We start from the raw sequence: 144,179 nt of genomic DNA, 5'->3' as shown, positions 1-144,179 counted from the left end.
TTTGTTACAAAGCTATTGTATGGGTTGGAAAGCAAAAGAGAGAATAATGAGGGTGCTCCCCAGAAATCAGTTCCTGAACAGAAGCTATTACTGGTCCTCCATCTGCAGAAGTAAAAGGGGGAAGTGGAGGCTGTACCCCTGCAGACATTGGTGGAAATGATGTCAGTGAGCTCCTACAGTCCAAGAGTCCACACTCTCACAGGTGACCAAAGCCTGAAATGGCTGCAGTTTTCTTCCAGCCTTCTTATGGCCCATGGGTGTGCCTTCCAACTGCAGAGCCAGACTGAAACCCAGCTGGCATAGGAGCCTGAAAAAGGTAGTTCTCAGTTTTCCAGCCCTAGTGCTGCACAGAAGAATAGGGAAGAGCAGGAGTGAGGCTGAAGAGCAATGACAACAGGATGGAAAGAGCAATGCTTGGGAATTCATAGCTTTGGTTTCAAATCCTGGCTCTGCATTAATGAATCCTTGGGTGGATTACTTAACTCCCTTTGACTTAGTTATCTCATCTATAAAGTAGGAATAATAATAATACTTTCCCATAGCATTGTTTTTGAGGCTTATAAGATTATACATACAAAGCACTTAACAGAATTCCTGTTCATAGTAAGTACTCTCCATAAATGTTGGCTGTTGCTGGCATTGTATATTTCAGGTCAATTCCCTTCCATATACACACAGTCCAATGTTTCTTGAACTGCTTATCGCTAACCATTACAAATCAGTGCCCAGGTTCACCACTCATGGGGGCTTTTAAAAACTTCAGAAGATATTGTACATTTGCAGAGATCTTTTCTTCTACATCACATCAAAGTGGGATCCTACCCAAAATGCTGCTTTTCCTTACTCTCTTGACCTCACTGTTCCTGGTGATGCCAAGAAAATGATCAGGAGTTGAGGAGGAGTAGAAAGTGTTCATGATGTGCCCATATCTGTGATCTCCTTGACTCCCTCTGACAACCATTAAGGTATGAATCATTGGCTCCATTTCATACAGGAGGAGACTGAGCTCCAGAGGTATTATACATTCAGGTGACCCATCTTTTGCTTGCTACCTACTCCTGTCTCCAACACATCATGGTATAAGTTGGAGGGCTGCAGTGCTTGGGTGGTGCTCAGCTCTTTCAGCAAGTGTTTCCTGGGCACCCACGGGTGGTGGGCACTCAGCCAGGCAGCCACTGCCAAGCCCATCCAATCTGGAGTCAACTCACGAGACTCACTCGGCTCAGAGGGGGTAGGCAGCAGGAAGAGGACGGTGTGAGAAAAGAACATCTGATGCTCCCCTTGCCCACGCATGAGCCTCTCCTGGAGAAGTTGGATCCAGCCACTTTATTCTGCTTTCTGGCTCCTAAAATGCAATGTTACTCTGGTTCCAAGTTGATCTCATTTTCTGTGGGTTTATTGGGCACCACTCAGATGGGTCAGGCCCGGAGTCTGCCCTGGAGAAGCTCAGAGGCTGGAGAGACAGATACATGCGACAACACTGTGTAGCCAGTGCTATGTCAGGCAGGCACAGGACTTGTGGGAAAAGGGCTCCCGGTTCTACCTGAGGAGTCAGGGATGGCCTCTTGGAAAGAGTGGCCACTGAGCTGGGACTTGAAGGAGGCAGAGGAGTTGGTTTGATGAAACAGGGGATGGTGGCCCAAGCAGAGGGATCAGAATATGCACGTCATTTGGGGGGCTGAGAAAGGCTCATGTGGCTGACACATGGAGGGCAAAGGCAACTGAGGCCAATGCTGAGGCTGTGAGAGGTAGGAAAGGGTGGAATCATGAAGGGCATCGTGACTTATGTCTGTGAGCTTGGACTTTGTTCTGGGGACAACGGAAGCCACTGATAGCTGAAAGTGATATGGCCAGATACCTGGTTCTGAAAGAGCATTCTGAAGCCAGAGAGGCATAAGGGGTAACCCAATAGAAAACAGGGAGGCCGCTGAGGAAAAGGCTGTTACTGTGTCTGGGGAGAAATCATAGTGGTTGGGACTTGGGCGGTGGCACAAGGAATGGAGAGAGAGGCAGGTTTTTTCAGGAGATACTTAGGAAGTAGAAACAACCAATACAATAATAGTAACTATCACAGTGAACACATAACTCATGCCATATGCCAAGCACCAGTCTAACTGCTTGATGTACAACCCATTTGGTTATCACAATAGTCCAAATAAATAGGCTCAAAGGAGTGTATTTCATATTCAAGGTTGTATGCCTAATAAATGGTGAAGACAGGATTTGAACTTGGGTAGTCTGGCTCCAGAGTTCATGCTCCCAACCCCATACTGCACTGCCTTTGAGCTCACAATGCTTGGTGGTGGAAGAAGTTGAAGGACAGGGAGGAGTCCGTTGTGACTCCCAGTTTCCAGGGAAGCTCATACTATCCTGTGCCTTTAGTTGGAACAAGGGCAAAGCTGAAGGATGATGGAGAAGAAAGCAGAGCTGGACTCCTCTGTGGCTCACGGCCACCTAGGTTCAGATCCTATTTTCTTTCTGGACCTAGCTCTTTGTCCTTACTTTTTGCTACAGACTGAATGCTTGTCTCCCCCCACCCCCACCAAATTCATATTTTGAAAACTATGCCCCAGTGTGATGATATTTGGATGTGGGGCCTTGGGGAGGTGATTAAGTCAAGAGGGCGGAGCCCTCATGGGTGGGATTAGTGCCCTTATAAAAGAGAACTCAGAGAGCTCCCTTGTCCTTCGTCCTTGTGATGAAACGGAGAGAAGACGGCTGTCTACGAACCAGGAAATGGCTCTTCTAAGGCATAGAATCCGCTGGTGCCCTGATCTTGGACTTCCAGTCTCTAGGCCTGTGAAAAGTAATTTTTTTGTTTTGTTTTGTTCAAGTCACCCAGTCTATGGTATTTTATTATAGCAACCCTAAAAGACTATGGGAGTCTGGACATTGTTCAGGACCAGCAGCTTTTGATGAACCATGGGAGTTCCAAAACTTTCCTCCCCGAGGGGTTATTAGGACACAGATGCTTCCGACCTAGCCCCTGTCACTTGTAGTCTTGCTGGGGGCATCCCTGCATCTTACCTCTCTGCTCCTCAACACGTCTCATGCATTAGCATGTTCTCTGAACTATTGTGGTAAAAGACCTTTTATTTTTCCATTTCCAATATGTTCTGGACCAATGCTTTTGTAAAATACAATAAAAAAATCCTAGCAATGTCAAATTGCTGTAAAGATCTTTAAGTCCTGGTTTCTCACCTTTCCCTTTTTGTACGTCTCTTGTTTTAGATTGGTTAGAATTCACGCATCAGCCCTCATTCGCAGACCACACTGTGTTGAGCACTGCTTAAATCTCTGTCTCTGATTTCACTGCCACCACTTCAGACTAAGTCACTCTCATCACTTGCCTAGACTTTCACAGTAGACTTCTAAATGCTCCATCATCATCCATTCTGGCCCCCTCCAACCCATCGCGGCGCCTAGTAGCTAGAGGAATAACCCAAACCCATAAATCTGACCAGGTTGTGCCCTTGCTTAAACCTGTAGACTCCCCATTGTCTTCAGGGTTTTCGTGATAGGCCCATTCCTACTCCCTGCTTCCTGCTTAAATTCTCAGTTTTCATCTTGTTCACTCATACTAGGCTTCAAGTCATACAACAGTGTGGCAGTTTTAAAAAATGAATGCACTTGCTCATGCCTCAGGGCTTTTGCACATGCTGTTCTTACCATGTGGACTGTCTTTTACTAAAAAATCATTCATTTTTTCACCACCGTTGATGGGGCACCCACTGTAAGCTAAACATTGTACTATGCTCTGGGACCGCAAAGGTGACAAAAATACAGCTCCTGAACTCATGACCTTGTGAGAAGAGAGACAAGTAGATTGACAATGACTCCACAGTGGGGTGGGGAAGTGACAAAAGAAATCACGGGCAGTGGGGGTTGGGAAGAGGGTCTTGTAGCCCAGCCTGGAGCCAGGAGAGGCTACCTGGGGTAGATACCATTTGGACAAGTCATCAAGGAATCATTCAGAGTTAGCTCAGCAACAGCAGAGGTGGAGGTGAAGAAGGAGATCGAGACTGAAGAACAGGCTATGCAAAGTCTCAGAGGTGCCAGGTGGGGTTTTCTCATTGCCCAGCTGTTCTTTGTCAAGCTCTATGCCAGGTCCTCATGATAGGACCTCACACCTAAATGCACACCTACAGACTCAAATTCATATAGATGTAAAAACCCATACAGAGAATCTCCAAAATATTATGCTCAGTGAAAGGAGCCAGACACAAAGTCACACATTGTATGAATCCATTTACAGGAAATATTCAGAACAGGTAAATCTGTAGAGACAGAAGGCAGACTAGTGGCTTCCACGGTGGAGGTGGAATGTGGAGGGACTGCTTAATGGGCACAAGGCTTTTCTTTGGGGGGATGAACTAGATGGGGGTGATGAATTAGATAGAGGTGATGGCTGCACAACAATGTGAATGCACTGAGTGCCACTGAACTGTACACTTAAAAATGGTTAATTTAGTGTTTTGCAAATTTTACCTCAATTTAAAAAATATATGGAAACCCATAGACATACTCACTTAGCAAATATTTACCACATGCTTCTTGCATGCTGGGCGCTGTACGGAGCATGAGAGGTTCAGGGAGAGTTCTTGCCCTGGTGGTTCCACACGTGAGCAGAGAAACCATGGATCTGGACCCACACAGAAGAAAACCACGTGCCTCATGAAGAAATGCAGATACTTTCACTTAACACTCATTTCACAAATATTTACTGGGTGCCTTCCAGGTGTCAGGCACGGGGTTGAATGCTGGACCTACAGTGGGGAACACATAGACACAATCACTGTCTTCAAGGCTTAAGGACACAAACACACGCTTACAGAGGCACATGCAGACTGAAGCACATGAACACACACATACCTAAACAAGGACATAGCCACAGCCCCCCAGCCGAATGCGTGTGGGCAAAAGAAATGAGCAGTGACTCACGGACAAGCAAGCAGAACCCCCATGCCCCTGACCGCTCACATCTCTCATGCAGTTGGTGGGAGTTCCATTAAAAGTCAGATTAAAACTGGCTAGGGATTCAGAGCCTTTCAGGGAGAGGGAAATAAACAGGCCTCAGTAGCAGGTCCTGGAGCACTGAGAAAAAAAAATCTCCAAGTCTCACTTAAGTGATTTTTGGCAGGAATCAAATTAACGACAAGACTACGGACTGCTGACAAGGTGCTCCATCATGCTCTGCTGTGTGAACATGTTTCTTATACATGTTGTTTTCATTAGCACTTCAATTTGATAATGATAAATGACATTTTCATTTGAAAGGAAAATATTAAAAAGTTCTGATTTGCAAGAGCAAGTTAGAATAAATGATATTATTATGTCCTGTCACTTGTCCGGCTCAGAGAAAAATAATAATAATGATAATAAAAAGCCCCAACAGCTTTCCCTGCTGAAGAAACACAAGCATTTTATTTCTCCAGTGGGCCATTTGCTTGCCATCAAATCTGTCCTTGGCACAGAACCTGCAGAAAGGCAATCATTTAGGAGGGTGGAGGAGAAACACTAGAGACATCCAAGGCTGTCAGGAAAGGGTGACTGCAGTAGTCCTGGGCCCCTTGCAGGCAGCAGGGAGAGGGCTTACTCACCAGCTGAGGATCTGGGGGGCCTGGAATGTACATTCTTGTCTTTGGGTCAGATTTCAGCATCCACAAGTTTATAGAAGCCTGGTCTCTTCTGAACTTACTTCAAGGGCCCCAGGGTCATTATCGTGGTTGACCAAGTCACCACCTAGCTTACAGCCCAGGAAGGGCTGCCCATCACCTGCAGGATAAAGTCCTGACTCCTTAGCCTGGCATCCAAGGCTTGGCCATCTTGAACCTGCCCCCACCTTCAATACCTGCATTCCCCCACACTCACCTTATGCTCCAGGTATGCTGAACTCCATACCATTCCCTACCTATGCCCTTTTTCCTACCCACATGACACGTGCAGCCCCTGGACAGCTCCTTGGGGGAACTACTAGCCAAACAAGAGCCAACTCAGGCATCTCCTTATGAAACCTTGTCTGAATTCTCTACCATGAAGGGGCTTCGCTCGTTGGTTCCCAAGTCTTATTTTTACATACCTTTTCATGAATGTGCAGGCATGAAATGGCCTGGTGCACAAGAAAGGCTGCTGTATCATTGGCACGGTGCTGCAGATGGTGTAGCAGATGTGGTGAAAGGGAGCTGTGGACTGGATCTGGGCCCAGACTGGAGAGGGCCTGATATCTTCAAAATCTCTATAGTTTTGCCCATCTCAAGTGCTCCCTTCTCTCACTCCCACAGCATTCTGGGCTTCCCCATCTATGACCCATTACTCTTTAATGTCTACAGGTGTCTGGGTCCATGGTTCTGCCCCTTTCTTACCCCTAGGTTGGCAGTTTCTTTAGCACAGGTGCTGCTCTGTATTCTCCTGGTGTTCCCAGGGCCCAGTTCAGAGTCTGCTTAAAGTGACCATTTGTTAGATAATCAAGTGAGTGGATGAGGCACGATGGCCTAAGAGAGAATGTCATCTGAACTTAAACATAAGCTGGAAAAGTTGAAGCCTGAGGAGAGTTGTTGTTTGGATGACTTCATTCCTATTTCTTCATATCAATAATATAACCTTTCTTTTTGCCAGAGGTGAATAAGAGTCAAATAAGCTTGCTTGAAAACCCAGCACATTTCAGTAAGAGTCGATGGCATTAGCATGCGTTGGGAGAGTTACAATGTCTGGCATCAGCCCAGGCGATTGATGAATCTTCCTCCTGTCTCCTCTACAGCAGAGGGAGCTTGGTATGATGGAATAGGGCCAACAGTCTGCCTCCTCCGTGTGGAGTGAGAGCTGCCCAAGGTCAGTGACCATGGCAATAATGCAGGACCTTGAGTCTGTCTTTGGTCTTTCTTCCTGATCACTTGACCATCTACCACCTCATTCGATGCCCTCCAAGAGCCCAATTTAACTAACATGAGATGAGTTCCCACAAAGTACCAAACACCTTGTTGGGTACTATTGGTAGGAAAAGTATGACTATTCCCATTTTATAGAGGAAGGGACTGAGATTCAGAGAGGGGAAGTGTCCTGCCCAAGGTCACAGAGCTGGATAACAAATGAATCTAAGTCTGTCTAGGGTAAGGGGTCTTCCCTCTCCCAAAGCATCCATAGGTATTTAGTCCCAGAATAGGTGCATAAAAGAAAGGGCTGAGTGAGTGATAGAAATGGGACAGAGAAAAGAGTTTGTACATTGGATGACACTGAAGGTCTCCATCATCAGGCCTACTTCTGTTTTCAGCCTTCTTCCTGCTCATTCCACATCTCAGCCTCCATCCAGTCATAGCTAAGCATTCATTCTCCAAGCAGACCCTGCCACTTTTCTCATTCCATGTCTTTGTGGAAGACACCTCTTCTGCCTGGCAGGCCCTTTTATTATCTTCACCTGTTAAAATTCCTAGACTCCCTTAGGATCCAGCTCATATCCCGCTTCTTCCAAGAGACCTGACAGCTACATATGCTTTGCTATCTATGAGCCCTGTGGGGAAGTAGATTTGTCTAATTCACTCTTGAATTACACCTGACACATAATATGTACTCAGTAAATGTATTTGTAATGACAACCACCATTGCATGTTTATCATTACCAGCATTGTAATATTTGTAATATTTGTCTCAAATGGTGCTTCCCAACCAACTTTGGGTAACCTTCTCCTTTGAGAATCTGTTTCTGGGGGTCCCTCCTTCCACAAATTCACAAAGAGAGGGGTTGCACCTTATGCCAGTGTTGGCTTCTAAAGACAATCTGTGAGGCAAAAATCACAAGGAATCAGAATTACCATTGAAAACCCTCTGGATGGCCCCTGAAGTCCAGAGTACACAGTCTACACAGTAGTTTGTTGGTGACACTTGGGAGCCATGTTGTATGAAAAAGCCTTTTTTTGTGTGTAATAGAATTACCATCCACACAGGAAGATGTTTACCTATAAAAGAGGGATGAAGAAAGTCAGATTTGTGTGTGTGTGTGTGTGGGGTCAGCAGATCTATGCCTGTACATACAAATTTTAGCATCATCTTCAAAGCATTTCTAGACCTCAAAGCTCAAGCGTGGTCCCCAGGTGAAGAATTTTGGTGTAGAGCTTTAAAATGTATTGCACAAACTCTTTATCATGCAGTAGCCTAGTTAAACCATTTTTTTGAAATGGATGTTATTCTTACTTTTTATGTGAGGGCATTGAGACTCAGAGAAGCAAAATGATTTCTGGTCCAAAGATCCGGCCTCTTGTCCAATGACTTTGGCCAAAGACTCCTCCATTCCACACAATCTTGATGGCCACTTTGAGGGGTTCCCATTTGTTGATGGAGCAAGAGAATGTCTGACCTTAGACTAGTTACCTAACTTCTCTGAAACTAAGAAACTCTGTTTGCGGAATAAAGATAATATCCACTGCATAGTGTCCTTGTAGGATTAAATGAGCCATTAGAAGTGAAATTGCCTGGCAGGGTACCTAAGATATGGCGAGGGCTCCCTAAGAGTTACCTTTTCTCCCCCATCTCTGCTGACAGTCCTGGGAAGTCAAACAGAGAAAAGCCTTCCTCTGCACAGTCTCATGTGCCCTCCTGACCTCCAAGGGTCTTTCAACAGTTGGAGTCTTGGACAAAAATGCTTAAGAATATGCAAATACCTTTTCTTGTCTTTGAAATGTTTGGATCCTTAATGCCATTTATTGAACACCGAGTGGAAAGCAGAGGGGCAGGCACAAGGAGTCTGTGCCATCACAATTTTTGTGTGATTTTTTATTCAAGAAATGCTTACGGAAACACAAAGTCCTTGTCTAGGCTTCCAAAGCCCTTCACAAACCTGTGTGTGAATGCACCAATGGCTGCCCTTTTCCCTTAGAGCTTAAGTCTTACAGTGGCCAATGGAGCTCATATCCATCAGGGCCCAAATGGGAAAACACAACACACACCAGTGATCATTTAACAAGGGAGTTAGTTACGAAAGTGTTAGAAGGGTTGAAAGAGCAACCAAAGGGAGGTGAGGCAACTCTGAGATCAGCAAATGCAGGGGGCTGTCTCTTCCCCCAGGGATGCAGGAATAAAGGCAGGAGGCTATGTTACTAGAACCCAAGGGCTGGAGCTGCCTCACCAGAGTTAGAATCATGGTTGGCCTGTCTGGTGGGAGCTGAAGCCATGGGGACCTATTGCCCCTGCTAGATATACCGCTTGAAAAAGAGAGTGTGGGAGCTATATCTGACTTTCATTCCTTCCCTCTCTCTAATCTCTTGTCAGAGCCTCCCATTGGCCAAACCTAGCCAGAAGCCAAGGACTAGGGAGCAGTGCAGAGGAGAATAAATATGAGAAGAAACTAGCCATTGATGGTACTGAGCCTTCAGGGTTGGTGGATCCCTCCCCAGCCCCATATTATCTTTCTGGACTCATGTCTAAAATCCTGCTCTTCATTCATTGTGCTCCAGCCACATGGGCCTCCTCGATGTTCTTTGTATGCACCAGGACTTTATATATTTGCTATTCTTGCTTTTTGGATTTTGTCCACTGGAAGGCATGGACCCCTCCCTTGCTTCTATCACTTTCTAAGTGAAACCTTCCCTGACCATCCTGCATAAGTTTCCAACCCCCTTCCCCACTGTGCCTCCTTATCTCTTCCCTGCTTTATTCCTCTAACTTTTATGACCATTTAACAGTCTAAGCAATTTATGTATATATTTTTAGAGTCCACCTCCTCTCTCTAGATAGGATGTAAGTTCCACAAGAGCAGAGATTTCTGTCTGCTTTGTTTACTGGTGTAACCCCAGTACCTAGAATGGCACCTGGAAAATAGTGAATGCTCAAAGAATATTTGTAGAGTAAATGAATGGATAAACCAAGATCCAAATACCCCCTTCAGCTTTATTCATTTGTTTATTCAATAAACACAAATGTGGAGGATGGATTGGAATGGGGAGTATAAGGAGGCAGCCTGAATAATTAGGATACACTTGTGATTTCTGAGCCTCTGTTTCCCCATCCATAAGGCAAAAGGGCTCAACAGAGGACCTCAAAGAACCGTTCCAGCTGCACCATTCTACAAACCTAAGAGTATTTCTCTGGCAGAAATACTGGGAAGATAAAATTAATCCTCTTCTTAATCAGCAGTTCCCATCTCTGCACGTGACTTGTCAGGGGAACTTTTCTCTGATGCTCACACGATGTGAGAACTTGTCACATCTTCTATCTCTGGGAACATCCTCACCTGCAATTGAAAGGTAAATATTTCAGTTTTGAGTCTCTCTGTCATGACTCAAATAATTTTAAAATTGCCTAGATGTCTTTGCCTAACAATGTTCAGATTGTTCTAATGCAGGAGAAAATGGTAGTTTTAGACACAGTAATACTGATAGCAGCTAGTAATTTCCATGTATTTCTCATGATTATTGGCGCTGTGAGGATTACCAAGGAGAACTTTTTACTTATTAAAAAGATGATTTATGTCAAGGGGCTAGCACGGTGCGTGGCAATAGAAGGAGCTTACTAGAGAATGACTTTTGTAGTAATTATTTTCACGGAGTTGGGTTGGAGAATAGCCATGCTAATTTCCAGGATGTCATAATGTCATCAGGGATCTCAGCTCAAAGGGATTTTATCTCCAGTAGATCCTTTTTAGAAACCAGGATGGGCCTGCAGCAAAGAGTAGCAGAAACTTTGTGGGGCAGAACATCATTGAAGGGTTGAAAAGCATTGAGAAGGATTTAAGACTCAGGGTCAGGGGACAAAAAGCCCAGAATTGGCACAGTCTCTTCCTCATTCATTCAGCAGATAGCCTCTCATTGCCATCATGAGAATCAACTCTGTCCCTGCCCTCAAGAAGCTCCCTATTGGAGGACAATATAAAGTGCTGTAAGTATCAGTTAATGGGTCTCAGTGCAATGGTAGGGAAGGTACAGGGTTTTCCTTGAGTCTTTAGAACATCAAGGAAAGATATTTCAAAAACTATACAAATTTTATTTTGTGACTTTCATTCACCAGTCCTAGGATAAAGGGAAAAGGAACTAAATATAGTAAGGAATTATCACCGTTTAAATGATTATAGTGTTTATTTACGTGGTACTTTAAAAATATTTTTATTTTTATTTTTTAGTTTTATTTTTATTGTTTTTTAAAAAAGATTTTATTTATTTATTTTTAGAGAGGGGAAGGGAGGGAGAAAGAGAGAAATATCAGTGTGTGGCTGCCTCTCACACACCCCTTACTGAGTTCCTGGCCCGAAACCTAGGCATGTGCCCTGACTGGGAATCAAACTGGTGACCCTTTGATTCACAGGCTGACATTCAATCCACTGAGTCACACCAGCCAGGGCTATTTTTATTGTTTATGCTGTTAAAGTTTTTCCTGTTTTTTTCCCCTTTCCCCACCTCCACCCAGACCCACCCTCTCCCCATCCCAGGCCAGTCCCTCTATTGTTGTCTCTGTCCATGGGTTGTTTATAATATAAATGTTATTTGGTTAATCCTTTCACCATCTTTATCCCAGCCCCCCACTGCTGTCAGTCTGTTTTATGTATAAATTTATTTATTTTATTGAAGTTACTGGAGGTGACATTGGTTGACAAAATTATATAGGTTTCAGGTATACAATTCTGCAATATATCATGTGTATATTATTATATTGTGTGTTTATCACCAAAGTCAAATCTCCTTCCATCACCATTATTGTCTGTTTCCTCCTTGAAGCCACAGAATTTTATCTGTTTTGTTAACTGCTTTATCCTCAGCATCTAGAGTCATTTTGGTTTCATAAGATGTCCCCAATAAATACTTGTTTGGCTGATGGACTGGGGTGTCAAACCCATTTTCACCTGGGGCCACATCAGCCTCATGGTTGCCTTCAAATGGCTGAATGTAATTTTAGGACTGTATAGATAATAACTACTCCTTAACTAAGGGCAAGGAGCTCGGCACTGCTGCTGGGTAGAAACAAGGTGCTGGGCCAGATAAAATAAGGTAGAGGGCTGGATTCAGCCTGTGGGTCTTGTGTGTGCCACCTGTGGACTAGAACTGCCCAGTCTAGGCCACCACATAGGAGAAGAAAAAAAACTGAGCTCTAGTCAAGAGAGAAGCTGGAAAAGCCCTGAGGTACCTAAAGTCAATGGGGTGCATAGCAGTGGGGCGACAAAGGGGGGGGCAGGGTTGCAGAGACTGGAGGTGTGACCAGGTCCCGGAAGGCTTGAATGCCAGGCCAAGCAGCTTGGCTTGTGTCCTGAGGTCTGGAGAGGCAATGAAGAATTTCTAGCCGAAGTGAGGCCTTCTCGGACTCCTGCTTTTCCTTTCCAAAGAGGTTTCTAAGTTTCTTTTGTGTCTCTTGCTTTATTTGACGAGGGGGCTCTCTCCCCAGCAAAAAGTCTTCCATGAAAGAAAGGGACCCAGTTATCTGCTCTTCCCAAATCCAACTCACCCCAGCTCAAACCCACACTCTTCCTGTAATTAAACCCGAACTCCAGCTACAGTAGGCAAACAGTTGAAAACGGCTGCTCAGGAAGGTTGTAACTGCGTGAGGCAGATGTCTGATCTTTGTCACCTCCTCACAGGCTGAAGGACAGCTGAGAGGAAGTCACTTTGAGGGATTTTAATAATGTGTCTGATTCTTGGTGTGTATAAAAATAGTGACACTAGATGCCATTTGCAGAGAAGATGGGTCAAGCTTTTCAAGTTTCAGGATCTTTTAAAAGAAATATATCAACAAAACTCTATATGAGTGATTTTCAACCCTTTTCATCTCATAGTGCACATGAACTAATTACTAAAATCCTGTGGCATGCCAGAAAGTATATTTTCTGCACATCTGACAAGAAAAAACCCCTCACATTTTGCCATGTATAACTCGCACCCATGGCCAAAAATCTGTGTGAAAAAGTGCACATTATACATGGCAGAATACGGGTAGGTGCAATTTTGATTCATTCACATTGAACAGCTATTGTGTTGGCTATTGTCACTCTAAGAGAATGGATGTCAGTGTCCCTGACTAAATAGTCAGGTGTTGCATGTTTTAAAAATTCTTGTGGTATATCATTGGAAAATCATTGCTCTATATTCATTGATAACTATTTCTTTTTCAAAAAAATTTTATTATATTCTTTCCCGTTACCACTTAGTCCCTTTATAGCCCCTTCCTTCGCCCCCCAGCAAATATTTGTTCAGCATCTGCTAGGTCCCCGGACTCTGCCCTAGATGTTGGGTGGGGGAGCCAGTGTTCACAAAAAGCCTTATCCTTTTAGGACCAGGAATCTCAGCAACAGAGCTACTGACCTTACAGTCTAGTGGGAAGACTTGACACAGGGCCTTAATAAGATCACCACAACAAAAACAGCTTTCTTTATCAATTATGTATGATTTACATACAACTCATTAAGGTTGATACTTTCTATCCCAGCCTCTCTTGTGGTTAGTGTGACCCCATAGAAACCTCCAATGTATAATTCTTTCAGACTAATGCAGAGGGGCCCAGGGCCTTAGGGGATGCTGAGCCACAGGAGGAAGGGGCTTGGGTATACAAATTTCCACTTGGAGGAGGCTTCCTAACCTCCAGGAACACCCATTAGGACTTTGAGTGAATGAGAAATATACTTCCTTGTGTTAAGCCACTGGGCAGGGGAGGTTATCTGTTACAGTAGCTAGTAGATAGCTTTCTTCAGTGCTCCTCAAACTTCAGCATGCACCAAAATCACTAACAGAGTTTGTTAAAACACAGATTAAAAAAAATAATTTATTGAGGTGACATTGGTTAATAAACTTATATATGTACCTTAAAATATATTATCTGTGTATGGCATTGTGTGTAAAACACAGATTTTGGGGGCCCCACCCCCAATTTCCAACTGAGTAGGTCTTAAGATAAGGCCTTCAAACCTGTGTTTTCCACAAGTTACCAGGTGACTGATGCTGATGCTGCTTGTCCAGGGACCACACTCTGAGAGTCACTGTCTTAACTGAAGGGTTTCACCCCAGTGGGAGAGGAATAACCTTGGGTTTCCTGAGAGTAGAGACATAGCTGCACACGGAGGGACCTTGATGAGATGATGATGATAGCAATGATGGTGATGACTTGGACCAGACATTTCCTAGTCATTCACTGTGTGCCAGCTTGTGTTCCAAGTCCTGAAAGCCTCCCAAGAATATGATAAAGTAAGTATTCTTAAATTTCCACCTATGAGGGGCAAAGGCTGTTGCAGCAGAGGTCCCTTAGATGTCCCTCCTCCCTCAGGCTCTGTCAGAGGAGGGAGGAGGCAAGTGTCCCTGGCAGAGGTAGTGACACTTAGGAGAAAGAGTATGCACATTTTGGAGTCAGACGACTGGGCTTGAATCCCAACTTCCCCACAAACAAGTCACAGGACTCCTCTACATCTCAAATTCCTCACCTGGAAAGTGGGGAAAAAACCATGTACTACAAAGGGGTGTGAGGAGAATTTCAGAGAATGTATGGGAGCCCCCAGTTCCTGGTCTGTATTCCTGCAAAAGTTCTCCACTATTATTATTCTACTCTGAGCTTCCAGCCCTCACTCCTGGGCAGAAGGTGGGGTGAAGTTTACTGGCCAAGGCCAGGCTGGCAGTAGGCAAGCAAGCCCCAGAACTGTGGTTAATGGGTCAGGATTCCAGGCTCCAGCTACTTTCTGTCAGTAGGTTACTTCTCAACCTGCCTTCTGAATGCCAGGAACTTAACCAGAATCTTGGCTGCAACCCCTCAGGCACTGGTAGGAAATGTCTTTTAACTTGCCACCTTAGCAAAACAACCCTTGCCGATTTTAACCATATTTAATCCTTTAAATGCAACCATTTCTAGCTTTCCCTATTGCTTGATCCATGTCCTTTAACAATCTGGTGAAATGTCCTTCAAACTCTGGCCATGACACCTCTAAAGATCCCTGGCTAATCTTGCTTGAGCCTGAAGATGGTGGTACAAGGTAAGCAGGTCAGAGATGGTTGTCCCTAGATTATAGATGTAGAGTCCGGAGAAGGGGAGATGCATGCTAGAGGTCACGGATCACTAAGCCTGACAAAACAAGGATCCAAATCCTCAGGCCTTAGCATCACTCCACACTCTTTACTTGGAAAATTGATAAAACGAATGAAGTCAGTGACCTTAGAATAAAATCCACATTCCCTACCAGTGTCTGTAAAAGCCTACAGGTTCTGGCCAGCTCTCCCATGTCTAATGGTGACTCTGTCCCTTCTCTCACTGTTCTGTCTCCCCTCTGGCCACCTGGTGTTTCCTAGAACCCATTAAGCTCTTACCCATCTCCGGGCTTTTGCAGTGAAGTTCTTCGCCTGGCTATTCCACCACGACTCATCTCCACCTTCAGGTCTTATTTCAAAGTTATTTCTCAGGGAGAAGATCACTACTCTGTCTATGTAGAACCCCTCTGTTATTTTTCTCCCATAGCTCCTTCCTTCCCAGCCCTTAGCATAATCTGTAATTACAGTTCCAATGCAGGGACACTCCATGCCATTGAAAAGCCACTTAAACTTTCGTCTCCTCCCAGAAGTTAACTACATTCCTCAGTTTCCATGGGGGAATGGTTCCAAGATCCCTACAGATACCAAAATGTAAAGATGCTCAAAGCTGCCCTCATATAAAATGGCATAGAACAGTGCAGACCGCTGGCCCTCTGCATCCATGGTTCCCAACCGTGAATCAAAAACAGTGTTCTTATTCTCGGTCTGCAGTTGGTTGAATCCATGGACACGAAGCCCAGGGATAGGGGAGTCTGAATATATATATCTGCATACTAGTGGGCCCACATAATTCAAACCTGTGTGTAAGGGTGAACTCTCTTCTATTTATTGAAATGAACAGAAATTGACTTAATTATTCATTTATTTAATAAATATTTACTGAACACCTACCTACTAAGGGCCATTATTTCAGGAGCTGAGGTTATGACAGTGAACAAAACAAATACAAATCTCTGAATGATGGGGAACTGTTCTGGGGGTGGAAGAAAAACAAACGAGTTAAGTGTCAAGGGTTGGGCTTGGGAGGCTGGAAGGGTGGGGCTGCCATTTGCAGATATGGGGAAGAGAGCCGGTTGGGTGGATGAGAGGGCAAAGGGAACAGTGTTTTTGTATTAAGTTTGAGATGTTCTTGAGACAGTCAAGTGGAGACATCAACTCAGCAGCAGTATGCATGTCTCCAGAGTTCAGGGCAGAGATCTGGGCAGATTTGGGAGTCATCAAAGCACTAATTATATTAAAAGACACAACCAGAGATGAGTGATCATACTTAGAGCAAAGGTCCCAGAACACCACTCTCCAACATTTAGAGGTCAAAGAGTCAAGGAAGAAACTGAGAAATGGCAAAGAAAGTAGGAACAGGAATCAGTGCCTTCCTTGAGAATGAAGATGAGGAGGAGTCATTGGACATTTAAAGAAGAACGCCGGAAAATGGCATCTAGGAGAGTGAAGGAACTAGACAAATGCAGTGCGACCGGCAGGCAGTTTGGGGGCTGGTGGTCACTAATCGAAAGGGAACCTGGTTTAGCGTTACAATATATTTTTCTTTTGCATGTTCAGCTATGACGGTGCTGGTGCACAGTAGACGGAGAACTTCGGTGGAGTCAAAAGAGGTGGAGTACAACAAAATAAGGGAAGAACAAGGAAAATGAGAATGCATGCAGGGGCAGGATTAGATGTGTCAGCATGGAGTTCAAGCTGGATAGAAAGGGAAGAAAGGGCATGTAGGGGTTCGGGGGAGGGAGGGACAGTAAAAAGTGAGTTAAGGTCCCAGAGGGTTTGAAGGGTTATTCTGAGTCTGGTACTAAAGGACTGAGTGGGATAGGCAGCAGGACTTGGCAAAGGGAGGTTTGAAATTGAAATTAAGGTATTAATGTCTACGGTGTGAGCAGGGAGGGAGGTGGAAGGAGAGGAACTGAGAAGCCGGGATACTGGAAGAATCATCTGTGTGCATACTGAAATCATTAAGAATTATGGCAGATTAGTTTTGGAGAGAATCTTAGTAAGGGCTGGGGGAGTAAATAAGATAAGGTATGTGCCTGGCACACATGTGGGTTCCCAAGCAATGCGTTTTAGTTATTTATTTGCTTGATACTTGTTCAGGGCTCTGGTTTTCTCCATCAGTTGCTTCCAAAGCAGAGCCTCGAGGAGATTTGCGTCACTGTGCTTAGGGTGGGGGTGGGGGTTGGGAGACACACTGGGGTTTGAGGCTGGCCCCAAGGCTGCCCCATAGTCTAGGGTCCAGGTCCTTCTGCTGGCTTCAGGCTGAACTCCCACCAGAGCCTCATGCCTTCGGCTTAGTAGCAGCAGCGGCAGATGGTGAGAAGTGGGTGGGTTGGGGGTATCTGCAACTGATCCCACAGTTGCCAGATTAATGAGGCCTCGTGCCCGCCTTCTTTCTGCTGTGTGCCAGCCGACAGTAGCTTCCTTTGCTGGGGTGGGTTTGTTTGTGGGAAACTTTTTGGCAGTGAAAGCTCAGCACCTGATTGGAAAACTTCCTCTGCCCCTCATATCTCCCCCTCCCCTGGCTCCTAGACTGGTTCTAATGTATTCTGGGTCCTCACACTTGTCTCTGAGGTTCCTTCCATTGTCAGACTGATGAAGCTAAGATCAGGTAGTCCTGTGCCTGCATTTACAAATGGGGAAAGTGAGGTCTAGAGAATTTTATCATTCATTCTGTGACAGGAGGCTCAGGACTCTACATGCACTCCTTGCCTTCCTGGTGTGTAGCTTATATCCCCAGGTAGAGACCCTACAAGTAAGAATGAGGGTTGTTCATATTTGAAATCCAGACATATATAAGCGACATAAATAAGCAGGTCAAATGGGCATTGGGGTCACGGGGGTAGGGAGCATTGGAAGCCAGATTACCATGAAGACAAGCGGGTCCTGAAAGAAAGCATCACTGTAAGTGAGGAGGGAGTCTGGCATGGAGGACTGGGCTAGCAAACAGGCTCTGAGATAAGGAGCACTAGTTGTAAGCATTGTGCAAAGCTCTTCTTAGCCACTCTGACCAGGTGCCCCTGGCAAATTAAAAAAAATTATTTCACTTTGTCACTAGGGGTCCAAGCAACTCTATGGTAGGATGGTTCCTTCCCCCAGAAAAGTGGGATAAGAAATAGGGAGGGGTGCAGTCCTAAAGATGAGTGAGAGAGAGAAAGAGCAAGCAAGAGAGAGATGAGCCCTGTAGGTGAGCAAAGATGTTGAGGTCTTCTAGTCAGTGGCGTGGCAGGATTGAGGCTCCAAGGAGCATCCGAGGTCAAGATAGGTCCGTGCCTCTGGATGGGTAGCCCAAGAGGAGCCTTCGATGCCTGGGAGGCTGGGAAGCCATACAACAATGACAGTCTGGAGGCGGGTGGGGATGGGGCCCCTATCAGAGGGGGCAGCAGGCACTTGGCGGGGCACTGGACATCTTGGTTGTGTCTGAAGACCATATGGGCCTCATCAACAGGGTCAAACTGGAGCTCCATTGCACTGTCATTGGGCAAATGGGACAAAGTTTAGAATCATACTTAAACCAGTGAGACAAAGTTGTTTAACTTTTTTCACATAGTAGCATACATACAAAAATATTCATTTGTCCAACAGTGTAAAGGAAAAGGCTCTTTGGGGCCAGATATGAATGGCTGGGAGGATCTACAGCCCAGGCCCCACCTGGGGGCTCAGGGGGTTGAAGAAGTAGAATGAGCATGTCAGTAATAATGTGTTCACTGGCTGAGAGCTCTCCAGTAAGGAGTACATTTTTTCTTAAGTAATAAGTCCAGATACACAATCCAGGGCTGCTGTAGCAGCTTAGAGGTGCCACTGAGAACCTAGGAGGCTCATGCATTTCCAATCTGCCATTCATGATTTTTGGCTGCTGCCTTCATGGTTGCAATATGGCACCTGCAGTCCCAGACATCACATCAACATTGCAAGTGGGAAAGAAAAAGAAGGGGAAAAGGGCAATAAGAAAAGGAAAACTGTCAGCTGTGTTTGCTCTCTTAAATTGCTTTCCTGGAAGCTTCATTGTTGCATCTCATTGGCCAGAGCTGTGTGATGTAGCCACCACTAACTATAAGGAAAACTGAAAAATGTGTTGTAGGTAGGCATTTTGATGCCCTAGTAAAACCAGGGTTCTGTTAGGAAGGAAGAAGAGGAGTAATATGTTTAGACCTGTGTTGTACTCAGGGCACAGTTAGTAGTTTTGTGTAGGTTGACCATGAGTTGTGAGACAGGAAGAGAAGAGGGATTAAGCTAGTGAAGCAGTGAAGCAGTGAAGCAGTCTGAGCCTACGTGGTGCAGGGCCTTGGAAGTCACGTTCCGGTGTCTGGATCATCTTGCCTGGGTGATGGGACTCCACCAATGGTATCTGGGCAGCAGAGTGATTTGGTCAGATTAGTGTTTTAGGCAGATTATTCCAATTGAGAGGGTGGGGGAGATCTTCTATGAGGTGAGTGCCAGAGTCTATGTACACAACAGAAGCATCCAGCCTTGGCTGGTGTGGTTCAGTGATGAGTGCCAGCCTGTGAACAAAATGTTACCAGTTCAATTCCCAGTCAGGGCACATGCCAGGGTTGTGGGCCAGGTTCCCAGTAGGGGGCACACCAGGGCAAACACACATTGGTGTTTTTCTCCCTCCCTTCCTCTCTCTCTAAGATAAACAAAATCTTTAAAAAACAAAGGAAGTATTCAGTTAATAGTCAGTGAGATGATAAGACAAACTAGGATAACAGCTATGAGGAAGAGGTAGGAGGGGGTAAATTTGAAAATTTTTTCAGGAGGTAAAATTGACAGGGGTTTGGTAATTGATTGGTTGAGGAAGGGTTTTGGAGTTTAGGAATATTCCTTTCCCATCATAAGCTGGCACATGGACCAAAAGAAAAGGAGCAAGTCTAAAGTATATCATTTGTCAAAAATCACACAAAAAAATTGGTGGCAGAGCTGGAACTTGAACCCAGGTCTGCTGGGCCAATGTTTTCTCCTTCCCACGATACTCCAACATCTATCCTCTGGAGCACAGAAAAGCCCTCTAATGATGTCTTTGGGCCTCTGATCCTTCTTCCCCTTCTCTACCTACAAGTCATGAGATCCCAGGATGACATGAATATGGTGGAGACATCATGTGCCTGGAGGGCCTAGTTTGGTGAGAGTATGCTAAGGTGGTGGTCAGAGGGGTTACCATCAACACCCCCCTTGCTCTAACTGATGCTAAGGAGTCAGGGATGACCTGGCCTGGGCATTAGCTTCTTCTCACAAGCATTCTTTCTAACCCTTGCTTCATGTTTGGTTGAATACATTAATTTCTGTTGCTGCTGTAGCAAATTACCACATATTTAGTGGCTTAAAACAACACAGATTTATTCTCTTATCGTTCTAGGGCAGAAGTCTAAAATCAAGGTGTTGGCAGGGCTATATTCTTTCTGGAGGCTTCAGGGGAGAATTCATTTCCTCACCTGTAGCTTCTAGGAGCTGCTTGCATTCCTTGGTTTGCAGGCCCTTCCTCATTTCACCCAACCTTTCGCTTCCATCTACCACTAACTGATCCTTTTGCCTTCCTCTTATAAGGACCCTGTGATCACATTGGGCCCATCTGGATAGTTCAAGATAATCTCCCCATCTCAAGATCCTTAACTGAATCACATTTGCAAAGTTCCTTTTACCATGTAAAGTAACATATTCTCAAGGTCCAGGAACTAGGATGTGGACATCTTTGGAGGCACCATCAGTCAGCTTACCATAGCTGAGCACTTTCTCTGACATTCTGTTTGTGTTCAGTCGTGCTGATGAATAGGGCACAGTCCTTGCCCTTGCTGAGCTCACGGTTCAGGGGTGAAGTCTGAGAAGTAGCAGCAGATTGCTTTGCAGGGTGAGTAAGGGAAATGCAGGGACTTGGGCCCAGAGGAGTGGTGCATAATCTACCTGGTCTTGGGGGTCAGGAAGGAGCTCTGGAAGCAATGGTATGCAAGCTGAATTTGAAGAATGTGTAAGAATTAGCTAGATGAACAATAATGATGTTACGAATAGCAAACGTTTATATTATTCTTGCTCTCTGTCAGATTGTGTTGTAAGCACTTAACACATATTAATGCCTTTGGTATTCTCAGTACCATATAAAGTGGGTACTGCATCATACCCATTGTAGAGATGAATAAACTGAGGCTGAGAGAATAAGATCCATTGGCTGGAATGTAGGTCCTTTCCACTACTCTTGAGGCAAAGATCAAAGTCCTTTCTGTGGCTTACAAGGCCATTGGTGATTGGGTCCCTGCCACCACTCCCACCTCAGTCCCATTCCCACCTCCACTGCAGAGTCACTGGCTCCTTTCAGCTGAGGCTCACTCCTCTGCACCTCTGGCTCTTTGCACGTACTACTTCCCTCTGCTCAGGATGGGGCACGCCTGCCTTTTCCTTCAGATCTCAATTCAAATGCCATCGTGTTAGGGCATTCCTTGCCTTCAGCTGGGCAGTGTCCTTCTTACTGTTAGAGAAGCCTGCACTTGACCTTGACAGCACTCACCCCAACCCCCACCAGCTACATACAAACATCTCTTTTGTCCCTTCATTGTATCCTCATTGTGCTCCGTGATGGTGGTAGGTGAATAAATATTTGCCGACTCAATGAAAAGTATAGCAGAAGATGAGAATCTAAAAGTAAGCAGGAGCAAGGCCATCAGAGACTATCTAGTCTAACACCTTCCTTTAACTTGGGGAAACTGAGGCCCAGTGAGGTGTATAGACTTGTCCAAAGTTACACAGTAAGTCAGGGAAAGAGCTGAGCGTTCTGACTCCTGGTCCTGGGTCACTTTCTACATTCCTAGTGTGATGCTCCTGACCTTGCCCTACTGCCTGCCTGTCCAAGTCTGAGTCATCTTTCAAGATACAGCTGATTCCTAAACATCTCTAGGATGTCCTTCTCGTTACACTCCAACTTCACCTCACCTCGCCAAAGTTAGAATCGACTGCTCTTTTCTGTGTTCCTCAAACAACCTCAAGTCTTGATATTTCCTTTCAATGTTCTGCTTACCTTTGAGCTCTTGCAAGACAGATACCTTTTGGGTCCCTGCTTTCCTAAAGAAGTCCCCTGCCTCGATCACAGTGTCCAACGCTGCTTCTGTTATTCCTCTGCTGTCCTCCCACTGCTGCCTGCCTAACCTCCTTAACATCTGCCCCCACCCCTACACAAACCCCAGGAAGGCTGCCTCAACTCTTCCTTCCCTAGCCACTCACCACCGTACTCCACAGGCTGCTCCAGCTGCCTGCCCTGCCCTGAGCCCCTCCTCAGGGCAACTCCCCCAAGCCATGCTTTACTAGTGGGCTCTGTTTACAGTATGTGACTCAGGCCTTGGCTTCAGTATTTGAGGCAGGTTGGTCAGTGTGAAGGAGAATTAATGGTGCTAGCAGCTTGTAAAAGCTGACCAGCCAGGGCCAATGTGGTCTTTCTCTCCAGAATTTGAACTATTTTTCAGAGAGAGTTGGACTGCTGATACAGGGAGCATCACCAAACAGTCAGAGAGAGTAGGGGGTGTGGCTTGAGTCACTGAGCACCAGAGGAGGGACTAATAGGGTCTCTGATTGCTTTGGGGCAATCAGAGGTTCTGCTGGTGTGTGGCTACAGCTGCTGTTGTGTTCTAAAAGCAGTTCAAGTTTCACAAAGCTGAGTGAGATTTCCAAGAGCTTATTCTCACTCGTATCCTGACTATTTCTTCCCTCCTTACTTGAGGGATGTTTTTCAACCCTGAGAGACCCACCAAATCCGCTCCCCCCTGTCAGAGGGCCCCACCCAAGCCCTTTACCTCTGGCAAGTCTTTCTGGCTACAGTTTAATTCATACTACTCTTCACCCAGTGCTAGGAACTTGACACATTTGTATCTCTAATCCTTCCTTCTCTGGTCCGGAATCTCAGAGACACTGAAGAATTTGCCCAGGGCTCATCCCGTTTTCCACCAGGCCACTCTCTTTCCTTTCTGGGCCCCAGACACCCCTTCCACTCCCCACAGAAACTGTAATTCTCGCACAATTTCCTGTAATTCTCCCTGTGGCACAGAAACTACCTGGCATGGCTAAATAATTGTTTCATAAGTCTTGTCTTTATAACAAAACTCTACCTTTCCATTCCTGTTTCTGTGTTTGTTTGTTTGTTTGTTTGTTTCCTGTCAAAACCGACTGCACAGTGCTACACAGAAAATAGGTGGAAAGGAAAAAAAAGGCTGAATATGTCCATTCATCATTGTGGTTCCTAGTGCAGTGCCTGGCATATGGTAGATGTTCAGAGAAAGGATTTGTGGGTAGGGGGCTGAGGCTGGTTCCCCCACTCACCCTGCCCTACCTCACAGGTAGGTAGGTGTCCAACAAATGGTGGTCTGGCATTGAAAGGCCACTGGTGTGGTGCAGTGGAAGACATTGGATTGGAGCCAGAGGACGAGGGAGTAAATTCCATTTTCTGCTCCATACTGTGCAACCCTGGGCAAGACACCTAACTTCTCTGAGCCTGTTCTTGTCAGATATAAAATGGGGTTGTTCTGAGGACCCGGGGCAACATAGTGAACGGAGCTCTGCCAGGGCAGTCCTGGTTCACACAAGGAGGACCCACAGGGCCAGCTCCAAGGGCAGCCAAGCTGGCTTTTTAAATCTTCTTGTCATCAAGTCCTATCCTCAACTCCTTCCACCTTGTTGACTTTGGAAGTTTAAATAAATCTCTCAAATAATTTTATTTGATAACACTGATGAGCAACAATATTTAAAACTATCACTTTTAGTTTTTCTTTGTCAATTTGCCTATAAATGTGTGTCATGGATCTGTTTTTTCATTAAAGATTTGGAGAGGGGTTCACTCCAGACACTGCACATTAATGTTAATTTTCCCTTGTTCCTTACATAACAGGACTCATCTCCACTTTTAATTGAGGTGAGGACTGCTTGGTAATTGTTTTAGCTCTAAGTATGACAGAATTGGCTCATAGCCAGGGTGGTATAATGGAGTGGGGGGCGGGGTTAGATAGACCTGTGTTTGAATTCAGTTTTCACCACCTATTCACTTGTTCAAGATACCAAATCTGAGTCTTTTTGCTCCATGTAAAAGAAGGATGATACTCCTCACTGAGTTGGCAGAAGGATTAAACGCGGGTAAAGTGCCTACCATAATTTGAGATACTCAATAACACTAGTGCTCTTTCTAGAAGCAATTTCTTAACCTCATGAACTTTGCTGGGAGATGTTTAAAATAATTACATGGCATCCTGGAAGGTGTGTGAGTCCACTTTGCATTTGAGCCATGAGTAGATTAAGCTAGACTTGCATAGGGAGGGAAAGCCTTCTGGTAATTAACCTGGGGTTGGGTGATTTTAAGCCAGTTTCCATTCTGCCGCAGAAACAAAAAGATGAGACTGGGAGAAATGCTATTCCTTTAATTGAAGGAACACTTTTATGTTCTCAGGTCTATTTAATCTTAAGTGCCGATTATGCCTCATTCTCTCCTGTTAACAGGCACTTCTGTAAGTGATCTGCAAAGAGAGAAATATGATTCTTACATAAATACTCTACCATGAGAAATTATCTTATACTTAATATGCCAAAAACTAATAAGATAAAGGAACGGTATGTGTCATTTTTGGACAATATTAAAACTTGATTTTAGCTCATAGAAACAAAATGTAATTTCCTTTTATTATTCTCTTTTCCAGGTAGAACAAAGGCGGTGAAGGGTGTAAGGATATTATACGGCCGTGTTCTTTGAGATCTTGTTAAGGCTGTGGAATGGATCCAGCAGGATGGCCTCAAATTAAGATTTTAATGACTTTCTGTTTAGAAAACACACTCTTGCTGTTAATACTGTCAAGTATGATTTTCAAATTTGCAGGTGAAAGGAAAAAAACTCATTTTCTACTTAATTGTACAAATGCTTGCCTCTGTGTGTCTGCCCATTATGTTTATTAAGGAAGACACTTGGAGTATCTACAGAAAGTGAGGGCAATCGATGACAGGAACCGGAAGTTTCCTGAATCTCCTATGGCAAAAGGTGACTAAGGGCCAAATTTGACATGTGTAGGGTAGCCAGAGCCACATACTGACCGAATAGGGGCTTCATAAGACTTTGTGAGTTTCAAATGTGCCTTTAACACTCACGATGTATTTTTAAATCACGAATGTTCTTCGGTGTTTACATGCTTTATTTACAAATGAACAAATGTTTAATTGATGTTAGTGAAAGGAATTTAAGCAGGACCCGAGGTGGTAAAAGTTTCCGGCTGCACCCATCGCTCGGCCAGTGTGGGGTCTTGGGTGACAGACACCAGCGGTGCTGATGCGGGTGACGGTGATGTGGGAGGGTCCCGGACTCAAGCACATGTTGTTCTGCCCTCTTCGCTTCCTATCACTTTGGACAGAAATCACACTAAGTAAATGCCTCCAGCCTTCTCTGGCATGCAGTTCTTCATCCAAGCACAAGAAAACGTACTGAGGACCCTAAAAGAAATTTAATAATTCCTACGTTTTTGCGATTTGTTAGGCCTTCCCAACAAACACCTGCCGAAACTATATGATCTTTGCCTGGAGATTTGCGGTAACAGGCTTAGGCGCGCAGCAAGATGACTGTTTATTAGACGTCAGGCGGCCCCTGTTGTGTTGGCATTGGGAAGTGTCGCCAACAGAGTAGTAAGTAGAATGTCCTTCTATGGGTATTTTAAAGATCTATTTACATACGTACAGCTTTCTGTAAACTTTCAGGAGAGATCTGTTGGGAGGCTGGGAATGATTTGTACTGAACTGGTAAGATTCCACCAGCTTCCAATACTCTGAAATAGTGTGTCCATTCACTTAAGTGCACTAAAAGGGCAGCTCTAAGGAGCACAGGTGGTGAAGATAGTTTTGGTAAAAATACTACCGCAGGTTTGGGGGCAGTAATTTTTAGACCCCTGTACATGTGTGTGAAGTTCCATTATCCCTGAGGCCACTGTTAGTTCGAATGCCCAGTTTTCTTTAGGAGAGACACATAGGGCTTGTATTTAAGATAAGACCAAAATAACCTCTAAGTTCAACTACGTAAAGTTCAGGCTGCCAGAGTTTTAATATTAAGTTTGGTTAATTAAATATCATTCTTTGCCCTGAATCTAATTAGCCCAACCATTGAGGTAATTTAATATAATAATAATAAAAAGAGGCTCATGAAAAGTGGAAGAGAGTCTGACTATTCCTTTCCTCTGCCTCATCGGGACATTTCTGTTTCAAGTGCCCCTTTATGGATGGTGACGTTTTATGGGGGATTATGAATTTCAATTAGTGAGCAAATGAAAGTGAAAGACAGACAGTAGATCATCAATGAGTGATTGCATCAGGAAATCACTGAAAAGCTCATTTGTAAAGTTCAGGTCACATTCCCAATATGACTGCATGGTACCTTAGGCAGCTCTTCTCCCCTAGGTTGAGTTTAAATCATGCTCTTTATTCACTGTATGAATAAGTCCTCAGTTAGGGTTTACTATTCAAGGTAAGAAAGTCAAATGTATGCTGCTTCTAAGCAAAAATGAGTGCTAGAATAAAAGGTGACCTTTCTTGTTTAGCTAGTCACTTCCAGCACAATGGTCTGTTTCCCCTAACATTGCTCAAGCTCTGCATCTCACGCTGAGGTGCCGTGCAGGAGAAGCAGCCTCAGACTCAAATCCCAGCTGGAAATTTGCTGGCTATTTCAAGGTAACTGAATCTCATTGAGCCTCAGTATTGTCATCTGTGAAATGAGGATAGTGCTATCTACTTCTCCCAGGTTGCTGGAGGAGGAAGGGAGAGACTGTAGAGGCCGAGACACAGCCGTCTGTCTGACAGGTAATCGATGCTCTGCAAATGGTGACTCCCTCATTCTGAACATGTCACAAGTATGCTTATAAATGAGTAACGGGCACTAATGTACCATCATAATGCCAAACGTGCCAGCTTGTTATCAAGTAGGGCAGTGTTCCTCACACTTAAAAGTACCAGTGATTCACCTGGGATTCTGGTTAAATATAGATTGGCATTTGGCCTGAGAGCCTGCATTTTAACAACTCCCAGACGACGTGGACACTGCCAGTCGGAGATGACACTTTCAGTGGCGTGGAAACTAGGGCAATGGCTTTTGAATACTGAGTTGACTTTTGCAACTTAGCAAAACAGAATTTTACTTTACCTTTTTTGTTTGTTTGTTCAATGATAAAAATATTAGGGAAATCTGAAGATGCTACAGAAAAAAGTGTTGAATAAACACATTTAAAATCTGGGAAGCTCAATCCATTCTACACACCTTTCATTTATTGTCTGGACAGATAAGTACAAATAATTCAAACACAACAAGATTATGGAAAAAAAACAGTTACAATACTTTCCCTCAGAAATCATCTAAACTAGCAAGGTTAACATGAAGTCATTCATTATAACTAAAGTATACACTGCCTGGTCCTAATATTTTTTTTCCTTTTTTTTTCCCCAAGTGTGAACACATTATAGAGAAGAGATTTTGGGCATGCCTTTCCCACTAATGCTTACTAGCAAATGCAATCAAAACTTTGCCAGCAAACTGCGTTCATTCACAGCAGATGACTAAAAAGTTTCCCTGAATGTTGAACGAGTGTTCTCTGAACTGAAATCTGTTTTTTTTTTTCAAAATCAAAAAGAGGAAAAAAAACAGAAAAAAAATTTACAGGAGGAGTCTATGATGCAGCCTTGGTTTTCGTTACCTGTCTACACTACGACTACCACTACGAAGTTTGCCTCTTCAGTGTGAAAACAACAGTCTGTCTACATGCACTTAGTGGGTTCAGCATGGAAAAAAACGCACAAATAAGCACAAGTTATAAATAACCATAAAGTTTTATTACCATTAAGACTAAACTTGTATTGAAAAGATTTTATATAACAAGACAAAAGCAATAGCAAATTTAACTATCAACTAGATTATGCATAGCGAGTAACTGTTTCTATTACCCAGGGAAGAGCATGAACCCTTGTCTTTTTTTTTTTGTTTTGTTTTGTTTTAAATATATAAACCGTACAAAGCACAAACATACTAAATGATCAGTGCACTGGACGTGGGAGAATGCTCCCTCAGTCTTTTGTTCCCTTAGCTCTGTTTTGTTTTCCCCAATCTGAAATACATTAAAATAAAGACCCAGTTGGTTTATTTTTCTACTGTGCAGTAAGAAAAAATATTCACAACAAACATGACAATATATCAAACATAATTCTACACAAGTTACCTTGATACCTCTTTAACTGTCACTTAAATATCATAAGAAAACATTTTAAGACATTACAAACAAAACTAGCCAAGTGTTACAACTTATAATAAATTAACCCAAAGAAAAATAACTTTATATATATATATGTATATTATATATACACATACACACACAACAGAATGACACAATAATATGCTTCTTCCCATAGTTTAAGTAAACAAATAAGTAGTCTAGCCAATCTAGCTATATTTGATCTCGGCCATAGGCATCATCACATCAGCGAATAAATAAATAGTGTTTCAAGCAACATAAACAGTGTTTCAAATGTACCAACACAGCCCAATTCTATCAGCATGGGCTACAAAGTGAATTTGAGAATTCCTTAATGAATCGAAAGCAAATGTATCTTTTGTTTTCCTCTCCTAAACACATTACATTTAACTATGATACTAAGATATGTAAATAATTTCGTAGCACCTACTGCTCAAACAAAGGAAGTTTTAGATCAAAAGGAAAATTAATCTTTTAAATTTTTGTTCTGCTGACATCCCATACTGATGACTTAAAGAAAAACTGTCTTTCAACTCATCTCCTTGCTTTTGGGTTTTGACTGTGGGGAACTGTGTACCCTGGGTAGAACGAACACTCCTTTCCCCTAGTAATTAATAATTTTTATTATTATTACATGCTATGAAAAGATATGAAGATCATCTGTTTATAGCCCATCCTTCAAAAAACAGTCTACGAATCCAGTTTAAAACACACATCTTGATCTCTAAAAAGGTACCAGTGCAGTATGAACGCGACAAAGTTGTCAATTTCCCTAAATTAGCCAGTCAAAATATTTTTTCTCAATCCAGATTCTCTTGTAAAAATTCTTTATATTTTATAAAAATAGATTTTCTTGAAACCCATTTTCAGCAAAGAGACACCTCTTTGGCAACAATGTTAATGTTATTAATTGTTAATGTCATCAGGTTCCCCCCTTGCCCCCGTCCCCTAACAGAAGACTGTTTTAGTTACATGATATAAAAGAAAAAGGAAAAATAAAAATTGCAAAAGTCTTTTTCATTTTTGCCAATTTTTATTATTCCTCGTTAATTTGTGTGGGTTTTTTATTTATTTTTTTTTACCAATCTGATTGGAATCAACATTTTGACAAAAAGCAAAAATCTTTTTTTCGTTCTTTGAATCCCATTACTTGTAAAAATTGTTTTATTTTTATTATTTTTTTGTTTTTTGATTTTCTTCTTCAAATAGTGAATGGTCATCTTAAAAAGACCCACCTTCAAGGAAGGGTAGTAAAGTCAGCTGGCTGGGTAAAAATCCCTGCACATCGCTATCTATGTATATTATATTCAACAACGACAGCTATGAAAGAACATTCAATGCATCAAAGGTATTTTTTGTTTTTTTTTCTTTTTTTTCTAAGCATTATAAAATCCTTTCCTGGGTACACCTCAGGATAATCCAATGTTTTAATACTTAGGCAACACTGGCTTATAAAGTCCATGGTTTAATATAAGCCTTGAAGGTTTGTTTCTCTCTCTTTTGTGTTGTATGTGTGTGTGCACGCGTGTGTTTTGTTCATATATATTTATATATATATTTTTAATAATTAAGGATGGGAGATTCAGGACTTATGGCTTGTTGGTTTTAAAGGAAACTTGCAACACTCGTCTCCCAGGCGGTACCCGTTGAGGCTGGCGCTGGCCATGGCGGCCTCGTCATAGTTGGTCATGGTGACAAAGCCGAATCCTTGCACTTGTTGGTGTTGAAGTCGCGGATGACCTTGACGTTGTGTCACCTGCGCCAAAGGGCCCGAAGAGCTGCCAGAGGACACTCTCATCGGGAATCAGGGATAAGTTGTAGACAAAGATGCACCAGCCTGTTCCTGTGTGACCAGGAATGTTCATTCCCACAAGGCTTGTATCCCATCAATGGTGATTGGGGGAGAACCTGGGGGACAAGCAGAAGGGGGGACTGGTCCAGACATCAGTCTGACCAAGGATAACACAGAGATGCACAGACACAGACACGGGGCAGAGGGCTGAGTGAGTGGTTTGCAGGAGAGTCGTCAGGGTTTAAAACTAAAAAACAAAAACTAATGTCTGTGGCATTTCCTCTGATGGGAATGGCTAGATTGGCTAAGGCACATATATGCCAAGAGAAGGCCTAGGTTAATTCCTAAAACCACAAGGCACTCCCAGAGCAAGGCTTGTCCTAGTTCTATCACAGAATATATCACAGGGTCTCCCACCCAGCCCCTTATCCTCCTCCCCACAGCAGGCAGTGAACTCTTGGGAAGGGGCGCGATTTCATTCATTCTGTTGCTCTAGTTTTTTATTCAGTGGAGCACCTGTGGGACTCTCACAGACAGAGGACATGTAGAAAAGTCAGGGAATGTTCTTTAATTGAATAAGTGAACAACATTGGTGGATGTCATGCTTGGGAAGTTTTATTTATTTTTAAGGCAGACTAGGGGATGGCTCCGGAAGTGCTTGGGTCTACCATATTTGCAGTCCCTTGACTTATGGTTGTTAAAAGACCTCTCGGTATTACTGAGGTGGAGGATATGGAGAAAGAACAGACATGTCTTGTTAGTAATCAGGCAGGTGGCTCATGTTTCACTTAGGATTTATTCAAGGAGAGTCCCCCCCCCCCCACCAAAATGAGCAGTAGCTATAAAGATGTATCACTCCTTGATGCTCTATCATCTGGGACTCATTTCTAAGTGTCACGGGAGCGAGATTTCAAGTGGTTGTGCATTTATATACCTTGAATCACTGTACATTAAAAAAAGCAGGAAAATTGTTATTTACCCTATTACAACTACTTTTATATTTGGCTTAGAAATCTTCTCAGTTTTCATTTAATTTTGAAAAGAAAACCAACCCTTCGTATTCTATTCTCTGACACAACATATCCATGTGTGATCATGACGGATGCGGTCATATGAGGCAAATAGGGGTGCTAGTGCCTACAAGCAGGAAACGTATGTTGATATTTATTTGTACCAAACTTACACTGGATTTTGACCGTATACACTATTAGCTTGCTTTTCATGTGATTGTTTTTGGTTTTTTTGAAGTATGTGTAGAGAAGGAGAGGAAGCAGAAACTGGGGGAAAAGATGGGGTAAACTGTCATCTAGGACTGCTTGAAAAATAAGCAAATATTCTTGGAGGTTTAAAAGTCCTAGGGAAGAAAAGTTCTACACCTAGAATTTGACAATCAAATGACTACTGAAGATATGCTAAATGTAACTCAATAGATGTCATTTTTGGTGCTATTCACTAAATTGGTCTTCCTTTTTGCTTCAAGACAAATAACAGGTGAAACCAAAAACATCATCATATAGATTCTTAGAAGGGCAAATCCAGACTAATTGCTATTTGCATATTTCTGAAGACTCTTCTCACCGGTTCTCCTCTAACTGAATAAATTGACTTCATTCAAGTTTATAGGTAGAGAACAGTTAAGTATTTGTGATAAGGCCAAAGTCCGGGTCAGCAAGATGTTTCAACTCCAGTTGGTTATGGCTACCTGGAGCATTTTGGTAGGGAGGATTCTGGGCCCAAAATCTGGGTTAATAGGAAGACGAGAATGAATGCTCTTACCAACTAGTGCTGTTCACTGTGGGTGGGGAACTGGCGGAGGTGGCGGTCCTGCATGCTGCTGCTGGGTCTGGCCTGGCCGCCTCCATGGGTAAGAGGTTGCTCTATCCCCACCCTCTGTGTATAATGTTTGCTGCTACTTCACTAAGTTAGAGGGAGCAAAGGTAGAGGACAGAGCTGACAAAGATGTAAGATTGTGGGGATAGACAAGCAGCATGCTAGGCACGTGGAGATCATTCTCTCCCTGGTACTGGGATTGAGGTTTGAGAGGCTTGGTGCTCTGACAGCGAAGTCTGCTGTCAAGTTACGTCCTCCACTGTGTGCCTGTTTCCACGGCCGTGCACTTACCATGCATGGCCAAGTGGTGAAAGAATGGCCGCCATACAGGGGGTGTGATACGATCTATAAAGACCACATTTCCTTCCCTTGACTGTAGGAAGGGAATTAAGTGTGCAGCTCTACTGAGCAGGATGATGAAGATTGCTATGTCCCTAGTAGCTCAGTGGAGCTTATCAAAAGCACATTTGGGAATCTCACGGACACAGTGAAATAACGCACTCACTTCCCAAGATTCGGCTTTGAGACTAGGCCCTGGAGCAGCCTTGTGGCTGCATTCAGAGATCCCCAAATCTTTGACCCTGTTTGAGCCCCTGACCTCACAAATAGGCTTTAAGTGAGTGAAACAGCAAAATTAAAACACACATACATATATCATCAAGGGAGGATTTAAAATAACCGTTAAAACCTGTAATAACAACAAAAACAAACCCTGGCTGAGGTGCACACAGATACACTTCACTCTTGGCCGTGCCCTGAAATGCACGCTGAGGGAGTGGGGGAGGGAGGCAGAAGGTCAGCCACGCATTTATTCATGGTTCGTTCGGCCAGGGGCTGGTAGTCCCAAATCTAATTTTCCCACTGACAATCACAAGATTGTCAACCATGATTAGCAAAATGTTCTAATTTTGATTTGCTGGAATTTGCCCTCTTAACTGAATCTTGGCATTGCTAATGCAAAACAGTTGCTCTGCAAGTTTGCAAAATCAGCTGGCAGAGTTGGAGCCTTCCCCTCAGGGAAGCTGCTGAGAGGACCAGATTATCAAGGGCTCGGTAGCTGTGGCACCTGAACCATAGGAGAAGCCCACCTGCAAATAAAAGAAAAAGTGAAACACACAAACAAACTTTGTGTGCCCTAAAAGAAACAAAACCAACTGAGGTCTGAAATTAAAATTAAGAATTTGACATGCTGGTGGAAGAAAAAGGAAGAATTAAAAAAAAGTAAAGTTAGTGAATTAAAAAAAAATTCTAGCCCCAGTCTGTGCCAACACGGACATCTGGCAATCTGTGGAGTTTTAATTACCTCTTTACGCCATAGGCCATATTAAGCAAATTGTCCAGCCTGCAAAGAGAAGGAGGGTCTCTGGGTTAATGCCTCACAGATGGCAAGATCGCTCAATGGAACTATTAATAAGAATGCTCCATTTTCAAAGAAGAAAAGCTCAACAACTTGCCCCAATGCTTAGGAGACTATCCACCAGCAGATTCCCCCCTTCCTGCCTCCTATTACAAGTAATTCACGTTCAGGTCAATGCTAGAGTTTAAAGCAAGTGTCTAATGAGTCTCCCTTTCTTTCAAGGTCTGAATTAATCCTTTCCCCCCACCTCTCAGAACATTTGTGTGTATTTTATTTTATATTGTGTGTGAAATTGTTAAAAAGAGGCAGCTTCTTAAGTTGTTCACATTTTGTTTTAATTAAACTTGTGAATAAAGGTCTCTGTTTCATATGAACAATACATGCACACGCAATGCATACGGAATGGATCTTTTCTCTTAGTCTCGCTACATTAACTAAATCTTATTACACACATTTTTGCAGGGTAGGGAGAGTTTTGGGGTTAAGATTTTTAAAACTTAGCTTCCTATTTACAACCTGAAAGCGCTTCCCAGTGAACCGCTATTATGTTATAATCTCCCTCACGCTCAGCACCTTTTGGGGATAAGCTATTCACACCACGGGGCAGTAGTAACCATAGTTTCCACCATTAGAAGCCTGCTGGAAAGGCTTTTTACATAAATACTGCATGGGCTCTCACACAAAATAAAAATTAGATGACTTGGACTCTTCACGAAACCATTAACCATTTCAGATTCACAGGGCATGGGAGGGCACTGCGAGGGGAGATTTCTTCTCACTGGGGCTAGGTGGAAGGGCTGACTCTCTTCCCATGCGATGTTTGAAAAGGAGAAAACCCTTTCATTAAAGGGAAGTTGGGACATAATTATTTAGAATTACTACGGGTAGGTCAAGAATATTCATATCACTTGCACGACAGAGGCTGTTTAAGCTCACTGTCTTCATGGAGAGGAGCCTGCCTTTCAGAAATGTCCCGAGAGAGAGGAAGTGCCCCATTGCACCAGGAGCTTCAGGAGGTTGGGTATGTAAAGGAAACAGTAATAAGGCGTGGACAAAAATCTTCCTCTGTGCTTTCCAGAGACTGCTGACTTAACAATCAGAGTAAAATTACCACAAATGAGAGTAGCCTGTGCACCTAACCCATCAGAGTTACCTGCAGAAGAAAGAGGAGGACGGGCTAATCCACTGTCCCTGGCAAGGATCTGCCTCCTGACCCATTCTTTTCTTTGGCTTCAGTAAAGCCACTGCCTTAGCTTTAAGTCTAAGACACTGAATCTGGTCACATCTGTGGTTAACTCTTGTTGAAACTGAATCTTCTTATTTGGTGAAATGCGGAAATTTTGTTTCAACCAAAAATCTGAAGTTTAACCACTGTCACAGTGGTAAGTTGGAAGAGGGCTTGGAAGAGTGTCTGATCCAATCCCCTCATTTTATAAGAGTGAAAACCGAGGCTGGGTGGTGGGAGCTATGCACAGTGATTCCTGGGGCCAGAGGTTCTTACCCTTGCCCCATTCTTCGGGGCCACAGGCTTCCCTGGCCCTTGCCCAGCCCTGTGCCCAACTAGCAAGGTGAGTGGGCACATGTGCATTCCTACCTGAACCTCTGAGCCTGGTGGTGCAGTGGGCCAGGGTAGCGCCGGTTGGGGGACTGGTAGAGCTGAGAGAGCAGGGCCTGGCTGGACTTCTGGCTGGGGTTGTTGGCAAACTTCACAGTAATCGGTTCTGTAGCACCGCTGGGCTTCTGGCCATTCAGCCCTTTGATGGCTTCTTCTGCCTCGATTCTTTTATCAAAGCGGATGAATCCCACCCCTCTGGACACTCCTGGGGAAAGGGAAAGAACCTTCATAAAAAGTGAACAAACTAAACTGGTAAACACCCCCAGGAAGAGATGGGCTGGGCCCCAATGACATCTGTGGGGAGTCAGCCCACTGGTGGGGCCTGGTCTGAGCCTGGCTCACTGAATATCTCTCACCCACCAAAATGCATCTGCTTGCATTTCTGCCACCGTGGCTCTGGACTGGAGACTTCCACCCACAGAACACAGGCACCTCTCACATCTGTCACTTCCAGCTCTCCACCACTGTCCTGCTCAGTCCTTATAGCCCTTTAGTGGCTGTATCTATCATCCACTGTCTGGTTTCTCATCTTCCAGTGGGTCCTCCACACCTAGCAATTAGGTAATATATTTGAAAAACAAACCCTGATGATATTACACCCTTTAAAATCACTTTCTATGCCTTTTTTGGTTCCCTTTCGATTTCTAGCCTTGTTTATGGTTCCTGTTCCTAATTGTTTCCTTCTCCAAACACAAAATAACAAACAAATAAAATCCTTCCGTGGCTCCATGTGGCAAAAGATAAAGTTCAGGCTTTTTGGAGTGGCATTTAATGCCCCTGAAGATCTTGCCCAAATCCCCTGTTGAGCCTCTGCCAGCTGCGCTGAACTGCCAGGTGTTCCTAGGACAGGTTGTGTTGTTGTTCAGCTCCATGCCTTGAACCGTGCCCTACTCAGCTGTGCTATAGGATACTCCTATCTGCCTAGAATGCTCTTGCACTTCTTGCCAGATGCCTGCAAGTCGTCCTCCAAAACCCTGTCCAAACTTCACATTCTCCGTGGAGCCTTTCTGACAATTTCTACCAGGCATGGCTGCCTTCTCCTGAGCTCTCACAGTGCACCGGACAGCCCCTAGCAGGTACTCATGATGCTGGAGTCCTGTAAGGACTGTGCTTCCTTCACCCCCGGACCCTGGTGTCCCTTTGCACAGTGTCTGTAACACAGCCGCTCCGAGAGGGTTTGTTGCATAAATTAAATGATAATAATGTGATGAATTGTTCCTAGGGGTTGTTTTTAAATTGGGATCAAGTTGGAAGTAGGTGAAAACATTTGTTATTAAAATGCAACCTGGGGTGCCTTACATTTCTTACTAAGAGGTGGTGGTTGCCTTTCTTTAGTGGGGACAAAGTACCTCGGTACTGGATCCTGGCTTCATATCTCTGCACTGCTACTAGCTGGCTGGACTGAAGTCCAATCCCCTGCTTTGGACCTCTGTTTCCTCATGTGTGAAATGGGGTATTTTGGGGTTCCCTCTAGCTCTATAATGCTGTCATCAGGTCAAGAGCTATACATACAGGTCCTTTCACACACCAATGTAAGATTACTGGGTTGAGGGTTGAAGACGCTTCAAAAGTCATATAGTCCCACTCTCAGCCGAGGCCTGAATCACCTTCACAACCCTGCCAAGGTGATGAGCTGTTGCTGCAATTGCTCCTGTGACGGAGAACTCCTGCCTCCCAAGATGGCCCATTTCAAGTGTGTGCAGTGGGTCGAGAAGATGTCTTTCTCCTACATCAAAAATCTGTTCTACTCATGACCCATATCCTGTACCCTAAGGGACCATTAACCCACTGCTCCCATTGGTCATAGAACTCTGGCTGGTGACATGAGGCACAAGGAAAGAAATGACAAAGAAACACTTAACCTGTGACTTGGTCAACCAGGATTCGTGAGGTGATGATTCGGCCGTATTGTGAGAAAAGCTGCTCCAGTTCCTTCTGGGTCATGGTTTTGGGAAGGCCGCTAACGTACAGTTAGCATCCCTGATTGAGGCAGAGCTTGGACGGGCATATGAGACCTGGGAAAAGGCAAGAGGAGCTAAATCCATTATAGGTAACACCCTCCGAGTGAGACTGAGCACAATCAAGATGAGAGTGCCTTGCTTATCATTCTAACTCATGGTGTCAATTTAAATAACTCAGGAGCTCAGGTTTTTAGCTACTCTTGTAATAGTAATGAGAACCAGGAGAACAGAACGGAGGAACAAAAGGAGAGTTGATGAAAACTTAAAACAAATGCACAGATAAGGGTCTCTAAGTGCAGAACAAAATAGCTACTGTATGGCAGCTGTTAAAATGCAGAACTACCCACGCCCGGAGTTCTGAAGATTTACCTCCTGGGTGTGGGTGTATAGATGATTTACTGTATCCAACACATAATAATCTTTGAATAAACCAAAAAAAAAACCCCCCATAAAATTCTGCTCTGCGGATTTCTCTCCTTGCTACCCTCCCCACCCCACTCCCTTCTTGAACACATAAAAGCGATCGGGTTCTCTGCAGGATTTTTTGTGTTCCATCTTTTGTGTTGCTCCAATCTGTTCCCACAAGGTCTGCTCTCACTGAATGACAAAGTGCTGGTGAAATGGGGCTGAATGAACATCTGCTTGAGAAACTGGATATGTGACCTTGTCATAACATCTGCAAGAATCAGTTGCTTTCGAACTTGGAGGCGGACTTGGAGGCGGAGCAGATAAAACCACAATAAACAAAATGAGGGCACAGTGGAGAGGAGGGGGAGAGGGCAGTGGGAGAGAGATGTGAGCCTCACTGATAGTTACAATAACTTCAACTTTGTAAATTTGTCCTCCCAGATCGCTCAACTGCGTTTCTCCCCAAAAAAAGCTAACACCGAAGTGTAAACAGATCTGAAGTTCCATCTGCAAGAAGCCAAGTCTGAAGCAGTGCACACAAGCAAAGCAAACCCCGACAGTCATTAATTTAGACTTTCATTTACTTATTTATTTATTTTTTAAAGAAACAACATCAGACGTTTGAAATATAATTTACAGCTAGTCTAACAAAGCACTTTCCTGCTAAAGCTATTTCTGGGGCGGTTATGGCTCAGAATAGATGATGAAAACAGTCATCTCGGAGCACATCTGACAGCGCCGGACAGGAAGGGGCCCACATGCCTTAGCATTTGCAGTTGGGAGTTTTATTTCATCTATAATCAATTCACAAGACCCACTAAGACTATAGGGGTGAATGCGTGTGTGGGGTGCATGCACACACAAAAGCCATGTGTGCAAAAGGAATGGTACATGCTAAACTGTACCTTTGGCATTAATAACTGAACCTCTGGCAGCACAGAGGACCTTGCGTCTGAGGCAGGATCTGGCAACGAGGAATGAGGGAGGAGCAGGCCCCCTCGACACGGCACTCTCTCCCTTTCCGTGACAGAGATGCCAGATTCCTCTGTGGGTTCCACACCTACATCTAGATGTTGACTCAACAGACAAACAATGTGAGTGGCTAATCTGTCTCCCTTGACTCCTCCTGCTGCTGGAGCAAGGTAGCTCGCCTGCAGTGTCTGCATCTTCTAGAAACTCATGGGTGGCCTCTCTAGGCTCCTTCCTAGGAATAACTGACAGGCAATGGGGCCTTTACATGGAGGGCCCCTTTATGTGCATTTTTTTGGCAGGTGGGGGTGAAGAACCAGTATCCCAGGAGAGTGCCTGGACAGGTGCCACTCCACACAAGGATCTGCTATCCCTGTCCTTTAAGGGATAGTCTTCCAGTTATAACCTTGCAAAGCTCTTTTTGAAGCATGAGGAGGGATTGGTAGGGAGAAAGAAATAAAAACATAGTGATATATCCATGGTAATGAGGGTCACCCTTGTGTCACACCTGCCAATTACTGACAAATTAATTATCTGAATGACCTTGTGTTCCTTAAAACATACCCTCCACCTCTGTGCGTTTGCTCATGGGGAAAAATTTCCACCTACTTCTTCAGATTCAAATCCTACTGTTCTTTCAGGCTCAGCTCAAATGCCTCCTTTCTAAAGAGCTTTCCCTGATCTCACCTGCTCCTAAACCCCCCCTCACTCAGCAGGACTCTCATTGAGCTGCACCCATGGTACTTAACCTGCTCTGACCTTGATTCACCATGTCTCCATCTTGTCTGCTGATGTCCTTGAGGTCATGGGTTGTACATGTGTGCCTTATTTAGCTCTGTGGCTCTAGCTCCCAGCACAGAGCCTGACACCCACAGAGTACTCACATCTACTGAAGAGTAAATGAACACCCACAGATCATAACGAATGATGCTGACATTAAAGGCTCTTTGGGGTTAATTACAGCTTAGCTTCCTGAGAATTAAGGGGGAATCACTGAAAGGTAAGCATCCAGAATCACAGCTGTGTTTCTCCACTAAGCTAAGCACCAAGGGATAGGTTTCCCACTCTCCAGTGCCTGGGGTTGGAAGGACTGAAAAAGTGTTTAAAGGCTAGATAGCATTTAGAGCCTCCCCTTAGCAAACATTCCTGAGGGTCTGCTGTGAGCTGGGCACAGTGCTGCATGCTGATGATATACAACAAACAAGAACAAGGCATGGTCTCTTGCCCTAAAGGAACTCAAGTGCAATGGGTGCAACAGAAAACACCCAGAAGGTACTCAATCAATGAGTTAAATGGAAAAATGGATTATACACATATGGACCCATTACCACAAGCCACAGGTGTGCGCTGTTCCAGGCTATGTATACAAAGGAGACAGAGCTGAGGTGAGACTAGTGGTGGGACAGGTGGTGGGGCAGGTGGTGGGACAGTCAGGAATGGTGGCCTGATGATACCCCTCCTCTACTGTGAGGACCAACAGGAAGACGAAGATCGAGGACTTAGGGTAGTACCTGTCTGGCATGCAAGTAAATGCTCAAAGGATAGTAATGACCTCGATTTCCATTAGTTTTGGGTAGCCAGAACTGGGCACAGGGGGAAGGAGGCTGGCACAGACCAGCTAGGGAAAAGACGCTGGCACTGGGAAGCCAACAACATGACCAGAACCATTTCCTCAAAGATGATTCTGACAGAGGGAGAACTTCAGTCAGGGAGAATTACTGCAATCGATCCCCGGAGACAAACCCCAGCCACAGAGCAGCAGCAAATCCCACAGGTGATCAGCATCCTGCCTCTTCTCTGCCAAGCCAAGACCTGCTCCTTAGTTTTTCTCCTCTATTTGGAACCTTATGTCGATTGTGCTCCAAGTCCCCTGTCCAGGAAACACGTAGAAGTAGGAGTAGGCAGAAATGACAGAAAAAAAGAAAAAAGATCCCACATTCGATTTCCAGAACACCCATTGCAGTATCTAAAGTTTTCAGTTCTCCTCATACATTTATTAAATCCTCACTGAATGACTACAGGGGGCAGGCTCTTAGCTAGGGTGAGACATTTCTAAAAATCCCAATTTTCAGCTCCTGCAGAGAGTTTGAGCACTGCTGGCTTGTTAACCCTACTGAGCCAGTGGCCTAAAGCCTGGGTCTTCCAGTGCTGGAGGCAGTGCCCTGGAGAACCGTGCGCCTAAGACCATGGGGATCCTGCTTGCTTCCAGAATCCCTGAAGACGAGACTGGCATTTCTAGGACAGCACTGATCCTGCTGTGGAGCTCAGAAAGAGTAGGAAAGGGGGTGGCCACTCCTCTTCTCTGGGTAAGAGTGGCCCAAAGGTCAGGTGCTGGTGAATGACTGACTTCACAAATGGTCTTGAGGAAAGATATGTAGTCCCTTCAAATTCCCATTCCTCTCCATCCCTGCAGGCTCAGAGCAAGGCTACCCCTCCAAGCTGTGAGCCCTGACTGTGGGCCAGCTCCAGTACTCACTAGCTTGTTGGACCTTAGGCATGTGATTATATGTTGATATCAGTTTCTTTACTGGTAGAAAGGAGGATAATTCTCCTTTGATGGGTTATTGTGATAATAGATTAAATGTGTCTAGCATATACCTAGAATTTAGTAGATACTTAGTAAACCTGATTACTGATGAGTCACACAGGCTTTTGTGGGCCAGCCTGGGACTCTAGCCCTCACTGGGACATGCTTTTCAATTTTACCACACAAGCAAACATTTGGAACACTAACAGTGAGTTCCTACAGAAGCGATGCCCTCTATTTTCCTGGTGGAGTCTGGATCATCCTTTACTACTTCAGTGCCCTGAGTTGTCAGCTCTAGCCTATTCCCACAGATTCCACTGCTTCCAAGCCACAGAGAAAGTACTTTCCATTTTCCAAAGTGACTTCACAAGGCTTCTCTCAGAGATTCTCCCCAAGGTGGTAAGGGAGGTGTTGTCCTTCCTCTCAGATGGGCAGCAGGACCAGGGCTGGGTGCTGTCCTTCCCACACAATGCTCACCTGCACACACAGCCAGGGCTTTGCCTGGGGGCCGGGGGGGGGGGTGGGGAATGACATGGCCTGGCGAAAACCATTTACTGAATCATCTGGCAACCCCTGCCCCTTGTCCCATCTGCCATGGTACAGAAAAGGGAGAGGACTCAGAAAACATGATGAAGGCATAATCTTGGGTGCGATAAGGAAGATAGATGAGAGGAAAAGGCATCTTCTCTGCCCTGGAAAGGAGCTCCTTCAGGAAAACACTGGCATTAGAAGATGAAAGTTCATTCAATCCACCCCTCCCTCAACACTTCCTGTGTGTCAGGGCCTGTGCTGGGGGCTGGGAGCGGCTCTGCTTCAAGGAACCCAAGGTCTGGAGAGGGAAGTAAGCAAACGAATGAGGGCTCTTCCTGACAGGGATGCTCCTTTTACACCCCCTGTGTTTTCTTCCATGTGGAGGGAGCCCCCTGGAGTAACAGTCTAGGCCTCCTTGTACCCCTTCCTCTCTCTTCTCCAGGGGAAGTGGAATGCCTTCTCTAAAGAGGCTTCAATGCAGGAAATGGGCAAACGAGCCACACACTGCCTGCTTCCTCCTCTCTGAGAGTCAGATGCCAACTGGAAGCACACTTTCTGTTGCCAGCTCTCAAGCTCCATGGGAGGAGGTTATGCTCTCATATGGGGAGACTTGGGGGGCCAGACCACCTGTAACAGGGTATGCCATCCTGTCCAAGTGTGGGGTTCTGAGTTAGGAAGCACACTGTCCAGGGACTCCATCTGGGCCTCACTCAGTAATGAAGATGACCTTAGGCATATAGATAGAGCATATATAGAAGCATGTATAGAAGAGAAAAGCATACAGGGCCCCATATGCTTTTTTCTTTTGTCTTATCTCTCAATGGGTTTAGAACTTGGAGGTGTCATTTGTTGGGACCTTTGAGTTACAATAAGACTTGTATCACAGACTAGGTGTTTTCATGAGCTCAGTGTTGTACTCACACAACTGCCAATCTCTATAACCATGGTTCATGGTAAGTGGAAATAAGGTGACAGTGGCATTGGTGATCCCAACAAAAGCACCAACCTTGAAACCTGCTTCACAGAAACTTGATGCTATAAGTGGCCTCAAAAGTATTCAAGGTAGGATCCAAATATTTGGCTGGCCACACCCACCTTATACATTTCCAAGGATAGGAAGCTCACAACCTCACGAGGCATCCTACACTATCCACTAGTCATCACTGATTCATGGGAAGTTCTTTCTTCTACTGAGTTCCCAAACTGTCTCCCCAACAGCTTCTAATTTCTTCTATTTCTATTCTAGCTCCATACACTAGGAGTGTCCTTCTTGTCTTCATCACCCTTATCTTGTGGGTAGTCAGTGGGACAGGTACTGGTTAAAGTCTTGAGAAAGTTATTTCTGAGACAGACCCTTCAAGGAAGTTCTCATTTATGTTACCTTAACTGAAAGTGAGCATCTATTCTGGAATGGAAAGGAGACAGAGTAACTTCTTTAAGAGTAAGAACTTTGGGGTTGAAGAAATGTGGGTTTAAATCCTGACCACTTACTGGCTGTGTGACCTTAGGATAAGTCACTGAACTTTTCTGAGCTGCATTACTTGAATAACGTAGTTTAGAAGCTTTCTAGTAGAGCTATTTGAGGGTTAAACAACTGATGATATAAGATTCCTAGACACAATGCCTGACACACGGTAAGAATTCAACAAATAGTGATTCTGACACAGCTGCTATGTAATCAGGCCTTATGCTAGACACTGGAGGTGCACAGATGAATACAATAGTCTCTAACATGTAGACTATTGGTCTAGCAGAGGAGACATACACAAAGACTGATCATTCCAGAAAGACCAGGTTGCAGATTTCCCCCCATCTGTTGTCACACCCTAATCTCTGAGTGAGCACAAACTCCCTCGAGCATACAGATCCCTGGGAGACACTCACTCCAAAGAGACTGGGAAAACAGCATCAGAGAACAGACCCTGGTACTTCTAGGGCCTTCTAGCAGCAATCCTCCCAGGGACCTCCAATCTTACCTCCAAGAGCAGTAAGAGAAGAAAGAAGCCAGCTGGCTCCGGGAAACCACAGCTTTGACTGTGAGGATCAGCTTATCACTGCCCACAGACAGGGCAGGTGTCAGCTTATGTGGCCCCAGTCTTCATACTTCCCCCACCTGCCACCTGATACATAATATTCTGTTATCAGGGGCAAAACCTGACATTGACATTTCGAAGGGAGTTCTGAATGTGCCCCTTCTCCCTGCTCAAACACTTTCAGTGGTTCTCTAGCACCTTGTGATGGAAGCTCAAAATGCTTACCTGAGCATTCCAGACCCTCCGGGATCCAGCCCCACCTCTCCTCTCCTGTTAATCCTCCCATGTACTCTGCACCCCAATTCAAACAAAAAAGCTTGAGTGTGTGCTCAGAGTTTCTATTCCCATGTCTTGGTTCTTGCTGTTTGTTCATCTTCATGGCAAAATGGGCTCCTGCCCATCCTTCCAGGCCCAGCCTGCATGCTGCCTCCTCCATGAGGCCCGGGCACAAACCACTGCTCTCTCCATGGACTTTACAGACGGCACATGCTTCAGTGGCAGCAGCTATCACACCCTGCTTCCCATCACGGTCATCTGTGCCAACATGGGATTTGCCCTCACAGTCTGAGCATTCTGGTGGCTTGTGCAGACCTCCTATGGCATCTAGTTGCAAAGCATTATATAGGGCAGGAGCTGAATTGAATGGGATGTGTAATATAATGTATGCAATAAATTCTAGCTCCCAGGAATTAACTCTGGTGTGGAGAAACCAGAACAAATCATGAAATTGAAGAGTATCCAAGAACATTATGAGAGTCTCTGGCACACAGTAGGCCAAATAAATATGTCTTTAAAAATGGTGTGATGATAGATTTGTGTGCTTCCCAACTTTGTATTAAAAGTCTATCAAATTGTCAAGGGGGCTTAATAGGTACAAGAGTCCTGCTGTTTGTCTGGTGGCCCCTAGAAGGGACAGATGTGCTAATGATTTAATGGCCTGGTTAGTAGAAAAGCTAGTCTCAGACTCAGGGCTTCAGACATTCAGTCACTGTCTTCACTAAACTGTAACTCCTGGCTCTTGTTTTATGAAAGGCTGATAGGTTTCTGTGGCTACCTGGTTGCTCTGTAATACTCTCCACTATGCAAAGCCTTTTACATTTGCTACTTGGGACTTAAAAGACTCAGACACATTCTTTATTCTGTATCCCTGGAACACGTAGATGGAAAAAAGTCTTTCCCCCTCTGCTCATGTAACTTTCACCTTAGGAGACACCCTATCCAATCTTCAATCCTGGGGACCATTACTTGAGCACGCACTGTATGCCATGATACTTATAAGTGAGCTATTATTAGTTCTATTTCCTGGATGACACTGTGGCTCATTGAGATCAAGGACTTGTCCAAGGTCACCAAGCCAAACTAAGACAAAGATGGATATAACTCCAAGTTTCGGGATCTTTCCATTATGGGCAGGCTAACGGGGACAGTGAAATAACGCTGTGTACTTGGCACGAACTGCAATTGTCCTGGAGTGCTACCAAGCTGGAATGATCATGCTGTATTTTATTAAATGAGACTATTAGAGCTGGAGGAACCATTCTGAAGATGACGAAATAAGTCTGGAGAAGTAAAAGTAAGTTCCCAAGGTCGGTCCTAGCAGTGTTTGACCAGAGAGGGGACTTTGGCTCTCCCATCTCAACTCAAGAGCTCTTTGGACTGAATAACAAGGGGGAAGAGGAGAGGGAAAAGCTCCATACCATTGATAGGCTGGCTGATTTGCCTTGGGGCTTTGTGATAACCATGGAGAAGTGGTTATTTTCCAGGGTCACTGATGTTTTAGGCCAGCATTGCCCAACCAAATGTTCTGGGATCATGAAAACATTCTAGATCTGTGCTGCTGAATGGGGTTGGCCACTGGTTACATGGGGTTACTGAGTAACCTCAAGTGTGCGTGACTGAGGAACTGAACTTTTCATTTTATTTAGTCTTAATTTAAATTCAAATAATAGCTATATGTGGCAAGTGGCTACTCCACTGGACAGAACAGCTAGAGGCCCAGAAACAACATAAAGTTATAGCATCTCAGCCCTAGAAGGGACCTTTAGGATCATTTAGTGAGACCCCAGTCTAGTATAGGAATGCTTTCTACATCATCCCTAATGACTCCATTTGAATGCCTTTGACAATCAGGGGACACGCTATGACCCAAGGCACGTGTTCTATCCTCATAGCTTCACCAGTTTCTTTTCACAGTTATTAAAAAATACAGGAGTGATTTAAGTCACTTCAAGACTTCCCCCCTAGAGGATGGAAAAAGCAGCCCTTGCAGGGTGAATATGTGAGTGGAGCACCTGGACAACATCTGCCTCCAGACAATCTTTAGGGGATCAGGTCTTTTAAAACCTGATGCTTATAAATGCTGAAGAATGGAGCATGAGCAGCTGAGAGAGCTGACCAGAGTGGCCAAGAAAGGACCACGCTTTCCTGTGATCGGCATTGCTTTTTTAAGCACTCACATCACACTGTTGGACCGTTTTTACACTTGTGGACTGATAAGTCTCAAGCCCCATTTCACTAACTTCCGAAAAAACCTACTTATATCCTTGGAAACCTGGACCTGTCCAATTTTCTTCCGTAATACAGACACAGGACACTGTGGATGACCTCTAAGATAGTGGAATCATATCAACCTCACTGAGCAGAGGACAGCAGCGAAACTCTCTCAAACTGCCATTTCTAGATCCCGTATCTGAAAATATTCATCAAAGGAAGTTAACAGCAGCCAAACAGGCTCTCTCATGGGACACAGAGCAGCTTGGTACAACTGGGTAAACGGGTCTCCAGTTTCCACTGTGCTGCCACGGCCCTCTCTCGGCTCCTTGGGGACTCAGTGATCCAGCCACCCTTGCTGACCTTGGTGGGGAAAGTGTCCTAGCACTGGCTCTGACTATGGCGTCAGGGGGGGAAGGAGAGAGAAATGTCGTTTATTATGAACAAGACTGAGGGAGGGCGGTCTATTGTTTCTGGGTGGGGTGATATCCGTCAGCAACACATGATCTGCTAAACTCTCTGGGAAGCATTAAGAGCAGTTGATAGGAGAAATAATTGCTTATGTCAAGTGCAAAGAAAGAGATGCCTCAGCGGAATGGAGGCCTTAAGCAAGGCAGGTGGATGCTGGGGTGAGTCGCGGCTCCCTGATGACCCTGGCAAGAGAAAGAAAGTGGGAGGGGCAAACTGGAAACTGCAAAACCTCAAGTGTGGAAAGAGCCCCCGGAGGCACTGTTAGTGTTATTAGAAGAATAAAGTGAAAATGGAGAAATGGCTAAGCAGCAGCACAGCACAGGGTGGCTGGAATAAAGAGCTTTTTCTCCCTCTACTTCCAGAGAAAGGAGATTTTTCCTTAGGAAAAACCTTACTCACATACCTCCCCCTTCTCTAGTCCTGCTCTCTCGGAACTGGGCTCCTGCTTAACAAGAAGCTTCTTCTTACTCTCTCACCCCCATTTCCTGACTGTGTGCCAACCCTCCGGGTTCACTGGGGGGGGGGGGGGGGGGGGGGGCAGGAACAACCCTTTCTTCTGCCCCCTCACCCATGACTTAATCCTGAAATCACTCATGTTCCAGTTTGGCACAAGAGCTGTGCTCTGTGAATGTCTTACTTAAAGTGATGTTTTTATAATTTGAGTAATAGCTTAATGCAATTGGTAGAAAAAGATAAGACACAAAACCATTTGCAAACATGCAGCTCAATGAAGAAAGGAAGGAATATATAAATGTTAACTACATTGAGTTGGGAAATGGCTGATATTGCTTTTATTATGTGATAATGCATTTTCCCAATAATTCAACAATAAGCATGTCTTGCTTTTAAAATGAGTTAAAAATGTTACCAAAAGAGCTGATGAAAACCAATGTCTAATGCTGACAAAAATCTATCACGGCAGGCAGCAAACCGCTTGTTTCAGTCATCAGTCACCCCAAGTGGCACTCCATTGGCAGGTGAACCTTCTAGAACTTTACCTTCAACCAGCTCCCTCTCCTGCTCAAAGCTTGTATATCTGCCTACTTCCCCACACACCCCCTCCAAATCAAATGGGAAACCCCTGTAGCCAGATGACCACCCCATCTGCCTGCATTAGAGTTGGTCCTTTGCATGTCTGTGCCCACCATGAGTCAAGAGCTTCCAGAGCAGCAAATGCTTTGTTAATCCTGTGCCTCAAACTTAGGTTAAAATCCAAGAGAGGTCCTACAACTGTGAAAGTTTTAGTGCGAGTAATTCCAAATCCTCAAATCCCATTTGAACCACTTTTGACAGAAGGGTCTCAGCGTAACTTGAGCCCAAATCCACACTTTGCATAAACATGTCCCTCTTTCACTACTAGAGAGCCATCTGATTTTCTTTGACCCTAATTAATGTGACAAAGGGTTGGACTACTGCAACTGGATTCAATGGAGTGCTTCTTAACAAGAGGCTGGAATTACAGTGCAAATTCAGAAGCTGCTCTTTTGGAGCTGATGGTGAGGTTCAAGACTGGGACAGGCATTGGCATGGGGACTAGGAGTATTGGACATCATTTTCTAGAATTTATAGCCATTTCACCCAATGCTTTCCAGAGTCTAAAGTGATCTATGTTTGAGACAAGTGGGAAAAAAAAAAATTAAACAAACAGCATCCCAAAGCCCTAAGTGGAGCAAATCATCTCTGCTGGGCTCAGGGTTGAAATGTTGAGAAAAGACCCAGTTTCTTAAGTGGGGAGCCAGGCTGCTGTGGCAGGCTAGACAATGTAACCACCCAGCCCGTCTGACACACATGGGTGGGAAAATTGCCAGGGCACTGCCTGGAAGGCAGGGGTCTGGGAAGAAATGGTCTGAAGTCAGGTCAGTGCTCATGTTGACGGCAGAAGCCCTGAACCACAAGTCTGTTTACCGAAGAGCCTGGAGGAGACACTCAATTCATTTGTTTGCTTTTTTATCTTCTGCCCATGTCAGGGAGTATAACCCATGTATTTGTGTGGAGCCAAGTACACACCCACACACTCACGGAATGCACATGCTACTGAACAAACAGGTAGTGTGACATTCCAACACATATGACCTACCACCAAAGTTCCTTTGAAAACATTTTTTTGCTACTCCAAATCTCACTACAACTGTGTGATCCTGAGTAAGTCTCTTAACTTCTTTGGGCCTAAGTTTTCTCATTTGCATAGATAGCGCCTCCTTACAGGGCTATTTTAAGAATTAGAGCTGAGGCCCTGGCTCCATAGCTTGATTGGAGTGTCGTCCCAATACACCAAGGTTGCAGGTTTGATCCCCAGTTAGGGCTCATATGAGAATCAACCAATGAATGTATAAATAACTGGAACAACAAATCAATGTTTCTCTCTCTCTCTCAAATCAATACATTAAAAGAATTTTTTTAAAGAATTAGAGCTAATCTGTATAAAGTACCTAACCCTGGGGATGCTTCAAGGATTAAATGTGATCAAGCATGTAAAAGAGTTAGAATAGTGTTAGACACAGAGTAAGTGCTTGATAAAAGGTAGCAACACTATTATTATTTCCTGTCAAGCTTATGGTCACATATTAAGCAGCTCCTCTTCTGACACCCCTTCATAGAACCTTTGGATGCTAACTCAGTTCAACTGCTGGCCACTTATGTGGCTTTGGACAAGTCACCTCATCTCTGTGAGCCTAATTTCCCAGATGAGGGGTGGGACCCCAGTCACTCTCACTAAAGGAGTTATAATCCAAAGAGCACCCCTCTGCAGGCCCCTGTTTACAAACACATACTAGACGGTTCCGAGGAGACCTCTGTAAAGCATGCTTCCAACGAAGATGATTGCTTTTTCCAGAGAGGCAAGTTATCTGAAGTCACCCCCACTAGTCATTGCATCAGACTTAGGAATCACACTCTTCTCTGCTTAATGCTGTGTCTATGTCTAGACGGTAACCTTCTCCTTGAGGACAGAAGCCTGGCTTTGCCCTCAGTATTCGCACAGTCACATCACATCCCCCTTAGTAAAGGGGAAGCGAATGTTTGTTAACTGGGGACCATCATTTGTGGGCACCTTCTACTAGCAGCCCAGTAATGAGTCATTCACTTCCAATCAGCAAAACAGCGTTTGTGTATTTAAATTTGAGTTCAGAGACTGCCAACTGCTTGTCCGCAGGTTGGCTAGTAAGGTATGTTTGGCCCACCTACACAATGCTTTAAAATGGTTTGAGTTGGTATCCAACCTTTAGAAATTGGAAGATTTGGCATAACAATCTAGATTTCAGTTTCTATTGAAAAACTGGAAGATCTGGCAACAATCTAGGCTTAAACAATCAGCAGTAGCTGAAGAAAAGCTGCCCTTTTCATGGCTCTGCAGCTCACTACAGCCTCCACTACCCCCTGGCTTTCCAGAACTATGTCTGGATCCAGCCATTGATCATCACCCGTCAAAGAGGAAGAGGTAACTCTCACTGTGCCTGCATCTATGTTGTGCGTTATGCTTAGAGTGCCGTGTTTTGCACGGAGCACTCCAACAATGCTCCACGCATGCGAGAAGGAGGCACAAACTGGACTACAGTTTGCAAACACGTACTAGATGGCTCCAAGGAGATCTCTGTGATGCCTGTTTTTTTTTTTTTAACTTGTTTTTTTTCCAGATAGACAAGTTATCTATTCCTTCATGGAGTCAGAGTAGAGAGATAAATCTCATGTCACTTATCAAAGCAAACTGAAGCAGAAGAAGTAAACAGAGGCCTGAAAGGCAGAAAAGCAATTTTTAAAAATTAATAAATGATGAGACTATTAATGGCACACAAAAAAGGTTTGCTTTTTTCCTCCCCTTTAATATGTTTTTTACCTTAAACACTGTGTCCCTTTAGGAAAGGGAAGAAAATTTAATAAAGGAACCTATCACTCAAACTTAATTTTTAGTATGGCAAATAAACTGCTTTAATGAAAGGGCTGAAATCCCCAGGTTTTGCACATTAAATTTTCATTCGTCGTAGAGAATGGAAATTATTGATTCAGTCATGGCATCATGCATTTTGAATCCTACAGTGCCCTGGAAGCCCACGTTACTGCTGGGTGCAAATGTGCTGGCAGCATTTTGATGCAGGGTGAGCACAGGCTGGGTGAGGGGTACATGGAGAAGGGAAGGAGGCAAACTGGCTCTTCACAGAAAGAAAATAATCAATGTTCCTTGTCGTGAAGATCCACTTAGACTAAGCGCTACTTCTGATGGTATGATGGGTTAAGGGTGCATTCTGAGATCAGAAAAGCTGGGTTCACTCAGTCTTTGGGGAAATGCCTACGGCTTCACGGAATACTTAAAAAAATCACTCAGAATGGATGGCTGATTATTTGATCCTAAGCTCTTGGGGAGTTTGGATTTCAAGAAAACTGCAGAGGAAAGAAAAGTATATTTCTCACTTCAAGGTCAGGGTGTCCATTGGTGTAAGAGTAAATGTCTGACATTCTAATGCTGGATAGCACAGAAAAATCAATTAAACCCACAAACACAGCTCTCAACCTGGTGTGGCCTCATCAAAGAGTTAGGTGACATGAGCATCCTATCTTTACTTAAAGCACAAAAATAGGTATGCCTTTCCTTTTAAAGAAATTAATTCTCCTACCTCTCAGAGGACTACTTCATAATTAAACAACTCTCAATTATTTCCCCCTTAGAGAACTCATAGGGATTGATTCTAAGCCGAAACTGAGGCAACCTGGATGAGGCCCATTTCGAGGTCTTTGTGTTTCAGGGACTGTATATGATTAGGAAAGCAATCGTCTTTAGAAATAAGCTAAACTCAGGTGGAAAAGTAAAGCTGCTTAGGGAAGGATGACAGGAAAGAAGGAAGGAAGGGAGGAGTGGAGGATAGAAGGAAAAAGGAAAGGGAAGGAAGGAAGGAAGGAAAAGGAAAGGAGGGACATAAGAAAGGCAATCATATAATATATTCCAAAAAGAGAAGGCTTTGTTTTGTTTTGGTTATGTTTTTATTTTGATTACCTCCCAACTAAGATGATACTATACCACTAGTCCCCTCTCTCAGTGTGGATATTGGAAAAGTAGCTCTGTTGAACTAAAAAGTTTTGATTTTGTGTTTTCAGACACTGAGAGCTGGTGCCATCTACAGATTTCCATTCTGGGAGAGGTTTCTCTTTTGTCCTACTTTGTGTCAGACTGGCTGTCGTGAGGACAAGAGTGCCCAGGAGACACCTCCCCATGGTTTAATAGGTTATGAAGAATGGGAGTCATTAATTGGCTGGCAGCTGACCCCAAACAGGATGCTAGGTGGGGAAGACGGGAAAGGAAGCTGAGGAGGAGGCAGGCTCCATTCAGGAGCTCACCACTGGCTGTCAGAAGGGAAAAAAACAAACAGCACCACCCCCTGAAGGATCCCCATGAGGTGAGGTCTGATCTTAGAGTGAAAATCCAGCCGCAGAAACCTCAGTCTGGAGGAGCAGGTTCTGGGTAACGATTTTCCTTTATCAACTTAACCCTTCTTGAGATACTGTGTACCCATCTGATTCTTTTCAGATGGCTGGGATGTTACTTTTTCTTTCAGTCCTTTACTATGTTCCCATAGATTTTAGATAATATTACACTACTGTGCTTGTTTATAACTGATTTTTCTTTTTCAAGCCTCAGTTAGGAGGGTCCTCTCTACCTTTAGGTAAAGCCAACCTGCTCGGCCTGGCACATGAGGCCCCCGCCCCCCCCATCCAAACTTAGCCACACTATTTATTCCAAGTGCTGGTCCCCACTCACAATGTTTATGTCCCTTTTCACAGCTTTGCCTGGAACAGCTTCCTTCTTCCCAGAGCTCAGCTCTGGCTGTCTCTGCAGACCCAGGCTCACAAGCCTTCTAGGTGGGGTAGTCATCCCAACGCCCTATCTGCCCTCCGGACTGGAGGTCCCACAGCTCGTGGTCCTTTCCATGAACTCAGCCCTCACCTCATTGTTCTGTAGTGATCTGTGTCCCAAGTAAATGTTCTTTGAATAAATCAAGAACATCACCTCCAGCTCCCTGATAGCCTTTATTTATTAGATCAAAGGGATGAAATTAACCAACACCTCCCCAATCAGGAGCCAGCATATCACCTCTTACCTTTATGGTTTTGGTCTGGAGTCTGAGTCCATTTAAAGTGTTGATGGCTTTCTCTGCATCCTTTGGATCAATATAGTTAACGAATCCATACCCTAAACTCTGTCCTGTGGAAACATTTTTTAAAAAAGAGAGAAAGAAAGAAAGAGAGAGAGACAGCTCAATATCTTTGTAGAGGTAACACTTCATATTGCAGTGAATCCAAACCCTCCTCTAGCATATGGTTTCTTTTATACCAGGGTTTATTACCAGGTTGAGAAATTTCAAATTCTTTCATGCCTCACTCAGTCAGCTTTTAAACTCACAGGAGCTGCCCAGGCTGGGAATGGGTAAGTGTCCCTGCACATACACACCATGTATACACAGATGTCCGTCTAATGGGGGAGAGTCAGGACAGGGCAGTAGAAAGAGAACAAGTGTCATTTGTTAGAAAAGAATTGAACTGGAGTCCTCGGGCTTTCCCTATCAGCTGTGTGACTTTGGAGACAAGTCATTTAATCTCCTGTTTGTTTGTTTGTTTTCCCTAATATCTCTTCTCTGGGAATAGCAGCACTTGTTGCATACAAGTTTGAGGATTAATGAGATGTTGTATGTAAGATTCCTACCAAGTACATTGCCTAGAACACAGTAGCTGCTCAACAAATGACAGCTACGCTATGCTCAGTCCCATTAAACTGGGGCAAGCACTGGATGTAGGAGCTGTGTCTGCTGCTTCAGTCATGCCAGCCACACCCCCTCAGAGGAATGTAGCAGGATCTGAGCAGCAAGACTAGAGATATTATAGTGAAGCATGGCATGAATTTAAAGCAGTTGCAACAAATCATTCATTACCTCCATCACCCACCCCAGCCCCACAACATCAAAAAAGGGGTGGGTTCTATTGGAAAGAACTGGGGAGCTCCTAACCCTAAGGGAGGAATATGCAAAGGAAACTTCAAAGAGGATTTAGCTCCTTTCAGTGGAGATGGCTTCAACTTGTCTGCAAAGAGAGGTGGCAAGTGACAGGACTCTCCTCTAAGTGAAATAAAAATAATGTGTTTGCGATTGTGCCACTGATTATAAATAGTCCATCAGCTCTGCCATGTGTCATCAGCCAGAAATATCATTAGGAAACTACATTTTCTGACATACCGTTTAAGAAACAGAGAGTTCAGGGTGGCTGCAAAACCAGCTTGAACTTCTCAGGCAATGTTAGTGATTTGTGGGGGGCGGCAGAGCTGAAGGGGAGGAAAATGACAGGACGCCACACGTCAAGGAGGACTGATTACATAAAGCACTCCCCTGGAGTGCAGGGGCCAGGGTGGGGAGACAATACAGCCAAGAGCCTGCCATGTCCTGGTGACAGGAGCCCAATTCAGCAGCCAAAAACTCTTTCCAACAGCTTCTGTTTTGCTGGTAAATGTCTGTGTTTGGGCTGGTTGTGGGAGGGAACCTGGGAAAACAAGTTGGTTCTGGATCTGAAAATGGGTGACTCTATTATCCTTCATAGGAAGGAAATGAAGAGAATCATGAGGAAACTCAGATGCATTTTTTTAAAAAAAAACCCACAAATAACAACTTTTTTAACTAGGATACTCCTTTGTGTTTTGGAATAAGGGAGTGGGAGTAGGAGAAGACAGGGGCAGAGCAAACTTTGCCAGGTGTGCCCTTCACTGGCCAGAATCAGTACCTGAAAAAGGAGGAGAGAATGCTGAGTGCCCTCCAGCTGCTGGGACCCCTCTGTTCCCACTTCACGGTGTTTGTGCAGTGTATTTGCACGTGTGTTTGTGTGTGTGTGTGTGTACACAGAAGAGTAAGCAGAGAGAGAGAGGTGTAGGTGCGTGTAAATTACAAGACCCTGCCACATGTTCCAAGAAAAATTTTGCAAACCAAAAAAAAAAAAAGAAAGACACTAATTTCATCAGTTTAAAAACATCATTTATCCTAACTTTGGCTCTACCTCAACAAGCCTAACTAAATTTACCTGATTAAATTCACTTTCATCATGCACATATATTAGTCCTATTTACCTTGAATATAAGAGAAACCTTAAAAACTAATGTACTAAAATATTTTTACAATTATTTATTTTAAACAGCCATATGCCAAGTTGAGCTGTTTTAAAGGACATTTTTAAAAGCAATAATTTCAATGATAAACCTTAGGTATGAGTTCAAGAAAACAGGTCAGGACAGTCAACCTATCCAGTTAAATTTAATTTGTGTAAAATTAAAATAAAAAATATAGGCAAAGCACTCACTACTTAACTGCAAACACTCAACCTAAATCCAAATAATTTGTAATTCATCATAATGATGGAATACTATTGGAAGAATTATCATGCCTACCAGTTATGTGTGCTCCCTGATATACTTACTATCTTTCCTTCTAATTATTCATATATTTATAGAAATCTAAAATACTAGTGTGGCTATGATTTTATATTCTGTATTTTATCTTTATTTTAGAGCTTTGCTTCAGGAGAAAGGAAACACTATCAGGGCCTAGAAAAGTTCTAAAGATCAAGTGCAAGAAAGGACTTTTGAGTCATATTCTACCCGCCTGCCTGTATCAGTCCCAAACTCACCATCACCTTAGTATCCGGCTGCGATTAGCACTACTATGTTATCATTACATGCTCTAGCTTCAGAGAGAGACTGCACTTAATATCAAGAACAAGGGTGCTTTAGGAAAAGTAAAAGCCAGATGAACAGCATTTCAGAAAGTAAAGGGAAAGATGATTTATCAAGGAGAGATCCTCCTTGATATAAAACACTGAACTGCAAACTCTAAAACAGAACACGGCATTGAACAAGAGGAGGACAGAAGTGGAAAGACCTGCCTGTGAATCCAAAGGTATGAGATAAATTGGCAGCACAGTGAAGCTACCTGTGGTTAACCTATTTCACAAATAGGCTTCTTCACGTGCCTCTCGCCATCACAGGAAGAGTCCAGCTGAGTCTAATAAAAAGTACTCTGCGGAACTAAACATTCTCTTTAAAGAGATCTATAGAGGATTAAATCCCTAGGTAGAAAGCCCAAGATTCATTTCTTCTAGAAACTGCTTTAGTAAAGGCAGAGAATAAAATACGGAAGAATTTTATGTCTTCATTATGGTGGCCATATATTGGTGATGGGTTATGGACTTGCAGTTCTGTATTTAAATGTACATCGATAAATACAGATGAAACACATCCACGGAAAATACCAACACTATTTCCATGGGGACCAAGAGAGTCACGATGCTGCGGAGGCCCAAGGGACCCAGTTGGCAGCACAGAGCTAGGTGTAGGTGCGCCTGCATCTCACATTCAGATGAAGTCTTTACATTATTCTTTTCCTCCCAAATATGCTGGAGCAAGATTTGACTACATAGGTATGGTGACAGTATTTTTAGAACAGAAAATTAAACTTCATTTTTGTTCTCAGTTTGTGAATTTATTGTGATAGCAAGTTGAGCAAATCACTAAAGTTATGTTTAATGAATCATCCATAACAATAAATAAATTGACAAAGAAAAGTTGATGAAATAAAGACTGTCTTCAAAATTTAGAAACTGTGGTGAGTACCTGGCTTGCTGATGCCCAGGCGACCTATAGCTCTTACCTGGGACTGGTCTGTGATAGTCCTGTCCCGCAGGCGTGGGGGAGGGGTCTCCAGTCTCCATGCTTGGGAAAGACATGCACTCTTGGCAGTTAGGGATAGAAACTTAACATCATAATGTAGTTTCCAAGGGAAAACTGTTACATATAATGCCTACATTTTAAGGCATTTCAGTGGTTTTGTATTTAACAGGTTCTTTTATTAACAAGCATTTCTTAATCTGGACCTGAATATTTTGTTTTTTACATGCCGTACATGCACACACACACGCAAACGTGTAATGTATTTTTCTAGTGTGACACGGCAGCATCTCTACTCTGTTATAATAATCTGTATACCTAACTTCTCCCCTTAGACACCAAACACTTCTCCCCACATGAACTAGCTTATAAAAGTTTGCATCTTTGGCCCTGGCTGAGCGGCTCAGTTGGTTGGAACATCCATAGGCCAAAAGGTTGCAGGTTCGATCCCCAGTCAATGTTTCCCTCTCACGTCAATGTTTCTATCTCTGTCTTTCTCTCTCTCATTAATCAATACATATATGCTTGGGTGAGGATTTAAAAAAAGTTTGCATTTTTGAACATAGAAGGTACTTGACAAATATCCGCTAGGTGAAAGAATGGATAAACACATTTGTACTAATCCTTCACTTCTGGAAGCATATGAGCAGGATGCTTTTATGTTTGAGGGGAGAAGAGAGTAGGTACCTGGGGGATAAGCTGACTCTAGGGAGAGCTGGAAAACAAAACACAAACAAAAACTGTCCTGGGTGGCTTCTCCTCCAGCACGGTTCAGGTGAATGATAAAAACCAGCCCAGCCCACTTTTCCACAGAAATTCTGAGTTTCCAAAGTGCTTTCCCACCTGTTCTGTCTCATTTGATCCTCACAACAGTCCTGTGGGAGAGATAATAATCATATTATGAATGTGGAAACTGAAGCTCAGAGAAAACAGTGATTTGCCCTACATTACAGAGCTGGGTCTTAGTCTAGATCAGGGGTTGGCAAAATTTTGTGTGCATAGGGCAAGAGAGTAAATAGGTCAGCATCAGTGGATCCTCCAGTCCCTGTCATGACAGCAGCCACAGACAGTATGTAAACAAATGAGTGTGGCTGTGTTTCAATAAAACTTTATTCAGAAATATGGGCAGTGGGTTCAATTTGGCTTTTGGGCCATAGTTTGCTGACTTCCTGGTCTGGATCTTTTGACTCCAAGTCCAGTGCCTTGTGCCATAACCACAGTTACTCCATCAACTAAAATGCCATTGACAACTGTTTTGAGGCCCTAAAATACTTCTGCAGCTTTTTGAATCACCTAAGAAAAAGCAGATTACATTCGATAGTTTGTGTTAAACATTTTAAACATGTTCTCAGACTCTGAGAAGGGTTGCCATCATAGCTGAGTATAATGCCTCATTTTCTCAGTCATTCTGGGCAGAAGTGTTTTCTCTTGCCTTTGAGGTCCTGGGGGTTATGACAGCAGGGCTCCGAATGTGGCATCCTCATGGCTAATGGCAGCAGTGGAGATGCTGTCTGTCCCCTTGCAGGGCTGGCTGGAAGGAACCTCAGCATTTCTGCACTGCTAACCTGCACAGCTTGCTCTTTCTGTCTTCAAAAGTCGTCATTCTCCAGAAACCTAACAGTTACTTTCCCTCATCTGCAAAGCCCCCAAGGGGGCAGCCAGATGGGTAGCTGCTGTTGATGAAAACTTCTGAGTTGAGTAAGGAATTTTTGTGGATGTTAGAACCCCTAGCTCAGGCTGAAATTCTGTTCTCAAAGCACATGATAAAATCCCCAGTCACTTTAAGATCAGCTGTGTGGCGGGAATCCACGTGCCTGGTTAACCTCAGCCAACTCCATGTCCCAGGACCCCTCCCTGCCAGTCCTGAGGTGGCTTTCCTGGCTGTTGGTTGCCTTGACATTTACCTGAACTCACCCCAAAGAGGGCCAGAGAGCTCTGTGGCTGTTACTGCATATATACATGTGTGTGGCTCAAACCATATTTTCTGTCTAATGTTGGTTAAGTCATTTAAGCTTCATCAGTCTGTTCTCTTATCTGGAAAAACAGGGATAATCCCTTATCCTCACAATCAAAGGATCACTGTGAGGATTAACTACATTAGCATGTGGACGAAGAACAGCTACACTGGTGCCTACTTCATGCTAGTCACTATGCTTAATGACCTGTAAGAGTACCCAATTTAATCCTGTGTGATATGGGCACATACAGCCCATTGTGCAGATAGGGAAAGTGAGACTAAGACATGTTAAATAACCTACCAAAAATCAAGCAGGAAGCAGGCTCCATAGAGCTAGGTTTCACATGAACCCAACTCTGGGACTTTCGAGCTCATACTTTCTGTGGGATCTGGCTTCTGTGCAAGGGTGTCTGGCATCAGGTAAGAACTCCAAGGGAGACACACACCCTATGTTGGGGTCTCTTCCCTTTCTTAACACTGACTGGGATGCTTTGAGATGCTGGAGCAACCCTGGCTCTGTCCCGCCCCATCCCACTTATGTGAGAGTTGACATGTAAACTCTCTGAGTCTTGGTATTTCTCCTGCAAACTCAGTGTTTGCAAAGCCAACTAGTCAGAGGATTTATTTTCTTTTAGTAGTTCACACAGTTGTTTAAAGTCTTACTGCTCGAAGTATGATCCCTATACCAGCATCACTGACATCACCTGGGGACTCGTAAGAACTGTACTGTCAGCCTATTGCTATGTGACCCTGGCTAAGTTAAATTAACCTTCCCGCACCTACACATCTTACCCAGAGTCACGAGGAAAGGAAGCTCTGAAAGGAAATCTCTCAGAATTTCTTAATGCTTGGCTATTTCTTTTCATCTTCAAATTTTGCATTCCTACTTTGCCCCTTTCTGTTGCAGTAATTTCATCTGTAAAATGGACTTAATATTACTTTTATTTTCATAGAGTTATTTGAAGTGATAATACACATAAAGTGCCTGGCATATAACAGATGCTCAGTAGATGACTCCTTTTCACCCTTCTCCCAGACCCAGTAGGCACTGCCTTACACTACTGCCTACAAGGATGCTATCTCCTCAATGAGGCCCAACCTCCTTGAAGGTGCAGAATGGATCTGATGCTTTTCTTTTACATTGGAGCACATAATGCAATAGGGACACAAATTCCACATATAACTGGCACCTACTACATGCTAGATACAATGAATGGACCTCAAAATAACCAAGAATTTATTCCTGCCTTCAGGAGACTTCTATGTAGAAGGGAAAGACAGATATAAGAATTAATTACAGTTCAACAAAAATAATAAATATACTAGTTTTTTTTTTCCTTTAAAGCTATATGTAGGAACAGAGAGGAGGTGGAAACTGACTTTAATGGAGCAGAGTAGGGAAGACTTCCTGGAGGTGTGGGCATTTGAGTTGGGCTTTGAAGAAAGAGTAGACTTTTGATAGGGTTCCCTTATCAAGGCAAGAGACTGCAACCTGAGTGTTGAATTCAAGCACTATATTAATTTATCCCATAGATATTTATTGAACATTTACTATGGGTCAGGCATAGTTCTGTTCACTGGGAATATAGCAGAGAACAAAAAATACTTGTTTTTTTAGCATCAGATTTGGGGTGAGGGAGTAGGACAAGAAACATACAAATGAAATACAAAGTTTGTTAGATGATGGTGAATTTGGGGAGAAAATAAAGCAAAGAAAAGGGAAAGTCAGTGTGGGGTGTGGGGTTGCAATTTTTTAACACAGTGCTCGGGTAAAGTCTCACTGCTAAGGCGGCACGAGAGCAGAGACCTGAGGGAAATGAGGCAGCCAGTATGCCCATTGGAGGGGAGGGCATTCTGGGCAGCGGGAATCTCGAATGCAAAGACCCTGAGGCAGGAGCATGCCTGGTGTGTTGGAGCAATGGCACAAGTGAATGTGAGAGCAACTTACCACTGCACTTGTCAAATGACTGAAAAGGGGAAAGGAGCAACCCTGGTTTCTTCAGGCTGATTCTACAGTGCTGCTGAGTAAGGCACGTGTGAAAATCACTCCAGCCCCCTCCCCTGTGCCTTACAGACCAGGTGAACATTCTCACTGACACATCTTGTCAAAATGATCTGTTAATGTGTTTCTATTCCCCACTGGAGAGAGGGCAACTGGAGGCCAGAACAACATTTTATTCATCTCTGTACCCCAGAGACCTACCAAAGTGACCAGGCCATTTTTGGACATCCAGAAAATGTCCATTGGTTGAATGACTGAATATTATCTACTTATATGCATATTTGCATGCTCTTAAATCACCCTCAGCCTCCCATATACCAAACAGAAAGGGACCAGAAAGAGTGGCAAATCTTCTACCAGGGCAGTACCTGTGTGCAGATGCTGGTAGAGGTGTGGAACGGGTTCCCATGGGACATACCTGAAAGATTGTGGGCCTCAGTGTGAGGGAGAGAAGACTGCAGAGGTACTCAAAGCCTCTTCCAATACTTAAAAGGCTGTCATGGAAAGGCAGGGGTAGATTTACTCTGTGAGGTCCCCAGGGAGAAAATGAGAATCAGGCAATAGAAGAGGGAGTAGATTTTTGCTTTGATAAAAGAACAAACTTTTTAATAATAATTTTATAAGGGTGTGGGATGCATTGTATGGTGGGGAGGGTCCCACGACTAGAACTATGGTAAATGTGAAGCCAGACTTACATTTTATCAGGAGATGCTACAGCAGTTAGCAAAACTGACCCATAAGATTACTTCTAAGTAAGCAATTGGTAAGTAAGTGATAAGATTCTAAGGTACTAAATTATTATTATTAATATGTATTTTTAGAGAGTGGGGAAAGTTGGGAGAAAGGGAGAGAAACATTGATGTGAGAGAGAAACATGGATTGGTTGACTCTCATCGGTTGCCTCCCAGTCCCCGAATGGGGACTGAACCCGCAACCCAGGCATATGTCCTGACTGGGAATCAAACCAGCAACCTTTTGTTTTGTGGGATAATGCCCAACTGACTGAGCCACACTGGCCAGGGCCATTAGTTAAATCTTTACAACCTCTGAAGCAGGCATTTCTATCCTTGTTTTATAGAATGGGAAACTGAGGCCAAGAAAGGAGAAGTAACAAACCCAGGTTATTTGGCCAGAGGATAATAGCCAGGGCCATACCCCTGCCTTCCCATGCTGGCCTTTCAGCTGTGCCCTGGTTTTCTGAATATGATATGTCCAGAAAGTATCCAGCCACACATTATGAAAAATAGAGATATTTACTGAAGAAGATACAAGATACAAGAAAGATTGTATGTGGGACAATGATGCCTCAGTCCCCAAAGTTGTGAACCTTCTTGAGGAAATCTGGTTCACTGGTAGCAGTTTGAATCAAGTCATTAGCAACTGCAGCATAATGTTCCTTCTGCTCTGGTAGCAGAAGCTGAGGAATGAATTTTGCCCCGACATATTTCATGCCAAGATCCTGCATCAAAATCTCAGATGTGGTAGTTTTTGGAATCCTCAGCTCAGCTCCTAGCTCTTGCAGTCAGTCACTGAGCTTTGTTGATTGCAGCCCAAACACATTCAACATTCTCAGGTGTCCTGCTTGTTGCAGGCCATCCAGAATGTGGATCACTTTTAAGATTCTCAACCATTGTTGAAGCATTTGTGCCACACTTTTATTTGCTCTGCTCTCATTGCATCTTCCCCAAAAGCCTTCTGAATCATCCAAATAGTTTCCGTGGAGGAATGTTCAAGCTCAGTCATTTTGAATGAGGCAGCCACACAGTACACATGCTCACTCGATGGCATCTACCACCCTCACTGACCAGTACAGTGAAGTTGTCATGTTCACACATGCACATTCCTGTCCACTCTCCTTGGCTGCCAGGTTGTGCAAACTATTCTCATTATATTAACAATGGCTGGACTTTTTCCAGACAGACCTCGTATGTGCTCATCTGTGTGCTAAACACCTGCCCTGACACAAGACAATGTGCCTGAGACTTTGAGGGACGCTGCGTTTTCTAGTACTACTTCCAAGTTCTCATTTCTTCCATTTAATTTTGACATATACCCCAAAGTATTTGGTTCCCTTCTTCCAACTTGGTGTGTCTGTCAGACTGGAGCTGGTACATCACAGAATGACAGCCTTGGAAAGACTTAAGTATCAATCATCTTCAAGTCTCCCCTTCTCCAGATTTGGAAACTGAGGACCAACGAAGAAACACAGAGTTCATGGTCTAGTAGGAAAGTAAGACCTTTAAATCAATAATGATAGTCTTACAAGTATGGTTAAGTGTTAGGACAATGAGAGGGTGAGAGGTTTCTGGAGGATATACCTGAGCTGAGGCTAATTTGAAAAGACTGGTAGGAGACAGCCCAACAAAAGACAGAGAAGAGCACTCCAGGGGGATGGGACAGCAGGAGCACCTATCCCTTCAGGAAAAAGCACTGCCACTGATTGTATAGTTGTCACTTCCAGAAGGCCAAGATCTGTTGATGCCAACCTGGACTGTCAATGCTGCTTCTAAGCTGAATCTGTGCTCAGACGCACACGTGAGATCTCCCCACACCTCTGGCAGAGACTCAGAAGTCATTTAGACTTCTGAAATTTTGAGCGTGTTTGCTCTCTGCCAACAACAAACACTATTAAAAAAGACAGGCCTCAGCCTTCCTTACTCTGAATTCCCAGAGTATTTAAAATTACATTGAGCCAGTACTTGGTTATTTCCAGAGCCTACATACATCCTGGCTTCCTAAGTAGATGTAATTCCCCAGAGTTGAGAACTCTTCATGTGGCATCAGGATGGCAGCAAGCAAACACTTGCCCACAGTGGGCATTCACTATAAGTGTGTCAAACTAAATATGTTTCTCAGTTGACCCTAAGTTCCCTAGGGCAGGGACAGGGGTCTTACTAATTTTGATATGACCAATGTTTGGCACATAATAGGCTTTCAATAAATTTATGTTTAATGGATAAATAAATGAATTTAGTAATCAAATGAACAGTATCAAAAATAGTTATAATTTTTTAATGATTACTATGTGCCAGTCACTGTACTGAGTGCTTTTCTTCTCCTTCCCAGCTTTATTGAGGTATAATTGACAAATAAGATTGTGAGATATTTAAAGCATACATCTTGATGACTTGATATACATATATATTATAAAGAATTCCTCACATCTAGTTAATTAGTACATATTTATCTTTTTTGTTATACCTGAGTGCTTTATTCTATCATCTTATCTATTCCTTAAAACAACCCTACAAGGTGAGTATTATTGCCATTTGCAATCAAGGAGCCTGACATCCAGAGGTCTCAGATCCCAAGACCATCTGTGGCTCCAAACCCCATACAGGTTTTAATAGTATTTTCTGATTTCAGAGGAGATACAAACCACATTGTTCAAGTAGATGTAAAACAACACCTCTGTTACTTGGGTAAGGCACATGGAAATTCACAAAGTGCACATGATGATTTCCAGCAGTCCTCAAAGAAAAAAGGACCAGCTACAAAGTTACACTATTTCACAAGGAAAACCAACCAAACAACTCTGAAAGGAGTTTTTAAAAACCTTTTTTTTTTTATCACTGTTGGTTCCCTGAACATTCGGCTATATTTCACTTTGGTTATCCTTCATTTGTTTTTTCATTTTTTGACCAAGCTCAATCAGAGATCGGTGAGCATTTTGATTACCAGGGATTTAAATTCTCCATCAGATAGGTTGGCAATCTCCTCCTCACTTAGCTGTCTTTCTGAGGCTTTACTATGTTCTTTTGGGAAACAGAGGACTCAAAGAACTTATATGTACAACCCATGGACATGAAATACATGGGGGGGATGCTGGAGGATTCGGGGGAAGGGCGAAAGGGGGTTAGAGGGGGAAAAATTGGGAAAACTATAATAGTGTAATCAATAAAAAATTTTTAAAAAGGGAAAAAAACCTTTTTTTTAGTTTGTCCTATAAAATAAGTTGCCGCAAACGACAGTTCTTAATACATTTCAATAACCTCAATAAATGAAAAATGGAACTAATGTGAACCCTATTTTCTTCTGTCTGTTCAAAAAATAAAGGAGATTTGTAAGATTAAAAGTTAGTACCAAGTATTACTTAGAAAATCAAAGTAAAATAGATTCTAGACAATGTACCGGGAACAACAGGAGCCTCCTGACAACTACCTTACCATCGGCACCGATCACAGAAAAACAAACGCTCAGACTGATGACCCTGGGCAATGGAACATTCTTAATCTAAACAACATGCAATTACATTATGCTCAGAATATTATATGGTAGGAAAGAATAATCACACATTTAAAAATATTTCTGACAAGGGTTGAAAAAAAAGAGGAGGAATTTGGCAAACTCCTAGCTAGCCAGAGAAATGGACCAAAACTCTTAATTCTTGGTTGGCTTACTCTCAATGAAACAAAAGTCTGGAAACCAAACAGCCAAGATTTTCCACCCAGAATGGGTGTCAACCAACAGGTGATTCCAGAAATGTGGCCAATGCTAGATGAGGGCTTAGCAACAAAGGAAGAAGAGGTAGAATAAGTTACCAGGTTCATACTAATTACATACAGTGTAATTAGCCTTTGGGAAACGAGACTGTCCATGGGTAAAAGGAGCTGTTGTATTTAGGCACCAAGACAACGGCTTCTGAACCTCCCATCAGATGCTGTTCTCACACCGGATGTGTGGAGGCGCCTGTCATCGTGTCCAGATGGAGGCTACAGGAGGTAAGTCATGTCGGAGGGTTTGGCGCAAGGTAAATGCTTCACAAATATGGACAGAATATAAATGTGTTAAAACTGCCTTTACCTGAAGTAAAAGGAAGTCCATGAACGAGATGAGATAAATACCTTGTTCGTGCAGAGATAAGTCAGGATGTCAAATATGAGCTGGAGAAGGACCTTGTCTGAAGATTTTGTCAGTGTGTCATTTCTGAGGTTCTTTGGCCTTGGATGTCCCACTAACAGCTGTATGAGATGCAGAGATGAGTACCCCATCCCTGTCGTCAAGAGGTTCATTGATAGTAAAGTACCAGAGGTGACGCTCGCAACCACGGTCTGACAGCTCAGTTCAGTTCCAACGGATGTTAAAAAAGACAGAAATTCTCCATATCCAGGAAAATGAAAAGAAACAAGAAACGAAAGTGTGTCTTCCCTTTTTATCACCCCTCAGCTGGTAGGCAAGAAACAGACACAATAAAGAAATAAAAACCCAAGCACAAAGGAACTCATGCAGAAATGAGTCTGTGGAGTAGGAATTGAGGAGTGAAGCCATTTCTGATTTTTTTTAAAGCTAAGGGCTTCTTCAGGAATGGCTACACCAAGCAAGTGTGACCAGCCTCACTACGCTGAGTCAAGTGCGTGGGAGAGGTGACAATGACAGAGTGCCTGGGAATGTGTGTGAGAATCCCAAAATGTAAACACTTTCTAATGGCTCAGCTCTTTCGGGCAACAGAAAATGAAATGCCACCCTGATAATCGGGAAACCAAATGAACCCATAATTGAAATCATGCCCAGGAAATGCTCAGTACTCAGTAATTTTCAACAAAAAAGGCCTACCGTGTGATAGGGCTGTGCTGGTGGTACAGAGCTGGCTCCACACGGCATTCTCCTCTGTTCCCCTTGAGAGTCAGTAAGACTTTCCAAAGCCCCACTTGCCCACCCGTGTGCAGTAGAGGACGCCACCTCTTTCTTAACAAAGGAGATGAGGCCATCAGGTAGAAACTGTCCCAAACTGCCTACTTCCCTTCTACCCACAAACACACCCCTAACACAGATGTGTGGTCCACAAAATGCTGAAGAAAAAAAGCTTCCTTGGGTAATGAATGCTATGCATTACACCATTCCTTTTAAGATTTATAATATACATTAACACAGACTCAAAGAAGTAGTGGTAAAATGAAACCTCTTTTCCAGTTGGTTCACTTCAGTCTCCCAAACTCACTTGGTCATAGAATCCCTTTTAAAAATCATATTACCTGTTACACATCTTTGGGAAAGACTTTCAGATGGGATTCCCAAATGAACATCACTCTTTGACACAGAACCGAATACTGTCTCAAGATTAATTACCCTCAGGTGGGGGAGGAGTTTGGGCCGCAACTCTGAGCTAAGGTTCCTGAGATACCAGACGAGCCAGCAGAAGACAAGGAGACCAAACCAGAGAATACTTCTAACGCCTCCTTTCACTGTGATGCTCCATGATTCTGTTTCTTAGAGCATGTCACATAGACTTGCTTCTGGGATAATGAAGTCACAGGACAAGGATATATAGTGGGGAGGGTGACAGACATCTGAGGGCATATTTTCATGTCAGTATAAGTTGTACGAGTTTGACTCTAGCTCATTTGTGTCAGTAATCAGCATGCAGTGAGCTCAAGGATTTTCACTAGAAGAATTAAAGACCCAAGGATAAAACAAAACATAACTGTCTGGCTGTATGGACACCCAAGCAAAACCACATACAGACAGGTGTGCACATACAGGCACACACATGCACATTAGCTATCAATAGCTAACTAGGTATATGACAATGGGAGGAAGCATAGTGTTGCAGATTAAAGTAGAAACTCTAGGGTCAAAAAAACATGGATTCAATGTTGCTCTGCCACTTAGAAGCTGTGTGACCTTGGACACATTACTTAACCTTTCTGAGCCTGTTCCCTCACCTGTAAAATAAGGCTAATAATACGTACACCTCACAGAACTGCTGTAAAAATTATATTACTATATGTCAGGTGCTGCTGAGTGTTTAATGTATATAATAGAAGATTTTATTTATTTATTTTTAGAGAGAGGGGAAGGGAGGCAGAAAGAAAGGGAGATAAATATCAATCGGTTGCCTCCTGCATGTCACTAACCAGGGACCTGGCCCACAACCTAGGCATGTGCCCTGACCAGAAATTGAACTGGTGCCTCTTCCGTTTGTGGTATGATGTCCAACCCACTGAGCCACACCAGTCAGGGCTGTTTTACATATATTGATACTAATAATAATCCTATCAATATACTATTTTACAAAGGAGAGAACTGAGGGACAGAGGGTAAGCATTTGCCTGTCATACAGTCAGTAGGTGGTGAAACTGGGACACAAATACAGGCAGTCTAGCTCCAATCATGAGGCTACCCTGCATTCCACAGCCCTGGATTACAACAGGTTCATTCCATTCCCCTGGATGACACAGACACACATACATAAATACACAACGCCCCACACCTCCTCTTCCTCTTTGGCTTTTAAAATGTGCTGTTTTTATCATTAGTTTATAACACGATTCATTTCAAGTGGGCAGCATGCAGACACCAGTTTCCCAAACACAAGGATCCTATCTGGCTGCTCAAGGAGCAGAGGAACAAATACAACCCTGAGAAATGTAGTTCATTCTGAACGATGACTCACAACTGCTATTTTCACAAACAGCCTGCTAATTAAACTTTCTTATGAACTCTGCTAACTAATTTTTCCAATGCATGCAGGAAAAATCATTCATTACAGACCGGAATCCAAAATCTAATATTAACGGCACAAGTAGGATCTGTGGCATTGTAATTTGATAAGCTTGAGCATTAATAACAGTTAGACACTGATGTCTTAGGGAGTTAATAAGCTTTTGTTGAGATGCATGTAGATGACTGAACAAAACATCTGGAAGGCAGACTAGAAAGCAAAGCTAGCTTATCATGGGGAATTACTATTTGATTTACCCTTATTAACCCCTGCTTACAATGTCCTGTCTTCTGGATGACCACTTGATATCCCGAACTGGTATAGCATAGAAGGACTTACCACCACGTTAGCCGCTCATCTGCTGCTACAGCACAGAGTAAGGCAGAGGGAGCCTGTGTTATTGTCCCCATTTTATGCACACCAATCTGGGGCCCAGAACTGTTTAATCCACTTAAAGCCCCACTGCTACAGCTAGAATGAGAAATTCGTGGATCTTCCCATTTTATCATGTCACCACTCATGAAAGTGACCTGATTTTAAAAACAGTCTCAGAAATCATCCTGATATTTTCAAATACTGAACCAAAGGCTTTCATTTACAATCTTTCAGAACCACTAACACTGCTGTTCATGACTCCTGCGGCTATTTCTGAAGTTTACTAGAATACATCCTACAGAGGCACATGCAGGACTCAGGATGAAAGAGCAGGAATGCGGGGAACCCTCTGGGAAGGTCTCTCATCCCAGCTGGCAGCAGCTTGTGGTCAGGCGGACAGGGGTACACAGACAGCTTGGCCACTTGCCAGCTGTGTGACTGTGGGTCAGTCACTTTAAACTCCAGGAACCTTGGTTTCCTTATCTGAAGAATGGGGCCACTATCACCTCTAGGGGTTGTGGTCAGGATTAATGAGATAACAAATATAAACAAATGGCATCTAGCAGTGGTTAATACATGTGAGTTCCCATTACGCTCCCTTGCTTTCTCCTATGCTGTCCCTTACTTTGTACTTGGAATCACATAACTGAGGACTGAACCAGGAACAGACGTTCACTTTCCCTTTCCTCTCTTTATCCATTTGTTGCCCAGGGGTCGAGGACCCTTGGTGAGAAGGCAGAAGGAGTTATGAGACAGAAGGGGACCCTACTCCCTCCTATAGGTTGCTTTAATTTACAAGTGCCTCACCTGTGTCACCTGGCTGGAATTCACAAGTACTGTCTAAAGAAGGTAGGGTCAGGGTTTATCTTCTTACTGTATATTGAGAGAATGAAGGTCCAAGGGGATAAGATGACTTGTGCAAGGCTACACACACACACCTATTAATGCATCTGAATGAGGGCTGGGGGATGGTGCAAGACTTCATTAAAGTCGGTCTCACTTCTGGTTGGTTCACTTCACTGTGTCTAGTATTTCTAACAAGAAAGCATTTGGGGGGGCGGTGTTTCAGGGATTTGGGGGCTCCGAGGTAGTGCTCTACTTTTGTATTTAAAGGTGATCTGTCTCACTGGGAAGGCGGAGGGGTATACCGGGAAGAGAGAAGGTAGCTAAGGACTAGCTCCAGTTGGCAGGGTCAGGACCAGGAAGTGAGCAGACATTCGATTTTTCTGTTATCCAGCTCAGGGTCCTGGGCAGTGGGGAACCTGCCAGAACTCACTGCAGGAACCCTCACCAGGAAGACAGAGGCAAGAGACTCAAGTTCCTGTGTGCCCAGCCTCGGGGTTGCAGGGCAGGGGGAAGGCTGAAGAGACTCAGAGCCAGGAACACCTCAGTTCAGGGCAGCAAGCAAGGAAGCCCCTTCTAAACATCTGCTTTGGCACACTGTTTACACCATATGCTAATGAAGCAGGGACTCTACTCAGGGAGTTTCTCTGGGTCACTGCTGCTCTGGCCATGGCAAACAAGTCAATCAGTCCAGCACGGGTTCAGGCAAGAAAAATGAAAGAAGGAAAATACTATGGAGGTGATTTCAGGCTTCATATTCCACCCCGTGCTCTAGCTGGCAACAGTCTCCACAGTCCATGAGTGCGGAGGAAGTGAGGGTGGGGCCGGGGCCTGGTTACCACTTGAGACTGGGACCAAGGTCGTCACCATATCTTTTTCCTTAACAGAAAGAAAACTAGGCTGGGTGGTCTGTTACTTCTCAGAGAAGCCACCTGGCCACATTGAATTTACACATTTTCTTTTCGTCTCCTTTTACCATTCTATACCTATTTCCTAGCTCTATCTTGCTTTGTAAAAAAATAAAATCTATGGGTAATTTTAGTTCTTTTCCATATTACCTTATAAGTCAATTCAAATAATGTTTGGATCAAGTGGCATATAAACAAATAAGAAGGCAGAAAGAGAGGGCAGGACAGAAAAGAAGCAAAGAAAAGAGAGGAAGAAGGAGCAAGGAAAATAAGAAGCCAAGTACTCTTGACTCAAGTCTTCTTTGGGCTGCACTGGTGTCATCTTTAAGATGAGTATAGACGTTGCTTATACTGGCTATCTCATCAGGGTCAGAGGAAGGACTAAAGATAAAAGCTTTTGAAAACAAACATGAAGGAAAAATACTGGGGATTATTAAGTATACATTTTATGCTCATTCCACCAATAAAATAATTTAATTTGATTCAAGATGTTTGTGATGAGAAATTTCATTAGCGGCTATAAGAATTAGAGTAATTACCCTAACTAGCTGTATCCACTTAATGTTGATGGGGCCTTGCATCTCACCAGACATCCAACTACATATTAAGGGCCAAGCAGAAAACCAAACTTCTAAGTCAGCGAGAAATTGAAGAGAGAACACGTACCCGACCTCAGTGAGATAAACAATGATCCTCAAATCACAGATGCTATGGGAAACCTGAAAATCGTCCCCTTCCTTCTGTGTTAGGTCAGGTTATTTATTAGCAAAGTTGCTTATCCTGTGTTAGGTTGGGTTATCTGGAGTCCAAATGACTTGCATTTAAATCTCAGCCCCACTGCTTATTAGCTGTGACCTTAGATAAATACTTATCCTCTCTGAGTTTCAGTTATTCCAACACAAAGAGGGCACCAACACCACCCACAGAATAGTCCTGATGGTCCTAGTCACTATTCCTTGAAGCTGTCTCTGAAGCTTGGCTTAGCTACTTCTTCTGCATGGACCTGTCTCCTACAATCCACTTTCTACCAAATTGAAGGCTCACTCCTCTTTGATGCTTGTTCTGAGGACCCCAGCCCATTGTCATCTTTTTCTCCTTTGAACACCTATGGCGGATGTCTCCTTCATTCAGCAGAGGAGGAGTGGTGAGGGAACAGAAAGACTGCAGCCTTCGCAGTCAGACAGATTCTAACTGATTTAAGCTGTGGACTCCTTACCTGGAAAATGGGAATAATGCCACTGATTATGCATAACTAATATAAAGCTTCAATGAGATAACATATATAATATGCCTAGCACTATAGCTGACACATAATAGGCATTTCATCAAACCTCCAACTTCACTGTACTGTCACAGCACTTCTGTGCTGTCTTTCCAATGAAATTAACAGCCAGGGTCAAGAAGGGAGAGTTTGGGCCATGGTGAAAAACAAAACAAAACAAAACAAAACAAAGCCGCCAGGAAACAGCAAAGGTGGGTGTGTAAGTGATATGCATTCTAAGCAGGCTCCCTGTCCCTCCAGCCCTGTAGACTGCTGTTGAGCCCCAGGACTTGTCCTGGCTTCCCTGACTCATTGACTTTTCTAGCAGCAACACATGGGCACAAACTATGTCTTACCCTCTTTGGTTTCCTCACGGACCCTGGTACAGAATTTCAGAGAAGAGAAGGAAAGGGAATAGCTTTTATTTGGTCTGAGAAGGGCGGACACAAATAAATACTGTTGGCTGATTGAAAATGTTCTATAAATGTAAAAGCCTTCTATGAATATATGGTCTCTATCTGAATTTTATCTTATCTCCGAAGTAGAAACATCTCCTTCCATCAAAACTCAATTTGGGGACTGTAGAAAAAAATGAAAAGGCAACTCAAAGATCTTTAGTTCTTATAAGGAATAAAGACATATGGAGTTCATCAGCTAAGAGCAGTTAAGAGAGATGTGGAATGAGGGTGGGGTGTAGATTGAAAAAAGAAATCACCACTACCACATCTCACAGAAGGCAAGAAAGAAATGAATTTCCCATTAACACATTTCAGAAAGCACTTTCCTCCTACCCTGAAGCTGATGAATTACATTTTTAGATAATGTGTGGAAATTTCAGTTTGACGTTACTTCCCTGCTTAGTTCCTAGTCTCAATCAACCAGGTCATTGTACAGAGAAGGAGGGAGTGAGCAAATGACTCTGTGTGGGGGTGTGTGTATGTGTTGGGGGAAGGAGAGGAGGCTCAGTGAACAAGGAATTGATTGGTCTTAGGAACCATACAGTCAGCTAAAGTACAGAAATAGAAAATCCTTAAAATACCCAGGCCTGATTCACATCCTAGGTAAAAATCCTTTGAGACATCTCTCCTGGGATGTGAGAATACTTTCCTCAGGTTATCTGAGTTTGGGAGCAGGGTAGAATTGTCTGATTTGGAAGGGAAGATAAAGGGGAATATAGCCAGGGGGCAAAAAAAACCCCCCCAAAAAACCAAAACCCAAAACCAACCAAATCTGGTCTGTAATCCTGACTACTGCCATCCTGGGGGAAAAAATTGTGTCAATAGAAGCAGAATGTATTTGTACAAACTCTAAACCTCACAGCCTCACTCATTTGCTAACCTGTCCTAATTAGAGAGGATGGGAGGTCTATGATTGCCCTTGATGGGGATGTAAGAGGCACACTGATCACGGTTTACTGTTTGCACTTAACGTTCTGACATTCTCCAAATTCCTCTTAATAAGGCAGACTTCTGCTCTCCCATTTTGTAACCCCATTAGGCTGCCAAATCCTTTCTATACCTAAAAATTTTCCATTCACCCTCATAATACATCTCCCCAAGTCAACAAATCAAAATTATTTTCCTCTTCTTAGTGAAGTACCCATAAGATGACTGCAGAGAGGTGATAAATAAAATGACAGATGCAAATCTATATGATTTTCCTCTGAATTCAGGAGATGCATTGAACTATACCAAGCACATTTGTAAAATCAACAACAAAATTGTACTGATAAATGCTACTATATCCTCCATCCTTCCTATGACTAACAAATATACCTCTGATGTAGAAAAATTTATTTAGCTCATCAATATCTTGGGATTTTCTTGGATATGCATAACTGAGGCTGGGTTTTAGCTATGTGTAAATTTAAGGCAACATCCACTTCAGTTTGGTGCTTGAAAATAAAAAATGGTGAATATAGTAAGAGTATTTTGTGAAGAGACAAAATCTAAAGTTAAGAACCACTCCAAATCTATTCTTCCTTGTTCAGGTAAGCAGTGACCTCTTTCAATAAGTTTAAAAAAACCCACTAGTATTTATTAGTTTTTAAATGCATAGTGTGCTCTTTTCCAAAACAAAAGATTTTGAACTCTAGTTATGTTTCCCTTGGAATAAAAGTTTTCATTTCCTAAGTAATATAGGCTGAGTTGGTTTGAAAAGGAGAGGTGTAAGCTTAGTATTTTCAGAAAAACTAGCAATGTTAAACTATAAAGTGAACAATTCACTGTTAGTCAGAAAGCCCTGGGTTCAAGTCACAGCTTCCCTATTTGGAAGCTAAGTCATCTTGTGCAAATTACTCACTTGTTCCTAAGTTCAAGTTTCTTCATCTGTAAAATAACTATCTTGGGGGTTACATGAAACTCCATCTACTGATGTCAGCATAATGCTTAGCACATAGTAAGTGCTCAGTAAACAATGGCCATTATAATGAATTTGAAGAAATCCCAAATTACTATTTATTTATTTTTAAAGTAATCTTTTAATTGAATTATAGTTGACATATAATATTCTATTAGTTTGAGGTGCATAAATATAGAGATTCAATATTTTATACATTATGAAATGATCACCACAGTAAGTCTAGTTACCACCTTTATCATACAAAGTTATTATAATATTATTGACAATATTCCCTGTGCTGTACGTTGTACCCTCGCGACTTATTTATAACTGGAAGTTTGTACTTCTTAATCCCTTTCACCTGTCCCCCACCCCCACACATTCCTCCCCTCTGGCAATCACCAGTTTGTTCTCTGTATCTATGAGTCTTTTTCTGTTTTATTTTTTGTTCTGTTTTTTAGGTTCCACATGTAACTGAAATCTTGCAGTATTTGCATTTCTCTGTCTAACTTATTTCACTTAGCATTATACCCTCTAGGTCCATCCATGTTGTCACAAATGGTAATATTTAATTCTTCTTATGGCTCAATACCACATGTGTATACATATATATGATATCTTTTATCATATATACATATACACAATACATATATATGTATATATATGTGTGTGTGCATGTATTTTTTATCTATCTATCAATGGACACTCAGATTCTTTCCATTTTTTGGCTATTGTAAATAATGCTGCAATGAACATAGACATGCACATATCTTTTTGAATGAGTGTTTTTATGTTCTTTGAATATATACCCAGAAGGGAAAGGTCATAATGCAATGTCATTTTTAATTTATTGAGGGCCCTCTATACTGTTTTCCACAGTGGCTGCACAAATCTGCATTCCCACCCACAGTGCATAGAGATTCCCTTTTCTCCACATCCTCACCACTACTCGTTTTTGTCATCTTTTTGATAAGAGCCATTCTGACTCTTGTGTGTGTGGTGGTATCTCATTGTGGTTTCAATTTGCATTTCCCTGGTTATTAGTGATGATGAACATCTTTTTATGTGTCTGTTTACCATCTGTATGTCTTCTTTGGAAAAATGTCTATTTATGGTCCTAGGCCCATGTTTTAAAATCATTTTAAAATATTGAGTTGTATGAGTTCCTTATATATTTTAAATATCAACTCCTTGTAGGATATATTGTTTGCCCCAATTTACTTATTTAAATGAGCTACTCTTTTTAAAGCATTTAGTACAGTGCCCAGAACACACATAGGGTATACAGAAACATACAAAAGCTGCTGCTATCATTTTATTTGTCTTTGCTGCGTGCTGTAAGAAATTATGCCAGTAAACTCACCTTAGGGCTAAATGCACATTGCAAGAGTGAATTCAAAGCACTTAGGTGTTTTAGGATTTTTCAAAGCCTTTTATTATTTATAAAGCTATCTCAGAAGTAAAAATCAAATTCCCATAGTGTCCCTATAGGTTCAGTTCCTTAAAAGTGTATGAGGTAACATAACACAACCCACAGCCCTCCCTCGCCTCTCCCTCCTCAACCAGAGAGACTGTATTCCACGTGATGCCTCTTGGCCACAGTGCTGTAACACACCACCACCCCCGGCCCCACTGCTGTCATCCACACCCCACATCTCATCTGTGGAGAGGGACACACAGAATTATTAGCACTTTTAGAAAGCCCCAGAGGAATGGAAGTTACCCAGTGTCACCAAATCAAAACTGAATCGGTTCCTTTAATCAGAGATGTGATTCCAGGTACAAAGGCAGTGACAAAGTATTCACCCTGCTGTCCACAGGTCTTCTTTGCTTATTCTGCTTTTCCACTGAATGATGGCATTAATTAAGCTAAAGATGTGTTATAAAGGAACAAATGAAGAGATGTATTAGAGGTGAGGTTTGGGAAGTGTTACCTTTGTTGGTTGGGCTGCAACTTCTAACCAACTTCATTTTTTTTTGGCATGACCCCAAATTAAGCAACTTTATGTGCCAAGGCTGCTTCATGTTAGTCTGCTGTTTCCAAAGAGGTGCATCCCGACTCTACTTCCTTCGTCCAAATCACAGGAGAAAAGAAAGGTTTCTGTACTAAAACTGGAATTTTAGCTGTCTTCCTTTGCTTTTCTTCCCTCTATCTAAATCTGAACCTCATGTTTCAAACCTTCCATGATAGGTCCAGTCCCTTCTCAACCAACCACAGCCCTGATCGTCTGTTTTGTAAACCAGTCACTCCATACATTCATTTTTGTAATTAATGATGTTCAGTTTCAACACTCCCTTTCAAAGCTTTCAAACCTTTCAAAACTCCCTTCAAAGCTTTCACTTGCCTGAAATGGGTAGAAGACTACTCGTAAGAACTACACTTCATGGGTACAGAAAGACTGATAGTAAGTAAAAAAAAAGAATTCTCTTTTCATCACTGTGATGCAAATAATCACACACTCTACATGGGCAGATAAAAACTGCTTGCCATTGTATACTAATTTATTTCTGGGTGATTTTCTGTTACTTTTTTGTCCTTTCTCTACTCATTTTGGAGCAAGGTGATAACAAGATAGACAATTATCAAAGTGCAATTTGGCATTCCAGCTTTGCTGGCTTTAAGACGTACCCTGAGCTGCCTAACTCTTATGTTGCCTGAGCCGTGTTTCCTTCCCCAAAACACTGATCAGCTAGGAACCTGGGTTCGGTGATGCAGTCCAAAGCTTGAAAAAACAGAAAACAACCAAATAAGAAACAAATTCAATGCTCTGTAGCCCATGGGAATAGTATAGTTTCTGCTGAGGGTCTGGTATTCTTTGCCTGAGTTTCTAGGTTGGGCCGACCCTTGCTGTTCACTTCCCTTTTTCTGCAGCAGCGGAGGTTGCAGGTGGATGAAGGAGAAAAATAAAGGACATGGCTCCCGGGCCATCACATGTTCACAGCTGCACACAACAGCAACTTGGGACATATGCTTTCCCTCCCTGCTATCTAGATTACCTTGATGTGTCCTTCCACAATTGGAAAAAGAAAATCTAGTATTTTTGAGTAGGTAAGTAACAGAAATGTCCACAAGCACTGTAAGGGAATCTTAAACCTGGCACTTTCAGTAAATTTGGCTTTACTCTGAAGGCTGACTTGCATTCCCAGAGGAAGATAAATATTGTTATCTTTGCCTCCTGTTATACACAAGAGTCTTGTTTAAAGCCATAGTGCATACTAAGAAGACTCTCCAACGGATGGTCAGCAGACACTACTCAGAGGAACACACTATTTCACTGGGTTATGGGGTGAGGGTTGGGCCAGGATCGTCATTTAATACAGGCAAGGGTGCCCTGCTCATGCTTCTGGATAAGAGCATGCTTTGGAAACTGGGGGTGACTCCCAGCTCCACCATCTACTAATAACTGTGATACCTTGTTAAGTTATTTAAACTTGCTAAGCTTCAGTGTCCTCATCTAAAGAAATGGAGGCTGTTCCCAGTGCTAAATGAAATAAGGTATGTCCAGTGCTTAGCAAGTACCTTGCACAGAGTAAGTACTTGATGAATGACCGCAATTTTGTCTTCAGTACCACAACACTTCAGTCCGTGCCCAGATTTCCCCTCTGTGTTCTCAAATGCAGAATACATTCACAGCCCACAGACAGGAGTGAATCCAGTCTACTGGCAATGCCATCAACAAAGAGTCTGTCTCTGTCTCTCTCTCCCTCTCTCCATCCCTCCATCCCTCTCCCCACCCCTTAGTCAGTCAGTCTGTCCGTCTGTATCTATCTATCTATCTATCTATCTATCTATCTATCTATCTATCTATCATCTTATAACCTTCTAAGGGAATCTATTATATTCTCTTAGTAGTTTGGGCTGGAAAATCTTAATCTTTAATTCTTATCTCTTTGCCACTTCCCATCCCCCAATCCTCCCACTGGATATTTAGAACTTCTTATAAACTTCACAGGATTGAGATGCATTGAGATCTGTAGGAGGTGTTGAAGGAAAAGGGGGGACTGGGATGCTAAAAATCAGGGCAACAAAAATACCTATGATGTCATTTACCCTGACTTCTGAACCACCAGCAGCAGCCTTTCAATTTGCCTGGTGTGATACCTCACCTCTCCCAGCCTGTGTTGTCACTCACCCACAAATGTAGGCCTCAGAGGGTCTTCCGCTACAGGGATTCCCACTCCTTCCCCACCTCCCCACAGTCCCATCTCTCCTCCTTCTCTGACTTTTAGTGTAGCCAATTAAACCTGAACAACGGGTAGATGGAGGAAATATGCTGCATCTATGGAATGGTACAGCAGGGACCAATTTCACTGTTAATTTAAAATGCTAGAATTAATTAGGTAGTGTAAATGAAGAATTTAATAAGCACTCTTTACAACCACAAGTTCTACTTTTATTAAACACTGCTACCAAATGAGGGCAAATATCTCCGGTCTCTCTATATTTCCTTGCCTCATTCCCATAAGTTCTCTGCAAATAAAATTCTTTTTTTTTTTGGCCTGAATTTAAAAAATGCACAATTATAAATTTATGCCTGAATTATATTTCTGCTTTCAACCCATAAGCTTCTTCTTTAAGCTCAGATGCTATTGTACGTCTCTGCTTGTACTGGAGAGGGTGCTAAACAAACCAAAGTTGACAATTTTGGTTTTGTATACCAAATTAAAGGCTGTCTTAGAAGCTGTCACTCCTATTCAAATCCACTCGGTGAACTACCAAATTAGCATTCTTTCAGTAAAGGAATCTGCTTGTTTAAACATGTGTCTTTAGAAAACAAGGAACAACACCATGAATCAGTACTTCTCAAAAATCTCACTACGGTTCTAAGGGAACTCTTTTGAGAAGGTGATTAATAATACTCACTAATACAGCTGGCAGAGTTTCTACTTAGAAGGTAAGGCTACACCAAAAATACATTTTCTATACAGGAGTGGGAGGAAGAATCATATGCTTAACTGGTTTTAATTTGGTTTGAATTATCATCCTATTATATAAAGATTATTCCAGAATCTAAACATTGGCTTTCTGAGAGCACAGGCAATTCTGTTAAAGAATGGATGATCCAGTGCTCTGGGATAAGATCATCAAAGCCCTGGCCCTTTTCAGAGACCTTGATAAAATTTCTCCACTCTAGCCACTCTCCTTGAAACATACTGACTGTATCTATAATGAGAACATCTCCCCTTCCTAAGAGACTGCTATGCAATAGGCATTGTGCTAAGCAGTATATATCCAGCCTCTCATTTAATCCTCACAATAAGCCCTTTGAGATAACTATTATTTTCCAATTTTACAGATGAGAAAATTATGTTTGGAGGGTTATGTGACACATTTTCAAGTTATTTTAGTTTAATGGTTTTGCAAAGTACTGAATTTATATGGGGGATAGATTTACAAGTGAATTAGAATAATTGAAAAAAAATATGTATGTATATTCATATACATTGGATTCTCTGATTTAAAATCAGGATGATGTATTCTCCTAGTTTAATTATAGAGCTTCCTTTTTATTATATAGGCTAGTTGCTCATCATGTATATTCTCCAGAGAAAGGGAAATAAAAGTCAGCTCTCAAAAATAACAAATACTTAAAGGTGAATATGCATGATTTTAGGAGTGGAGCACTGGAGAGAAGCTGCTTCACTGCTGTCATGATGTAACCCAATATATTTCTAAGAAAATGTTCTCCCTTCCAAAAGATTGCAGGGAAACTCCCCCAACCCCAAAGAATTACAGTGTCATTAGGTCCTCCATGAATGCTTCTGGATGGGAAAAAATCAGAACCTAAAAATCTCAAATATTGAAGTTGTATAGGATATTGTTTCACTTTTCAAGTAAAAAGTCTCTGACTTCTCAGAGTATCTTCAAAACAAACAAAAAATAAAGTAACTCAAATGCAGATCTTCACTGAGCATCTCCCTCCTACTTCAGAGTAGTTTCATTCCAGAATAATCTGTTATTTTAGGGCCTACGTCTCCCCAGGGACCATGGGCAGTTGTGACCTCCTTCCACAAGCCCACCGCTTTAAAACACTGTCACACACAGAAGAACTTTGGACACACACAGACCAAATGTCTGAGAGGAGAGGAATAAGTAGATAAAAAGGAGGAGCATGGACTAGAGGGAGGGCAGAGGGCAGAACTGAGAACTAAAGAACAAAGGGAAGGGGTGACTGATTAAAAATAAAAGGGATAAAACCAAAGAATTATTTCACAGAAAGCAAAGCTGAAGAAGCTCCAAATTCATCATTTTTGTTCTAGTCCTACAAACCTCAGTACAGTTTTCTGTAGTGCACACACATATACATTTATTACCACATGTCCATGCCATCCATGAATGCAGGATCCACGTGGCAGACACTCAGATCCATCACCATGCATGCGCATTTCTGCTAAGGTTTGCACATTTAATGGAACAACATAGCTGCGATTTCCAAACCTAGAGTGTTGAAGAAGAGCATACCTGTAATTTTGTCTCTCACGAGTTTGCAGGATTCTATTTCACCAATGCTCCCAAAGAGACTCCTGAATTCCTCTTGGGTCATGTTCTGGGGTAAATAGTTGACTATGAGGTTGGTTTTGCTGTCATCTGTGGCCGCCCCTGTCTGCATGGGAGAAGGACAGTTTCTATTGCTGCTGGAGGGTCCATTGCTCGTATTGGATGTCGGGCCATTTGACACCTGAGGCTCCATGGTGCTAATTATCTAAACAAAAAAATAAAAATGATAAAAATAAGCCTTTTGAAATCTCAAAGACATAATTAAAGTCTTTTTCAAGATTTGATTTAATTTAACTTTTTCGAAGAGAAAGAAAACAAGACAAAGCAAGATGGAGCAAAAGAGACTGGGTTGTGAACACAGCCAATTTAGAAGCATGTTTTAAACCAAAATGTTAAACTCCCCTTGCTATTTTAGGCCAGCCCATAGATTTTGAACACAGACTAGAATGCAGTGGGAACTCTCCCATTATTTTGTTAATGAAAAGCTAATTCCTGTTTTCATTACACAATCACTCTGAGAAATGTATACTTAAGCCACACCAAATTATAATTAAAATGTAAAGTAATAATCATGATTAAAATTATAGTTCCATTAAAGCTGAAAAAGCTAAATATAGAGGGCTATGCTCACAAGATCAAATTCAGTACCTGTTTATTAACTATCTCCTAAAGTAAAATGACATTAAATTAAGTAGGGCTGTTGCATATGGGAAGGGTTTAGATTTTCACTGATGCTTAAGCACTGATCAGTCTTCAGATTTCATAGGCACATGCTGGGAAACTACAGTCGTCTGCTGATATTTTGACCCAGCCACTCTGTTGTTACTATTTCTTCCGGACCTCTATTAAAATAAAAGCACATAAAAGAAGAGCTTTCTCTGGGTTTCCACCTTACATCCAGCATATCCCAAGGCTGTCCTTTCACACCTTACTCAAAAAGGACATTTTCAGGATGTAAATAGTTAATTAAACAAAGATTTCCACAAATGTCTGAACTGTTCCAGGCAGCCTGCATGGGAATAAAGAGGTGAATAAATCTTAGTCTCTACCCGCAAGGAATTTCCTGTCTACAGAGGATGCAGACAGGCAAACGGCTGGCAGAAGGGTGACAGACAGGTAGTGGAGGAGTGATTAACCCTGCTAATAGCACAGGGGGATTCAGGAAAAAGTACTGAGAAGATGGTGCTAGGATGAGGTTTTCATGGAAAATGGGTTTAAGCTCATGGAGTTAGGTCATGAAGATGCCCTATATGGTACGACAAACATGGAGAATCACAAAATTTCAGAACTAGAAGACACTTAAAGGAATAAAATCTAGTTCAAAACACTCAAGTCTGAGATGAATTCCAGCAATGTTTTTGTCATAACGAGAAAGTGGGGCAGAGTCTGGGCCTGCACCCAATTTTCCTGGCCTCAAACGCAGCCCATCAGTCCCACTTTTCCATCCTGTCCTACTGTCATCTCTTAGTCACCCTTCAGAGGGCTCTGTCTTCTCTGAAACTCATCATCACCTCCTTGGAAATGGAATCATGCTCTGCCACATTAGCTGTGTGACCTTGGGAAAGAAACTTACACTGTAAGAGACTTAGTTTTTCTCATTTGAAAATATGGGAACAATGGTGCCAACCTTGCTAGGGTGGTAAGAATGAACTGGTGGTGTGACAGAAAATGCCTGAATAGTGGTGGGAATATAACTGCAACCATCGATATTAATTAAAGTCACTCTGCCAAGCATCTGACGTGACTTCTCTCACTCCTCACAGGAAGGCAATGAGGTATATTCTAATAGTCTCTACATTTTATATGAGAAAACCATGGCTTAGCAGAGGGTGGATAACTAGCAGCTTCCATTACTATTGCCATTTGGCTGCTCAGAGAATTTTTGGGAATAAATATTCTAATATAACATACATGTGGTAGAGTACATAGACATTAAGGGTATAATTCAAAGAATGTTTACAAAATGAACACAACTCACACCTTTCGGATCACTATAGTAACTTCAGTCACATCACAAGAACTTTCTTCTTGGCTTCAGGTCAACTATGAGGATCTGGAAGGCTGGTGCAGATGGCAAGTAGAAAGCAAAGAGCCTCTGGGAAGAATCTTAAATCATGCACTCAGCACTGATAGAAACTGCATCCAGCAAAACCTAGTCAGCTGCTCTGTCTTTGAGGCAAGGGTCCAGGAAAAATGAGGGAGCTGTGTCCAGGGGCGGGGGCCATGCTAATGGAGATGATGTTGTAGAGCATCATCACAACTCCTGGCTGGGTGGGGGTGCCTGCTCAGCCAAGCCGTCCGGCCCCCTGGGTCTGTGCAGTGCCTCCATTTGCTGTGTCGTCTCACTGCTTCAGTGAGTCAGGTGTCCAGGCAACAAACACACGGAGCACTGCCAACTCAAGAAGGAACTTGAAAAACAGAGTTTATCTAAATCAGGAGGCTTGGCTAGCAGAACCACAGAGCTGGCCAACTACTACATTTGATTTAATGGCAAAAGAGGGCCAGTCCCACAATGTACAGAACACCTCCCCTGCTCTCCTCCTTTCTCAGGTTACCCTTCTTACAGCTCTCCCACAAATACCTAAAAAATATCCTGCACTTTTGTGGCATCTTTGGGGGCATTAAAATGGCATATGAACAATAATATAAGTCATACCATGGTGAGATTCTGTAGGAATAAGACTGTTAAAGGTCACCTGATGGCTGGGTTCATCTTTTGTTCACTGAATGGATGCTCACCTCACAGACACACGTGGTGAAAGCCAGCCACTTGTCTATGTGAAAATCTCATTGGTCTCTCTGCTCCAGAAAGCTCCAGGATGTATCAAGTCTGCAGTAAAGTAATTTCAGTTCCTCAATCAGCTTTCTGGATCTCTTTAGATCCCATGTGAATTTCTAAGGTGTGTTGACTCATGGAGCTGAGCCCTACCTGTAGATCAGACAACCCTAACTGGGCTCACACCTTCAAAAAGGAGCCATACGATGCAGTGTCTGTACTGAGCTACTGTACATTAGGCCAACCCATTCTTGTCTGACGGAGATGGAGCTCACTTTGCTCTGTACACATGCTACACAGCTATCTCGCTGTGTATTCAGAAAGGACTGATGAAAACAGACACATGCACACACAGACTTTTCTCCATAAAAATATACAGGTCTGAAGTTGAGAAACATTTGCAAATGTACTAGTGTACCTCATGTAATAAGACCCCTCATGGGTTTTAATGATGCATCCCAGGATGGGAAATGTAAAATGTCAGAATCAAATCTGACACATGAGTCAACCAAGAGGGTTTTAAACCATTTCTTGGAAAAGAAGAGAAATTACCAGGATATAAAGATAACAAACCCAACAATATGAAACTACAGCATGTTAGGTTTACATGATAGATCTTACGGAGAGAACACCTGTAATCTCTACTTGGGAAACAAACCAGAGGTAAATGTGTGTCAGTGGGAAATATACCCTCCAGTTGGCACAGAGACTGCAAAATCAGGACACTCGCTTCCCCAGCCTATGACCTTTGATGTTCTAACAGCACAATTATCATTGCAAATAAATACATCTGCTACTCAAGTGTGTAAATGCATTTTAATAAAACATTTTGCATGGGTCTCACAGCCAACCTTGCAGCTGACCAGGTTCCAAACCCCTGACTTGCTCTCCTTCCCTTTTCTGAATTGCAATTAAGAAGCAGAATTAGAGCAGGCATCCAGGATAGAGCACCGAGGAGGTTCAGTTGACTTCAAACTCTAATGGTTGTACAAAGCACTACATTAAATCTTTTATGTTCCCGTGATGTATTTTAAGAAACATTATACAGGCAGAAAATTTCAGGGATAAACTATTAGAGCAGTGAACAATAATGGAGGCACTCAAATCCTGTCATTGTAAATGTCAATGGTTTGAATGGCTAATTATTCACACTCAACACAGTAACCTCACCCCTCCCACCACCCTCTTCCGTAAAATATACAACAAGAGCAAGAGAGAAGGCCTCAGACTTGCAGCTGCTGGCTCTTCACTTGGGGTCATTTCTCTCGGTGGAAGAGAGGTAAGAAGCAGAGGCTGAGTCAGCCTCTTTCTCAGGGTGCTCCTGAAAAAAAAAAAAAGAAACAACCCTCTCTTTCCTTTGTGACATCTCTCTTGCCACAATCTTGGGTCCTTCCCAATGGTCCTAATGACCTGTTCCATCACATCTCTCACTATTACCCACTCAAGGTATCCATTACACTACTTTCTGGATGTTCCAGGTCATATGCACGTAAAAAAAGGTTTATTTCCACTATGGCTCCATCTGGATATGTTAGATGAACAGAGATGGAGCCCCAGTGTGCTAGGCACTGTGCTAGGCCCTGGGTATGCAGAGGTAACAAAGACAAGGAGCCCGCTTTCACTGAGTTCATGGTGTGAATGCATGATAAATATCAGAGAACATTAGGGACCACAGGGCCCATCCCCATAATGCTAATGATGAAGTTGAAGACAAGAAAGGAGAAATGACTTGCTCAAGGTTGCACTGTTAGGTAGAGGCAGATATAGGACTTGAGCCCAGGTTTAGAGACTACCTCCCTTTAGCACTCTTGTGACAATGAAAACTTGGATATGGCTTGACTTCTCTTTTTAGGGAGTTGAGGGGTAGTCATGTCACAGAAATGCATTTGAACAGAAGAGTGGAGACAAGTCTACCTCAATACTTTTCTGAATACAGCACATTACAGTTCACAAAGAATGATGACCTGAACCCTGAGCTCCATGGTCAGAGACATTTGTTTTGTTTATTATAGTACCTCCTGCATGCAGAACAAGACCTGACAATTAGTAGATTCTGGATAAAGGACTATTGAATGAATGAAACTTCTTGTATGCCTAGGAGTTCACTAGATCCCTCAAAGAACCCTGTGAAATACAAGCTAACAAAGTCATCCCATTTTTACATATTACAAAAAAAGGCAGAACAGTAATTCAGTACCTATTATACACCAAGAACACATTTGGATATTAAATGCAGATTTTAAGAGGCATTAATTCAAGCAGGCAGGCTGAAACTTTGACTGACATTGACCCCCTAAGCCTACCTGTTGAATGCTTTTGCCTTTTCTCTCCAGAAAAATGTACATGCACGCAACATTTTATATACAGGAAAGCTAATCCTTTGTCTCCAGATTGAAATCCCCAAAGTGTTTTTTTCCCCAAGTCTCCACTCTGCAATATTTTTGGAGCACCTCTATGTAGACTAACATTCTTTTTACTTCCCAGAAGAAAGGTTAGAACCCCATACCCCCACCTTCCCACTCATCCACCCTTTACCCCACTTCTTGTATAAGGTGGGAGAGAATGGTCAGTTGAGCATGCTGGAAGCATTTAGTCCATTCTAAAATCCTAAAAATGTGTTGAGTACTAATGTACTAAAAATGTACTTAAAGCTCCCTTTAACATTTCTCCCATCAGCTCACAAATTTCTTACATCTCCTATCGTCCCTATTCTTTATAAGGTTTCCATTTGCCCAAGTATGGGGAAGTCAGGCTAGAGTTACAGGGCTGTCCCTCCCAACTGAGGATAGTCATTGTCCTGGGCCTCAAAAAACCACAATGCAAGTGCTACTACAGACCCCTCACCAAGCCTGTCAGGTGAAGACCATATCCTGTCTTTGCTCCACTATTTTCCATAAAAGTGACAGTCTGACGATAAACTGTATGGTCTTGCATTTATGTGTCTTAAAATAGTTTTACACTTACAGGATTTACTTCATGAGGCAAATAAAAGGTTAGAAGTTTACATGACAGGAACCTGCCCTGCTGTAGGACTCACTACTGATGTTCGTCACCCAAGAGCCCAGTGCAGGAGGGCCTCTGGGCTCCCAACATAGTGCTCTTGGCGGTCCTCAACTTCTGTGTTTTTCTGGTGTAGGGGTGGCCTCAATGCTCAATTCAGGCAAAAAGATCAAGAAAAAAAGAACCTGAAAGGTCACAGGAATATGACCTTTCTTTTCCAGATACTGTCCCCTCTACTTTGTGTGCCCTCCAAATAGCAGTATCCCCAAGAATGAGAAAGATGTTAAAGGAATGTGCTGAGAACATGTCTCAGATGTGAACATCTGTGACATACACACATATTTTGTTGTTTTTTAATGTGTATTTAAAGGTGTTTTCTTCTACCATGTTGGAAGGATTTTTCAAAATTTATGTATGAAGGCTAACTGTTATGTAATAGAATAAGCACTCCCAAGAGCATGAAGAATAATGCTTACCAAAGGCAGTCACTGAATCAAACCATTAAAGAAATAATTTAAATTATTCATGAGTACAAAAATAAAAGTCCTAATGCTCTCTGTAGGCTCTTCCCACTTAACCCTTACACAGTTCTGACACACAGCACGTTAGACTCTGGGGGAGCAGCATCTCCTCCACCTTTCAAAAGTCTGAAAAACAAATCCCCAAAGTTAGAAAATTACGCAGCAGGCTCTGTGTTCCTGAAGACATCTTATTTTTAGGAATAATTCCTCACTTCTCTTCTTGCTCCTTGAAAGATACTAAAATGAACTTATAATCTCCCAATTTCATATTTTCTTTGAAATTGTATCCATCAGCTCATAAGTCCATATTCTCCTTTCATTCTTCTCAAGATGCTTTAATTTGCTCAAGCCCCTCTGGGTTAATATTTTTTTCTAAATGCAATGTTTTTCCTGGTTTTGATGCAACTGGGAAGGAGACACTGTTATTAATGGGGTCCAAGAGGCGGGCTGAGATTGATGGTCTGATCACTTCAGGAAAAGGAAACTTGGGAATATATACCCCTCCAACCAAATTATAGACGATGACTCACAGAGCCCCCTGGACCAGGTGAATGTGGCTGAAGACTGTACTCATGTTCCCCAAAACCATTCGTACTGAGTTTCTGCAGATTCTGCTGGAAGGTAACTAGAAAACTAAAAAAAAATTTAATTCCAACTGGGGAAAACATGCTGACAGTTTAATAATACCTTTGGGCAGATGCACAAATAACCTGAAAGACCTATTTACTCTAGGAAGTTATGTGGTAATAAATTCTCAGCATATCCTTAAAGCAAGTGTATTCAATTCAACACGAGTTTATTGAATGCTATTTTAGACCAAAGCATTGTTCTAGGGGTTGGGGAAACGAAAATAATTTGGTTCCTGCCCTTGAGGGTTCATGTTGGGAGGATGGGAGAGGAAGGCAGGTAAATAAATAATTAATTAATTAAAACCAGTTAGGTACAACTCTTTCCTTCTAAGCAATCTACGCCAGAGTTTCTCTAACGACTCTCCCTCCTCAGCAAAAGCACATCAGTGAAATACACACAGACTAGTCCGATCTGTTCTGACACTGAAATGGCAGTCCTGTTTCTGGTCTAAATTTCTGCCTCCTAAACAAATGACTGTAACAATGAGGTAAGCTTGAGGCATTCCTCCTCTGATATAGCATCTTCTTCACTGGAGGTGAACACCAGGTGTGCCGAAAATATTCTCAGCGGCAGCAGTCATGGCTTTTAAAAAATCAGCAGCCACTGGAGAGAACAAGAGGCATTAATACTTAAAATAGCAGGGCCAGCATGGATATGAAACACATAATCAAAATTTAATTTCTCTTAGGCATGATTCTCACATTCACAGAAAATTAGGTTTTTAATCTTATTCCCCAGACATATCACACACATTTCTCCTCCTGAATAAATACTGGCCTCCTTTACATCTTGCAGTATTTCTTTAGGGCTTCGGTTTGGGCCTAAAATGATTTCCTGGTGTGCCTACCCTGGGGCAGTCCTGATAAAACCCCTGGGTATTTGTTTGTTTCCTCTTTATTGGATTAATCAAGGTGATCTGGTTAACAAAATTATACAGGTTTTAGGTGCACAACTCTACAACACATCATCTATACTCTGTGGTGTGTGTTCACCACCCCAAGTCAAGTCTCCGTCCATCACCATTTATTCCCTCTGTGCCCTCCTCCACACCCCCCAAAATCACCAACTTTCCCAAGCTTAAGGACCACTTGATTGTCCAGTTCATTACCTTTCCTTTACCACCCCATTCCCCATTCAGTCCTCTTTTCCAAAATGGTTACTAAATAAACACAATTTGAAACTTCCAATAAACTTTCTTTATTAAAGGCATATTTGAAAAAAGACAAATGTTTTCATTTTAATATAAACACATTTTTGTGGGCAAGTTCTCAGGCTTTAACTTTAACAAAAAATCAGTCGAAAAACAATTCCTTTCCTTCCTACCTTTTAGGCCCCCAAACTCTGAATGATTAATGTGGGCAAAATAATCAAAATGTCTAATAATAAACTACAAGTACCTGCTGGGATGGAAACAGTTATGATGGTAAATGTTATCTTCATCTTCTATACAAAGAACATTAATGAATCATTTGTAAAACTGCCCACAAACTGATTAAGTCACACTTGTCTTCTTACATTTTTTTTGGATTTTGAGAGAGAGAAAGAAAGAGAGAGAGAGAGATTTGTTATTCCACTTATTTATGCATTCACTGGTTGATTCTTGTATGTGCCCTGACAGGGGATCAAACCTAAAACCTTAGAGTATCAGGACAACGCTTTAACCAACTGAGCTGTTTGGCCAGGGCTGGACTTGTCTTCTGATTAAATGCTTAAACAATAGCCAAGGGCACAATTCATGTAAACATAAATATAGTACATTTGTAAAATGCCTGGCTAGTGGCTCAGAGTGTGAACAAACTCACTGAGATTCAGCTGTAGAAAGCAATGTGTCTACATCATGACCTAAAGATTTGAGGCATGTCTCTGAATTTAAGTTTTATGCTCACCCAGATTAAATTCTTCAGAAACCTACATAAAACTACTTTTTACTTTGAAAATTAATACTTGTTTTCTCAACACAGCTGGGGAGGGGAGCAAAAAGGAATAGAAGGAGTTAGTATCCAGAAAAGTCGGCACACAGCAACTTTTCTTTATTAAGAAGAATTGTATGCCTATGGCTCTTCCAATCGTGCAATTCAAAGGAGATCCTCTTTGGGGGCATTCTGAAGTTAAAGATACCAAATAAAATAAAACAGTTCTCAGCACCTCACTGTATGTGTAAGTGGTCATGGTAAATTAGACTCATGGACAGTTCACATAGCCTCGAAGTATATCTGCATATTCATCAGTGAAAAGATCCTGAACAGTGTTCTAATAGGGAGCTTTAAATTTGAAAACTACTTCATTACTCTTAAAATTTTATTTTTAATTTCCTCACTTGCTGACTTTCTTTATATATGTATATAAATATATATATAAATTATATATATATAAATTTATCTATAAATATAATATATAAAAATATATATTATATGAAAAAAAATTAGAAAAAAGGACTACTTGATCCAATAGGGAACTTTATTCTTCAAACTACTTCAGAGAGGTGGTTGGACTACCATTCCCTGGACATCCTTTGGGAAGGCAGATGGGTATGAATAAAACTGAATCAGTGTTGGTGAGAATGCAGAAATTCAAGGTTTGCAACTGTCAAGCTTTAAGGTGCAATGAAATAGTCTCTCTCATCATTATTGATAAAAATATGTATTGACACACCTTTCTAAATGTTGTGTTCATATTTATGGACCTAGTGATCCATTCTTAAGCTCAGGAAACAATCCAAAATTCTGTAGATGAAAATTATGCACAATAAGATATATTAAGAAAATTGTATCTAAAAGGGTAAAAAAAATTAGAAACAACCTAAGGGCCCAGCAAGGGGGAAGACTAAGTAAGTTACTGTATAGTTTTATGATACAGCATTCTGCAACTGTTAAAATTATGTTTATAATGGGTTTTTATAACATAAGAAAACGTGTATGATTAATGTAGAAGAAAGGTGAAAAACTGATTATCTCAATTATATAAACATGCACCAAGTGGAAAGGAAAATTGGAAATGCTAACAACAAATGCTTGAATTATAGGTGATTGTTATACTTGTCTCCATCTCTATTTTCCAGTGTTTTTGTTTATTTATTTTACAGTGAAAATATAGCACTTTTATAATCTGAAAGGAAGTTATTTTTCAAAAAGAAAGAAAATAAATCCTTCAAACCAGTTTGGAGCCACATATTAAAAATGACTCTTGACTCCTTCCCAGACAGAGTCTTCCTGCAGGATCTCTCCTTGGCCACACTCCATTTGGTCCTACACTAGGGGACACAGAGGAGCCCAGATGAATAAAAATGGCAGTTCTTAAAACAGTCTCTGGGTTGGTCTCCCCTTCACCTTAACTCACTGTGTATTAGCAAGGTTGCAATCCAAGTCTGCCTTATCGCCTGGCAGCAACCTTCATGAGGACAGCAAGGAGAGAAGATGATTTATAAGAAAACCATTCCCTGGATCAGGAAGTGAAAAGTACTGATCCATTTCTAAAAGCTCCTGCTGACAAACTCTGATATTATGAACATTCTGCGCTTGGACAAAAGCTCCCACTTTTCTTAATTACATGGTGTGAGCAGGAGCCTGCTTTCAGGATCTGCCCAATCACACAGCAGCCATTTATTTTCCCAACTGCAGCTGCCAAAACTTCCCTGATCTCTGTTCTGTGCTCCATCTTCAAGGACATCTTGTGAATGTATGACACTGTCAAGCAACATTCCATGCCATGCTTTTTAAGCTTCTCTCTCTTTCCTGCATATGGAAACCCTCCTAATACATATTTATTAAAAATCTCATGAATAAGAAGCAAATACCAAGTATCATTATATTTTGATCTGCTTTGAGGCAAATAGTTTATTATGACAATGAACCACCAATATTCTCTGTCCTCTATGTGTGATGGGTTTTCTTTTGTTTTATGGACTCTGCATCTTCCAATGCACTGGGTCTCGTCTTTGTAATACTGTTCATATTTGTAATACTGCTAGGAAAACGATGCCAAATTTGTAGCTCTCTGTGTGGAAAAAAAAGAGCAAAAGATCTCACTGCAAATTTTTTATTAAAAAAAAACTTTACCTCTGAATTCATCTTATTCTTAAATCTTAATTTTCCTTCACCTCTATTTCCTCACTCTTCTATTTTTTAAAATCTTATCTTCTACTATATGATTTTTTATGACATGCCTTCTAACAATAGGAAATGTTAGAGTAGATAATAGTTAATATTTCTGTCTTCACAATCTTGTCTTTTTCAAAGTAGACTTTTGAAATCCCACCAATTCATACTAATTGAGCAAGAGTCAAATTGGCATTTTAAATATTCAGAAATAGTAAGAATTTTTAAAACACAAGTTTCAAGATTATTACTTTTACAATAAAATTATGCCTAGTGCATAATTTTAGGCCCTTTCAGGACTAATTTAATATGTCCCTAAGTATAACTTGGATATGATACCTGTGTATGCACTAAAGTATGGAGAAGAGTTCATATCTTTCAGTAAGGTAACTGTGTCCTTTGAAATCACAGATACAAAGTAAATTTGCCTGGCAAACTCTTCCAACTCTTGATATATTCTTTTTATCTCAGAAATTTACCTTTTAAAAAATGAAAGGCTAACAAATATTCAGAATAGGCTGTTGTCAAATTAGTGCAACCTAAAATGTCTTTAGTTTTGGTCTATTTTAAAGCGGGCTACAAATCACCATTTAATAATGATAATATTATCATCATTTGAGCAGCCCCTTCCCACAACTAAAGTTAGGTCTTAAAAAAAGGAAAGCAGTGCAAAGGAACAAAAGCCAAGTTAAGTTCCTTAACATTAATGAGTTTTCTTTTCTTTTTTTCTTTTTTGATGGGCCAGAAGCCGTGATGTTAAATGCCAAAGACACAAGGAGAGAAAAGAGGTTCCTGCCTGTAAGGAGGTAAATAAGTAATTACTATACAATGTCAATAAATGTGGTAACAAAGAAGTACATACAAAGTGCCTAGCAAAGTCCCTGCTCAGAACATGGCAAAGACTCAAGAAATGGACATCCTGTGATAAAGCTGATTAAAAAGTGCTTTAGGTTAAGCAGGAAAATGTTTAGGTACACAATTACTATTAATTCCTTCCAATACTACCAACAGTTAGCACCTAATAAATGGTGATAAGTATCTTCATGTACATTATTACTTCACTTAATTCTATTATAACTTTGCAAAGTATCCCATTGCCATTCCCCCATTTACCATTGAGGAAGCCCAGGCTTGAAGAAGTGAAGTCACTTAGCATAATGGAGAAATGAGGCTTTGGGAAGTGTCCACTGTCACTTAGCCAGAACTGCAACTTGAACTCAAGTCTGAAACCTAATTTTGTGCCCTTTCCTAAACTTCGACTCTGAGGAAAACGTTCCTATCACCATAAAATGCAATCAAGTCATCTTAGAGAAAGTAAATGATCTAATCTGTTTAAAACCATTCTGGGCTGTATATCTGCTATTAGTAAATACTGACAAATAAATGGACCTTACAGGAAGGATATTAATTGAAAATTCTACACGGTGTAATGGAAAGAACATGATGTTTGAAGTTGATCTGATTTGGGTTTGAAAACCAGCACCAGTCTTGACCTTGGTTTAGCCACTTAAAGACTCCATGGTGCAATTTAAATTTACTCATCTGAAAAATTCAAACAATTCTGCCTTGCAGTGTTTCTGTGAAGATTCAAAATAACAAATTTAAGGCATCTGGCTCAGAGATTGGAACAGAGAAGCACTCAGTACATTTTCATTCCCCCTTGTCCAAAATGTAGCATTCTGAAAATATATGCCCATTAAATAAAGTGTTGCAGGTGGCAAAACTGACTAATCTGAGCTGGTTAATAGTACTGTATTTTTTGGACTATAAGATACACATTTTCCCCTACAAATTTGGGAGGAAAGGGGGGGTGCATCTTATAGTCCAAATGTAGCCTAACTGCTTTGCTGTGGGAAGGGGGGGGGCAGCAGTGGAGCAGGGTCACAGGTTATTAAATATTTTACCACATTTTTTGCTTCAAAATTTTTTTTCCTATTTTCCTCCTCTAAAACCTAGGTGCATCTTATGGTCTGGTGCGTCTTACAGTCCTAAAAATATGGTAATCCTTCAAATTTAATTTCTGAAGTAGAAAAGAACACTTAAAAAGGTTATTACTCATCACCTATATTGACAGCTATTTCCTTCATCTTCAAAATGCTTCATCAACATTAACTAATAAAATCTGACAATAATACCAGTCAGGAAAATACACAGCAAAGGAGGAGGGAGTAAGTGAACTTAAAAATAAATCAAACAAACTAATAATAAAAGCATTGTTTTTAACACTTACAAACACAATTTCTGGTACACTTTGCCCTTAAAAAAACCCTCTACTGTGAATGGGTTGAAGTTAGATACTTCGAATGTATGTAATAAGTGCAGTCCTTGGGGTTTTTGATTTCCAGAAGGGAAACCCTTCTTGTTTCATGGGAAATTTCAGTCAACTGCCACAGTGCACTCTATATACTGATAGCAAAGGCATTTCTTCTACTCAGGGTAGAAGAGCAGGGGTTGTTCTTGGTCCACCTTCGACCTGGACCACTCCTTCCTTTCTGTGGACCCCAGGAGCAGGTACATTGACCAAATGCACTTCAAGAAGATTTTCTAGGCCTCCTTCAGAAAGGTGTGGCAGGAAGTGCAGAGCTGACACAGCAAGTGTTATGGAGAAATGAGATGAGCTATACAAAGCCACTAGAAAGAATTCATGAAATCACATGCTAGACTTAGGAAATTTTGTAAGTACATTTACACCCAGCACCTCATTTCATCTTTATGAAGACACTGAGAGACTTGTGGGATTCTGGCCCACCCCTCTGCCCTCATCATTTGCATTTTACAGGTGAGCAAACTAAAAGTTAAGGAGCAGACAGCGGGTAGAGTGACTAGCCTCTGTTCTCAAGGGGCGAAGTTGAGATCTGAACTAAGGTCTTCCTGTCACTGACTCCCACCTTCTCCTTATCCACCACAACCTCCTGGAAAGCACACTCTGGACATCTTTCTGCAGCCAACAGTGATAGAACACACTGGGTTCTCTCCCATGCCACACTCTGCACAAGCACTCCTGTGGGCATTGAAAGCTTTCCTCCCTTGCCATCAGGCTTAGTATCCTTTCCCAACATTCCTCCATAGCTCCCACCTCTGTTCCTTGTACACACTTCCATCATGGACATTTACCACATGGCATCAGATTCTCCGTCTTCCTCTCTCTACCATTAGACTGTGAGCTCCTTGAGGACAGGGACTGTGTGTGATACATCTGTAATTCCAGGGGCCACTGCTCCAGGATTTGTTGGCAGAATAACTGAATGAATGGATGGTTCTCCAGATGGTCACCTGCTCTCCATAACCAAGTGTACTTTCCTTGCTCTGTTCCCTTCCACGCTGCTCACATCATAAACCTCTGATGATTTTCACTCCTCTTCAAAATCAATTTAAAAAATAGGAGCACTTTTCATCATTTAAAGCTATATTGCTCTTTTATTGTCTCCCTCAACTTCTTTCAAACTGTCCCCAAAGAGTGTATTTTTAAAGCCAGGCGTTTTCCACCTTCTGGCTAAGGCCATCTTTACAGCATCTATTTCTTCACTCCCACATTCCTTCCACCCCGGATCTCCTCTATTTCAGGCCTAAACTCACATTTTATTTTCACTTGGGGCCTGAATCTGGCTAAGAGCTCCACAGAACATGTTCACCTGTGAGAGTTTCTACATGCCACACAAGCCAAAGCCAGAGCCAGTGAGTCCTCTGAATATTTTGCCGTAACAACAATCAGAGCTGGGCATGCCTGGCATGATTAAAAAAAAACAATGAGTGAGTAAATAATCCTGTAATTACTTTTACATTCATTCAATCTAAACCAATTAAAATGCCTGTTGAAAATCTATTGCATAACACAATGTTTAATAACACAGGCACTAGCCTGCATGCCCAGGTTCAAAACCCTGTCCCCCTGTGTGAACTTGGGCATGTTACTTCATGTTCTGTCTCAGTTCTCTCAATGTTGACAGGGGTCATAGGAATGTGACAAAGACTAAATGTATCATTATTGTTGGATGAGTGAGTACCCTGGCATTGCATCCCTGGCCTCTAGAAATTCAGTCTTAGAAGAGTTAACAGACAGATCTGCAAACAAAGTTCTAAAATTCACCAAGACAAGTGCCATACTTTGCATACATCCTGGGGTATGTCCCTGCCATTTCATATGTCTTCCATGTCCTTGCATGTGTGCTTTCTCTCCCCCACTAAAGTTTCTCTCATCACCACTTCAATACCCTGGCATTTTGCAAAACTCAGTTGTAGGCCACTTCCCTGACCCACACAGCCTCAGGTACCTCCTCTCTCTTCTCTGCTGTGGCACTCACCTCTCAGAATTCATTTGTGGTTTACCTGCTTTTCTCCTCACTGCCTGGGAGCTCATTGAGAGTAAGGCTTGCATTTTGGCTGACTTCTTGTTCCCAGCATGCAGTACAGAGACAGAATTCAACCAAAGCCCATTGAATGAATCAGTGATCAGAGATGCATGCAGAGTGCTAGGAGAACTTAGAGGGAGAGAATGTGGGGGCATTGGAAGAGACTTCCTTTTTCCCAATCAACAGGCTCTGCAGTGTGCTGAGAAAATCATAAGAGGAACATGCAGTTCTATATTTTTAAATCCTTTTCTTAAGCTTTTTCTTTTTCCTGCTCTGTTTATTTTAGATGAGTGCAGGCATCAAGATCAAAATAAATGTGAACTAGTGGCCAAGGGGGTCAAATAAATTCTTGGAGAATCATAGCACCATCATGCCACTAGCAACAAGAGAAAGAAAATATTTAGGGCTCATTCAGTGCTCTGCACAAAAGGTGTGCTTTCAAGTACTTGGACAATTATTCTTTTACTCGTAAAGTGTTTATTGGAGAGTTTGTTTGTTTTAAGTAATTTTAAGTCTGCACATTGCTAATGAATAAAAAGAGCTTTTGGATGAGAATAAACTGTATCTCTCACTTTCTTTTTTAATCTTAAGATTTTAATCTAATCTTATGCAGTAGTATACACAATGAAAAGAGATAAAATACATAAAGGTTTTTAATCAGTATTTTAAAACTAATGCTTCCCCATGGCTAACATTTGAATGGAATAAGTAAGTTTACATACAATTTCAGTTAGTATAGGAGCTTTTGCCTGAATATTTTGACCTATAAAAATACATATTCAACATTAAGTACAAGAAATTACAAAACTAAGAAGTAGTAGACCCAAGAACTGAACTTGGGATTTTACACTCCAAAGCCCCTTTACCAAGTGCCTTTCTTCACAAAGCCTCAGGCCTCTAAGGCCTGTGACTACAGGAGGATGGACCCAACACAGTTTTGTAACAGACACTGGCTGTGCTAGTCTGTACCACATTGACTTGAAGCAAATCAAATCTTATCTTTCTCTGACATCCACAATCCTTTCTGGGTTTTAAGATTATTTGCTCTCCTATTTGAAGGCTATGCAATGGGAAGTAGCTCATATATTTTAGCCTAAATCTTTTCTCCTTGTGAGCCCTGCAATAAATGACCAGTACATAAAATGCATACCCTAATGTAAGGATGGTTCAACATATGTGAATCAATGTGATATATCACACTGTATCACATTAACACAATGAAGGGAAAAAATCATATAATTATCTCACTAGATATAGAGAAAGCATTAAAAAAATTTCAACATCCATTCATGATAACAATTCTTTTTTAAAAAAGATTTTATTTATTTACTTTTAGAGAGAGGGGAAGGGAGGGAAAAAGAGAGGGAGAGAAACATCGATGTGTGAGAGATACATCAGTTTCCTCTCACACTCCTCTGACTGGGGACCTGGCCTGCAATCTAGGCATGTGCCCTGACAGGGAATCGAACTGATGACCTTTTGGTTCACAGACTGGCACTCAATCCACTGAGCCATATCAGCCTGGGGTCATGATAAGAATTCTTAATGAATCAGGCAAAGAAGGAACAGATTTCAACATAATAAAGAACATATATGACAAGCCCACAGCTAACATCATACTCAGTGGCGAAGGGTTGAAAGTTTTTCCAACGCTAAGATCAGGAACAAGACAAGGATGCCCATTCTTACCACTTTTATTCTACATCATAGTTGAAGAACTAGCTAGAAGATTCAGGCAAGAAAAATAAATAAAAGGTATCAGAATTGGAAAGGAAGAAATAAAATTATCTCTATTTGCAGACAAAAATAATTTTATATATAGAAAATCCTAAAAACTAACAAAACACCCATTATATTTAATCAATGAATTCAGTAAAGTGTCAGGATACAAAATTAACATACAAAAATTAGTGGTGTTTCTATATGTTAAGAACAAAACTTTTGAAAAAGAAATAAAGATATTGATCTCATTTACAATAGCATCAAAACAACAAAATACTTAGGAATGAATTTAACCAAGGAGGTAACAGTTCTCTACACTGAAAACTATAAGACATTGATGAAAGAAATTGAAGAAAACACAAATAAATGAAAAAGTATTCCATGTTCATGGACTGAAAGAATTAAAATTGTTAACATGTCAAAACTACCAAAAGCCACCCATAGATTCAATGCAATCCCTATCAAGATTTCAATGGCATTTTTTACAGAACTAGAAAAACACTCTTAAAATTTATTTGAACTCAAAAAGATACCAAATAGCCAAAATAATCCTGAGACAGAAGAACAAAACAGGAGGTATCATACTTCCTGATTTTAAACTATACTAATCAAAACAGTACTGGGAGAAGAAGAAAGGAAAGGAAAGAAATAAATAAATGGAAAGAAAAGGAAAGAGAGAGAGAGATAGACAGACTGACAGACAGACAGACAGACAATGGAACAGAGTCCAGAGACCTGAAATAAACCAAGTAAATCCAAACACATACAGTCAACTAATATTTGAGAAGGGAGCCAAAAATGCTCAATGGAGAAAAGATAGTCTTTCCAATAAATGGTGCTGGGATACTTGGATATTCACATGTAAAAGAATGCAAGTAGACCCATATCTTATGCCACTCACAAAATTAACTCAAAATGGATTAAAAACTTAAATGTAACCACGAAACTCCTAGAAGAAAATATTGGAACAAGTACCTTGACTTGGGTCTTGGTACTGATTTTTGGGATACAACACCTAAACCAAAAGCAACAAAATAAAAAAAAAACAAGTTGTACTATATCATGCTAAAAAGCTTTTGTACAGCAAAACAAACCACCAACAAAATGAAAAAACAACCTATGATATGGGTAAAACATTTGTAAACTATGTATCTGATAAAAGATTAATACCCAAAACATATAAAGAACTCATATAACTCAGTAACAAAAACACAAATAACCTAATTAAAAAATGGGCAAAGGACCTGAATAGACATTTCTCCAAAGAAGATATATGAAAGGCCAATACATACATGAAAAGATGCTCAACATCACTAGTCACTAGGGATGTCACTAGTCTCAATATCTCATGTCTGTTAGAATGGCCATCACCAAAAAAGATAAGCGATGATATATGCTGGTGTGGATGTGCAGAAAAGGCAACACTTGTGCAGTGTGGGTGGGAATGTAAATTGGTGCAGCCACTATGGAAAACAGTATGGAGGATCCTTAAACAATTACAAATAGAGCTACCATATGATCCAACAATTCCACTATTGGGAATATATCCAAAGGTAATGAGAACACTGACTCCAAAAGATAGCTGCATCCCCATGTTCATAGCAGCGTTATTTATAATAGACAAGGAAACAATTTAAGTATCCATCAGCAGATTAAAGAATAAATATGATGTGGTACACATATACAATGGAATATTATTCAGTTGTAAAAATGAGGAAATCCTACCATCTGCAACTAGGATGAACCTTGAAGGTATGCTAAATGAAATAAGTCAGACAGAGAAAGACAAATATTATATGATCTCACTTATATGTAGGATCTAAAACTTTTTTTTAAGATTTTATTTATTTATTTTTAGGGAGGGAAGGGGGAGAGAGAGAGAGAGAGAGAGAGAGAGAGAGAGAGAGAGAGAAGAGAAACATCAATGTGCGGTTGCTGGGGGTTATGGCCTACAACCCAGGAATGTACCCTAGCTGGGAATCGAACCTGGGACACTTTGGTTTCCAGCCCGTGCTCAATCCATTGAGCTATGCCAGCCAGGGCTGGATCTAAAGTTTTAAAAATCCAGACTCATAGAAAAAGAGATCAGACTTGTGGCTACCAGAGGTGGGGATAGGGGAGGGGAACTTGGAAGAAGGTGTTCAAAAGGTATAAGCTTCCAGTTGTAAGTTAGTACGAGGGATATAATATACAACATGATGATTATAGCTAATGCTGTTGTTTGACATACAGAAGTTTAAAAAGTAAATCCTAAGAGTTCTCATCACAGGGAGAAAAATTTTCCCTTTATTTTTTTCTTCTTTCTTTTATTTTTCATTGCATCTATGTGAGAAGATGGATATTAGCTGAACTTATTGTGGTAATCATTTCACAATATTTGTAAATCAAACCATCATGCTGCGTGTCTTAAACTTATACAGTGATGAATATCAATTAATTCTTAGTAAACTGGAACAAAATTGCACACCCTAAGGGGACTGAACTATCTTTTTAAATTTGCTTTTATTAAATGCCTACTATGTGCCCAGCTCTGAACCAGGCTCTGCATATGCTAACAATTAATCCTTTAAATAAGCCTATGAAGTGGGTATTATTAGCCCCATTTTACCATAAAACTGAGGCTGAGACAAATCAGTGACTTTACCAAGACCTCACCACAGGTAAGTGGGGAAGAAAAAATACCCTCAACTTCTTTCACTCCAAAGCCCATGCTCTAGTTTAACCACTAGAATACTCTTATGGAGAATCCTATGATAGTGCCAGTAACTACTGCAGTTTTAAGGTCTGCAAAAAGCATTCAGGAGATCCTACAACATTATTTGACAAAACATCCTGGCTGACCCTGTCCTTAGCTCAATGATTGACTAAACCTTCTTTCTGACTTTCTCAGGATATTTCTCCCATTTCATAGCCTCAACTATGAATAAAGCCTCTTGCACATAGACTGGAAACCCCTGGCATATTTATGAGTTTTCCATGTTGCATTTTCCTGAGGCCCAGACACCCCAACCCAATTGTTAAATTTCCTACTACTCGAGGGCTGACCACCCCACACCCTGGGTACTGTCAGGCAAGCCTGTCACCCCATGAGTCAGCAACCGGATGTATGAAGCCCAGCCTTTTGGAACAGGGCATTGACTACTCCAGCTCACTAGGCAGAAGCAAGACACTGGATGAACCAGTGGTGGCTTCACTGTGTTCCCAAACAAGTACTCAACCCACTGTCAAAACGTACTTTCTAAATAGCATTTCACTAGGTGAAGTTATAGAATGTCACACAATAAATAACATCTACTAAAATTTACCTTTTTACTTATACTGTTGTCTGTCTTTCCCCTCTAAAACAAAAACCCTGTGAGGGTAGGGGCTTGTCTTAGTCACTGCTGTATTTCCACACTTACGACAGTGTCTGGCATGTATCAGATACTCAACAAATATTTGAAGGATGGGACACAAGTTAATATAGTATGACAATAATGATGATCATTAGCACTTTATATGCCAAGTACCATTCTAAGTCCTTAATATTCATTGGTCCATCAAATCCTCATAATGACACTAGTTTACAGAGGAAGAAATTGAGGCACAGGGAGAGTGATTTGTCCAAGGTCACAACTGGTAAGGCCAGGACTTGAATTGAACCCTGGTGGTCTTGATCTAAAGTCCCTAATAATAACCACTAGGCTAAGTGCTTTTGTTAGTCTTTTAGGTCTCACCTTTTAATAGGTGAGTAATAGGTTTTGGAATCAAACAGACAAGACTTGGAATCCCAAGTCTGACATTTCCGACTCATGTGACCTTGTGCAAGTTATATAAACTACATGGTGCTCTTCCTTCAAAGTGGGAGTAAAAACACCTACTTCCTGCCCTGACTGGTGCAGCTCAGCTGGTTGGGCATTGTCCCACAAAGGGAAAGGCTTCGAGTTTGGTTCCTGGTCAGGCCACTTGGGTGGGCTGCAGGCCTGGTCCCCAGCTGGGGCTATGTGAGAAGCAACCAATCCATGTTTCTCTCCCTCTTTCTCTTTCCCTCCCTCTCTCTCTAAAAATAAATAAAATCTTTAAATATTTTTTTAAAAAATAACTGCTTCCTAGAGTTGTTGTGAGGTTTAATGAGATTATCTAAGTAAAATTCTTTTTGTAAAGCCAGACAATACAATATAAAGGGTTATTATTATTGTGTTGAATCATTGTTAACTGTGCGGTACAGATAGCAAATAATGAAAAGGAGACTAGAATGGTGATTTTCAACCAGTATGCTGTGGCACAGCGGTGGGCCACAGGAATTTGAGAATTTTTAAAACATGCAATACCTAACTATTTAGTCAGGGGCACTGACTTCTTTTCCCTTAGGTTGTCAAGTAAAAAAATGACAGCAGCCAACACAACAACAGCTGTCTGGTGTGAATGAATCATGAAACAAAATTTTATATATTTTTTATCAGGTTGGCAAAAAAATTTTTTTGGTATGCTGCAGAATTTTGGTAATTAGTTTATGGGCATCATGAGATTAAAAAAGCTAAAAATTGCTGGTCTAGACAATAGAAGAATTACTGAGGAATTACAAGTAAGTCTTGGTGATCAGAAAAAATTTCATATAAAATGACATACTTAAGATTTTCAGGTCCAAGTTACAGAATTGTGATTGTTGAGCAACAGACTAGTGTCAAAGCCAGTTTACATGACAAGGGGACTTTGGGGCCAACACCCCTCTCATAGGCCAAAGGTTAACAGGGCACCTGATTGGAAACCATTATGGCCAACCTAACCAATAGCCAACTACATCATTCAGTTAACAATTAATTACTGAGCACCTACTAGGTGCCAGGCACAGAGATAAACCCAGTCCTGAGTGTTGTGGAGGTCATGAAGCATAGACAAATCCACTGATTATGCAGGGCGTGTAAGGCCAATGACGGAAGGGAGCTGGCAGTGCTAACAGAGGCAACTCTAACCCAGCGTGAGTCAGAGAAGCTTTCCTGCATGCAATAGGCCTCCTGTTTGCGTCATGGTGAAGAAAAGCAGAAGGATGTATGAGACCAAGGGATCTTTTCGGGTGTAGGTATGGAATAGCGCGATGCAGTTCCACAGTGGGAGCTAAATGGAAGGCAGGAAGCTGCAGGATGGGAGGCGAAAAAGGAGGGCAGCAGCCAGGCCACGGAGGGTCTCCTGGGCCTGGTGAAGGTGGCTGGGGTTGGTCCTGATCAATTTAGTAGCCGTCTCTGAGATCACATCTCAACTGTGTGCCTACAGCAAATACACCAGTTCACCATGAAATACAAACAAAATGTCACTGAGAGAAAGAATATGTTATTTTTTTAGGCTCACTGCTGAATTTTCTTTGGGGCTCTATTTTTCTTCCTGAATAGATCACAGGCATTTTTAGCATCAGTGTAGTTTATCACCACCTAATGTTACTGTTCCCATTTTGCATTCTAAGGTCATTTCCAACTCTGTTCAGCGAATGTTATCCTCCTTCTCCTGGCACAGTACCCTGAACAACTTGATAAATATGTGCTGAACTGGGCTGGATTCATTGAACAACGACTAAGTGAGGTAACATTCCAGGGGTATGGAGATATAAAAAGATGATTACTACAGCATTTTCACCTCAATAAACTTAATCTTCTTGATGCAAGTGAGATATGCATGGCAATCATATACATACCTCAAGGCAGGCTGCAAGGTGATGCATTCGTTCAGTAGTGGCATCTGCACGTGGTGGGAATCTGAACCTTACTCTCACAGCACTTTCACCAGACATTCAACTCCTCGAGTGCAGGGGACTATGTCCCCCTTTCCTACTAAATTCTCAGAAACCACCAAACAGTGAGGGCTTAGTATTTATCACATGGATCTATTTAATACTCACAACAACGCTGGAATGTATAAATCATTTTACAAATGTGGAAAGTGAGGCTCAGAAAAATCATGTCCCTTGCTTGAGGTTATAAGGTTAGTAAGTAGTACAGTAAAAAAATAACAATGGTAATAATTATTTTTTAATCTAAGGAAGCCTACCCTCTATTCATCATTCTCTAAATGTCTCTGCCACAGGATTCTCTTCTCATACTAAGATGGAAAATGTTCTCTCTCTCTGAATGAAAGCTGAAGTTTATAATCTGAGTTATTGAACTCTGGCCAGCTTTTTTTTTTCCTTCTGCTGCCTGTTTTAGTTGTTTCAAAAGACACTGAGTGGCTTTAAGACAGATGGCTCTGCCACATAGCAGGTAAGGACATTCTTTAACACACAGTTTCCCCATTCCCTTCCCAGTCTCCAAATGAGAATTAATCCAACTTCAGTTTAATTCAATAAATCTTTATGGAATACCCACTGTGTGCTAGGCACTTTTCTCAATACTTCCAAAAAATACACACAACATGACAGTCTTTGAACCTGTCCCTCTTGGGATTAAATCATATCTTAACCACTTTCATGTGTAGTAGGACCTCAAGGGAGGCTAGTAAACTCTCTAGGACAGAGACCAACTGAACCACTTATCTTTATAAAGCAGTACAATGTTAATACACAGTAGGCATTTGAATACATTTTCATGGAATGAATAAATCTTTTAAATTTTGCTCTGTAATTAGACAGACCTGGGTTCAAATTAAATCCTGGCCTAATCAACTACTGGTTGTATAACCTTAATTTACCTTTCTAAACTTCAGTTAAATCATCCATAAAATAGGAAAATTCACATTTACCTTTTAAGATTGTTCTAAGGATGAAGATTGTTCTAAGGCAATGGTGTGTGTGAGGCACAGTGCCTGACTCATAGTTAGATCTCAAGAAATAAAAGTGAATTTCATCATTGCTAGTCTCACTTCTAGGTCACCTTCACTACTTATTATTGTCATCATTATTATTATTTTGTAGCTTCAACTAGATAACATGATGAAGGAATGAAGTTTGCCAGTTAATAAATATTTTGATTAATATTTCAATATATATCATACAGACATCAATTTTTAAAGATTTAGAATACAATGTTCCACGTTAAATCTAAAATAATCAGAAGTCATCCTTTCTTTAATAATTGGGAAGATCCTAGAGATCTTGCATTGTATAGCTCTGAAAAAAAGTTAACTGTTTTTTCCTTTGGGTAACACAGAGCTTGCTATCATCTAGAACAGGATTTCTCAAACTTTACTGACTATAATTAAACAAAGAAAAAAAAAAGTAAGAAATATATTGAATTTCATACCCTAACTCAGAACATAGACAACTGAAAAAGTTTGACGATATAATACTTACCCTTACTAAGTATCAGCCACTGATACTTTTTTTAAATCTTTTATTCCATTCTACTATGCTGTTTTAATTTTTTTTAATTCTGGTCAAGACACTAAAATATTTGGCAAAATTAGAACCTAATAATTTACTAATATTATTTGTCTATTAGAATATTTTGAGGGTATACTTTAACTTACTCTCCTATCAAGCTATGAAGTTGTATTAATTCTGTTTTATATTAATATATTAAGAAACTAGCCCTGGCTGGTGTGGCTCAGTGGATTGAGTCCTGGCCTGCGAACCAAAGGGTCGTGGATTGGATTCCCATGCCCAGGTTCTGGGCCGGGTCCCTGGGGGTGGGGCATGCAAGAGGCAAACAAACACAGATGTTTCTCTCCCACTCTTTCTCTCTCCCTTCCCCTCTCTCTAAAAGCAAATAAACCAAACCTCAAAAAATACATATTAAGAAACTGAAACTCAGAAAGGTTAGGTGACTTCTACTAAATAGACTTTCACAAGCTGATGACAGACCCAAGACTCACAGTCTTCTTACTGTGGTTCAGGATTTAAAAAAAAAAATTATAACTCAATTCAAAAAACAACTATTGAAAAAAAACAACAACTATTGAGTACCTACTATGTTCTCAGCACTGAAATAAACGATCATCTGACATGACCTCCCCTGGAGGGCTGACAGACTACTAGGGAAGATAAGCATAACTTGGCGCATGCACTTGGAAGTCTAAATGGGTAGTTTTCTAGTCTGGAGGAAATAAGTCTATCCCCAAACCACCACCCTCCTTCCTTTGGCCATACATTATCCCACAAAATAAGCAGTGGTACCTGTTGGTGAGAGAATGCAGCATAGTCTTCTAATGGCACAGTTCTTTACAATATGAAATAAAGTCAATATTGTTCCTCCTATTGCTTTTTGGCACTGTAACCCTGAAAGCAATCTGCAATGTGACTTCACCAATGAGCATCATCATCATAACATGACACTATAATCAGAAGAGTGCTTTAATGCCAATTCCCTCTAAATAACCAATATGTAATTTAGGAACATCTTTAGGGTGATTACAATTTCTGAGAAACCATGACTCAATAAAGACAACTCTTGACCCTGCAAAACAATCAGGAACCTATAGTTCTCTGATCTAGACATTCCTTTAGCTATCAATTCAAATAAAATCATAAACCAAGTCAAAACACCCTGAGAATCCTAACCCATAACTTCTACTTGTCTCTCCAGCTTTATCTTTATAAATCCTAACCTGATTCACACCAGACTATTTATCATTTCTTAAGCAAGTTCCTATCTCAGTGTCTTTACTCCTACTCTCCCCTCGACATGGAATTCCCCTTTCCCCTAGTTTTCTGACTATTTAGCTTTCCTGGCTCCACTCAAATGGCATTACCTCCATGATGGCTTGTTTCTCCCTCCCAACAAGAAAGAAGGTCTCCCTCTGTGGTACATTGTATCTCCTTTGCCAAGACACTTTGCATTCTTCCTGTCATTGTCCTTACCTACTATATTGGAATTCATGCTTTAAATACTGTCAAATTCCGGGAGACACCTAGAATGTGGTTTACACGCAACAGACATGAAGCTGTGTTTGCTGATTCCACAATGAAAAAGTTGATCTAGAAAATGAATTGTTCTCTTCTTTTTTCCCTAGAAAAGTGAACTTGGGCCAAGCTGGATACATTCCCAAACACTCTAGAGCTAGGGCTTCTGATATTGCTAACCATGTAACCTAAGGCAGGTGGTTGAGCTTTATTTTCTCTAAAAAGGGGTTAACAGTACTTGTCCTAACTACATTAAATAGATCAAACTGATACCATAGGACAAAAATTATACAATGTTTAGAGAATATGAGAAATGATCTCCAGTAAATTTTGGAGCTATGGGCTCACAGTTGGTATAATCTTAACAGTAATCTCCCTAAACTATCGGGTTGTATGAATTTTCCAAGAAATAGGTCCATTACAGCACAATTATGCTAGGAACAGCTGAAGTTCTAGAAATGCAAACTTGCTCCTCTGTTCTTGGAAAATTCATACAATCCCATAGTTTAGGAAGATTACTGTTAAGACTATACCAACTGCGAGCCCACAGCTCCAAAATTTACTAATTAGAGACCAATATAAGAGTTTTTACTAAAGCTCTTTTAAGCTAAAAGTCTTTATTTCTTCTTGCAGATAACCTTAAGCCATGGTATAAGGCAGAAGGAAATTGAGATGCAAGTATTGGCTTAAATATGGGTGGATTTTTAAAAATTTTAATAATATGAATACTTATCTAGCAAGAAGATACTAAGGATATCCATCCACTTACCACTCCTCTGCTCATCCACCTGCTCAAATCTCTCACCCAATCATTTCTTTTTGGTCTTTCATTAATGTGTGAGATTTTTCTAGGCTAAACTATGTAGAAATGTCTCTTATACCAACCTTTCTCCAAATTCAAGCCCCTTTCTTCCACAGATATATTTCCACCCATACAAACACATTCTAAAAATCAACCACAATCCTTCCAGAGAGCTTCTGCACCACATACAAGGCTGCTTACAAAATCCTTAGACGAACCCTGGTGAAACCTTGAAATAGATACACATGGAAAGAGAAAAGTTCTGTTGTCTGTTTCACAGTAAAGGCCATTTTTATAAAAGCACAGGGTCTGCAAAACGGCACTCTAGGGATCAGATCTATTTGGGACCCTTCCCGCTAGTTTTAAGGATGAAATTGAAGGAATTAGAAAAATGACTCCCCTTCACATCCTTCCCATGATTGTATGAAGTGGAATTCAAAATCCATGACATTAAAACAGTGTGCTAAGGCTATGTTTTCAGCATAAGTCTTGAAGCCCTTCAGGAACTACTTATATTACTTCTTTATCCTCACTGGTGACAGGTCCCAATTTAAAGTAATTTGTGAATTTATTTATTCGCCCCTTCAGAGCTTGGGGGAAAAGTTACAAAATTAGGTTTGGCCTAACACCAGTCCTAACACCCCCACTATCCCTTCCCAAGTGCGTGAACAACAGCTACATCAAAACCGTGGTGGAGATTTTCCTCCTTTCTCCTTTTTTCCTTCAAATGGGAGGGCAATAAATTGAGGGTCAGCATTCTGCTCACATCTCCAACACCTCTTCAGTCAATCCAATCACTTCTGGAGCTGTTTGCACTGCCAATGCCATCCATCACTCTGCCTCACCAAGCAGGAGAAGGAAAACTAATGGCAAGTTAGAAAAATCTCATTAAGCCACTTTTTGCTTCAGCCTCTTCACCACTCCTTGAGAAATAGAACTTCAAAATTCAGCCTATTGGGAAAACAAGAGGGATAGAGAAAAAAGCTGATGTAGTGAAGGGGAAAACAATAGCTCCAAAGTAAGTTGGTTTCTGGGGCAAAGTCAAATAATTCATATATATATATATATATATATATATATATATATATATGAGTTCATACATATGTATATATATATATGTATCAGCAAAGATGAGACCATAACAATTAGCTTTAACCTGTTTTTCTATCTGGTTGACTTTTGAATTTCCTAACAGACTTTCATGAAACTAAAAAAACAGCACAGGTTAAAATTAATTAATTTTATGTTTACCTTTTTTCTCTTTTAATGACTAAATCCCAAGTTAATTCTAATTTTAAAGGCAATCATAGCTATACCTTCCAAAACCCTTGGAGAATGCAGAAACCTTAAAGCCATACAATTCCAGAGAAAATCTGAAGGCTTGTCTATATTTAAAAGCCACTGTGTGTCACACTCACACTGTCCCATGAGTTCTGGGGAGAGGATGGAGGCTATGAGGGTAGTGCATGATGCCATTTCTCCTCAGGACATCAGGCATGGGCAGAACGATGGACAGAGTGAAGGAGCCCTAACGCCCTCTAAGCACCTTTCATGTTCAGGTTCTCTGTATAACTAGTGCCTTCTGATAAATACTGGTTCCCATCTGATCCATATAGAACCCTGCGAGTTGGGCGTTATCATCCCCATCTTAGGGATGAGGAAACTGAGGCTCAGAAAGCTGAAGTATCTCATCCAAGATCACATATTACTAAGTGGAAAAGTCAGGATTCCAATCCAAATCCACCTGACTTTACCATCCTTTGAACTACCTGGTTTCTTAAAACAAACAGCAATCTTTCCTGAGGGCTGCCTGTCCACATAGACCGTGAAGGTCCTCAGAGTCCTGAGACTGACTCGGGGTCCCATGGCCTCTGAGCTGGGCTGCCAACAAAGACATGGGAATAACAGTATCTAGTAGACACAAATCTGATTTTCCTACACATATATGAGTCGATGTAATATGTTTTTAGCCCCATCTGCAAACTGGCCCTCTGGGTCCTAATCACAATAACAGGTTGTTTTCAGGATTAGAACCTTTTCATTACAGAGGCGATTAAAATATAATCAAGCTAGAAAGTTATCCTCCCCCAAAGCCACCTAAAACAGAGAAATTCCAAAATAAAACCAATTTACATATTTTAGCCCAAATTAAAAAGTAAAAGCTAAGGGATCCCTTTTAATATCCTGAATAATAAATGCACATTTATGTAAAGCTTCCTTTGGGGAACGGTTACTATGAGGACAACTTTCTCAATATTATTCATAAATATCACTTTTGTTTTGGTGTTACAGTAAGAATCTGGACTTGTGGGAATTGTACTATCTGTGTCGAATGCATCAACAGAGATAATTAATATTGAAGACATGTACAATATCCAGACTTTTAGATGTGTGGTCGGCTGCATTACAAAAAGTAACATAGAAAGGAGGAGCCAAATTTGGTCAAAATCACAAACTGCAGGGACTTAGTCGTTTACCCCATTTTAAGTGAGCACACTTTCCTAATGAAAGTTTCATTAGTAAAGATTGCAAGTTCTCAGGCTTTCCACTACAGACTTTTAAATAGCACTTAGAGCTAAAGTTTATCATTAAAGCTATATTTATTACTACTGCATCTTCAAAGGGGGCACTTGAAAAAAAAGTTCAACTGAGCTTGTTATTTTTTCATGTACAAATTAGAAAGCAGAACTCTAAAAGGTTTAGACTGGCAACTTAGGAAAACACAGACTACTTGAGAAGCCGCTGTTGGTAATCCCAGGGCACACTGGGGGTCATGGCTGTCCATCTATTACTCCCCTCACCCACATACACACAGAATGCAGCACCCAAGTGTGTATGACAAAGTGACTCTATGATCTTCTCCACTAACAAACTTACAGTTTGCACAGGGGCATGCCAAGAGGGTCACTATCTTCTCGGGTTCTCCTTGGAGGCTAACATGGGAAAAGATATTCAAAGAATCATCTGTGAGAAGCAAGGCATTCTTATTTCTGTAAAATTAACAGGCTGTAGACAAACTCCATGGCCAGCTGATGGAAAGACAAGTTTCTTTCAACTGTCCAAACTTTACTTTTTCCTGAGCATGGACATCTGGATACATGGAACCTTATAGACAAAAGTGTCCAGAAGATCTTTTACTTTTATCTTTTGGAGTTATGCCTAAACTAATAAATATGAAAGGAAAAACATTTAGGTACTTGAATGTTCCAACAGATATTTTCTCATAATTTTATACAAACCTCTGTGTATAATGTTTAATCTTAAAATCCCTCACCCCAACTTTATCCCCAGTCACAAGGAGTTTCTACTTATGTCTTTTGATTAATGTCAGAAGATAAATAGTGACCTTGAATTCTCCATTCCGAAGAAAGGCATATAAGTTAGTTCTTGACAAATACATCTTCATCCAACAAAAATGATAGCTATCCTCTATTATGAACACAGTTGACCAAACAACTTCAAAGGCTAATTATTAAAGAAGAGTAGATAATTAGAGGTAATTCATAGAATGATCAAGAGTAGATTCAATGTTACAAAGTGCATAGAGAGAGGAAACCTCCATGCTGTGGTGTGTTTTTCAGAATTTGCCATCTTGGCTGTAATTGTTTCTCTGCTTCCTCATATCCTGAAAAAAGGACTAAACTTCTTATAGAAAAAGATTTGTGAATTGCATATTTATATCTTTAAAATTAGTATTTTTTAAAATATTTTATTTATTTTATTTTTAGAGAGGGAAGGGAGGGAGATAGAGAGAGAAACATCAATGTGCAGTTGCTGGGGGTCATCGCTTGCAACCCAGGCATGTACCCTGACTGGGAATCAAACCTGCGACACTTTGGTTCACAGCCACGTTCAATCCACTGAGCTACGCCAGCCAGGGCTTAAAATTAGTGTTTTAAAAGTTAAACTCAATTTTAAATGTTATTTTCAAATCAAGGGTCCAAGAGAAGTTATTTTCAAGAGAGACCTATAACTTGTAAATTTTTTGCATTAAAAATTATATATGCTAAGGCTTTGCATTTTACTTATATGGTTAAAGATGAGGCTTTCCCCAAACAACAAAAAATAAAACACAAGCACAACAATTACACTGACCTTATTTCTCCAACATTTTCACTGCCTTCTCAACCAAAATTTATTTAAAAATTTCACTATGGCATTCAGAATTTCTTGATCCTTACAGAGAGGGATCCGTAGTGAAGGGGGTAAATATCTCTGGTGTTAGATACAAGGATCTGAATAATGATCTCCGCCAAAGCAAAAACGGTCAGTTCTAAAATGGTCCGGCAAAAGGTAAAACCTCGGGTGTGGAGGGAGGGCACGGGGAAGAGGAAAAAAAACAGATAGAGATACAGAGATAATGCCGCCAGCCTATAAGGAGCACTGACACTACATAAGTTCTTTCTTAATGAACATAAAAGAAACAGCACAAATATTACCATTAAGGAGAGTGAATGTGAACATCCAAAGCATGCTAGCTGGCTGGCTGACTGCTTTTTCATTTTTTGTTCTTTTGTAGCAATTCCATTTCCAAAGTGCTTGATTCCTAACACTGATGATGCTCCAAAGCTATTGTGAGCACACTGCCTGAATACTTAATGAGATAAACAACAAACAAAATGGCTCATCTTTGGTGTCCCCAGCTAGCATCCCAAACTGGATATAATTAAAGGTGTGAACAAGCAAGCAAGGAAGTAATGAACCTGTGAAGTCAAGGTTCTAAGAAATTATGGGGCATGTGGAACAACTCCAGTTCAAATTTGTCACTTGTTATATCTTACAACAGCAAAGTGCAGACCCACATGTTGGTACCCTTCTCCATTCTTGTCCTCTTGCCTTTTTTTCTTTCCATTTCTAGATGGCTGATTTATGACAATTACTGCTTGTGACAACTCCTACCCACCCACCCACAGATTACCTACCTTTATTTTTACCCTTAGAAAGCTGCTGACCTATATAAGCCCTATATCCTTCAAATACACTGAGATTATAAAACTACAAGGATGTTTCCAAAACACACACGCAAACTCATCAAACAAAGCACGAGATGCTAACACAACCACTCTATCTCTTCCTTGTTTTTGTCAATGGTTAAAGAATAGATTCAAATGCTCCCAAGGCAAAAACAACTCTCCTTTCCTATACACAGATATTTTATTTTGAACCCAGCCCCTTGATGGAAAGGGCAGCTTCTAGCTCTCAAATATGGTTACAGATTTGCACATTTATAGTTCTCAAGTGTCAACTAAAGAAAGGTGTTTAGCTATAATGAAAGTCCACAGGGCCTGGATATATCTTTTTAATGAAGTTTTGTATTTTTCTAATAAGAGAACTCTTGGAGTTTGTGAGGAAAAGACACCACTTCTTATGGGAAGCCAGCCCAGTTAGGTTTTCTTTCCATTTTTGGATGTACACATACTTGCAAGTGTGCATATGTACACATTTGGTAAAACCAAATAAGGAAATCTTAAGACAGGTGCAGGATTCCAGAAACACGCATGCTTACACTGACACACACAGTCTCTCTCTCTCTAACACCCGCATTCTTTCCACATGTCTCTCAGATGGATGGGGGAATGGATAGTGGGCAATAAAAGGTTGACCGATTTCAGAAGGGGAATCGGCCAATTCTGTACGACATGGCCCATCAACTGGAAAATAGTAAGATACAAGCTTGAGAATGTTTATGCCCCGTCATACCCCCCAAATTCCCAATGACATTGGGAAAAAATACTGCATTGCAGCACTTGCCAGCGCATACTCATGTGTCTAGCATCCGCTGGCCAGCTCACCAACAAATGTACATATTAAGTGACCAGGCATATAAATTAAGTGCTTAGGCCACAGATCATTGGACCTGATCAAGAAATTTGTCAAGGCTGAAGTACTTCTGTCCATGCACAATGTCCTCTATCAAGACCACCATTCCTTACTGGTGGTACATACAGATAATTTGTTTCACTTAAAAAAATTAAAGCATTAAGATGCAAAGGGCTAATTGAAGCAGCATATCTCTTCAAGGTAGGAATAGCATTGGATTTCATATAGGAAGAGAATCCATTCACAATAGGAAATAAGCGCAAAGGGAAGAAATAAAACCAAAGAAAAGGACTTGCCCAGAGGAAACCCTTTCATTGTTCATGGTAACTCTTACTTGAGAAAAACACCTTGATTCACCTGCAAATTATTTTAGAGACATTGAACACACACGCGCAAAGCAACATTCATGCAATGATTTCTAGATTTGAAATTTCAAATAGATTATCTCCAATAGAAATGTTAAATTTAAAATATCTGAAGTTTAACATGTCTCAAACCCTATTTTAAGACAGAGTGTAGAAGTAAAACGCAAACACGTAGCTCATTTTCTCTTTTTCTTAAAAAAAAATCTATTGTTATTGCCTTACAACGATCTGGCCTTCCTTTCGTAACAAAATCTTGAATATTCAAAGGACCAAGAAAAGGTTTCAGGGAGAGAAAAAAAGTTTTAACGTTTTGGAAAACTATCAGACAGAAACAACCTCATGTATACTTGGTCAAAAGGATGACTCGAGTGAATGGCAGTTAGGAATGAATGGGACCGAGATCATATATGAATGGTTAAGTTTTGTTAGATTTTTCTTCCAAATCAAAATTGTCTTGTAAATCAATAATTCTCAGAATAAAACTTTCAGCTATTTCCCCACCTATGTTCATTTTACCTTTTCGAAACTTAAATATGAAATGATTCAGCCATTACATTACAATGAGATACATGGACACTCTGATCATTAAAACTGTGATGAATCAGGTGTTTTTTTGCAGAAATATTTCCAATCAGATTTTCATTTCTTAATAAATGCACACTCAGCCTTGTGCTTCTATAAAGGCACAACTCCACATGCAGGTAGTAGACATTAATATTTTTAAGACAAAGAAGTGAAAAAGGTCAGCAGTAAAACCACGTGTCTTTTTTATGACCCAAGATAAGGTGCCAGTTCTGATAGAAATTGTATTACCCTAACAAAAAATGATGAAAAATTCTCAGAAAAAATTCTATATTGGAGCGAATAAAACACAATTCTATTTTTCATAGCAACACGTTCACACACTCAAGACATGGGAGCAAGGTTCAAGTATATGATAAAACTATCTATTTATTTTCACCCTAAGAGTCAAAACAAATTTTTAAAAATCTTCAATAAGGATACAAAACAAAAAGAAGAATCGGCAAGGAAAAAAGAATGAAGGGTGGGTGCTATGCAGAGATTTGCAAAGGAGGGAGTAAAACAATTAAGAGTTCTTTCAATAAAGCCAATTATATTTCTTAATCTTTTATCACATTTCAGTATTTTTTTAATCTCTCATATTTGGGCTTAAAATTAGCTATATGATTTGGTATCAAATTTGCCTCTCAGGAAAAAACCATAATTGATCATCATTTCAGTTGTTTTATTACCTTCTATTTGCCTAAATACTATACCTTTCCGTTCTTCTGATACCCACCACCATGAGAAAAAGAGAATAACAGTAAGGCACATTTAGAGAAAAAGCGAGAGGTGCCTGCCACCAGCTCACACATGGGTCCCAGACATTCAGAGACACTGAAAAAAATCAGCTTTTCACTCAGTTTATGCCAAGACCAGAACTGGGACCAAATGCCAAATTGAAGGCAGTGGTTACAAGGGTACAGCCTAGAGATACGGACAGGCAGGCATAGCAAAAGGCTAGAATACAGTTTTTCATTCGTTATTTTAAAAAGTAATTTCTACTCAGGATATAAAATGAGAGATACAATGAACCCCGCAGAACTGTAGTATCAACATCTGATTTAGTCAAAACACCACTATCACTTAGCACAAAATCATTGTTTAGGGTAAATCTATTCTACCTATATTCCACCTATGGATGGATATTTGCTGGAAATTTCTAAGAAATCATTTGCAGAACCTATCAGCTGTGGGAGTTTATTATGTCCCCTTCAACTTCATTCAATATAATTTACATTTTTTTTCAAATGGGCTCATAGGATTCCTTGCGATTTTTCGCATGTACAATTTCACAGCAGGGAAAAGGTGGGTGAGGGGGAAAGAGAAAGGGAGAGAGATTCCCTACCCTCCCTTCCCCCTCTCCTTCTCTCTGTTTTTTAAATTAAAAAAAAAGAAAAAAGAAAAGAAAAAAAACAAGGGAGACAGAACAGATGCTTAAAAATAGATTTCTAAAAATCACTGTAAACCAGAGTTAGAAATGTAATTAACACCTATTTATAAAGAATAATTAAAGTTGGGCTGGCCACAAAGAACAGCAAAGATAATCGAGGTCCTGTCCCCCCCTTTTTACACTGTTTGCAGTGTGTTCTCATGATAGCCACCTGCTCCCTACTCGGCTTTTCCTCTGTTCGTTTCCCCGGCAACCTTTCATTGGGTTTTCCTCCCAGCTATCGCTTTCAGTTGGGCTGCTCGGTCTAATCTTATTTGTTTTACACCCATCAAAACAAGCAGCCAGACAAAGGCAATCCTCTAAGAATGGGAAAAAGACCACAGCTTTGTTATAACATCTATGCAGAGCGAAAAGTCCTCCCCAGGCTTTTCTAGTGAGAAATAAGTGAGATGGATATGAATTTACAGCCTCCCCCCATACCCAGCTTTGAAACCCCATGAAAGCTATTGCTGGTGAAAATTTAAAGTCAAAGTGAGCACTCGTGGCATCTGATCTTGCCATTTTGTGCTGTATCTCTAGGGTCAACATTAGGCGACAGGAGCGACACTCAAGGAGTTTCCCTGCTGCTTCTTCTTCTTCTTTTTTTCCTCCCGAAATAGATGCTAAAAATAGATTTACTACTTTGGCAGATAGGTTTTCCACTTCTCTTTCTACATCCAAAAGTACTGTTTCACAATTGCATCTGTGGGTACTGAACCTTACCTCCTCTACCCCAACCTTCCCCATCACTCCTAGTACGAGACTGAAAAAGAAATGTGCCTTTAACTTTAACAGTCGTGCAATTCCGTTGAAAGCTCACTGAGGCGGTGGACCTGCCAGCCAAAAGCAACGGTGACATTGTGATTGTCAAAAAAGACACCAACCTTGCTTGGCTAAAATGTGTGTTTTATGGAAGGCAGTGTGTGTGGCTGTGTGCATGCAATGCCATTACACTTGGAGATGGATTCTGGTTTTTGGAGAAGAGAAATACTAATAAACACACACACACACACACACACACACACACACGATCTGCACAGTGATTTACGATGCACAGTCCACCATCCTTACACACACACACAATCGGCTGGAATCTCCAAGCTGTCTTCCTCTTTTCACTTACCATCTTCAAGCCATTCCACTCCATCTGTGATCAGAAGAAGATGGACCCTCACACAGTGTGTCAAAAGCGGAAAGGAACGTTATGTAAAAGCTGACATTCCTTCTTACAGCGCTGCTGCCCAGAGAAGGAAGCAACAACTCAACACGCCAGGCACCGCTACACATACAAGCCGCCTCCTCTTTTTTATGAGGTCATGACAGGAAACTCTTTGAAATACAAGATGCAGCATTTACTGAAGCCCAAATAAATCACTCTCTTTGCCGTTTTGACTGCGCAGTCCCCTGAAACACAACTGCCCATCTCAACGTTCAGCATCCAGGAGCTGCCTCTTAAGGTTTAAATTTCCAGCACGGAAATGGAGAGATTCCTAACCCGGCTGCATCCACCTCCTGCCCCACAAAACCCAGGCACGTAGACAAACCCCCTCTCCCTTTACAAAAAGAAATCCCTCCTTTTGCCATTATGGTCTCATGTAATATAACCTCTTTCAACAAACCAGCAATTATTTCAGCCCACCTTCCCCCCACCCCTGCCTTTATGTTGAAGGGAAAGCTGACAATGACCTGTTAAAAATGACAATCTATTTCCCCACTGCTTTTCAATAAAAGGATCTACCCTCACTCTCTACACAAAAGAGATAGTAAATGTAGGAATCAAACAGCAGCAGAGAACTAAACTCTTGGTCAAGGTGTAGATGCTTTTCTTCCCTCCAGCAACACAAACAACAGATTATAAATCTAGTCATACCTACCATAACCATTCTTATTGGCAAATATTGGGTCTCGCAGAGCTTCGACTCTTCTCTTAAAATTTGCAAAGGTTTCAGAATATATATTTTTAGATGATTACTATTGTTATATATTTTTAAAGATCCACAAAATATAGTGTGGATAATTGTAAAGTAAATCAACTATTTTAGGGGGGGTGGGGAGAGAAAGAAAAAAAAGAAAGAAAAGGAGCAGTGAGCTGAAACCCCCCGATTCTAGGATGTAGATAAGAACAACTGAACAGAGCCTTGCTGAAATTGGCTCGAAGCTTCCCCTTTTTACATCCATTTATGGGACCATCTGTCAGCCAAAGCCATGATCTGATTGGCTAGGGAAACGCAGGGAGGCGTTGCAACATCAGGTGCTATTTAAATTAGCTACTGCCAGATTGACGATGTTAATGATTTGGTGACCTCTACAACAACAGAGACCAGATTTCTGAACTGCTTCTTGTGTCTGGTAATTAAGGCCAGGCTGAAGCAACAACAGCCATACTTGTATTTTTACCTTTTCCCTCCTCCCAGCTCAAAAGTACTGTAACAACTGCAGGTCACTGGCAGCTTGTAAACCTAACAGTAGGAGTGTCCCCCCTTTTCCCTTGTCTCGAGGGCTATACCACCCCACCCCTGACAGAGGGCTTTTCCTATATAGAATATTTTCAACCACCTTATCTTTCTCGACAGTTGCTTTCTAGTGAAATGCATATTTAATGATCTGCCTCTAGGCTTAAGGATTCAACAAAAGCACTTTAATGTGCTAATACATCTACATTTTAACTTTATTTCCCAATATTGCTGATTTTTAGTAAGTAAAGCTGCTTCTGCAGCTACCATGGCCAGCGTTTCAAAAGAAAGCAAGTTTGAGAGTGTGCTTGCTTGGTGAACTGGGTTCATACAAGTTTGCTTCAGAAAACTCTTTCCTAATAAACAAAAAAGAAAAAAAGCTGGGGGGAGGCAAGGGGCAGCTGTCAGCCTCTACCTTTCTGCCTTCTGTCTAAGCTTTTCAAAACAGAGAATGATGAATGATTTATTTAAATGAATTTATTTCTTAACTTGGATAGAGGCATGATCTGAATTTTTAAAAATCCACCAAAACACATCTTCTCTTTGCTTTCCCTATTGCTATAGAGAAAGGTAAAGCATGCTTTTGACAACGCCTCATTTCATAACCTGTGCAGAGTGCTCATGTTGTTTAACTGAACACGTGATTTTGCTTCTCTCCTTCATATGATGCCCTTTTTCTTTGGCCTCTTAAAAGATTTGCAAAGAGACATTTAATAAATGTGTAGTGATGTACAGAGTTTGTCTGTGTTATACAATTCATAACCTGTATTCTACCAAGCCTTCAGTAGTATAGTATTTTATTCTTGTTTGGGTTTTTTAAGTGGCTTACCTGAAGAGTTTGTGCTTTACTTCTATGCAGAAGACTAATTTATCCATATTTATTTAATTCATAAGTTAATCATTTTGTTCCTCAATAAATACACAGAGGTTACAAATATTACTAAAGACAAAATTCAACATAATCTTTAATCTCTGGCTGAAGTTGACAGCGTGATGGGATTAGGTAGATAGGCCGAAAATCATTGTATACTCTGGGCTTCAAAGTCCAAGAATAAATGGGTCTATGAAAAATTATTAGAAAAGAAATAACCTTTACATTTTTAAAAATTACAACTATTCTCTATAAACTACTGTCATAAACATACACATTTACATATATATATACACACTTTTAAAATACAGATATACCATAAAATAATATGTGTTGTCTACACTATATGAACTATTAGGCTTGAATATAAATAAATTCAGCTAGTAGAAATAAAAAACAAATGGAAGAAAAATGGAAATGTTCAAACTATAATCCCTTTAATTGGAGCAATACTAAATTTAGTAAACTTAAAATAATATTTTTAGCAAATGTATAAAGTCCAATGAGTCACAATAGTATTACAGTATCTATTGAACTGTGAACTAAGGATGAATTCACAGGTTAAGTCTTTTAAAGGGCTCAATGTACATACACAGGGCAGGTACAGGTGCCTAAATCAACAACAGGAACTCTGAGTGTGATCTCACCAACATTAAAATATTGTGAAAAGTAAACATGAAAACCAAGCTGGCAAACACACAAATAAAAACAGTTCGCTCAGAACAAAATATTTACTTTGTATTTCTCTGCAGGTTATAAAAGTCAAAATTAATCAAAACCCCTCTCTCCCATTCATACTAGTCTTGGCACACTCAATGACCTATACATTAACATTATGTACACCAAAAGATATTCTGGTCACTTTTTCAAAATAGTAGCTATATATTACAGTGTAAATAATTAGCTGGTTTTGCTAGGCTAAAAAATCCATGCAGTTTGTATATTGATCACTCCTCCTAAAACCTCCACTCTTAAGTATTTCAACAGAATCCTCAAACAAATGCACAAATGTCCTCAGAGGCCTTTTCTCTAAAGACAAAGGCAGAATCCTATTGTTGGGAAAAGTCAACCTTATTATTGCATTTCCAATAGTACCATTCATCTTTCAGAGTGAGAGGCTGACCGCTACATCAGTGGTGTGACATTTGTAAAGCAACAGATTCTCAATATATTATCTCAAGAATCAGGCAGGCGAGTCTCCCAGTCATGCATGATTTTTTTTTCTGCCACAATCCACCACCACAGAAAGAAACTTGTCTCACTCAAGCAGCTAAGGCAACCTAAAAATGATATCCCAGAGCTGTGGGGCTGCCAGTGCCACTGTATCCCTCTTACCATAAATGAGCAGTTTCTTGACTCATTAATAACAATTTCCCTTAAAAGAAGTAATCTCATATCAGTCAGCCCCTCGACACCATGCACACCTCCCAAAGGTTGCAGATATCTCAGCATCAGTCGCCGGCAGCCAGCTTTCCCACACAGAGTCCAGATGGACTGTACCAGAAGCCAATTCAGCGTTAATAACTACCTACTCCGCGCAGTGGAGAAGCCTTACGTGGCACAATGGGCTAGGAAACAGCAGCCGGCTGAAACTGCAAATAAAAAAGACAACCAAATTCTCCAAAAGCACAGAAGGGGAGGAACAGAAATGGAAGCGTGAATTGTATTTCCTTGACTTCCATGAGAAAAAAAAAAGAAAAAGAAAGAAAGAAAAAAGAATCTTCTATAAACATAGAGAAAAAAATGAAGCAAAGGGAAAAACAAACAAACAAAAAAACCCAAACAGATGCTGCCCAGAAAAAAGTGACAAAATATTACCTCATTATTTAACAAAGCAGCATTAAGCGTCCTGCTGATTTCAAACATCTTGCCACAGATTTTGTTTTAAGAGAAACAGATAGAATCCTTTGCAAAGCACTCCGTCTGCAAAGGGTTCTTCAATTTTCTTGCGCACCACGGAACAGTCAATATATTATTTCCCTAGAGTTCGCACATTAAAACCTCTAGTCAGTGAGCTGAATTTTCCCCTTATCTCACACACAGTAGACTCCTGTTATATGTACTGCTCTCTTTGCAAGAGCAGCCTGCCCCAAACATGGCTGGTGTTTAAACTACTCTTTAAAGTAACAGTTCACTATATAACCACCAGGTGGGTAGAGTGCACAGATTCAAATGAACCATCCTAAAAGACTGTGATTTTTTCCCCCTTGAAATAGCTTTTGGGTGTAGGATATGACATGAGAAACACCAGCATCCTAATAGGCATCTTATCTTGTCTCTCTCTCTGTATATTGTCAAAATAAATAAATAAAATTCCTTCTCAGACTTATAGCAAGAAAACAAAACACCGTCAAATTCTAATAACTGTGAAGAATGAAGCACAAACAAGCTTTGTTTCATCAGCAAAGGATGAACAAGGAAAATCCAATCAACACAGAGTAAGGGGGAAAATAAAAAACTCCATGAAAAGATTTCCTTTAGCAAAAAAAGAAAAATATTGACTCACATGATACAAACCAAATTCAAAAATATGCATATGGACAAAACACATACAAGACGGAGACAAGAGTTTAAGGGTGCAACTTTTCTTCTGAGTAAACCATTAGATTTATTTGATGTAGTCTTTCATAATACGAAACAATCAAAAGTGTAAAAGTAAAAACACTGAAAAACAAAAAACAATCTTAAGCATCTCTCCTAAAACAGTTATACAAATAGTTACAAACAACTGTATGAGCAAATTAATCACATATCTCTCCTCAATGCTGTTCTTTTTCCCTAAGATTGGCCTTGAAGTGGAACATTTCTGTGGTATCCTATTTTGGATGTATAGCTAACTTGGTGTTGCCTTTGTACATTTTTATTCCAATTAACTTGCTCTTTTGCCGGGAATAAATACAATGTCCCAGCTTCAAAGCCTCAGGTGATAGAGGGGGTATGCTGAAAGGATAAAGAAACACCTGAACAAAAATAAATCTCAGCACTTATATTGTTATGTGGCCTGATTTTTAAGGAGAATTTTATTACTTACAGAGCATGCAAGCACCATCCTACATTCCCGCGTATCTAAAAGAGAAACCAACGCACACAGATACCTGGGATTTTGTTTTCTTGGCTGGACAGAATTAAACCCTTGGAACTTTCACATCCTCTTGCAAACACAGATGTTGACACTGGTATTTTTCCAGCCTATCCAGGCAACATTTAGACACACACAACAGTGACTGTCTCCTTCATCTTTAAGTCAAGCCTGCATCACCATTTAACCTCCTTGCATATATTAAGTTTCAAGTGACAATTTTTAACTGGGGAGTGAGAAGGACGAGTTGCTCTCATCAGATTCTGGTTGTATGGAATAAGCTAATTTGTACACTCACCATATGTCTTAAACACTAATTAAAAAATGTCACTTTCTTCAAACATTAAAATGTAATCAGCCTAGTAAATAAAATATTCTCGAGTTTTCTTGCCTTGGTGATAATTTAAAGAGTGTTTATCTCAAGGTAACCTCTCTATTTTGATTACCAAGGAAATCTTCTGATTTGAGAGAGGAAAAAAGGAGATACTGGGAGCTGGGGGTGGGGGCTGAGAAAAGAAAACCACAACTGTACGTAGCTGCACAAAGGAAAATAAGATGAAGCGGGTTTTTAAGGACCCATAGTCTAGTTACCCTAAGGCAAATCCAGCCAATCAATACCACCCATTGACGGTCTACCATCTGCCATGCTACCCAGTGATGTGGCTAAACAGACCTGTTCCATATGACCGTAGCCGGCTCATTTTCAGTCGATTAGGGCAGTTCCAGAGCATTCACGTGCATAGCACAAAACTCCAAGTCAGACTGAGCTTCTCTTCATGCCAGTCCCTCCGAGCACAGCTGCAGACCTTTTCCTCCTGTTCCGGGTGTCTGGATTACCCCTTCTTGCCCCCCAATTGAATTAGCAAAATAGGGTGGGAAGGTAGAGCAAACAGACACTCACAAATCCATGCACACACAGATAATTGCTGGTCCTTCTTCAGTGTCATGCAGAAATAGGGAGGGAATTCCATGTGCTCTGCCCTAATATGATTATAGCACACCATTTAAATAGCATCATCGGTGACTATGACCTGACATTTTCCTGTGGCTCAATTTCTTTTTATCTTCTCCCTCTTCCTTTGAAAAATAAATCTAAACTGCTGGCATTTCTTCCTTTAGAGAAAATACAATCAGTATGCCCAGATCGTGGTATAGTACATTTAAAAGCTTTTGATAAAATCAAAAGCATAATTTTCCTTTCATGAATTTTGGTGCTGGGTTTGTTTATTTTTTTTTCCTGTAGAAACATTAAGTCAAATTTTATAGGAAAATGTAAACATACCACAGGGACAAGAAAGATGCACCAGCCTGACATGGAGTGAACTGGTATGACCAGGAATTCACTGTTGATGTTCTCCTAGAGATATATGACCTGACAGTACGCTGCCTTTCTCTTCCCTAAGTAGTTTTGTCTACTATGGACCCTGGAAAAGAGCTAGAAGAATGCTACTGTGTGGGGAAATGTAGACAAATGGCTGTCTAGTATACTTAAATTGCCAAGAATTTACCTGGGCAGGTAAACTAACACAGGGGTCAATTCACACTTGATCTCCCGTCTTCTTTCCATGCTACTAAACCTTATGCTAGAACAGAAGCTGGAGGCAGAAGGATTCTTTCCAGAATCACTGTGCCTTTGACTGTACTCTTAAAGCACCGGGGTGTCTTTCTGGGAAAGAAAATTTAAAGGATAGGAAATTCTGAAAAAGGTAAATACACATTTATCCAAGAAATCTAATTTAAGTGGAGTCCCTGTCTGAACTTTTCACTGCTATATCTTTTATCATAGCCTAAGAAAACTCAGCAGGGTCAACCTGTGAACACACAGTGATTTCTGAAGATCTCTGCATGAAGAGATTTGGGAGGTCTTTTCATTTCAGTTCAGATGAGCTTTACTAAAAATAAAAATAGAAAATAAACAAAAACCCTTAGTATAAATACAAATCTTTACCAATCAAAGGCCACTGAGCAGATGAAGTATGGAGTAGCTACTCATAACATTAAAGAATATACTGTTTAATCAGATGAATAGAGTTTTGAAAATAATTCAATATAGAATTGTTTAACATTCTGGACTTAGTTATAATCCTGTAACCACAAATAAAGAAACAGATGCATAGTATAAGGCAAGAAAGGTAATTTGTAAAAGGAGGAAGAGCTGAAGGAGGGAAAGGTAAAGGGGAGAGGAAAAGAAATAAAGTAATAATAGTGCTTATAAAGTACAAATAAAAACTGCTATCTCTAACCAGAAGTCTATTGTATACCAAACACTGTACTAGGCACTTGACATGCACAATTTTACACAACATTATAGTAGTGGCAATTGCTTTATCTAAGCATTCCTCTAGAAAGATGTCTTCCTTATCTAAAAACAAGAACTTTCCTCCATTACTTCATAGAAGGGTATGCTTAGTGAATACTTTTTGAATGAATGAGGAAGATGGGCACAGACAAGAAGAGAAAGGGAGGATAGGAGGCATGCTCAATTTTTTCTCAACTAAAAATGACCAAGAGATTTCTTTGTGATGTGCTTCCAAACAGGTATGTCCTCAAAATGTATCTCATTGAATCTATCGTTATGATTAGGATGTAAATTTGGAGTCAGAAAGATACAAAGGACTAAGCTAGGAAGCAAAACATTTTAGAAGGCAGTATGAGTACCTGATTGAGTCCCCAGTCTCATTCTCTACTTCTTCCAAACCTGGCCAAACTACCTACATAGAGCAACACAGCTGCTCAGCAATATTAGTTTAATGGACTTCTATGCTCATCCCTTATAGCACAGAGCCTGGTTTCAGGCAGCATCTAGTTATGGAGAATGAAAAAAGACCAATAGTTTCACTCATCATCACCTCAAATACTTTCCAAGGCCTACTAAATTCAATTCAGCTGGGGGCCATTGAACACCTTCTTGGGAGAAAATGATATACTAGTCTCCCAAAGCCTCAGTTTCCTTGTCTGTAAAATTGTCACAATAATACTTCCCTTACAGTTTGTTCTAGGATTAATACAGATGTTGGTTTGGTGGAGGCAGCACTCCAAATGGTAGCTATTATTATTAATATGGAGGATAGCTGGGAAAACTGTATTCATTTGTACTTGGTTGCAAGATAATTCAATCATGTTGAAGGAGATTCAATTCAAAGACTCAAAACAATTAGAGAATAAGGCAATAATAATGAAGAAGGTCTGAATGGTCTATTAATATCCTAATGAAAAATACCTGCTGCAGATAAACATTTCCTTAGTCCTGTGGGCAAAGTTCAGAGCTAAATTCTTAGTGTGGAGAATAAAGAAAAATACAAATAATAGTATCCACCTTCATGGAGTTTAGATTCTTGTTGGGAAAGGGGCTTTCTTTTTTATGCATCAATCCTAGAAGTGTAAGGAAGAATATTAAAAGAATAGTATCCAAACAAAATGCCAAAATTTATTCTGTTTAAGTTAAACATATAGTGAAATAATATGGTATCTGTCTTTCTCTGATTAACTTATTTCACTTAGTGTAGTGCCCTGCCTTCTAGGTTCATCCATGTCATTGCAAATGGCAAGACTTCATTCTTTTTTATGGCTCAATAATATTCCATTGAATTTGTAACACATATAAATGTCTAATCACTATATTGTATACTTGAAACTAATTAATGATGTATGTCAACTGTAATTGAAAAATAAAAATGATAAAATAAAATACTGAAGGATAGTCAATGGTATGGATGCCACCTGTAGTGATGGGGGAAGGCTTCATGGAAGAAGCTGGAACTGAGGCTCAGCTAAAATAATGATAGGATTTGTCAAGAAAATGCAGAATATTTCACAGAACAAAGGAGGAGGAGGGGGGAAGGAAGGGGACAATGGCAGCCAGTTCATTTGAGTTATATCCCTCTGAAGTCTCCTCTGGATCTATTTCAATCTCTTCTATTTTTAAAAGTTATAAAGAGAGGAATATTATGATATGATAACTGTGGGTGAGCAAAACTCTTGCACAGTAAGGACTTTTATAAAAGGAACAGGAATTGGTATTTGTGGAGCATCCACTGTGTGTCACACAGCACACTTCATGCTTTACCTATTAATCTCATTTAATCTCAGGATTCTAAGACTTCCAAAAAGGAAACTAAAGACTAGAGAATTTAAGTGCTTTTTTGAAAAAAATCACACAGCTAGTAAAAGGCAAATTTAGGTTTTAAACTTATATATGTCCAAATTTAGTCCACACTTTTCACTGGAAATACTACCTTATATAGAAGAGTATAGATCTAAAGAAATTTCATTCTTGTTCTGTATTTTATTCTATACTCAGAAACCAATATTCAGAGTAATGTTGTTGATATCTGCTCACACTGAAAACAATAACAATTAAACAAAAGTAACCCACACTTGCAATCTCAGTACTCTGCCACCAGGTGATAGAATCCTGGTCCTATGAGACCTACAAAGTGCATGTTTTTGCCTGTTATTATTTTGTGCGCTATTCCCTCCTCCATCTCCGTAAGTGGAGGAAACAGTGCCTGATCTTCTGATGGCATCACCTGCTAAAGCCCCAAGACATTCATCTTTCCAAATATTTTCCAAATTTTATTTACCAAAAATTTAACTGTGAGCATAATTCTAAACCTCAACAATTTTTAAACAATTCTACTACAGACTGCATTCAATGAATTACAGCCCTTTGTTACTTCCACACTATACTGTGAGCTTGCAGTGGAGAAATTGTATGTTATTTGCCTCTAACACCAGCAGGTAGACTACCAGTGTCTGAAACACAGAGGGCACTCAATAAATAATATAAATAATCGATTGCAAATATTTTAGAAAAATGTTTGAACCGAATGCTTAGTGCACAATTATTTGGTTCTTTATTCACTAAAACATAACTTGTTTTTATTGAGTCACCATTAATGCTGAGTTGTTATAAAATGCCCTTTCTTGAGGTTGGTCACCAGCAGAAGCATTTCTCTCAGTGGTCACACACTTTCTTCTGCCTTATCTATGGACAGTCGACATTCATGATAAGCCTTGCCCTGCTCAGTAGCCTAGTTTACCTTTTCAACCTTCTTATTCCCAGAGAGGTTGCTTCCTTTCTTTATAGGAGGTGAAGAGAAAACATGAAAAAGAAGAAAGGCATGCTATATAACTCTCAGAAAGAGGCAACTCTCCACTTGACCCTCTACAGTCCTTTCCCTCTCTGACTCTGAAGCTGGTGGGGATGATTTAACTACTTTTACGCAGAAGGGTAAAGTTACACATTAGTGCTGAGTAGTTCATTTCCCTTAGCAACCCCTTAGCAACGGCAGCTTCAAGTTCAAAATACCTTCTTGAAGAGGATCATATCTTTAACGAAGATAAGTATTTTTTTAATGTAAGGTTTTTTGAAAAAGAAGTTTTAACATTACAAGGTCCAAAGCCGTGTAGGCCACAAATACCTATTTCATGCTACCTTTCCTTTAAAATAATATTATGTGGTAGCCATAATGACGCTGGGCTCCTGCAAAATTTCAGACCCTAGTCTTACTCTAAAATTATTCGCAGATATACAACTTTTATTTTATGGAGGCACCATAAATCCTAGGTTGTTATAGAAATTACACTGAAGTTCTTTTAAAAGGGTTATTGATATTGACCTCACTCTTCAGTTTGCTGCTCCCTTACAGAGAAGAGTGAACAAGTTTTTAAAAACTAAATTATGATTTTACAAACTATACTACAAGTAATCCAAGGTTATTTGGATGGTTTAAAGAAAAACATAAAAAAGAATTCCAACTTTCCCCCAAATTTTATTTGATACCTGCCTTGCCAACTTCATAATCCATAAAATGGATCATGGGATAATCAAATAATCATCACATTTAATTGTTTTTACATTGTCAGTGAAATGAGAATGCTTGCAAAAGGTTTTGTTAGTCTTCTACAACCCTAGGAATATAAAATGCATGTATCATATATGTTATGCATGTCATTAAAACTTCCCTCTTGTTCAAGAATTTTGAAACTCTTTTTTCATCTTAAAGGTTCCACAATTCAAACAATATACAAACATCTGCTTGAAATTTGTTCTTTATTATCTATTAATACATGCGCCTGTTGGGACACAAGGAAACAAAATGCACGAGAGTTTAGAACAATAATTTCTATGGACTTCTTCAGTACTAAAAAATGATCACGTAAGACCACACAATCTATGTGTGCCAATTCCAAGATATGAATAGCTAAAAGACAGATTTTTTCAACCTATATCTTTTACTTGCTACCAGCAGATAGCCAGACTGTGCTATCCACCTGATGTGAAGATTTACACATTTCCAGGTATACAGGGTTATACTGAAGAACATGTCTAGAAGAGTGGCCCTTATACACAGTAAGTTGTGTGATAAGTATTCCTGAAGGTAAGATCCATTTTATAATTTTATTTTAATTTTAGAGAGAGGGAGGGAGGGGGGAACATCACTTTGTTGGTCCACCTATTCATGCATTTGTTGGTTGTTTCTTATACGTACCTGACAAGAATCATGCCCACAACCTTTTTGCATCAGGCTATCGCTCCAACCAACTGAGCTAGCCGGCCAGGGCATAAAATCCATTTTAAACCACTAGGGAACACACCAAGAGGGACCAGGAGACCTAAAGGCCAGTGTTATCTCTACTACTAATAATTCTATAACCTTGTGCAAATCACTTCTTCTCTCTGAACCAGAAACTTTCTGAGTAAATAAGAGACAAAACTAGATGATTTCTGAAGTGTCTGCTAGCTCTAATATGTCAGGGCCTATAAATAAATAGTTTTTAATTAGTAAATATAAATTTTGGTAAGATTAACTCTGATTTTCAACTAATTTCACAGTATAAAAGTGCTGGATAAAGGGAAATCAAACTTTTGAAGGAGATTTTAAAATCTGCCTCAAATGAAGAGCCAGGTTATCATCATGCTCCAACATGTAGTCTGGTCACCAGAGTTGATGGAAATACAGAACCAGAGATGGTTGGTTAAAATCATCAGAACTAAGGGCTGTGACCAGGACCTTGATTAAATCCAGACACTCACTGAATTTCTGTGTATCATATATAAAATGGGGACAATGATAGTCCATAAGGTTGTGAGCCTTAAAGGAGATAATGCATGTAAGGCACACACTACAAGAGTATATGACATTCTGTTAAGCGCCCAAAATATTAACTACTTCTTATGAAACACGTGAAATTGGTTTTATAGGTCAAAGTGGGCAAATAGTGTTAATTTCATGTGGTTCAACCTAAGTTCTGTTACTCTCTTAACCTTCCATTATCTTCACTCCTTATATCAAGTCCAATTATCCATTAGGGCATTCAAGGCTCTATACAACCTGACCTTCATTTTAGCTCTCTGACTCCTCTAGAACATTCTCTTCCATGTACAGTTCTAGGCATGCCACTCTATTCTCCCATATTGGTTGGCCCTTCTACCCCATGTTTTTGCTTCTGCTGTTTCTTCCATTTGGAATGCCTCCTCTCCCTGGAAAATTATACCCATCCTTCAAGGCTTCAACCTCACTAATCAAAATTAGCTGCTTCATTATCTGAGCTTTTATAGCAGTTTATTCTTCCTGCCTCCACAGACCTCATGCCAGAGTATTACCACAGTTATTTACAGGTCTGTCTCCATGAGCTGTTTACAAGACACTCTAGGGCAAGGACTATCTTATTTGACTTTGTTTCTCTCCAGCTGAGTCCAGTGGCTTTCTCATAGACAGCACCCAGTAAGTATGCATTAAAGTAAAATTCATATATACACATGAAAGCTGAGATATGGTTTTTCTTAAAAATAAATGATAAAAAGGTGAATCCCCTCCCACCACAACCTAAATGAACTTTTGGAATCTACCCCTCCACAGAATCATTTTTCTGATAAGAGAAATCTCTGCCAAAGATAGGTCTTTTTCTCTCTAGAAATGTTCAAGTGACTAAAATCAGAAATTCTAGAGTGGAAGTCGCTCTCCAGGACAAATCCACTGAGCTGAAGCCTTTCTAAAATTCTAATCCAATCACATTGCTTCCTCGATTAATATTGATCAATGTCCATCGCCTCTTCTGCTGAAACTTTCAATGAGTGGTCTTTAAAGGGTACCCAGCAGACTTCTAACAGATTCTATAAGTTTATACACAAATGTATTAGTCTTCTTTTGCATGTCTGTTTCCACTACCAGGGTTGAGCTCCTTGAGGGTGGAGCTCATACCTGATTTATAATAAACAGTGACTGAATAAATTTAAAATGCTACCTTCCCTAAACAAAGCTTCAAATATCTGGTTTTCTCATTTTTAAGCTACAAAAAGCTATAGATAGCTCTGTTTCCCTTGCAAATTGCTTTAAAAAATTAAATACTATCTATTGAGCATTTATTGTGTCAGGCACTAGAATTAGCTCTTTAGATGCATTAACTCACTTAATATCATAATAATCCTTTAAGGTAGTTATTACTTTTGTTATCCCTGCACTGATGGATGAGGACATCTATGGCAGAGGGGTGTAGTATCATACACTGACTCATTATACTCATTCAACAAACACAGAGTGTTTACTGTGTATTCTCACAGCCAACTATGAGAAAGATAGGATATGTACAATCATTACTTTGAAATAAGGACCAAGGAGAAACCATGTCTTATTCATCCTTAGGGATCCCTGGAGAATCCAGAATAAAATCACATTCAATAAATATCTGCTGAATAAATGTTGAATTGGTGCTCCTGAAATCTGGTAGTGAGGCTTTGTATACCAACCAGTTTCCTTGACTAATGCTTTAGAGATGAGACCCCTTCTTCCTTTTCTTGGTCAAACCCAGACACTTTTGAGAGTGTAGAGAGGCTTTATCAATAATAATAGAGAAAACAGACACAAACCAGCCCTGACTAAGGCAAGTCAGGTTACACGGTCACATTACCTATGACCAACTTAACCTGATACCTACTTCTGGGTACTGACAAAGTCCTTGGTTAACATGTGCTGGTGTGATCAATCTTGCTAAGGTACTTAGCACAGCAATGTGTGTGGGGCACTTGGTCAATAAAAATAGGGAGAAAGGCCATTATCCAGAAAGCCCATTGATATTCACACTACAAGAATATCCTCTGACCCTCTGGAATTATATTTGGTGAAAAAACAGGTGAACAAAAACATACACTTTCAAATATGTCTTTGTATAAGCTATTCTCTTGGCTTCTTCTGCTTGGTGAACACATACTCATTCTTCAAAATCAAGTTAAAGGATTAATTCCATGAATTCATTCAGAAAATATTTTTGAGCACCTACTATGTGCCAGACGCCAGAGATTCAACATTGAACAAGGCATACAAATCCCCAGTTTACACTGGACTGGGAGTAGAAGGTAAAGCTTCCCAGTTTTCCCCAGACAGAATTAGCAGCTCCCTATCTGATCTCTCACAGAACTTGTTCTTCAGGTTACTCCAGTCCTCAGGGAATCACAATTACTGCCTTCCATGTCTACCCTCCACTTAAGACTGTGAGCTCTTTGAGGGCAAGAACCATCTTCATCTGTGTCACCCACAACTGGCACAGTGCTGGGTTACCTAACTGAACTGAAGGCCACATGCTCTCTCTCACAATGGCACATTCTGCTCACATTCCCTTGAGCTCACTGCTCGACTTCTGAATATTTTAGAATCACCATGCGATTTCTTGGCACCTACAGTGTACCGCTCTTAGTGCTGGGATAGGGGATGCAGCAAGAATGTGACATGGTTCAGGACCTTTGAACAAATGCAATCAGAATAGGGAGCCCAGGTTTACTGACTGAGAACAAAAATGGATTAAATCAAGGATTAGATTGTGTGGGTCAGACCCAAAACATCGAGAAATGAGATGTCACTATGCACCCAGGAACAAGGATGGACACAGGCATTACACATTATCATTCTTCACTTTTGGCCCAGCAATGTTGCTAAGGTGCCCCGCCCCTGGGATTCAACAGCCTCCAAAACCATCCCCGGATATGCCAGGATTTCCTTATATGGGTCCTATTCTCTGAAGCTGCTAGGCTTCTGCAGGAGCTGGTGCACTGCCCTGGATGCCCCTACAGACCCCTTGAGTATCTGATAGTCATTAAGATTCAGCTCAGATGTCACCCCATGACCTTCCCAGGAAGAACTGACCATGGTTTTGCTGTGTGTCCAATCCTTCCCCACATACATACCTATTCTACCCTGTCTTTATCTGTAATTGTACCATCATTTATTTATCTGCATGACCATCTCACCTACTAATCTGTGGACTTGCTGAAGGCAAAGACTTTCATTTATGTCTTTGTCTTAAGCACGATGCCTGTTTAGAGCTTATAGATGGAAAGATGGAAGAATGGATCAACATAAAGACAGAGTCAGTTATTATGAACTGGAGTGCCCCCCACACACCAAAAAAGCATCAGTGAATAATCACCTCATGTGGTCTAGTAAAAGATTTTGGAAATGTAGAGATTCAGCTACTAATCCTGAATTCATGCCTTAAAGACCTAAACAAAGTCACTTAATCTCTCTGAGCCTCAAGTAGTTTTATTTATTGAATGGGGTAAAGCATGACATCTCTACCTCGCATGATGACTGGGACTTTTAAATGAGATGATAGAAACCATTTGAATACAACATGATTTCAGGAGAAAAAAATCAGCCACATTACTATAATCTGGAGATATTTTTAATGGAGGCCAATACTTTTTCTCCCTACCAAACCTACACAGGGCTATGCTTTTTCTAGGTTTCTTAACAGAACAAATAGGTGACAAATTTCTGTGATGAGAGACTCTGGGGTGAGTTCCTTTTTCTCTTGCTAGATAAGAGAAAGAGGATTTGTCCTCTTTATGGGTCTTGGGTTTCAACTCTTGAGGTCTAAACATTTTTGATGGCCTTGAACTAATTTCGGCCACTACTGACAGAATGGGAGTGGAAAAATCCCCACCACATCTGCCTTGTCAGGGGGTGGAGGGAAGAACTTTCTAAATAGCCTCATTATTGGTCCCAGCTGAATTCTGTTCCTGTTCCATGATGCCAGCAAAAGCATTTTAGTAAGATGCTGCCAGCATCAAAAGCAGAGCCACTTACGGTTTCCTGTAAGCGTATCTGCAATGGCAGAAGGTGGCGGGCAGCCAGGTGTGAGTGTGCGTGCTAAAAATCTCCAATACGTCACACTGGGAGAACAATTTATGAAATGAAATTCAACGTTCTATTTCTACTCTAAGAACTCAGTTTAAGGCACCGGAAATTCGGCTCCCAAATCTCTGCTGTTTTACTGACTCAGAGAATCTCAGAGAGAAAGGTCTCTTCATTCTTCTGGCTTGAATGTCCACCACTCCACCCCAACAGGACATTACAAATCAGAGATCACTGGATTCTGTTTACATAGCTTCAGGGACAGGAGCTTATTCACTTATTTTTCAATAATTTGCCCAGTTTGGGGTTAGCTCTGGCTCTGGCTTTTTCTGAGTGGTCAGCCACCTAGACCACAGTGGGACTGGGTAACTGAGTTTTAGCGATTAGAATGTGGGTGAAAGCGATCATTTATAAGTCTGATCCCTAAACAACTTCTGAGTGATGCTCCATCGTCTCTCTGTCTTCCCTTGACAACCTGGTATATGCAGGGGGTACAAGAGAGAACTCCGAGGCCCGAAAGGAGAGCGGAGCCACTAGCTGAGACAGGCTGGGTTTCTGAATGACTGTGTGGAGCAGAGCCTCCTGTAGACCCATATTGTGCCGTGATATGAGTGAGAAGTAACCTTGACTGTGTTAAGCCTCTGAGATTTGAGGGTTGCTTGCTGCAGTAATTCACCATCTCCCTCAGAAGTCTTAGTAGCACACTTGGTATAGAACATTTTAGTATACCTCTATGAACTACTAGCTCCTAAAAACTGAGATGGAGTAGTGTAAGAAAGAAGGGAAGGGAGTACAGGAAGGTAGGAGAGATGGCAAGGCCATATTTTCTCAAGTACCTGTGTCCTCATTGAGTTTCATTTATCCCTCATAATAACCCTACTGATTATTCTACTGTCTTATTATTCCACTGTCTAGCATTTGGAGAACAGGGTCTGTGGGAGGATGTGAGAGGTGCTGGCTGGCTATGTGGGTGGGTGCCATTTCTTGTTTCCTAGTTTCTGGTGCCCTGAGTGATCCATGGAGTCTGTCTGTCCTCGGAGGTGGAGGACATTTGGTGGTTAACATTTTGGAAGTAACATCACCACTCTTTTATTTCAAGAACTTTATGAGGCATACAGCCACACATTTTTAGGTCTCATACTTTGTCTAAGGTTGCACTGTCAAATATTTGTTTCCAATTTTGACATCAGCTGGATTCATCAGTGCAAGGCTCAGAATCTTGTTAGAGATGCTTTTGGAGGAGTTGGTCTACAGAGAGAAGGGATGAGTTGGATGACCTTCTAAAAGGAGTCTATGATTCAAATGTTTTACACAAATGTTAATGAATAACTCATCATGGCAGGGAAGAAAAACCAGCACAGTAATGTTGTTCAGGTATTATGTGCATTTGCCTTTAATTAAGTGATTTCAGGAGCCCAGAAGCAAGCTCTGAGCCCAGAAGCGAGCTCCCAGCCAAGACCTCTGGTGGCCTCAGTGACACCATAATGCTAATGCATCTTTTATTCCTGGTTCAGCAGAGGACAGGCCAGATTCCATGTACCAGTTTCATCTGAGAGCCAGGATATATCTAGTCAACAATAAGCCATGTCTTACAAGTGAAGCAAGTACTCTGAAATGCTCACAACTCAAACACACAAAAGGTACCCACAGCATCAAAGGAATAACCATCAGAAAAATTTTTCTAAAACACAGATCATCCCCACTGATCTTATAATTTAAATGTCAACTGGGTCTAGGAACCAGAATTTAATAATACAACAAAACTTCTGTATTAGTCAACTTGGGCTGCCACGACAACCACCATAGACTGAGTGGCTTAAAAAACACAGACATTTTTTTCTTCTCACAGTTGTGCAGGTTGGGAGTCTGAGGTCAGGGTGCAATGGGTTCTGATGAGGGCCCTCTTCCCGGCTTGCTGGTGTGATCGCTCTCATGTCCACTGTGAACTCATGTGGCTGAGAGAGAACAACCTCTCTCTCTTCCTCTTCTTATAAGGCCACCAATCCTGTTGGTTTAGGACTTCGCCCTTTTGACCTCATTTAATCTTAGTTACTCCCTAAAAGCCCTATATCCAATCAGAATCATATTAGGAGTTAGAGCTTCAACATATGGATGTTGGAGGGATACAATTCAGTCCATAGCAACTTTCATGTAGAAAGTTCGGGATCTTCAGGTGGTTACAATTTAAATCACATCACTAAGGTGAATTTTACAAAAATAAAAATATAATTTTCCTAAATGGGGTATTTTAGCTAGGAGGGTTTTTTTTTTTTGGAAAAATATAATCAAGGAGATGTACTCTGTTGTTTGTAGCCAAATTTATAAAATATACTTCTCTGGAGATTCTGAAAAAAGAGGCAATGAAAAGTACTGGTGTGGAAGACATGAACACCAAGCATCTTGACTGTGTACCTAAGCTGCTGTGTCATCTTGGCTAAATCCTAGCTCTCTCTGTACCTCTGCCTCCTCTTTATACCACACCGGTTTAAGTAAGGAAACATATTAGTTTAAAGTAAACCATGTTTCAGAATCCCATTTCTGTTTGTCTGCTTGGAGGATCCAAATCAGTATAGTGACTAGGAAAAGAATCTCCTATCCAAAAGGGGCCTACCTAAGGAAAATAATAAAATAAATATTCTTGAACTATGGGCTCATTTTCTTTAGTTTTAAGCCCACAAATAATTGACTGCCCCTGTATGCCCACCCTCTTCCTTGGTACTAGCATTGTCCTTTGGAAAAATATATAGATGAGGACAATCAGCATTTGAGACTTTCTCCCTTTAGCCAAAGAACAGCCAAGGCCAAGGAGTGACTTGAGGGGCTCAAAATGAAGGAAGGACTGGCCTTGGATCTATCTGCAGAGCCCCTGAGATACAATGCACTGGCGTTACAGCAGCCCCCAGCCCTTCCAGAATATAATACACAACCTCTTCTCTGTGAAAAGCAAACAACAAAGAAACTCTGGCCCCAATCCAATTATCTGGGGGTGGGGGGTGTTGCAGCATTCCCAGGACAGCAGAAGGGAGGGGTATGAAGAGCTCACAGCAAAAAGAGCTCTGAAAATGTATGTCTTACATAGAATGCAGGCTTCTGTCTTAAAAATATTAATTCTGTTGCAGAGAGTCACTGAACAATTTCCCAAGGATTCCCAAGATCTCTTAAGCCATAAAAAGCATCCTTATCATATTAGTATGCTAAAGGGTTCCTCTGCACACTATTCCAGGAAATAGCAGGGAGAGTGTGAATAAAAAATAAAAAGATTCCAAGGAACTAAACAAAGAAATACCTTTATAGCTTATCTAGTTATATCTCATTTTGAAATATATTTTTTTCAAAGCCAAATGGGAAAAAAGTTCACACTAATTTAGGGGATGGTACTACAGAACCAGGTTTTTACAACACAAACAATTTCAATGTTCCTTTATACAATTAAAAGGCAACTTCTAAACAAGACATGCTAGTCAAAATATAAAATAAGAAAAAAATATGAGTAACCATTTATCCAATGTTAGGCTTTTCCAAGCTTAAAAGCAATTAATAAGGAAAGACATTGATAGAATTTACTATATGTAAATTTAAAACTTCAGTAAATCTTAAACAGTAAAAATTATAAGGAAGAAAGCTGGAAACACATTTACCACAGATATAAAACAAAAGATTACTGCTTTTGTATTTAAAGCACTTACATGAATGTATTACAAAAAACATCCATATAGACTCAGACAAGACAAAACACATGAACAGATACCCAAAAAAGGACTTACAACTGGTTAACAAACATGTGGGAAATATTTCACCTCACAAATAGTTTTAAAAACATGTACATTAAAACAAACGTGTCAACAATAAAAAATAAAATTACTATATAAGGTTCCCCTGACCCCCAAAACATCCTGAGAAAGGGAAGGTCTTAGTACCTGTCCCCACTTCACTGCTCACCTAATGAAGAGGCTTGCAGATATAAATCCCGTCAGGTTCAAAAGTTTTTTATTAGATCGTGGTCTTAGAGGGTAAAGTTTTTACTATGCCATGCTTTAAATATGATCACTTTTTGAGGTATTTCATGGTTTAATATCTGTGAATAAAAATGGTACCTCATCTGGTAAGGAGATGATACTGAAATGGCATTTGGCCAGGGCTATACCAGCAGTGATAGGGCAAACAGTCTTCTTTGGCTGTGCATAGGTCTTTCTTCACCATGCTGATGCAGACGCAGTGGAAAACAGGCAAGGGACAACCCCCAAGACTACTTTTAGGCTCTGGCCACCTCTAGGACCAGCAAAAGAAATTCTTTGCAAGGTTCAGACCAGATTACAGGGCTGAAGATGTAACTCAGATGAGTTACATCCAAGTGTGTCTCTGCTTGCCACCATTCTATGCACTTACATTTCTCTGTGTGATCTCAGAAAAGGGGTTCAGAAAAGGACTTGGGTATTTTTGGAACTCTGGCCAATGTCATCCCCTTATCAAATGAGGTTCCTTTTTCATTCAGCAAAAATGTCCTGGACACCTACAATGAGTGGGAATCATTTGAGTCACCTATCAAAATAGCTAACACTGTTCTATTTTTGTCCATTTAATTAATTCATTCACTCTTAAACCACTTTATTGAGGTGATGGATTCACAAATGTAAACTTAGCTAAGACTTGTAAAACTGACCATGCTGGTAAGGGTGCAGAGAGAGAGACTGGCATTCTCACACAGAGCTTGCAGTTATATATATTTTGGGCTGCTGGGATGAAATTTTTACAGTATTAGGATGCAAGAGCCTTACAATTTTTCTTACAGTTTAACACAGTATTTGAACTCTGTGAAATCATCATCACAATAAAAAAAAAGTGTTCTCCTCAGCCAAGGGAAACAAAAGAAATAATAAACAAATGGGACTACATCGAACTAAAAAGTTTTTGCACAGCAAAGGAAACCATCATCAAAACAAAAAGACAACCTACTGATTGGGAGAACATACTTGCCAATGATACATCCAATAAGGGATTAATATATTTTTAATGAATTTATTTATTTTAAGTATATTTTATTGATTATGCTATTACAGTGTTCCAATTTTCCTGCCTTTAACCCCCCTCTGCCCTGCACCCCCCAATCCTCCAGCATCCCCCCCTTAGTTCATGGTAACGGGTTGCATATACAAGTTCTTTAAATTCTCTGTTTACTATACCACTTTGACCTCTCCCATCTATTTTATGCCGACTAATTATGCTTCTTCTTCCCTGTACCTTTCCCCCCATTCCTCCCCTCCCCACTGAAAACCCTCCATGTGATGTCCATTTCTCTGATTCTGTTCCTGTTCTAGTTGTTTGCTTAGTTTTTGTTTTTATTGTTTTTCTTTTTTTAAGGTTCATTTGTTGATAGCCGTGAGTTTGTTGTCATTTTATTGTTCATAGTTTTTGATCTTCTTCAATTTCTTAGGTAAGTCCCTTTAACATTTCATAAAATAAGGGCTTGGTGAAGATGAATTCCTTTTTTTAAAATTTTTTAAATTTTATTTTAATTGTTGTTCAAGTACAGTTTTCTGTCTTTTACTCCCATCCCAGACCACCCCCACAGCCCTCCCCACCTCCTTCCAATTTCCATGCCCCCCTAGTTTTTGTCCAAGTGTCCTTTATATTTGTTCCTGTAAACCCTTCCCCTTTTTCCCTGAAATTCCCTCCCCTCTCCCCTCTGGTCACTGTCAGAATTCCTTTAACTTGACCTTGTCTGGGAAGCACTTCATCTGCCCTTCCATTCTAAATGATGGCTTTGCTGGATAGAGTCATCTTGGATGTAGGTCCTTACCTTTCATGATTTCGAATACTTCTTTCCAGTCCCTTCTTTCCTGCAAGGTTTCTTTTGAGAAATCAGCTGCTAGTCTTATGGGCACTCCTTTATAGGTAACTCTCTCCTTTCCTCTTGCTGCTTTTAAGATTCTCTTTATCTTTAATCTTGGCTAATGTAATGATGATGTGCCTTGGTGTGCTCCTCTTTGGGTCCAACGTCTTCGGGACTCTCTGGGCTTCCTGGACTTCCTGGAAGTCTACTTCCTTCATCAGATTGTGGAAGTTTTCCTTCATTATTTGTTCAAATAAGTTTTCAATTTCTTGCCCTTGTTCTTCTCCTACTGGCACAAGGGGTTAATATCTAAAACTTACAAAGAACTCATACAACTCAACACCAAAAAAACAAATAATCCAATTAAAAAATGGGCAGAGGACTTGAATATACGCTTCTCTAGAGAACATACAGATAGCAAATAGGCATACAGAGAAGTGCTCACATCACTAATCACTGGAGAAATAAAAATCAAAACCACAATGAGATATCACCTCACACCTGTCAGAATGGTTATTATCAATAAATCAACAAACAAATATTGGTGAGGATGTGAAGAAACAGGAACTCTTGTTCACTACTGGTGAGAATGCAGATTGGTGCAGCCACTGTGGAAAACAGTATGTAGGTTTTTCCAACAAATTAAAAATGGAACTGCCTTATGACTCAAGTTTCACTTCTGGGTATATATCCAAAGAAATCAAAAACACTAATTCAAAAAGATATATGCATTTCTATGCTCATTGCAGCTTTATTTACAATAGCAAAGATACTTAGGGAACCAAGTGCTCATCAATAGACGAGTGGTTAAAGAAGTGGCACACATGCGATGAGTATACAGTGGAATATTATTTGGCCATAAAAACCAAAATATCACCATTTGTGATAACATGGATGGGCCTAGAGAGTATTAAGCTAAGTGAAATAAGTCAGACAGACAGAGACAAATACCATATGATTTCACTTATATATGGAAACTAAAGAACAAAATAAATGAACAAACAAAACCAAAACAGACTCATAGATGCAAAAAAATGAAGTAGTGATTGACAGATGGCAGGGGGATTATGGGGCTGGGTGAAAAAGGTGAAGGGACTGAGAAGTTCAAATTGGGAGTTACAAAATAATCATGGGGATGTAAAGTACAGCACAGGGAATATGGTGCCAGGTGCGTACTTGATCACTTCATAAATTATATAACTGCCCAACCACTATGCTATATACCTGAAACAAATATAAAATGATATTGTCAATTGTAATTAAAAACACAATAAAAACAATGTCAGCTAAAAATAATAAAGTGTTTTATATAAAAATGTTCAGAAAGTACAGAATTATATATAGACATAGGCTAGACCCACAAAAATGTAGGTGACATGAGGATACAGTAAAAAGGCAAATAAAATAAATTAATTGTAAATTGTAAGGAGTGCTATGAAACAAACTTATCAGTACTTAAGAAAGGCAGCAGGACCTACTTCAGAGAGACATTTAGGGAAAGCCTGTACATTTAAGGTGGGGCCTAAAGGGTGGGAAAAAATCTAACCACGTCAGAGTTGAGACAAGAGAGCTTGAAGCAGAGGGAATGGCCAGTAAAAATGTCCTAAGGCAAGCACATCCCTGCTGTGTTCCAGTGTGGCTAGGGCATAACACACCAGGCAGAAGGACATATGAGATGAATTCAAAGAGAGAGGCAGAGCCAGATCACATAAGGAAAATGCTCATGCCACTATGTTAAGCGAAAATGGGAGGGTCGAAATTATGTGCACAGTATGAGCTCAGCCAAAGAGATCTATGAAAGAGATAACTATGCATGAAAAGAAGACTTGGAAGAAACATACTAGAATATTAACAGTAATTATGTGGGAGAGGCAAAAAAAAGTACTGGCTTTGGAACTAGGAACAAACAGAACATTATAGCCAGGCTTCACTACTTATCACTTAAGAGAACAGTTATTTAACCTTTCTAAGCCTTAGTTACCAAATCCATAAAATTAGAATTATGTCACCTATTTTACCAACAGTGGCTGACACACAGTAAGCATGCCGTACTTAAAGAGCATTTTTAAATTATCACTACCATTACTCTTGGATAAGAGGATTATGGGTGATTTATCATCTTTATACCATCATATTTTTCTAACTTTTAACACTTGAACATGTTTATTTTATCATCAGAAAATTATAAACTTTATTTTAAAAAATATTCTGATGGCTAAAGGAGCTATTCTGTGTGAAATCAAATGTTTTCCCACCGCAACAAATGCATTTCCATTGGCATACAAGGCATTCACGGCAGCCCCAAACACTGAGGGCAATGCAACATTTATAAGGGACCTTTAGCAATAAAGGTCCAGCTATGCAAACATGCAGAGACTCACAATTAACTTGAAATATCAAACAAGTTGTTATTGACCTTTTAGGAGTGTCAACAATGCAGCAGGTTCTCTATAAAATACAAAATTAAAATACATGGCTGGCTAGTTTGGTCTTAAAACAACCTTCAGAAACCTTTAAAAAAACCACAGTAAGCATTCTTTTTACTTTAATACAATTGATTTTTAGATTTCCCAGAAATTGGAAAGGTGTTAGTAGCAGCGCCCTGGAGAAATTCTTTATTTGCTAACTTACTTTCTTGAAAATGGAGATTTCTCCTAAAATTCTGTTTTTAATGAGAAGGAAACTGGTGAACCTAGAAAAGGCTGATGAGCTTTGATGCCCACACACCTGCAGGCAACTAGAGATATGTTCATCTAGAGAAGGGGAGCAGGGAGCCTTGGAGTAAGACACACCTGATTTCAAGTTATAGTTCAGCCTTGATGACTCTACTACACCAGCAGTCCCCAAACTTTTTGGCACCAGGGACAGGTTTTGTGGAAGACAATTTTCCCACAGACCAGGGGTGAGCGAATGGTTTCAGAATGATTCAAGTGCATTACATTCAAGCTCACCTCCTGCTGTACAGCCAGGTTCCCAACAGGCCCAGACTGGTACTGGTCCACAGCCTGGAGGTCAGGGGCCCCTGCTCTGTGTGACTCAGCTGGTTACATAATCTCTTTAAGTGTCCAGTTTCCTCACCTGTGAACTACTTTGCTAGGTTAGTAACAATGTACCTAAGAAGCCTTGTAGAGTGGCTGCCACCTGGTAGGCACTCAAGAAAGTATAAGTAGTTTATTCTCCAGGATAGGTTACTCCCTGGCCTGTGCCTTTTACCTTTCCCCATAAAAAAAAAAGCCAGAAGTTCAGGATAACCCCTGTTCCAACAGTCTGTTCTTCCTGTGGTTCATGTTGGTTCACTAGGCACAAGCACAGTGCATAGGTTGATTCACAAATACAAGTGCATAGGTACAAAAGTACATATGTAGACAGCCAGGTTAACAGGTAGGTAGACACAAAGCACAGAGAAGGGGAAGAAAAAGAAAGGAAAGTCTGTTCCACAGTTCTAAGATCGAATGCTAATTCTAAGTTGCAATCCCATGTACAGAAAAGAAGACCATGTTTTTCAAGCCAAAAATCAGGACATGAGGTTTAAAAAGTGTTCTCATGGGACAATGTGGCCGAATATTGGAAACCATGACTTCTACACAAAATTGCCCTGGTCACAAAAAAGTGAATAAATGGCTTTATAAAACCTATCCCTACTGCAGGGTGTGTGAGGGCTACATCCATTAGAATCACCCTAGGGTGCTTATTAAAATGCCGATTCCTGGGCGCCTGCCCAAACCCATTGAATCAGAATGTGGATTATTCTGGCTCAGAAACCAGCATTTTAAGCCAGCTCACCAGGCGATTCTTGGGCATGGCAGGAGCCACTGGTCTTGGGAAAACAGAACTTAAAGTATTCTTGCTTCATAGTGCTTTCTTCAGCTTGTGAAGACATATTAGTTAAGCTGGTGTGCATCTCCCATTTCATCCACAGAGCCCTCTCTTAACCACACATGACCTTTCCCCATGTTCTGTTCACATCTTCGCTTCGGGTAGTCTAAGGTTCTTGAAGGATTGTCTGATTCACCAGTGACAAACTGAATTCAATTTGGGGTGTGTCTTGCCATATGCTGATTCTTTAAAAAGCTGAAATTATTTACACATAGAGAACAATGGACAATCAAGGACACTGCTCTCTTGACCTGGGAACGGAGGTTTATGTTTCTGCCTCATTATTTCTGGGCTCTCTCAGCACTTCCACTAGAGGGCAGTCAGGGGAAAGTTTTACTCCTGTCAGAAGGCCTCTCCTTAAAAGCTTTTTTAATCATTGGATCAGATGTGGTCCTTGGTTCTTCTTAAATTGAAAAACAAAATCAAATATCATTCATATATATGTATACTGAGTACTGACTCTACAGAATATAAGTTTTAACTAAAGGGGCTTTGCATATAACTTCTCCCATTCTCTCCACCCTGACCCTCTCATCTTTCCAGCAGGTCCATGAATTCATTTTCCTTCCACCTGGTGGCTCACTATCTTGGAGGAAAGGCAGCACAGAGTGGCCAGAGTCATTGTGGCATTATGGGGAAACCAAGGAAGGCTGTGTAGAAGTGATAACATTTGAACCGATACCTGAAGGATGCTGAAGAATGAGAAGGCTTTCTGGGGGAAAGGCAATGGCAGGCACAAAGACAAGCAGCATAAAATAATCCTGGCAAATTCAGGAAGCCAAAAGAGCTTTGGAAAGACTTTAGATTTTATGGTGGGGACATTAGAGGGAGCTACAGAAGATACTTAGTCAGGGAAGTGACATGATAACATTTGTAAGTTAGAAATATATGCACATACAAATATGTTTGAGAGAAATCATATGATGATAGAATTCACAGAATAACTGCCTAAGTACATCAGTGTGGGGGTGAAATTAACAACATATAGCACCTTTGAACTCACATGCACAGTGCTATCTATAAGCAGCTGTTCCCTGGAATTGACCCAGAGTTGCTCAACATTCTTGATCTCTGGAACATTCATCCTTCGCACTGACAGCTTTCACCAAGGTGTTCTCATGTCTGAGCCCTTCAGGCTGACAGAACTGACTCCAGGGTCAGTACAAAGCTGGGAATGCTAGGCCTGGCCCTCAATTATGTTTAATTAACCTCATCGATAGAAATTGTTAATGTAGCAATGTTTAAAAACTGCACTAGGACTTAGGATTTCTCTGAGCCTATATGGAATATAAAGTGTGAAGACAGATAGTCAAGAAAGTGCTTCCAGCTGCTCTAACCATCCTGGATTAAGGTCAGAGTTCAGAACAGTCATTTCAGTGGAAAGGAAATCAAATCAAACCAACCCTAGAGGTTTTAAAATAGAAGTGCATAAGCACTTTTAAGACAAGATTAATAACAAAAGAGTGAGGGGAAAGGGTGTCTTTGTGGAGGTGAGAGGAATAAAAACAAGGGTGTATGACAACTTCATGATTCTTACTATGGACATATTCCAAGAAAATAGACTCAACTCCATTAAAGACATATTTACTGAGCCCCAATAATATTACTATTAATATTAACAGCAACTACATTACATTTGTTTAACACTTTACAGTGTGCTTTTGCATGTGTCCACTTTCCAATAACTCCATGAAATTGCCACTCTAGTAGAGGCTCTGATGAGCCACCCAGATCCTCCTTTGGGACTGAAGGGCTTAGTCCCCTAGACAGCCCTCAGCTGACTAAAGAGAGCTGTCTCTCCCAAGGTCATGCCCTGTTCTTGGGACACTCCACATCCAGGGACTGATTCACATAGGGTAGAAAGACCTGACACCCTTACCCCAATTTCAGTGCTACTCAGGGCAGGGGGGAGGGTGGCCGAGGCCTTCCCTGAGACTGCATTGTAGTCAGACTTCTCCCTCTGCCTGATCCTCCTTCCTCTCTTCTCCTCCTGTTCCCTCCTTTCCCTTCCCTCTCCTCCACCCTCTTCCCCAGTCATGATCCCAAGAGCACTCCCTCTTGCATGCTGGTCCACATCTGAACCTGCCTCTCAAGGCATCCCCAATTCTGTGACAGTTATTACCCCAATTCTGAAGATGGAGAAACTAAACAAATTAGATGGCAATTACCAAAAGAGAGTTGGACAATGACCAGAACTCAGACCCAGTGGATGTTACTCAACAATCAAGTGTGCTAAGGCAGCAGGGGATGAAAAGATGAATAAGGCCCCTGTGCTCTGACTCACCATGCAATGAACAATGCAAACACAAACACAGCCACATCTGCATGGCCACCAGCTGAGGCTCCTGTGTTAGGTATGAGAATGAAGAAGAGAGAATAAAGTCAGCAGGCTGTGGGATCTGCATTGGGAGGGCCCTGAAGACATTCCAGGGAGACTGCAAGGAACACTTGCATCTCTCCTCTTTCACTAGCCTGCCCTCACCACAGAGAAAAGCCTCTCAGCAAAAAGCAAATCAAGGGGCAAGTGCTGAGGAATGGCCTGCAGGACTAAGTGAGCATCC

The 144,179-nt window shown here is 41.1% G+C and overlaps 1 protein-coding gene across 1 annotated transcript; it reads right to left on the bottom strand.

Annotated features, from left to right (window-relative positions):
• Positions 1-27,208: 27,208 nt before the first annotated feature.
• ELAVL4 (ELAV like RNA binding protein 4) lies at positions 27,209-119,761 on the bottom strand. Its single transcript, XM_036026063.1, is given in 12 exon segments — positions 27,209-29,834; positions 29,837-29,917; positions 29,920-29,959; positions 29,962-30,089; positions 30,092-30,156; positions 33,133-33,171; positions 34,781-35,006; positions 36,664-36,771; positions 36,774-36,816; positions 52,278-52,381; positions 79,467-79,707; positions 119,520-119,761. Coding segments are annotated over 12 exon segments (1,161 nt in total). The 5' UTR covers positions 119,568-119,761; the 3' UTR covers positions 27,209-29,796.
• Positions 119,762-144,179: the final 24,418 nt, after the last annotated feature.

Source organism: Phyllostomus discolor, chromosome 5, assembly GCF_004126475.2.
Source record: "Phyllostomus discolor isolate MPI-MPIP mPhyDis1 chromosome 5, mPhyDis1.pri.v3, whole genome shotgun sequence".
NCBI lineage: Eukaryota > Metazoa > Chordata > Mammalia > Chiroptera > Phyllostomidae > Phyllostomus > Phyllostomus discolor.
This window is presented reverse-complemented; position numbering and strand designations above follow the sequence as displayed.